Source organism: Coloeus monedula (genome assembly GCF_965178545.1).
Source record: "Coloeus monedula genome assembly, chromosome: 6".
Lineage (NCBI taxonomy): Eukaryota > Metazoa > Chordata > Aves > Passeriformes > Corvidae > Coloeus > Coloeus monedula.
The window spans coordinates 23,992,330-24,136,074 of NC_138786.1; the positions used below are offsets into that span (position 1 = coordinate 23,992,330).

The following is a 143,745-nucleotide window of genomic DNA, read 5'->3' on the forward strand; positions in this document are numbered from 1 at the left end:
GGCGGGTCGGGCAGGGCGGAGCGGGCCCGTGGCGGGTCGGGCAGGGCGGAGCGGGCCCATGGCGGGTCGGGCAGGGCGGAGCGGGTCCATCGCGGGTCGGGCAGGGCGGAGCGGGCCCGTGGCGGGTCGGGCAGGGCGGAGCGGGCCCATCGCGGGTCGGGCAGGGCGGAGCGGGCCCGTGGCGGGTCGGGCAGGGCGGAGCCGGCCCGTGGCGGGTCGGGCAGGGCGGAGCCGGCCCGTGGCGGGTCGGGCAGGGCGGAGCGGGCCCGTGGCGGGTCGGGCAGGGCGGAGCGGGTCCATCGCGGGTCGGGCAGGGCGGAGCGGGCCCATCGCGGGTCGGGCAGGGCGGAGCGGGTCCATCGCGGGTCGGGCAGGGCGGAGCGGGCCCGTGGCGGGTCGGGCAGGGCGGAGCCGGCCCGTGGCGGGTCGGGCAGGGCGGAGCCGGCCCGTGGCGGGTCGGGCAGGGCGGAGCGGGCCCATCGCGGGTCGGGCAGGGCGGAGCGGGTCCATCGCGGGTCGGGCAGGGCGGAGCGGGCCCATCGCGGGTCGGGCAGGGCGGAGCCGGCCCATGGCGGATCGGGCAGGGCGGAGCCGGCCCGTGGCGGGTCGGGCAGGGCGGAGCGGGCCCGTGGCGGGTCCGCCGCCGCACACGGCGCGGCGAGTGTGGCCCGGCTCCTTCTCACCGGACAGCAGCGTGGTTTGAAGCCAATAGAGACTTCAAACCTGCCAGGGTTTGCGGCGCGGCTTGGGCATTCTCTCAGCTCGCCTTTAAAGCCTGGAAGACCCGCACGACAGGCAAAGGTGCCTATCTGCCCATATAAACCACCCAGGCAGAGGGAGTGTACACATGTATTGACTCGTTCACAAAGGAAATTGAGGGAGAAAAACACCCTCCAACTTACTTCTTCCTCGTACTGGAAGAGATCATGACACGAATTGATATTCCAACAAGTCCGGAGGAAACTGTTAGTGAAAATTTAAAATGAAAACATTCTTAGTAGGAAAATTCGTGGAATCTACCCCATGTTTTAAAGCATTACTTTGCCCAGATGTTCTTACAACAGATCAAAATTAAAAAATCCATTTTGGTGAAATTTTTTAAACTGTTGGATCGCTTTTAATCTTCTGACAGTAGAAGAGCAAAATCCAGAGCTTTTACTGATGTCCTTTTTAGTTTGTATGTATTTTTATTGAACTTGTTCTTAGAAACATTTTTGACACTTTGTAATAACTAAATGGCCTTTTAACTGAAGCAAAGCTTAAGGAAAGTAGCAATCAGCCTTTGGGGGAAGCTAAAGCTTTCACTGGGCAAACACATGATACTTCACCTCCACCTAAAAGATAAAGATTTCATCATAAAAAGAAGAAGGCAGAGAAAATGAGAAAATAATCTTCATTAAAAAAGAAAAGTATTTTTTGATTTTTTGAAATCTTTTATCCGTGCAAGTCATACCCATGGAAACACTGTTTTCAGCTCAGTGGGCCTTTTTTGATGTATTTCTTCACCTTGAACACTTTTGGTGTTCATGCTTTTAATAAAGTAATGTGTTGGCTTTGAAACTACCCTGCATCATGGTCATTGTTGTCACTTGTATTAGTCTTTTTATTACATACATTAATGGAAGACATAGAGACTATAAGATTACCCAAGTGCTAATCAAATGCAGAACACATACACAAAAAAGGGGTTCTTGACTTAACACACTTAACACACCTTAATCCTTAAGGGATTAGGCAGGAGACCTGGCAGACTGCAGAGTTTTTTCTCCTTACAGACCAGAAGATTTGGACAATCATTTTACTTTTTGTTTATTATTAGCTCCCAGTCACAATAATTTTCAGACTCTGATGCATTAGAACAACATGAAATGATTTGAACTGCAACAGAACAAGCAACAATTTACTTGGTATAATTTTTTTTTTTTTCTCTAGGATTTCAAAACCACGTGGAAGTATTTATTTGATGTAGATTAATTTAGTTACTTTAAAATTTTAATTCTGAGTTAAATTTGATCTACCTGTCTCTAATTTGGAAGAGACAATCCTGAGATTTATAGATCATGTTCTCTTGATGTAGTGCCTGTAACATAATATGCCGGTGCAACAGTGAATGGCCGAGGCTCCGCCTGTGAAAATCTGCTGGAATTATTTGCTTTGGAGCTCTCTGCTCTGGTCGAGCATTTGTGTTGACTTATTTTACAAAATAGCCTGCTAAGGACAACATCAGCTAGTGGGGAACTGTTGCACAGATTGTCTGTAACATACTGTGTTAGCATTTCTGGAACAGCAACACTCCTGCGCTCCCAGTAAAACGAAATAGTAATAAATGATGTGTGCAGGAGGCATTCCTTATGGCTGTCTTAAAGTTGAACTGGAAGAGATGTCTGACAAGGGCCATCCTCTTGTAATGCAGAAGCATCATGAGAGCCTACCCCAGCCTTCCTCAGAGCAGCAGGGAGTAGCTGCAACTCCCTGGTAAGAAGAGTGGGTAGAGTCTCAAGATGCAGAGTCAGAGTCAACTGCAAGACTGAAGTGACAACCTCTTTCAAATTATGTCCCCTGCTCAGGAAATCTGCCTCCAGCTACTGCAATAGATAAACTGGTAATGAACGGACTTTCTAAGAAGTATTTACACCTAACCTACTCAGTATTATACCAGAGAGTTAAATATAAAATTACTGATGATAAAATTCATAGGTGACATCAACATGAGCAAACGAGGGAAGAGAAGCTGGTATGCTATCTGATCTGAGAGTGCTTCATGTCAGAAACAGGGGCCCATTCCCAGAAAGGGATTTTGTGGGCGGTGCCATGCATTGGCACTGCGGGCACAGGCCATTCCCAAGGAGTGATGGCACACCCTCTGGGTAACAGCAGCACTTGAAAGGGTAAAAGGACACTTTCATGGGAAACTTGTAGTGTCCCTACACAACGATAGACGTGGTGATCCTGAAAGCATAGCTGTAAAGATATTTTTATATAAATATATATGTGTATTTTGGGTTAAATGGATCCTATATTGCCAGGGGCAGTTCAGACAACCGTGTTTTAAAAGGGATGTTGAAAAATTCAGCGGAGTTCACAGGAAAAACAGGAAAACAATATAGGACTGGTAAAAATATCTTTTGTTGAGAAATTTAAAGAGACAAATTTGTTAACTTACTCAGAAAGAAATATTTTGAATTGACTAGATGACAGCATAGATAATATTTTCCTAGGGAGAAGATACCAAGAATGTATCTAAGCATAAAGAAAAGCATAAAAAGAACCAGTTTCTAGAAGATGGATGCTGCCAAATTCTTACAGGGAATCCAAGCCCATGTTTATAATGAGGAGAGTGAGGACAATGGGAAAGAAATTCTTTATCTCTTGATTTCTGCACCTCAGAAGTCAGTGTCTTTCTTAAAGACAGCTTTATAGTTAAGCACAAGTTATTTGGCTCAAGCCAGGGTAGCTGCTTGTGATATACAGAAGTGCACATTCCTATGGACTGCCAAAACATGTGACGGATGCCTAGAAACAAACCACTGAGTTTTGAAGTACTTGTGAGCAGAGACATTCCTTGCTTTCCAGTCTTTGGGCCAACTACAGAGAGACCATTTCATATGGAAAAGCAGTTCTGGTTATTCATTAAAAACATACCAGCACAAATTCTCAGATCCTAGTGTTTGAGAAAGGTTTTGTATGTGCCTCCTCTAGTCCAAAAGATTTCAGGACTGGTCTTGGGCAAGGGATTAAATTTCTGTGTTTCTGGCTACAGTCTGACTGCTCATTCCTGCTGCCATCCCTGCAGCCCGAGGTATGGGCACCAATCTGGGTAAAAGGCAATCCACGTGCATGGACCAATACTACAATAACCAAGCAGCTTTCTTCTTTTTTTGGTGGATTATTTTTAACTCAGTTCAGCCTTCTTCCCCAGCTCAGGGCCTATGAACAGCCTTGTCAGCACAGCCAGGGCTGGGCAGCCATGGCAGCACCCACTCACCACAGAGCAGGAAACCCTAAAGGCAGCACTGCCTCGGAGGTGCAGATGCCAAGGCTGATTCCCTGGCTTGCTGCTGCCAAGGGAAAGGTCTGGCTTTCCCCCTCTCCCCCAACAGCACGGTCCCACCACCACCTCCTTTTGCTGATGTTGGCAATTGCTGGGTTAGGCATCCAGCTCAGAGTGAGCAGTCTGAGGGACTGTGACTGCTGGAGTGGCTCTACCTACCTGCTGCCATCACGGCATCTCTACCATCAGGCCATACCCTCAATTTCCCATACAGCTCTACAGCATTCCCAGGAAGGACTCCATACACTATTCTAAACCCCAGGCAGGATCATCCCTCCCTCCGCATTGTCCCTAACACTGCCTTTTCCTGCTCTCTTGCTAGCATCAGAGCTGCTGTGGCCACAGGGCAGGCAGGCTCAGCCCTTGAGGCAGTAGCACAACCGCCAAGCCTGGAGAAGAGAGCAAAGGGTAGAAGGTTGCATCCAGAAGTTTCTTGCTTACCAGCTGAACTCAGCAATATTCATCCATGGAGAATGGTTCATTAGGCTTAATCCAGTGAAACCCATAACTTCAAGGAGAGCACTGTATTGCTAAAGGATTCCTATTCTTCTACCAGTAACAGTGGAAGACTCATATAGCATGATGAGGAAAAACACCCAGCACTGCTGGGTGAAGGTTATCGCCGCTTCTATTGTACAGCAGAAATAAAAACACAAGCTGCAGCTCTGCACAGTTACGTGCTCTTCAAAGAGCTCTTCCCCCGCACCTCATTCGGAGCCTGTCCCACCCTGCTACAGTAATTTGTAACTATGGGCTTCTGGCCGAGTTTCCTTCTCAGCCATGTAATTTCCTTTTCTTTTGTGGGCCATTTTCAGATTTTCAAAGGGAAAAGTTTGTATTCCCTTCACTATCCAACAACCTATCAATGTGGAAGAGAAGCATCCTTGATTTTGGTGTGGCTTATTACCCGAGTTTTTAATGCTAAAAGATGTTTAACAGCTAATGACACACTGAGTGAGAGCATCAGCACCATGGTCCTGCAAATTTGAATCTTTTCTGTTTGCAGGAGAAATGTTGTCTGTACAATAGCAGTAGGATTTTCCTTTCTGCTTGCAACCGAGTGACCTTTCCTGGAGGAAGATGAAGTTTGGCCCCAAGCAGCCAGTTTCTCGGAGCTTGGGAAGCAGATGCCAGCTTCTTTGTATTGATGTGGTTACGTAGGATGTTGACAATCTTAAATGAGAGAATACTCAGTAATGTCAAGGCTGCTGCTGTGTGCTACAACTTGCAGAAGAACCCAAATGCTTTTCTTCCTTTCCTTAGGCACCCTGTTGAAGACAGCCAGACACCCCACCTCCAGCACATGTCCTGACTTCCACCCTCTTTGCAGTGTTGTGCCTGAGCCACTAGGTATTTTAAGGTAAGCTCATTCCACAAAATACATCCAGACTCTTCTGGTGCAGGGGTCAGTTTTTGCAGCTGACAGATGTACCTGCCAAATCCCAGCACTTTGTGCTCTGAAGACCATTTAAGTGTGGTTTTTGACAAGCTTGATTCAGTTTTATCCACTTTTGCAAGCATTATTTTTTATACCATTGGCTAAAAGTTCAGTGTCAGCAGAAGAACCTTTTTGCCTCTGCAGGAGAATATCCAGCATTTCATGAAGGAACAGATTTGACAGTATAATACTGGAAAGTCAACACCTAATTAGACAGTCATTCTGTCAACACCTAATCAGACAGTCATTCTGAAGTGATGTTGCCATTTGTAAAGTTTTATTCTGAGAGCCTGCAGACAGAGGAGATTTGCTGTGGGTGGTGGAGTGGGGGCTGAATGTACTCATTAAAAAAATTTAATCCTATGTCTTCTTAATAAGTGAGGAGGCAGTTGGTTGAAGAAGGGAAGCCTTTTCAAGCCCCAAAGGTAACATTTTTGCAGAAGGAGCACACATTTGCACTGTCTTCCTTCCATAATTTGCTTCTAGATAAAAGATACAAAATCTTCTTTGTGGGGATTTTATCTCCTGATGTGATGGGTTGACCTTGGCTGGACACCAGGTGTCCACCAGAGCAGCTCTATCACTCCCCTCCTCAACTAGATAGTGGAGAGAGAATACAACTACTAAAAAGCTCATGGGTTGAAATGAGACAAGTAAGATGACCACCAATTACTGTCAAGGGCAAAACTGACCTAACTTGGGAAAATTAGCTTATTACCAATCAAATCAGAGAAGCATTATGGGAAATAAAAACTAAATATTAAAACACCTTCCCCCACCCCTCCCTTCTTCCTGGGCTGAATATTACTCCTGAGTTTTTTAATTCCCCCCCTCCAGAAGTGCAGGGGGACAGGGAATGGGGGCTGTGGTCAGTTCATCCCACATTTTCTCTTCTGCTCCTTCCTCCTTAGGGGGTGGACTCCTCACACTCTTCCTCTGCTTCTGCCTCCCACAGGCTCAAGTTCTTCACAAACTGCTCTTGTGCAGGTCCCCTGCAGGGTTACAAGTCCTGCCAACAAACATGCTCCCGTGTGGGCTCTTCTCTCCACGGGTCCCCAGGCCTTGCCAGGAGCCTGCTTCCAGCGTGGGATTCCCAAAGGGTCACAGCCTGACTTGAGCATCCACCTGCTCTGGGTTGGGGTCCTGCAGAGGGTTAAAGTAGATACTGTCTACACCATGGACCACCATGGGCCGAAGGGCACACCCTGTCTCACCATGGTATTCTCCACTGGCTGCCAGGGAATCTGCTCTGGCACCTGGAACACCTCCTCCCCTCCTTCTTCAACTGACCATGGTGTCTGGAGAGCTGCTTCTCTCATATGATCTCATTCCTGTCTCTGGCTGCAATTGCTGTTGCAGTTTTTCCTTTCCTTTTGAAATGTGTTGCTACAGTGGTGCTTCCACAGTTGTTGATGGGCTTGGCCTTGGCCAGCAGTGAGTCCGTCTTGGATCTGGCTGGAGTTGGCTCTGTTGGACATTGGGACAGCCTCTCACAGAAGACACCCCTGCGGCCTCCCCACTACCCAAACCTTGCCACACAAACCCAACATACTTGACTATTAAACACATAAAGGCAACTGGCACACATTAAGACAAGGCAACTCCCTCAATAAATTAGCATGCCTGTGTTTACAAGAAGACATAATAGCTGTTATTTATATTGTACTTACATATTTAATTTTCTTTATAAATAAAAGCTTTATGCCTCCCTTTGAGCCTCCTCTTGCAGCCTTTGTCTACAATAGCTACAACTAAACTATTACTCCAAATTAGCCTGGCATTCAGTGTGCATTTGTATTACTCACATGATTTTTATTGGTTTTTTAATTATTATTTTTTCTCTTGGTTCATTCATCAATCATATTTACAAACCCATTGTTGCACTTATTGCCAGTTGAGTGTTCTCACACATTTCAGCACACAGACAGAAACTGCAAACTAGGGCAGCTCTATTAGGATCTCTAATATTTCTGAGGAGTCTGAAGGTGCTGACAGCTTATGGTCTTTCCAAAGCAAGTGCAAGTGCCTCAAAGTCCATCTATCTGCAATTACTGGAAGGGGTAAAATGACACCGCACGCTTTTCCTTTCAGAAGGAATCCTCTCCCCAGAGATTAGAAATGGGGAACAAAAAGCAAACTACAGCTGGAGATCTGATGACTGATACTCACTTGAACTTCTGAATACTGATCTGTCCCACACTGGCTGCTTTTGCAAAGTGAGCTTGTTTTGAACCTGAGTTGATTACCTTCCTTGTTTTGCCAGACAATTTAAATTAAGTGATACATCAAGACCTAACCCTGAAGTTCTGCCACCCCACAAGGCTCAGTGAGAGCAGTGGAAGCAGCTCAAGGATGGCAGAAGCAGGCCTTGGTTTTGCTTGGGCTATTGTACTTTTTTACTTTTTGTCCTCACTCAATTTTCTATTCTTTACACCAACTTTGTATAGTAGGAACTTCAGGGTGGAGAGTATCAAGAAAGAATTTATTTCTCAGGACTGCAGAAAACGCTGTATCTCAGGGCTACAGAAAAAGGCAAGTAGTTCCAAGAATCCAAGCCGGCACATTGTCACCACAGCCGTGCTTGCATACAAGTCCATTGTCAACCGAAGGAACTGGAAAATTGTGGCTATTTATCCATCCCTCTCTTTACCCCCTGTTGTGCCTCTTTTGGCAAAGCAGCTGAAGAGTGTGCATTGTTTCAAATTTAATGCTTGCAGATGGTTTTATTTAGAATTTGTTTTATTGGTGAGACATGCTTCCTCTGTTTATTAAATTGTGCCTACTTTTTGTCATCCGTCATGTTGCTCACAATTTCTGCACAGAGCTGGAGGGTAGGGTTTGTTGTTACTGTTGCTGTTGGGTGGGTTACTTTTTTGGGGGGTAATTTGAAATATGATCAAGGTCCGAGCGCCAGGGAGACACCGCGTCTTCTCATTCACTTTTTTTTCCCGCAGAAGAGCATGAGGTTCCCGACGGGCGGGCAGAGGTGCGGGGTGCTGCCGGTGGGACAGGCGCCCGGCACGGGGCAACTCCGCCCCTGGTCCTGGCCGGCGGGGGAGCCCCGGGGCACGGCCACGGGCGGGGGTCACGTCTGGCCGCCGTGCCCCGGAGGCGGGCGGCCCCGAGGGCGCGGGCGGGCGGCCGGGTCCCGCTCCGCGGAGCGCCGCGGCGGCTGCCGGGCGGCGGCAGGTGGTGGCCGCGACAGCGCCCTGGGGGAGCCCGGCGGCTCCTCCGGGACGGGCCCCCTCGGTCGGCGGCTCCCCCCTTGCGGTGCCCGCGGGCCGTCCGGGCGGGTTTTGTCCTCCAGAGCCCCCCCGAGCCCCCGGCCGGCCGCGGGGGCTGATCGCCGGCGGCTCCGCGCGGAACTCGCAGGCTCCGGAGCAGGAGGTGGGAACCGCGGGCGGTTTGGGCTTGCTCGGCGTCTTCTGCGCTTGGTTTTTGGTGGTTTTCCCACCCCCGCTCTATGCGGCTTTTGGGGTTTGTTTTTTATTATTTTTTTTCCCCTCCTCTTTTCCCACCGCGGGTATTTGGAAGGAAAGCAGGAATGCCGCGGCCTCCAGAGAGCCTCGGCGGGCCGGGCCGGGCCGGGCCGGGCGGGCCGGCGGCGCCTCCCCCCGGTTCGGGGGGTCCCCGGGCTCGGCCCCCGAACGCCCCTCTCTTCCGTTCTCCATGTCATTTCCTGTGCTAATAAGATGGTGGTCACGGCCGGGAGGGAGGGAGCCGCCGCTGCCGCCTCCGCCGAGCCCGGCCCGGCCCCGGGACCCGTCCTCGCCTGGGACTAGCCAGCGGGGCCGGCGGGGTGGGAGGGCGCAGCCAGCTGGGCTCCCCCCGCCCCTCCCGGGCGGAGCGGGCCCCCCGACGCCGAGGCGGGCTCCCCGCGCCCGCAGTGCCGAGGTGAGTCAGCCTCGCTGGTAGCCAAGGTGGCCACGAAAATGGCTGCGGAGCGCGGGGGGGGAGCCCGTCCCAGCCCGGGGGGGAGGTCCGGCCGGGGGGTGCCCGCAGCGAGCGGGACGGCGGCGGAGACCCGCGGGCGCAGGTATCGCCTTCCCCCCCCCCCCCCGCCCCGCTTTTCCCCCTCGGGGCGGGCTGCGCGGGGCCCGGCCCGTCCCCGCCGCTCCCGCCGCGCCGCTCCCGCCCGCGCCGCGGCTGCGCCCGCCCGGCCCCCCCGCCCCGCCCGCGGCCGCCAGCGGGGCCGGCGACTGACGCGGCCGGCGGCCAATGGGCGGCGGGGGCGGGCGGGCGCGCGCCGCTTTGGAACGCGGGGCGGGGCGCTCCCGGGGCGGCGGCACCCGGGAACCCCGCGGGACACGGGGACACCGCGGCAGCGGGCACCCGGCCGGCGGCATCGCCCGCGCCCCGTGCACAGCGCCAGGGCAGAGTTGCCCTTGCGTCGCGCAGCCGGGATGCTCTCTCAACTCGCGCAGAAAACTCCAGCTGCATATTCTGGGGCCTTTTCCCTCTGTGGGTTTGGGGTGGTTTTTTTTAGTTACAAAACTTCTCAAACTTCTTTGCAAATGGTCCGATATCACTTGTCGTATTTCAGAAGGAAATAGAAGATGCCTCCAGAGTCCTCTTTCAGATCCCTGAAAAAAAAAAAGCTGGCCCGTGGGCAAAACTGTTGGCTCAATGTTGCTTCCTCTTTTTCCTGTGATTAATGCCTCTCATTAGTGGGAGGAGAACTGGCAGAACCAGTTAAAAAAATACCTACCTAACCGTAAGATAGGATTGTTTTCTAGCACTGCAGGTGTGTGCAGAGGTTTGTTAGGCAGCAAAGGAGTCCCAGCCCCAAATATCCAGCAGCCCCTTGGATCCGGTCCTGCCAGCAAGGTTTAACTCCCTCTGAGACTGGTGAGGCACAAGCTCGCAGCCTGGGTTGGGCTTCACGTCCCCTAAATTTCCGTTTGTCTAATCACCAAGATTATAAGCAGTGAAAGTGGAAAGGGAAATGAGTCTCCTGACTTTCTAATGAATTGTGTATAAACCCAACAACAGACAAGCATGCCTGATGAGGACACTGCTTTTGCTTTTCAAGTGCAAGCTGCAATCAGAAACAAAAGTATTGAGATGATGGGTGTTTGCTTCTTGCAAGGAATGCTTGGACCAAAGGTGCTCCTGCTCTAGAAGGAGTAGTTTAGCACAGGGCTGAGTGATGTGGGGTTCTTAAAACACATGCAGCCTGCAAAGAGTTCAAGTGTCAGGGCTATTGGTGTGGCCAAGGACTGTGTTAGCAAAGGAGAGGTTGGCTGCTGGAATCACTTACCGGGGAGGATTTGAGGTAGCCATGGGAGGTGCCCAAGTTTGCCCTGGCTCTTGGCTAGATGCTGAATCGACCAATCTCTCTGCAGCATGGAGTAGCAGGACCAGGGGAAGTCGTCGTTCCCTCCTGCCCAGGAGTCAAGTCAAAGGCTGCAGCTCCTTTCAGCTGTTTGTGGAGCATGAAGGAGGTCCTCAGGCTCCTGACTCAGTGCTGGCTTTGGTGCAGAGCTCTCTGGTTTTGGGATACGTTGTTCCTCTAGCATCTTTGTGGACCATGCATGAAGCATGGTGCTTTCTGGGGCAGTTTCTGGGGCATTCTCACTGTGAGCCTTATTGGTCACTGATAGTAATTACTTGCACTTTTTTAACAAGTAAAGGAGAGGATTATTGTGAAGGTAATACCTGATTTTAAATAATGAGGGCAAAAGCAAGGACTTCTTTGAAACCTGATTTTTCATGAACTGGTGCAAGGTCCATCTTATTGGGATGGGATGGGGGCAGCTTGTTGCTTGTATTCCTTGCTGGACAGTGAGGGAGCTGCTTGAAATTGCTAGGACCAGTGTAAAGGTTGTGAGCACTGCACGAGGAGCCTGAAGCAGGAAGGCTCCTGCCCTGCAGCAGGCTGGCTTTGTGATCAGGGGGACTCAGGTAGTGTGCAGAGTGGAAATTGCCACTCTGAGTCAGGAATCCAAGTATGTATATTGAGGAGAAATACCAGCCCAGGCAAGAGAGGTCTTTTGTCTTTTTATAGAGAGTGCCATGTACACTTTATCCTTCTGTGGTTTTTTTGATATTCTTTTTTCCTTTAGTAACTCCTTTCTCAAGCTGGTTAATTCCCAAGCAGAATTGTGGGGTTTTAAGGGTTTTTCTTCCCCATGTCCATTTATGCAGGAGAAGTGCATGCTTTTACCTAGCTCTTTATTATTAATGTTGCTGTTAGTAGGGCCTGTCTCTTGCTGGTTCATCTATAAGTGCTACTAAACCATTCCCAGAGCTCTTAAAGTGCTGCCTAGTATTTGTGACATTTTGGTGTAGCATATTTAAAGTCATTATTGCCAATCCGGTGGTACGTGGATGTGAAAATTTGCACAGAGAAGCTAAATGTATTCCCAAATACAAAATGGTTTGGGTTTGTTTTTTTGTTTGATAATCAAATAATAATGCTGTAGGTTAACTTGGGGACCTTTAGAACAAAGAAATAAGCTGCTAAAACTTGATCTGAAGATATAAGACTGGGTACCCGTGAGAAGTCATGACTGTTGTTCCCAGCGGAGTGAGCGCAGGTGGGAACTTCCGACGCCTCGTCTGCACTGGGAACGTGTACCTGAGACCTGTGGTTTTCCTAAGTAAAGCCGAAACAAGCAAACATCACTTGTATTCCTCAGTTTGCATTGCAGCTTTCTGGCCTTTCAAGAAATCTGGAGTCAGCTGGATGCACATCAGGGTTTGCTTGATGTATCTCCTTGTGTCAGTGCTGAGTTGTCTGATCTGTTCTCTCACCTGAGCAGAGACCCTTCAGACTCCGGGGCTGAGAGCTGCTTGAGGCACAGGCGTGGCCGATGAAGGGGAATCAGCACATGCAATATCCGCTGGCATTGAGCAAGTGGCAGAATTCCTGCTGGCCTGCAACTGGGCAGCCCTGCTGTGGGATGCTGGCTTTGCTGCTTCACGTTTCACCCCTTCTCGTGCCTGTGGCGTTTCTCATTGTAAGCGCGTCAGCACTCCTGCCTGAGGGTCTCTTGTAGTGGGTGAAATTTCTTGGACCAGAGCTCTTGTGCAGTTGCAGACAGTTTTAATGCCTCCTCTTGCAGTGACCCCTCTGCAGTAGTGGAGTAAAGAAGGCTTTAATTTCACAGGGTTTTCTGTTCTCCCTGTGACCTCTTCTCTGCTACCAAAGGTGTTTTCAAATAAAGCCTTTAGAGCCATGTTCCTTCTAAAGCTACATAGTAAAATGTGGCTTTTCAGGAATTCCTGCTAGTTAAACTTGTCTGTGCAAGTGGATTCCAGTAGCAAGTCCAACCACCCTAAGAAAAGCAGAGGACAAGGTGAGAGGTTCGTGTTGCTCTGTATGGCATCTTTGGAAAGAAGATGAGGGAAAAGTGCTTTGGAAAGAGAAGAATTTTGCAGGTACAAGAGGCCAAAAAGCAATGGGAAACAGAGCAGTCCTGTGGCATCTTTGAAAGGTGGGAGCAGCCAAGGTGGATGGAGAAGATGATAAGGTCAACGCAAGTATCCCATGTTAGAGAAGTTTTTCTTTATAATGTCCACCACATGAGGGACAATAGTGATAGAAAAGACGGAGAGAATTGAGAGCAAAAAAGCAGAGATGAAGGAGTAAATTTTGACTTGGCAACTAGAATCACATTTTCCATGTGTTTTTTTGGAAGTTGGTCACTGTCCTCAGCACATAGGCTTTGAAGTTCAGCTGGAAGTGAAGGTGGTACTAGCACAGGCATTTTTCCAACTTCCATCCCAAGCTCTTCACAAAAGTGCAAGAACGTATGTTTCTGCAGAGAGACAGTCAAGCACTTAAAAATACTGTCACTTAAAGCTTTGCTATTGTGTTTCTTGGTCATTGCTCCCTTTGTAGGGGCAGGATAGCTTGTATCCTTCAGAGCTGTTGCTGAAAGGCTGCTTCTCTCTGCAAGGCTGGGAGGCAGTACTCTGGCAGTACTCTGGCTCAGAACAGTTTCTCTACAGTCAGAAGGTAAAAGCATTATACATATAATTTAAGGTTAAGCTGCAGAAACTGGCAGCCTCCAGCAGTCAATCAGTAATGCGTACTGCAGAACTGTTTCAGTGCAGTCCTTCGCTCATGGACAGCCGTCAGTAAGGGGCCCATCAGAAGGGTCAGTCATAAGCCAAGTTGTCCAATTTGAGCATGCTCTGATAAATGGTTTCTTTCTCTGACCCCTTTCTTCTCTCTTCCTTAGGCTTTGGCTTTTCAGCAAGGCTAGTTTTCCTTCGCCTGTAGTGACTTGTCCCGGAGGAGGGACTGCTGTTCTAAAGCCTTGGCATCAAGCCCTACTGGGGCTGCCACTGCCAGCACTCACCTTGCTGCCTGTGCTGCTGTCAGCTGGGGCTGGCTCCTGCCCGTGGAAGCCTGGCTGTGGGTAGTGGGGGAGATGTATAAGGACAGGGTGGTAAAAGTTCATGGGAGGTGATGTGGGGGATTATCTCACGTGGCAGCTCTAGGGTTGCTGTAATTAGCTTCCCTGAGAGCCAGCAGAGCTCCTGCCTTGCTCACTGGGGAGCTGAGGCACTGAGCATCCTGTGCTGGTCCCCAAGCCAGGTCATCTCTGTGGGCTGCAGAGCACTGGCTCCAGGCTCCTGACTATGGATCAGGGCGTCTGGGGTGCACAGCTGCAATGGTCCCAGACTAACACCCTTTCAGAGTGTTTCAGAGTGTTGAAGGCTGCTAATTGGAGCTGATATTGGTCAGGACCATCAGTCATTTGCAGGCTGATAATCAATATGAAATATTTTCCAGTACATTCTGGTTTTAGTACAATGAAGCTTTATTTTGAAAATGTATCATATAAACTGCACCATAATATGCTGGGTGGAGTTAAATGTGGTCCTTCAACTGCAGACTCAAACTAAGTGTTCACAGCATCTTCCTTGAAAGATGTCCTAAGTTTGGCTGGAACTACCTTTCCACTCCCAGTATGTTCCTCTACACCTTTCATTTGTATAAACCTTGACTTCCTCATGTCTGTGTATACCAAGGAGGTTTGCTGTTGTTTGGGTTTATAAATTTCTTTTCTTTTGATGCTGCTGGAGTAATTCATGTGGTCTGCTGCTTTCTTTGAATTGGAGACTCCTTGCTTGGAAACGCTAATGAGAATGCTAAATACGCCACAGTTTGCAGAGTCCATTCTTTTTATCCATTCAGGGGAAATTACTGAAAACACTTGGAAACTGGCTGAAGAAAAAATCAATACTGATGACACAGAAACATACTTTCATGAACAATAGAATATGTTCTATAGTTGTCATTTTTCACACCTAGGTTTGCTGGTTATCTTTTCCAAGATCAAATTAGTTCAGTCTTTTGAACTAATAGATGAAGAAGAGTAGATGCTTTTGAATTGCTGATTTTGAAGAATAGATACTTTTAAATTGCTGATTTTCTCTTCCTTTTCTGATTGCAAAGAGAACATTCTTATGTATGGTGCGTTTGTAAGTTGCTTAGTTCCTTGAAAGTTCTACCTCAAGTAGTGAAGGGCCGCTGTGTGGGTGTAGAGCTGTCTGACCCTTAGCGCAAAGTCCCACCAACTAATTCTGCATTGCTGGTGCAGAGGTGGTACCTCCAGAACTGTGGATCCACTGATTGCATCTCCTGGACGTGTTGAGAGCTAGCACTGGCTAAATCAGATGCTAACATAGCCTTTCTAGGCGTGATGGAGTTAAGTGGTGATTGGCTGGGTGTTTTTTTTAACCAGGTCTCATTCCTAGTCAGGTATTGAGATGTCGCTTTTGAATTCTTCTAGGATAGTTGGTGAACATTTGTAGTCCCTTAGTGACTTGCACATGTGAAGTCACTCTGACATGCTCCCTCTGCTTTTTGGACTGGAATTGAATGAGTTCATGGGCTCTTTCCATGCTTCTGCTAATCAATGTTTTAAAAATGTCCATAGTGAAAAGGACCAGATATTTCTGTGCGGCCCAATACCTTTATGTAGAGGACGCACTTGAGGTTGCACGTATGGACCAGAAGTGCTTGGCCCCCGCTGGAAAGCTTTTTCTAGTTAGCTGTGTTAGGATATACAGGGTCTGAACACCCCTCTCTCAGTATGGAAGAGAATGTGCAGATCAAATTGTGGTGGTGGTGAATTCAGCACACGGATATCTGGTTTCTTGGCAGATCCGACACTGGGAGTATCTGGACTGCTGCCTGCCCCAAGGAAAAGGGGGTCGGTGTGACCCATGCTCAACCACTACTCATCCAAGCCATGTAACATGAGTCCCTAACCTGTAGACAGATTTACCAGCTCTGAATAATGTCTGTTGTGCTGTGAGATCTTATCTTCCTAATGGCCTGCAAGAGGGTACAAATGAGGAGAAATAAATACTGCTCTTGCTTTTGCTTCCTCTGCATTTTGTGGAACAGTTGATGTGTTCTCATTTTGCCTGCTGTGTTTGTTAGTGCTTTTAGAGGACTGAGCTAGTTTGTCAGAATTTTGGGAACAAGTGAAAGTAAGATCTGCTCCTACCTTCTCATTTTCTCTCACATACTCCTTTCCTTTTTGCTGAACAAGTAAAAAGAAAGGAGCTGCCTGCCGTGTCCTGAAGTCCGAGCAGAGGGAAACCACTGTAACAAGCGTAGGGGAACTGTCCTGTAACATCCTTCCACAGAAACAGGCACCAGCTTGATAAATGGTGCCAAAGCAGGATGTTAGCTTTATTTTACATCTGTTCCCATAGGTCCCAATTGGAATAGGGATTCCCCAGCACCTGAGACTGTCTGCCTAGAGGTATTGGTACTCTAGAGGCTTTACAATTTTACATTTGATTCCTAAAGCTTTTGAGTTGGGTGGTGGGAATGGGTATTGTTCAATAACCAGGTGCCTTCTGGAAGTCCGGAGGTATCTTGGAGGAGTGGAAGTTTCCCATCTGCCTTTGGGATAAAGAGCTTTGGGTTGCGATTTGTAAGTAATACAAGTCTGATCAAAAAACTTTCTATCATGTGACTGTATCAAGAGTGAAGTCTTGTTTTGTGATTCCTGATAGAATTTAGCAGCAGTCTTACAAAAAATCATTGATGTATGTTTAGGCGGACCAGCACTTGATTTTTGTTGTTGAGTGTGTCGTTGGCTTTGTGCAGGAAAAGGGAGCTCTGGCAAAATGCGCTGAGTTTTCTGACTCGGTGGGGCAGTTTGATTTTAGTGCATAGCTTGGCTGTGTCTCACAGATGTGTCTGCAAGCCTGTCCATCCAGTTTGGTCTTCTGACACCACTAAACATTCACCAGTGGAACAAAAAGACGCCATACTGCAGGTAATCTTTCTTTTTTAAAGAAAGGAAAAGCTGGAACTTCTGGAAAAGTGTTGAGTGAAAGGCTGTCTTGTTAGAAGATGGATGTGCTTTCAGAGTGGCTAATTTTGACACTAAGGAAATATATGTAGAGCTGATTGCTGGCCAAGTGCCAGTCGCTGAAGGGCACCAGAGGCTGAAATGCCAGGCAGTGCTGGTAGTGCTGGCACTTCAGCCCATGACGGTTGGGTTGCATGAATTATCTCTCTGCCTTCCAGCTAATTTTATCCTGTTGATTTTTCATGAATCATTTCCCATCTCTGTGGGTTAGAAATTAAAGTGGAAGTTTGCTAGCCAGAATAGCCACATCTGCTATTTAGAAACTAGTGTCTGGGGTTTGCTTCCTGGCCACCCCCACACCTTCCCTTCCCTTTCCCTTTTTACCTCCATCATTGTTCAAATACATGAATCACTAGTGTTGCTCACCCACAAAAACTTTTAGGCTGACCAGCCTGCACAGGTGCAGGTGTCTTCTGGGTGCATGTGACCTCACTGTGGGCAATGGGGGTGGCAGGCAGGTGCTCAGTGCTATGTGGCAGGGTCCCAGGTGCACAGTGAAGCTGGCAGGACATGACTAGGGCGTCTTGAGTTTCCTGCACGTGCCTTATAAAACATTAAGGGCACTCTAGTGTCTTTTCCCTCTCCCAACACAGCAGAAGAGCAGGAATGTGACAGTGGCCCAGCCTGTAGTGTGCCTACCAAACACTTCCTCACTCCAGCTTTTTTGTCTGTCCATGAATGAGAGTAAAAGGTCATTTGGGCAGTAAATTCACATCTCTGCTTCCCTTTGTTGAGCTGTGTGCCCTTGGCTGCCGTTGCGGCTGACATCCAGGCCAGCACCAAGGGAAGGATAAGTTCATTATCCAGAAGTTGAGTGCTGCAAGCAGGGATCCAGGGACCCACATGGGAGCTGCGTAGCATGGGGTCCTGTTGGTGAGCAGAGTTTTGCTGGCAGCTGTGCTAAGGAAAAAAGTACATTCCCTTGAAATATAGTGAGCACTAGATGAATGAGAGGAGGTCTCTAGCTTCTCATGTTCATTTTTAATCAGTCTTGGTGGATCACAGCAAATGCAGGAGACTGAATGAGTGCTTGTGTTGGGACAGTTTCGAAAATTGCCAAGTGGGTGGCCCAGAAAAATGCAGGCTGGGTAGCATGACATCAATCCTGGGTAAATATAAAATTATTTATGCCTGAAAATTGTTGTCATGAAAAGTGTCTTGTACTCCTTGAAAAGGTCTGATTTTGTTCTTTGAGAACATTACCATTGGCTTAAAGAGAGATCTCTATATATGATATATATTTACATATAAAAGGCAGTTAACTCAGAGTATGAGAACCCAGTTAATATCCAATGCCAGAGAATATCAATAAAATATAAGTGGCTTAGGAAGTGAGGGTAGTGATTGATAGAGAGCCAGCATCCAATAAATAAACTGAAGTGGCAGTATAAACAGTAAGGAGGTTGAAGGATACTCTAAGCTAAAGGACAGTACTAGCACACTAATAAATCAACTGGTTGAGGATTAACTTCAAGATGAACGTAGAAAATATCTTTTCAGCATCAAAAGATCACAGTTCTGGCATTGCCACCTTAGATGAGGGGAGTAAATAATCCAGCTATTTTAAGCTAGAGCTTGATCATTTTACAGAAGAGTCTTTGCAACATGATATGTGGAGCTATGTTTTCAAAGAAGTAGACTTGATGACCCTTCTCTTCAGATAAGGGGAAGGGAGAAGCCAGATCTGCCTGACACTTACTCAGTGATGCAGAAGAAGACATGACTCATCACTGGCAAAATGTGTAGATGAAACATGTTTGGTGAATTGTAGCTGTTGATAGGGGCAGGACGGTGTAATGCAGTTTGTTAGGTAAATGAGGGTATTGAAACCAAATCATTTTCATGCAGACAAGTGGAGATTTATGAACCTGGAAAGGCATGTCCTGAACGTGATCTGTGAAGGCAGGCTTGTGTCCTGAGCAGTCCTGTGTGAGAACATGGGGGTCAGAATGGGCAGGCAGCTCTGGGGAGCTTTCTGTGCCAGGTTCTAGCTGGAAAAGACAACCATGATTTTGGACACAAACAGGGTGGTAATGAATCAGGGTGAGGAGGTTGTTTTATGTCTGTAAACCTTATATTTACTTCAGACTCAGTCTTACATCAGTGTGGCTTTCTTGTGCCAGCGTCTTGAAGTAATGTCGAGAAAATTGGATGAGTTACACAGAAGAATGATGAAAATTGTTGGAAAGCTAAAAAGATACTGCATGGGTGCATAGCCAAGGCGCTGCTATGTATGTGGTTTTATTCAGTCCCTATCACTATTGCTATCCAAACACCTTTCAGTAGTGCCTTAAGGAAGAAGGCTTACAGCTGCCACTTAGTTGTACTCCTATTCTGTCCTTAGGGAGAAAAATGGTGAAATAACATCTAGTTTTAGTACTGGAGTTTTGTGTATGTTTGTTTTAACTTTATAAATGTAAGTATATATTTATGTTGAAGCCAAAGGCAAAGAAGGGCAACTGGCAGTTCTGACCAAAGATGGTGAGGTTTATTACAGCCATTAACCTGGGAAGCAATTCTTTCCAGTTGCTCAAAGCAGTGTCCCAGCATGCCGGGTATTTCAGCCTTTCCCATCAGGTTCCAGGGCCCTTTGAAAGAACTGCTGCCTGGTCCCCAGAACCAGAGAGAGTCACACATGACTTGTCTATGATGGGGATTAACAACTGAGATGAACTCATGAAATGTTGGCTTCTCTTCTCACACTAATCTCAGATGGAGTTTTTGTCCTGTTTGTAGGCTAAAAGTAAAGGAGTGGGATGTACAGGGTGTCAGATTGTCCTGATTCTCATTTCTACCCTTAAACTGTGAACCTGCGAGATCAATGCAGGGAGCTGAGTACAGCAAGCATGAGACATTTCCACGTATTTTAAAAATGCAAGCCACTTACCTAATCCTTTCAGCTGCAGTAAGTACCTGCCTTGGTTCTGTGGCATGTTGCACTGTTCCAGAAGCTTTTAGGCTGCATGGGAGCTTTACGTTGTCAGCATCCTGCTTGTTTGAGTCCTTACTCAACACTTAACATAGAAGTTGCATCATGTAATACCTGCTTTGAATAGGCTCGTGTTGATCCATAACAGCACATGGACCAGCATGTGGATCCTCTTTCTACTGTGAGATCAACAAAATGCTTCCAACTGACCATAATACGGAATTTTGTGACAAATCCTGTAGAGCATCTTCTCTAGAAGCCATCATAAAGCAAACTTAAGACTGGTTCAGGAGTTATTTCAGAGGTTTTCTGTCTTCTTCTCCCTCTGAAACACGTCTGTCATGAAGTAGATCATGGGGGGTTTTGATAACGTTTTACCAATGAACCATGGAAGAGTGACAGTGTGAATCTCGCATCCATTTGAGATTACAGGAGGAGTTCCAGGTTGGCAAGCTGGAATTTCCCTGTTCCTAACTTGTCTGCAGTCAGGATGGCAATGGGAATTTGGTGTTGTGGTGCCCCATCCTGTTTGTCATGTCAGTTGCTGGTCTTGGGCAGGTTAAAACCACTGGGAACTCTCAGCCCTCCCTGCTGTAAAATAGGTTGAAGTCTTGTGGTTTTGAAGCTTGCTCTCCAGGCTTCTTCAGAAAGCTGCAGAAAAACTGGTGGTGTTTCCAGGCATCTTTCTTGTAGTCCTGACCTTCTTCAGTGTTTTTAGAATTTGAAACTCAAAAAAAGTATTTCATACTTCTGGTGGATTTATGGCTCCTCAGTATAGTGGGGTAATTGACAATGAGTTAAACAACTCCTAGTCACAGCCAATGGCTGCTCAAATCCTGCCTCATGCATGACCTATAATTCTCACTAATTGAGTTTGAATTTGTGACGGCTTCAGCTTGTTGCCAGGTGTGCTGGCTGCATTCAGCCTTGCTCTGTGGCCATCAGAGAAGAGCCTGAGCCTCACAGCAGGCTGGGAGGCAGGTCACGGGGTCTTGCCCTGCTGCCACCCACCTTTGCTGTGCCAGGACGCTGCTCTGCTGCACCCCAGGTGGAGAACAGCTTCACTCACAGAAATGTTGTACTTTTGTGGGGAAAGTGCTGTGGCAACTCTGTAGGCAAAAGCAATTTTCCCAGTGGAGCATTGGCTTATATCTGGCTGTGGACAGTGGTCCTCCTCTGAGCAAACTGGTTCTCCCTGTTACTTTGTGGGATCTTTGCTCTTTCAGAGTTTGCACTGGCTGCAAGCATGAGCTGCATAGCCAGCTGGTGCTTCATAAAGTGGCCTGAAGTGGTTGGTATGGCCGAGGACCTTGGTAAGTGCATTCACCTCAAGGAGAGTGGTCAGCCTGGGTCTTCCATGGCTGTATGGGGGGGGAGCTCAGAGCCTTGAATGCTGTGCTTTATTCCCTGCTGTCAGCTTGTCAGTAGCTGACTGTTCTGGATTACTATTTCTGATATTAATATGCAACTGTGGAAAAAGCATAGGAACTTATGCCCATCTTTCACCATGGGCCTGCACTTTAAAACATGGTGCAAGCTAAGCAAGATCTGCCTTAAAAGAAGAGGGGATGACCTCCAGAAGGGCAGCAGTGAGAAGCTGAGTGAAGGAGCTGTGTGCTGAGGAGGGAATGGATTCCTATATGGCTGTTTCACATGAAAGAATGTCCCAGTCTGGGAAACCTGCCAGTAAAATGTAAAATTAAAGCTCTGTTTTGGAGGCTGATGCGTGCAGATAAGGGTCTGGGACTGTTAACTAATAACTACAAGAGGGGCAGTGATAACGGCGGCATGCTTGAGGACAGGAATCCACAGGTTCGTTCATGCTTAACCCCATTTGGAGGTTTTTTCCTGCATTAGAGATTAATAGCTCAGATGTTCTAGTGTTTTCTAATTCCCTGATTTTGAGCAATATGGCAAAGCCACTGGAGATCTTAACATGTGTCATGCAGAAATGTGACAGGTCCTTGCCTACTTTGTAAAGAAAACAGGAGAGGTTATGTTGCACTGCTGTGAACATGGGGATGTTCCAGGCATGCCTCTTGGGATTTGTATCAGTCACGCAGGTGTCCTGGTTTTGCTGAGGACCACTGTGCACAATTGCCTTTGCTGTTCAAAGTGCTTGATGTTGTGTGCAAACAGCACCTGGATCATCACAGCATCCCTCTCACCGAGGGATTGTCCTCACTGATGTGATGCTAGGACGTTGCAGTAGGCTGTGTGCCCACTGAGCACTGGGAGGGCTGAATGTCCTGGTGGGCATGGGACATACACAGGTGAGACCAGCTACCCCCTGGGAATACCCTCAGCAGTAACCAAGGAGCCTGCTCTGCTTATGCTTACATGGTGCTTCTCCACATAATCTGAAATCCTCAGAGGCTCTTTATATTTAGGTGCTAGAACAAGCACAATTATGAAAATTGCCAAGAAAACCCCAAAACAATGAAGGGGGGGGGGGAGTGAAAACTCCAGAATGTGAACTAGACTCTTGTAGCTGTGGAAAGCTAAAGGGGGAGGAGAAATGGCAAGAAAGAGAAACTAATGAGCAGTGAAATTACAAAAAATTAAACACCACTTTGAATATGTCTGAGGCTAAAAGAGTTCTAAAAGCACAGTCATCTGCTGAGGTCTGGAATTGGAGAAATGTCATATGTTTCTTTTCTGGAAGAAAAGCTAGAAGATGGTACCAGTTACAGCAGCAGTGTAATGCTCTCTGTTGTAGCAGTAGCTTGGGAAATTACCAAATAGGAGCTACTACAGCAATACATTTTAAAGTTTGTTGTTCTGGCTAACTTGGATCCAGGGATTTTAAAAGGCCTGACTGAGCAGTGCTCTCTGGGCCATGAATGCTAATTTAAAAACAATTTTTTAAAAAAAGTATGCATAATGAGTTAGACTTAAAAAAATGTTGTGTATTACTGATAAGCGAGTAGGCCAATTTCAAGTTTAACTGGGCAAATTAAACTAGGCTACCTGTGGTCTGATGTTTGTTTCCAGTAAAATAACGTAGTAGCTGATATGGATCGGATTGGTCCTGATTTAATGGGGTATTAGTTGTAATAATCAGCCTGTACAGGTTTTTTTTTAATTGTTCTTTTCTAACATAGTATGATTTTCTGGTGTTGCTATAATCTTACTTGATAAAGGTAAAACTGTTGGTAAGTCTAGCGTGTTTAATGCACTGAAGTTGTGCAACAAGTCATGGGAATAAATAGATGGGATGATTCAGTGTGTCACACACGCACTGTTGGAGCGAGTCCAGAGGAGGGAGGGCAGTGAAGATGATCATAGGGCTGGAGTACCTCTCCTGTGAAGACAGGCTGAGAGATTTGGAATTGTTCAACCTGAACAAGAGAGGCCTTCAGGGAGACCTGATTGCTGCCTTTCAGTACTTGAAGGGAGCTTATGAGATAGCTGGGGACAGACTTTTTAGCTGGGCCTGTGGCAATAGGACAAGGGGGACTGGCTTTAAACTGAAAGAGGGTAGATTTAGATTAGATATTAGGAAAAATTTCTTTACTGTGAGGGTGGTGTGGCACTGGGACATGTCCAGAGAAGCTGTGCCTCTCCATCCCTGGAAATGTTCAAGGCCAAATTGGACAGTACTTTGAGCAGCGTGATCTACTGGAAGCTGTCTCTGCAGTGGGATTGGAACTAGATGAACCTTAGGGTCCCTTCAAACCTGAGCCGTTCTGTGATTCAATACATTAAGGAAAACCTGACTAAATAAAAGGTCACAGTGTTACAACAAAAGGAGCCCCATTGCTGGCAGTGTAGTAGTCTCAGCTGGGAATTATTTTTTTGGCTCAGTGCTAATCAAGAGGCAGAAATTGGTCTCTTCTCCTTATTAACTAGTGATAGGATGAGAGGAAATGCCTTCAAGTTGCACCAGGGGAAGTTTAGATTGGATATTACAAAAGAGTTACCAAACATTAGAGCAAATTGCCCAGGAAAGTAGCTGAGTTCCCAACCCTGGAAGGTATTTAAAAGACATGTTGCTATGACACTTAGTGATATGGTTTAGTGGTGGACTTGACAATGCTAAGTTTATGGTTGGACTTGATGATTTTGGAGGTCATTTCCAGCCTAAATGATTTAGTGGTGGACTTGGCAGAGCTAGATTTGCGTTGGACACAATGATCTTAAAGGTCATTTGCAGCCTAAATGGTTCTCTTGATTCTAAGATTGTGGATGTCCTGGGAAAAAAAGCACTAAGTTAATTTGGATTGTTTGTGGGCAACATAGAATCTGGGCTAAAAGAGGCAAGTTAGTGATGAACTTGGGGTTGCGTGTGTGCTGAGTGAGACAACAAGGAGTTGTGTGACAGTCTTAAAGCAGTCACCTACTCTCAGAGCAGGTGGGAGGGTTGGCAGCGTGTGTGGTGGCCTGGGAGCAAGGGCTCTTACAGCAGCACGGTGGTTCACTGCAAATAGAACCCCAGCTGAAAACAGAGCCCCAGCTGGGCACAGTGGCCAGAAAGTAAATGCGGCACTTGGACACAAACATGGCAATCCTGAGCCGCGGCAGGGAGCGCGTTATCTCGGTGCAAGGTGCTGCTCCCGCCAGTGCCAGCGTGCTACACAGGAATGTTGCTGATAAGTTGGAGAGAGTTCAGGGAGGACCAAGACAGGGGAGGGCTGCAAAATGTGCTACACAGTAAAACACAGAGCTTCATGTATAAAATAAACACAGTGTTTCTTTCTTTTTTTTTATTCTCCCTTTGTTTGGAGCTATGCAGTAGTTTAACCAGAACTGAAGGAAGCACGGTGACCTTCCTTGGCAGGAGGTCAGACTGTGTCATCACAGGGTTTCTCTCACTCTGTAAGTCTCCATGGGGCAAGAGTGGGAAAGGAGAAGTCATTTTATCTTCAGAGACAAATGTATGCATCTCTTTCTTCTGAATGATTGGGAGATATGAGTATTCTAACTCCAGGTGTCCTGTCTGCCAGGCTTCCAAAACAGGTGGTTGTTCTGACCGAGAGCATCTGCCCCACAGCCAGCGTCCACCTTTCCTGTGACAGTGCAGGCCCCACAGCTAACCAGCTCTGGGACAGCACCTACCTCTTCGTGTCTTTTAACATTTTCCTGCTCCCCAAGCTTTCTCCCTCTTCAGCTGCTGTACTGCAGACTTTGCAGAAAAGACTTTTTGTTTGAGAAGGGCAGGTAGGCCTAGATTGCAGCACTGGCTGGTGCATGGGTACAGGACTGGAGAGCTTTCCTCTTGCTCCAGGGAGCGCAGACAAGGGACTCAGCCTGCCAAAATAATGAGCCCTTCTTTGGCATTATTATCACTTTCCTTCTGAATGGCTGTGGTAATTCTGAAAGAAAATGTGTCTTGTTTTGGCCATCCTGTAAAGGCTTGAAAGTGCATGTGTTTGCATGTGTCTAGTTCTGCTTACGCGGAGGCTTTGCTTTCAGACCACTATATGAGTATTAAGTAACACTCCTTGATACAGGCTTGATAAGCGTCTTTCAGGCTGCACATTGGCATGTGAGAAGTTGGATTGGAAAAACGAATCATTTGTCCCCTGGCACAAAGAGGAGCCAGAGAGGTTGGGAATGGCATTCTTTCTTGCTGTAAATAGGGCAGAAAAGCAGACCAGACTTCCATGGTGTTCAGGCCCATACAAGTGTGTGTGGAATAAGAAAATTCCTGTCTTCAGGGTTTGTGACATTAGAACATGAATTTAGGAATGCCCTGAGCCCAGTCATGATGGGAATGGGCTCTTCCACCAGTCTTCCTGACAGAAGATCAGCTGCAGAGGCCCCTTTGTCAGCACTGCAAGTATGCAGCATAACAGAGCATGTCGTTGGACAGTGGACATGGAAGGGGCTATCACAGGGGATTTCGGGGGAGCAGCTGTGACATCTGTCTGATCTGGTGTGGTGCCTGAGAGCAGACAGTTTGTGTGCCTTGCAGGAAGTCTTAAGATGAATGCAATGAAGAAATGAGCAGCACTCTAATTTATTCCTTTTCTCAAGCTGGGATGCTCTTAAGCTTAGTGGCCCTTCCAAAAATCTAAATTAAACCCACTCCAAATTATTATCACTTGACTTCTCTATATTTTCTCTTCAGCACCACCCCATGATGGGAGAGGGAGGGAAGTGTTACTGTTTTGAAGCTTGCTGTCTTTAAACATCATTAAATGATTGGTGATTCTGTGATTCTATGAAGTGCCTCCTGGCTCTTGTGTTGAGCAGAGGGAGAGGCATTTTCACTGCAGCATCCTTGCGTGCCAGAAGGGTGGTGGTGGCTCAGCTCTGGCTGCTGCAAAGGACAGGAAGATTGAGAGCATGATTTGTGCAATCTTGGTGGAGTCCCAAAGGGCGCTGTAGGCACTTACCTGTATGTCAGAGGTGTCCAGAGCACACAGAAAGCTCCATCTGCAGGGGTGTAGTACACTATAGTCTGTTCCCACATGGCATATGTTATGTTTGTAGGCAGATCCTGGTTCAATGCCCCAATCTGCATTCCTCTTTCTTGTCCTTCAAAGACCTGCTCGGAGGTAGTGGTGCTCTATGTTCCCATGACATATCACACCCATCAGTCTTAAATTCCACATGCAGTTGGAAATCCCATGTGTGTTTTTAATGGGCTCTGTGAAGCATACTTCAGATTCTCCATGCCTCAGGTTGCTCTGTGGTGTCTCACACTCTTCACCTGACCTGCAGCTGAACTGCTTTTCCCTCCCCAGTGCAGGAACGGGTTTCCACCTATGTGCATACGTGGATGCTCTGGTGTGTGATCTGCTGCCTACATCCCAGCCTGGGGGGGAAAACTGTGGTTCCTGCGGGAGCAAGGTTGTCATTTCTCAGCCACTCATATTTCTCCTCCCTTCCTTCATTCTTTTTCAGAACATGAGTGAGAACTTGAAGGACTGTTTGATCCAGACCCAGGCTTCCTTAGGGGAGATGGTAACGATAAAAACAGAGGCCTGCTCTCCACACCGGGACCAGGAGTATGGACAGCCTTGGTATGTGGCTAAGCTTCAGTCTGATATACTCTAACCCCTTCTCTCCACCTCCCTCCCAGCTTAAAGGTGGTTTTGAGGAATATACTTGAGCTTTTTGAAATTATTAAAGCCCTTCCTTGTGAGGTCTGCCTTGGGGTTTTTGACAGGGGTGGTCACCTACTCATGTGCACCTACTCTAGCTGAAGCCATTACCTGCTGTGGGCTTTAGCCTTAAGGATCTGAGATACCAGCTTTTGGCAGGTTGGGTGGCAAATGTAGTTATTTCTCTGCTACAGTTGTGGGACAGGAGTTGGTCAGGCCCCATTGCTTCAGCTTCTCTCTGTGTGCAGTGCCAGCATCTTGCTAGGTTAACATCATCCTTCTGTTGTTCCCTCCTCAGCTCTGGAAGGCCTGACCCGCAGTCTATGGAGATGGAACCCAAGAAACTGAAAGGGAAACGGGATGTAATCATGACCAAGAGCTTTCAGCAAGTGGATTTCTGGTGTAAGTGTCTTGTGAGTGAGGGAAAAGCACCACTGCTGCTTTTGTAGACTTTGGTCTTCCGCTGTCAGTTTGGGGCAGGAAGCAGGGGGGAAAAAAAAGCCAGGGACAAATTTGCATTCTCACCTGAAAAGACTGGCATGGTTGGTAGGGAAATTGTTGCACAAAAGCAGCTTGTCCATGTAGGGACTAGGCAGAAGTAGGGAGGTAAGGGGAAAGCAAGCTGGGAACATGAAAACACACATCGGAAAACCCTGAGAGTCTGGAAAACCCAAAGACTTGAATTCAGAAACTGCCAAGGGAGCTTTGAGCAGATGAAAACTCTTTCCCTCATATTCTGGAAAGAAAACTGGTACCATTTATGTTGGCATACCTATGAAGTACCAACTGGTAGACCTGCGTCCCTGTCTGGACACAGGACAGGTGTCTGGGATGCTGTCTCTCTCCCAAGCACAGAATGAAGGCTATATGATGAGGGTATTTGTTTTCAGAGATGTTTGTTTTAGCTCCCCTCTGGTGTGTGGGGAATCAAACCTTTTGGCTGGAGGACTTGCTGCTAACCAGGGATGTGCAGGGAGCCCTCAGCCTCTGTCTCTGCAGGCAGTGACAGGGCCTTTCCATGTGTGTTCAGCCATCAGTGGCAGATATGTGCAGGGCACCAGGGCTCATGCAGGTGCAGGTGTTGGTTGGGGCAGAGCCCTTGTTGAGAGGCGTGGCAGAACAAGGGAGCAGCCAGTGAAGCATCTCTGTGTGTGTAGGCCGGAGTTTGGGGAAGGGGCTCAGCTGGGCCAGGGGAAGGACGGGGAGCTGAGTTCTGAGTGCTGTGCATCCTGTGCACTGCCCAAGCCTGTACATCATGTGCATCGTGTCTGCCAGACCTAACCCCTGTTTCCTTCTCATCTGCAGTTTGTGAGTCCTGCCAGGAGTACTTTGTGGATGAGTGTCCGAACCATGGCCCCCCAGTGTTTGTGTCTGACACTCCAGTGCCCGTTGGCATTCCTGACCGGGCAGCGCTGACCATCCCGCCCGGAATGGAGGTGGTTAAAGAGCCCAGTGGGGAGAACGACGTGCGCTGTATGAACGAGGTGATCCCCAAAGGTCACATCTTTGGGCCGTATGAAGGACAGATCTCTAGCCAGGACAGGTCTGCAGGATTCTTCTCATGGCTGGTGAGTGACAAGTTTCCCCAACTAAGTGACACCTCAGCCATGCAGCTCAGAGCTTGTGGAGCCAAACCTTAGCCATCTTCCCCCTTCTCTAAAGGTCTTCTGCTGGCCACGTGGGCACTACGTCAGCATTGACCTGCCATAAATAATAGCAGGTTAAGGGTATAGATAGATGATCTGGAGATTGCAGAGCTCTCTCATGGGCCTCTAGCACTCCCTCCCAGCCTAGTAACTCCTCTTCAAGCATAGTGACAGAGGTCAGGGGGAGCCCGACTGTCCTGTAAATCTTCCTGTATCTCCTTATGATGGAGGTGTCTCTGATTTGATTTTCATAAAACAAGAGAGCAGAGGGGGTGGCCAAGAGGCCAGAAAAGAGATCCAGTCCATCAGGAACTGATCTACGTGCAGATTCCAGCACCAAAACTTTTTTCCCCTCATACTACAGGACTTGGTTAGCATATGAGATAGAGACATCACTGGATCAAAAGATGTTAATGATTATGAGAATTGCAATGTGGAACTTGAGTTATGACTGGGGAAAAAATTGACAGGTGCTGATACGAAATGCTCCTCACACTTTTGTGTGTGTAAGATAAATGTGTGTCTCAGCCCTTTCCCAAAAGGGAAGTTAATCTTTTATATCCCAGGATTGTTAATGATTTTGTCAGCTCCATCCACAGTTCTGTTACAGATATTTGTACATAGAAAAATGCCTCTCAGTCAGTTCAGAGTAGCCCCTGCACACTCACCCAGGTCAGCAGCCTGTAATACCGGGAGAGCTGAGATTCACAACACAGTTTCACACCATGACGTAAGGCTAGAACTGAAGCAGTGATTTGAGATTCATAGACCTTCTCCTGCCTGGACCAGCTGGTTGACATGCTGCATCCATTCTCTTGTCCCACAGATCGTTGATAAGAACAATCGCTACAAATCCATTGATGGAACAGATGAAACCAAAGCAAACTGGATGAGGTGAGTCCAGTTCTCTTCTGCCTTCCCTTTTGGGGCTCTGTGTTCCAGAGAGAGGCCATCAAATACTCCTTATTATTTTGTGTGTTGGAAAACCAAACCAAAATGTCACCACCCATTTTGCAAATGGTGTACTTGTGCTCTTCCAGTGTTTATTGTGATGAGTGGTTTTGGTATCAGATTCAAAGAAAGGGTTTAAAACAAGGCGAGGATGTGTATATGGAGGATGGCTATTTCCTGGAATGAGGATAAATGTTAAAGATGATCCTATTCATCCACTTACAAGCACTGACAGTTCTCATTCCATTTTTTTATTATTTATTTTTATGTTATGTTCAAATATTTGCTAAATGCTTTGCATTACCCCCAAGGTAACATTTGATTCTCCTTGGGGTTTTGTCCCTACTCATTTGACAGATACTAAAAGAGGTGCCTTTTTTTTGTTTTCTTTCTGGGCTTCATTTGAACCAGCTGTCCATGCTGGCTGTGGTTTGGCAGTGTCAGCTGTCCTGTGCGAGGAGGAAGGCGAGCTGGGCGACTGCAGGCAGAGCTGACGCGAGTGCTTGCGCTCCCTCTGCCGGCCCCGCGCCTCGGCAGAGCAGCCGGCAGTGCGGCTGGCCTTGGGAGCTGCAAGCTGTGGGTTTGGGAACTGCAGCAGGAGGGCACCGTGTGTGACCATGGTGCAGTGTTTCAGGTATTGCTGTATATCTGCAAAACGTAGGTCACTGAGGCCTCGTACATGTACGAGTTGCCAGAACGGGGCATTGCTGCAATGAGGCCCATCAGACCAGTCCTGCTTCCACAGTGAATTTTGGAAGCAGGTTATTGTCAAGAATGCATCTGCTACAAGAGTAAAGCAGAGGGAGATTACCTGGTTTGTTGGCCTGGATGTCTAGGATTTTCAGTTGTCACTCATTAAGGGGAAAAAAAAGCACGAAGTACAGGTAAATGCAAGATTGACCTAACTGGTCATATCTGGTTGCAACACTTCTGGCCGTTTCAGTCTTCACATGGATAGCAGCCGTTCTGATGTTTATGTTCATAAAGTTCAGCAAAGGATTTAATTTTTACATAAGGCTTCCAGCTGTTACAGTTGTTCACTACTGGATGAGATAAAATACTAGACCTGGGCTGAGGCTGGAGTCATCACTTCAAAAAGAAGCAGTGGTACAGTGAAGAGATAGGTAGGCAGACATCCAGAAGTAAAGAATGCAAAGTTCAAAAATCAGAGTGAGGACTTTCTACATAGGCCTGGATCTTTGTGATCTGCATGACAGTGAAGCTGGGGCAAAATGCAGTCTTGGGAAGCAAAAATTCTATGATGAGCTCTTCTTTCAACTGATGTGAACATAAGCTTGATGTCTGAATTTAAATGGGCACTACTTATGGTCCTAACACAAAAGAGCAGGATGTTCTTGCCTAAACTTGTATTTGCCATGGTTCGGTCTCAGTATGAGTGTGGTCTGGGCCATTCTGTACAGCCTTGAAAGGCGCAGGGGCTGTGGCTTTGTGGAAAGGGGATGTTTGCAACCCTTCATGGGAAGGGTGTATCAAATGGCCTGTGCAGGCTATACCAGTCTTACTGACCTTCCCGATCTTACTCTTGAAAAGAGTTTCTAACAGTAGTACTATGTAGAGTCTGACTGACAGTTCAAGTGGCAGTAGAGGTCCTCAAAAAGCTTTGGTTTTGTTAGCATCTTTCAGACTGAGGTGCACTCAGTATTCTGTGCTAGAACATCACCCGACACTGAGATTACACACACAAACCACACTTGACTTCCAGGACGCTGTAGACAGCGCTCTTTTTGTTTTTCAGATGGTGCTCTTTGCTATCACTCACAGATGGTGTACTTTGCAAAGCAGATCCACTCACCTTCTGGGTAGGTGGGTATGGCGCAGGGAGGGCAGCTTGGGCTGACTCCTCTCTCTTCCTGTAGATCTGGCTATTGTTTTTGTTTGAATACCACATCTGAGCCCACTTTCATGTTGCCTGAGGACAATATGTGTACTGCAGCACTTGCTGGTTTAATTTCAAGTGTCTGTTTACCCAAGGCAGTGGATGGCAGGGAGGAAGGAGTAGGAAGTGCAGCAGATGGCATGGCAATGGTAACATCCTCTTGCCCTTTCCCTCATCAGTCAGTCAGTCAAGACAAAGTCCTGATGCTTGGGAGCATGTTCTTCTAAGCTGGCTGCTGGCACAAGGGTAATGCACCCTTCTTCTCTGTCCAGAGTAAAGTGCTACTGCTTGCAATACCTTATGAAACTCCATGACTTCAACATGTGCAAACATCTTCCTCTGTTTTTATTTTTCTGGGGGCTGATTACCATGGATCGCAGCAAACCTCAAGTGAAACTAATGCTTTCTTGGACACAAACAGTAAATTGCTGCTGATGGCAGTTCTTGGGGCTTCTGAAGGGTTGCAGAGAACCATCTATTTTCCTGGTTACTTCTGAGGGAATTCTCTTACTCAGTTGTTGGTGTCCTCTAAAAATAATGGATCTGACCAAAAAATGAAAGTAATTCAGAAAGTTCAGGAAAGTCAGTCCTTCTGTGTATGTATCACTTGGCCCAGAATGAGATGTAGGATAGAACATACCACCAAACTGGTGGTGCCTAACTGAACTGTTGGAGTGTAGTGCTTTGTGTTTGGGGTTTCCAGGCTATTTTGAGCATTTATAATCTGTAGCCCTTCTTACATGGGAGTACCTGAATTCTTAGGCTTTTGGCACAGTTTAGATTCATCCTTTGCCTTAACCAATGTGAAAAGGCTGAAGCGAGACTTTCTCACTTTCTCCTTTGCCTTCCTTTCTGCCCCCTTTCCTCTCCAAGCATAGTAACAGAGGTCATGGGGAGCCCAACTGTCCTGTAAATCTTCCTGTAACTCCTTATAATGGAGGTGTCTCTGATTTGATTTTCATACAACAGTAGAGCTTGGAAGGGGGCTCTGGTCAAGTGTTCCAACAGCCCGCTTAAAGCAGGACTAGCTTTGACTAGTAAATCTTTTCAGTACTGAGCTGCTGTTTCAATTTTACAGGACCTTTTAAAAATAAGCATTTTAAAAACAGTCAGGGTTACTGTGACTGCCCTTGTGTTCAGGGTGGGTAAAAGCCACCAGCCTATGGATGTCATTTTGTTGAACTTCATAAACTGATTTCTGCTACCTTGCAGCAAGTGGAGCAAATGTTCTTATCGAGTAGAGAGTAAAATTTATGCAGAGTTGAGGGATCCTAAAGTACTGTGGGTCTATGATCCTTGGGGGAAAAAAAAAAAATGAACCAAAAACTACTGCAAAGCCCTGGGAGAAATTACATGCTTGTTTCTTAGAGGCCAAGAAAAGTGGAGTTGATTGATATTTTTGTGGGGTGATCATTAAGTGCCCACTGTTCAATGTGTCTTGCACTTTCAGATTGACCTGGGCTGAGGTGTGAATTCACAACCTCACAGCTGGGGCTGCTCTGGAGCTTGCTAAAACCCTCATGGCATCACCAGAGAGGTACTTGTAAATATCAGTGACTGCCTTTAGGGACGTACTGCATGCTAGAGGAGAAAAAGATCCCTCTGATAGTAATACTGTCTGCATTTTTATAAGGAGGAGGTTGATGTGCCTGCTAGGAGCCTAACATTAATTGAATTTGTGATTAAAACTGGCCAGAGCTCATTACTCAATGTGTGGCAAGTTTGCTATTGGAATGTGAAGTTAGATTGTTTTGACCCAAGTTGTACTGGAGCAAATGAGTGGAAACACTGAAATCTGAATATCCAGGCCTACCATAAGCTGTCCTAAGTGCACTTGATGGGATATCCTGTCTGGGAAGAACAAAAAGGGTTCTAGTTCCCCATCAGTGCAGCTTTGCTGGTGACAGCAGCTGTGAGTTCAGCAGAGAGGAGGGGGCACCAGTTTTTGTGACCCTGCAGCTCCAGAGAGAGCTGTCTGTTCTGCAAACTCACCCCTACCCAGGGCCACTTTGCAGAATACTGTTACTCCCTTTCACCAGAGCAGCTTGTCAGCAGAGTTTTGTTGCCACCTCATGGAGGCACTGATGATACTGTGCAGTCATGCGTACCTGACGAGGATCTACACCTAGCCCAGTTTTGCTGAATGTGATAAAAGTCAAACTGTAAATGTTTCCTTGCTCGATGTTTTGTGTAGCCTTTTCCCTTCTTGTTGTGTTCAGCTGGGAGAACTCCTTTTACCTTTTAAGTTTGGTAAGGTTTTTTGTTGGGGTTTTTTGAGGTTCAGAGTAGCTGGTGCTTTGCTGGCTCTCCATCATTTCATTACCATCTTCTCTAAACAGTCCTTCTTTCCCTCTGTAAATGAAGCTCCACCAAGACAGTATCTCAAGCATTCATTTGTGTTTGTTCCCATGAAATGCATCTGTGCACTTAGGTCCCAGCTGTCCCTGATGTGGCCTGGATTTGAGCAGCTTCTCCTACTGGTTTTCCGGCTTTAACCGAACTGACGCTTGCCCTGATGGCAGGCAGCAGTGTCAGTGAGATTGATTAAAAGCAGTGTTAGCAGCACTAAGAAGAAGCTGGAATGGCAAGGGTCAGCACCTTTCTGTAGGTTCAGACGGTCTGTTTTCTCCTTCCTTATTGAATAGATCTGCTGCCTTCTTTTTTTTTCCCAATAAAAAAATGTAGTTAGGACTAATGCTTTGTTTATTTTTCTAGTTTTCTTTGACTGTGGCTGGAAAAATTAACACACACCTCCTTTGGACTAAACTGCTTGTTCTCAGGATGGCTGCCTCCTCTTCTCAATGGGCTGAGGCTACAAGTTGTTCATTTGAAACACCTGGAACTGGGTGCAGGCTCATGTCGGTGGTAGTGACTGAAAGCCTAGCCAGGAAAAACAAGTGGGTGGCCTCATTCCTTTTGAGAACAATGGGAAATGGCAGCCATTTCTGGGTGAAACAAGAGCTTGCTGTGAAGCAGACAAATGCTGGATGTGGAGTACCCCAATGCTGAAAAAAAAATCTTTCCTTAGGAAAAGCAAGTTGCAGAAATTGCCCACCAGTTTAGTCAAAACCTCCCTACCCTTAAAAAAATCCAATTTGATGTAGCCTCTTTATGACATCCTGCAAGTTGTAACACAAAGGGTGGTGTGAAAGTTTCTATTGCATGTTGTGCCAGGTAGAACAATAAGATATGTTTCAGGCCTCTAAATTTCCTCTACGTCTCAAGCAGTGTCACATTAGAAGCTAATTCACTGCTGTGATTGCGAGCTCTCACACTTCTTTCTGTGCACAAACCGTGGCAAGTGATATGAGGCTGAACTGAAATTCTCATATGTAAGTCAGGGCATCAGCCGATGTGTAAAATTAAATTTTAACTTTAAAGCTGAGAGGGTTCCTTCACACTAGCATTGCTTGGTATTTTTTTTCTTAAGCTTGAAAATTGCCTTTTAAAAACAAAATGGCTGCCTTTTCCTGGTGCAGTTGAGGAAAACTGAGAGGTTGTTGTGGGTCAGGGGAGCTGCATCCCACCAAACTCCTCTGCCCCAGTACTGCACTGGCCATGTGGTTGGATGCAGGGGACTGCTTTGCGCTGATTTCCTTTTACCCAATTATGCTTTGTGGGATGTTCAACCCAAGGAACATGGCTGAACGAAAGAGGAAGCCCAAGTTTTCCAAGGAAGAACTGGACATTCTGGTCACCGAGGTGACCCGAAATGAAGCCATGCTGTTTGGGAGGGAGACAATGCGTCTATCCCACGCTGACAGGGACAAGATCTGGGAAGGCATAGCCAGGCAGATCACATCAGTCAGCCAGGTCCCCAGGTCTGTGAAAGACATTAAACACAGATGGGACGACATGAAGAGAAGGACCAAGGACAAACTGGCATTCATGCAGAGGTCCCTCTCCAGCCCCGGCAGCGCGGGGCGGCCCTCGGCCATCGTCCTGACCGCCCATGAGAGAGCCATCGAGTCGGCACTGCATTCATCGCACCAGAGGCACAGCTTCCGGAGAGCGGATCTGGACGTGGTTGACAGCCTGTCAACGAGCTGTAAGTATCACTGCCTTAACACCTCTTTGTCTTATGCTTGCATATCTCAGTGACGCCAGAAGAGCCTTGTGTGTTGTATGAGATGCTGGGTTGCCTGTCAAGACAGGTCCTTCTGCTGTGATTGGTTTCAAGACAGCCTGCTCTGATGGTTGTGGAGTGCTGAGATGGTTTGTTTTCAAGTTAAGATCATCTCTATCTGTTTATCTAGTTCTTTTCCATACTGTCTTCCGAGTGTAGATAATGGATTAGAAGTATGAATTAATCCTGCAAGTGAGGGAGCATCTGTAGTTGAGGTATGACTGCCTCCAGTGTGTGGAAAAAGTGCTTGAAAAGATTAGGAGATCTTCACCCTGATGAAACAGCAATGTTACCAAACTGAGAGTCATCTGCCAGTCACTAATGGATCACTTCCAAGAGAGCTTTGGGGGTCTCAGTGATCACTGGTGTACGTTGCTGAGGTTGGGCCACTAATGATTTCTCCATAGTGGTCTGAAAGATCAGCATAAATGCTGTGATAAAGGTAGACAATAATGACTCCTTCTTCACTGGTTTTAAAGAAACTGCTGGCCCTGCTTTTAAAGTTAATCTTCTTACATCACAATTCTCTGACACCTTCCAGTGCTAAACCACAAGCTGCTTTGTGCAGGTTCTTTCCATGGTTCTGTACAGACACTTTTCTTTTGTGGAGGTGCAACTTCTTGTTTGTGAGCTTTTAGGGGTACAAAGGAGAGAAGGAGGGGGTAACTTCTTGGGGAGTGGGTCAACTAATACCTCATGGGTGGCACTGTCCCGCCACACTAGGTCTGATCTCATATCTGAAGTTGTTAGTGGGAAAGCAAGGACAAAATCTGCCAGAACTGACAAGGTGGGACTTGGTCATTCTTTGCATCTCTCTTGGAAGCCAGTTGCACTATTTCAGAGGTAAAAAGAGTACAGGTTATGCAAGGAAATAGTGGACAGCTGCACCAGGTGAAACCTTGTCTCTTCTTACTCTTCACATGCCTGTACCTGTGAACTGGCACATCACTAGACATTTATCAGACTAACGAGAATTTTCCCATGGCATTCTGCTTTAGTTTTGATTTTGCATCAAGTGTATTTCTGTGATTGACATAGGGTCCTCTTGCTGCTATGCCTGACTGCCTGGTTGTCTTAGTGATGCCAAGCCACATGGTGGCTTTGCAGGACACACTTTGAGAGCAGCAAATGCAACATCTCTGCTCTTGTCAGTGCAGAGCATGTAAGAAATGACAGGGGAGTAGGATTTTTGCATGAGAAGTCTGTGTCCCTCCAAAATATTTGTGCTAGCTACTTACGGGTTTGGGGAAGAGGAGTCATTGCTACTGTCTGAAATGGATTTATATTCTAGTAATGGACAATGCTGTGTACAGAATACCACAGTAGCTTGGGTTCACCCACTCTTCAGGTTTCTTATGGCTAATCTTGTCACCCAGTGCTAACGTTGCAGAACTTGCATGTTGAGTTATGCGTCAGAAACTACAGGCTTGTCTGAACTGGCAGACTGGGGGGAGGGGAAAAGCCTTTTTCTATGTTCTTTGAGATATCCTGAAACAGAAGCCAGTGTTGAGAGGGATTTCACATTAATAATTCATGCTTCCTCTTCTGTTTAAGCTGATGAAGATGAAGAGATGCCAGGCACTTCTAAGGAACACCACTTCGCTTCGCTGCAGAGGGCTGGTGCAGGTGTCAGTCAGTTCTCCGGGCCCTCCTTCCTCCACACTTCTTCCTCATCAGAGCCCTTGGAAGCTGCCAGCCAAAGGCAGGAACTGCACTGTCCATCCCCACGCACCACCTCGGCCTGCAGACCCCCGCACCCCCGCAGCAGGAGCCCGCCCCTCTCCAGCTTCGATCGCCAGCTTCTCCATTCCCACGCACAGCAAACAGACCTGTTCAGGCAGTTCTGCCAGGAGCTGGTGGCCATTCACAGGGACATGGCAGATAGCATGCATGCTGTCAGTCAGAGCGTGGCTGACCTCACCAGCCAGGTTGGCCAGATGTGTCAGACGCTGGCAGAAATACGTGATGGGGTCCAGGCTTTCCATAGGATACAGGATCCTAGTGTCATGCCAGGGTCCTGTCTGCAAGCAGCTTGCTCTGAACAGCCCCCTGAGCCCAGTGCAGAGTCCAACCAAAACTCTCTAAAACAGATGACTCCTGCACGGGCCACCAGGTCACGAAAAAGAAAACATACTTTTTAGTCTGTGTCATGTAAAGAAAAGAGGGATGCCCCTTTCTGAGCTGCTGCATGTTCAGATGGCTTCTCCGTGTGTATCAGTATTCTGTGGGGAAGGTCAGCAGCTGACCCAACCCATCCATCCCCTTGCTGGCTAACAGAGCAGTGTGAATATGGCAGCTAATTGTAGGACTGGCCCTCTGCAATCGCAAAGAGGAATCTCAAATACTGTAGAGCTTGGAATGTAGGACATCTTTGGGTTTATAGAGATTAGGAGTTTTCACTGGCTTCCCCATGCTTTAAATGCTCTATAAACTAAGAGATGCAATAGAAATCATTATCTGGATCTCTTCCCATGCCTGTGAAATACTATTTACTGAGACAGAGATCCCTTTGCAATCAGCTCACAAATTTACCCTACTACTGCATTCCCATCATCTTCCTGAATGTTAGTATATGCAGTATGTGCAGAAATACAGCCTTATGACTAAAAACTCTTTCTGATTGTTGCTTTTATCTTTCATTCAGCAATAGTGGGCTATTCCGGGGCTTACTGTGACTTACAGGTTTGGGGAGAGGAGTGTAAAAGCAGACCTTGTGCAGGGAAGGGAAGAAGGCACAATTCTGAGGACGGGTCTCAGCACTGTAGGGTTTTAGACTGCTGAAAAGGGCTGCTATGGCATAGGCCTGGATCCTACAGTACCACATGCACTTGTGTTAAAGAGTTTAACCTTTGTTTGCTCCAGTCTGAAACCTCTACTTAACTTTTACAGTTGCAGTTAAAATACAATTATTTCATCATACGACAACATTTAAAGAGAATTGTATCATATAATTTTCTTGCATGTTGTCAAATCTTCAGTTTTGAACCACCCCACCCCTTCAAAATGTGAGAGCCTGCACAGAAAAGATGTAGGGCCTGCTTCTGACCTCAAGCCAGTTTGGTTTTGTTTCACTGTAATTCTGTCAGCTTCAGTACAGTTACTTTGCACTTAGTTTTATTATGGTGGGATCTGTACTGTGTTCTCCTATCATAAAGAGTTTACAGTCTAAATTCACAGCTACATAGGTTGAAATCTTAGACATATTGGTTTTGTACTGCTTTCTTTCCCCATAGAGATGCAAGAAAGAACTGTGTTGTAACATTTGAATTGCTCTAGAGCTGTGTGAGGTTCCCATGTACAACACTGATTCTGGAACTAGGCTTTAATAGTGTCACTGCAGGTGGTGATAATATATGTGGTAGCTCTTTTATAACATGTCTATTTTCTCCTTAATTTGCACATCTGTATCTCGCATGCTGCCCCCATCTGTGGAAAAACCTGGACCATTATCATGGTAATCTTCAGCAGGGAAAAGGGCCAAGGTGTTAACCACACAGCACACCATGCTCTCCAGGCTGTCCTATTGTATTTGGAGGTTGGTTGCAGGAAACTGTTCCAGTTAGTATGAGTGTACATCATCATGCCATGGCTGGGCTACAGACTTTGCAGAAAAGTTACTGAAGCTTCCGTGGAATTGAACGTAGGCAGCGCGGTGTAGCAGAAGGGTGGCTTGTTTTGTGTGATCTTCAAGGGTCATCGTTAATCTGTGTGGCCTCTCCTTTGAAAGTATAGTGCACTAGCTTCTTTCCTGAAAAGTTCATTGTATATCTGCTGTGTCAGGCATTCAGGAATTCCTGACATGCTTTTCCTTTTTTTTTTTCCTAAGATGTTCTGTAATTCTAATTCAAGTAATTTATTTTTAGTGGTGCAGTAAAAGATTGCTCAGGGAAGTAGTGGCAAAGAAAAAAAGCCTCCTTTCTGAGGAATGACCCAGCTGGTTTAATGCAGGGGACATTCCTTACAGTGCTGGTACCAGACCAGGGCAGAACTTGCTCACCTTCCCCTGAGGATGTCCTTTTACTTCTGTTGAAACATTTGTATTCTGCAAAAATCACAGTCTCTCTTCAGATGAAGGGGAGATTGGGAAATCTGGCAGAAGTGGATTTAATTTATGAATCAGAGAGAGTTGAAAAAAGGGTGATACGTGTTAAAGGCTTTTTGAGTCAATATAGTGCTGCTGCTATACATTAATAATAGTGTTTTATATTTTTATAATATTTGATCTCTACTGATGTCCTCCTATGGATATACTGGTAAGATTAGCTCCTCTGATGTTGTTCAGGAGGATCCCTTCTGGGAACCCTGAGGTCTGCAAAGGAGGAGACTCCTGCAGGTGCTGGGCACTGGAGAGAGTTAGCATCATTGCTGCTATCAGTTTGCCCACACAGATGTGTTTAGAGAGGGAATCCTGGTGCAGGATGCACAGTCCTCAGTGCAAATCCCCAAAGGCTGGGCACTGGTCAGGAGAAAGGACTTTTTACTATAAACTGCCTGATGTCTCCCCTAGTTTCCTCTGTGGACTATTACAGATTGGCCCAGATCTGGGGACGTATCTCCTGCCCTGTGTAGACCTCTCGGTGGAGTGGCTTTTCTGTACTGGCTCGCAAAGGATACTTCTTCCTGCACCTATCATGTTAACTGGCTGTAGAAGTAAGTGTCTGTGTCAAAGCAAACTACTGTGCTCAACCCCAGTATCTCCATGTCTGTACATGCTGAAAAAATTCTCTCTTTAAAAGTATTTTTGTTAAGAATGCAATAAATATATAACACTTTTAACACAGCTGCTGTTGAGTCATTTGTTTCTCTCTACAGTTTTTGCCTGAGCTGGTAACAGGCCTGTTGCAGATACGGGTCTCCTGGAGACACTTGGCATCAGAGCACTGAGGCAGGGTTTACATGTACGGCATCCCATGGCATCAGCCTGGGCTGGTGGCTGCTCTCTTGCATGGGATCTCCTGCCCTGGCTCTGTACCCAATGTTGGTTTGGGAAAGGCCGGTGGCCTTTTCCCTGCAGTGCTCTGCCCTGGTAGGGCATCACCAGAGCACCCCCAAGGCCAGATGGAGGGTGAGCAATGGAGTGGGCAGCAGGGAGGCATGGGGCAAGTCCAGGGGGATAGTGGAGAGGAGAAGGGGAGAAGCCTGAGCCTCCCTCCAGCTGCAGAGGTCTCCTCCCTCTTCACCATCTCTTCTGGATCCTCACCAGAGGCTCTGTTTCCCTCCTGGGGAGGAATGATCCCAGCTGCCAAAAAATACCTTGACATTTTTCTGGGCATGCTCACTTGGCCATCCCAAAACTTGGGAATTAGGTGTCCCGAGTGGGCTGTGGCTTAGGAAAAATGAAATGATTTTTATTTGCTGGTAGCTTGGGAGTCTGTGGGAGAGGTGGTCCTGCAGAGAAAGGAGCTGTGCCTCTGACAGCTGTGGGGTTGATCCAAGCCCCAGTAGCTGCAGGTGGGTCAGAAGTGGTCTCCATTGGTGTGATGTCTGGTCCTGAGTAGCCTGGGCAGAATCTGTGGTGTTCTGGAGGCTGGCCTGTCACAAGGACTAGACAGGACACAAAATGATGGATTTGTGGCTGGTGGCAATGCCTCTCTGCAGGACCAGGTGCAGCTGAGGGTGTCTGGGTCCGCTGCAAGAGCGGTATGACTCTGCTCCTTCTCTGGGGATCACGGTCCCCTGGGAAACCTGCTCTGCAAGCAGGGCCTTGCCCATCAGTGTGCAGTGCTTGGGTCAGCCTAACCATGCCTGTCCTGGGTGTCCAAACCAAGGTAGCCTCCTTGCTTCAATCCAAATGGAGCACTTGGCGTTGGGACAGGGACTGGGCACTTTGCAGTCTTTGCATGAAGGGTTGGATTCTTCTGAGCACTTTGGCCTTGGGGTGTGTGTCAGTGAAGACAGATCATGCAGTCTCTCCTCAGCTGGTAGTTTGTGCCCCTGGTTCACCAAGCTGGCTGCCCTTTTGTGGAATGACTTTCTCCATCCTTGGAAAGCATCTGCCCCTGAGCTGTGGTGTGCAGGCACGAAGTGTCTCAGACCAACAGTTGGAATGTGGGGCTTATGCAGTCCTTTGTAACCTGTGTCTTTTGTGCCTCCGGGGAAACTCGAGCCTGGGGCTGGGCAGCGCTGCTTCAAAATCGGTTCATTTGTGTAGTTTCATTTACCTTACCTCAGGGAAGTATCACAGAGGGAAAGCTTCCTCTCCAGGAGCATAAACCACTTGCTAGCTGCACACAGCTGTGAAGAAACATGTTTGTGACTGGATTATGCCAGAACTCTCTGTTGAGGGCTCCTGATGAAACTGGCAGTACCAGTGGCTGCAGGAGGCTGGATGAGCAGCCAGGCAGCATTTGCTGCAGGGTTGCAGCAGTGCTGCAGCTCATGCCCTCCAGCCTGCACTCTCCTCCCAGCACCCTGCTGCTCCAGGAGGCAGCCAGAGCCACAGGATGCGGGCAGCAGAGCTGAAGGATACTTGGGCAGAAATGTGGAGGGCTGTAGAGTCAGAAGCAGAGCAGTGAACAGGAAAAGCTCGTGCTCAAGCTTAACAAAATACTTCATAATAAAAGAGAGCCCTGGTGGGAATAGTTAATGAGGGTCTCCCCTTCCCATTTGAAGTTGTATTTTCTACATCTCACTGTCAAATGCAGTTTGCTGGAAATGCACCCGACCATCCTGCCACTGCTCCATGGATTCCTCGGTGCCACTGGCTGTGGGCACACAGGTCATGTATGTTGTGTTAAGGATCTCAGAGTGACTTTAGGTTAGTAAATCTTCACAGGGGCAGCCTGATCCTGTCACTTCTGCTGTGGACGGTGGGATGCAGAGCTGGGTCTCTCCTTAGCTGGTGCTAGGAAGCATCCTGACATTTTTCTTGGACTGGAGAGAGCATCCTCTTGGATCTCCTGTGCTCCTGTACTGCAGGGCATCAGGCTGACCGCAGCACACTGGTCTGTCTCAAGGGTTGTGTATCTCCTGGCTGGCTGAAGGCCTGATACACCTTTTGAGGAGCGATCACTAACACCCAAAAGCAACAGCCTGGCAGCTGTGTGCTACTGCAGGACCTTCCCACCACACTGGTCCAGGTCTCTCTTCTTTCTCAAATAAGTACATAAACTGGTACTTTAAAAGTTCCTTTGTTTTGTGATCAGAAGCAATTAAGGGTTAATAAAAGCCGATTTTAGCAGTACTAGAGTCTGCTGTTTAAATAATTACTGAAGATGGCAGAGAATCCTGGGTAGCACACATTAGGAAAAATACAACTGCTTGCAGGCACATGCACAGTCACTTAACATTAAAACCAGAATTGGTTGAGCCTCAGGCAGCCTGAGACACTGCCACTGCAGACTTGTTTTCTGTGTTTTGTGGGAAGTTCCACCAAGTTCGTGACCTTGTGTGTGTGGGTTAGTGTGATCACATACCAGTGGTCTTGTGTCTTTATCTGTCCATTCACATGGCTAGAGAAGGTAGAATATTCAAAAAATTTGACAGATTTCCTAAGCCAAGTACCTGTATATACATTAGGGAACTTGGGCCAGGACTAGCAGCAGCAGATGTCAGAGGAGCCATATGCTCCTCTGCAGCCTCCTTGCCTTTGTTGAGGTTGCTGCAGCAGGGAGTGCTGGATAACAGAGGCAAATGGCGTAAGAGGAGAAATAAGCTTTAGCTATGGACTGTTCAGGTCTGCTTTGGGATCTGCGCATGCCATGACGGGGCCTCCTTCCTGGGTAAATGGTGTAAGCTCATGCTGGTGGCAGCTGGAACCAGTATTACCAAGCCTTTTTCCTGTCCTCTAGCGGGAACAAGAGGATTGTGAGAGCAAGTAATATGACCCCAGTGATAGATCTCTGTCTTAGTAAGTTGCACAGAGGGCCAGTTGCTTGGAGTGGGAATAAATACGTTTCTTCTGAGCTGAAATATAGCTGTTTTAAATCAGGAAAATAAATCCCATGCCCTGAAAGTGATCCTTCTGTCAGCATTGCTAGGAGATCCCCACAATGTGGTGCTGGGGTTTCTAGTTGCAGAGCTGTATTGTATTTTTGTCACACCCTGCTGAACTCCAAAGTGCAAAACCTTCCAATACTGGCATGTCCTTGGACAACCAGCACATACTCCCATGCACATTAGGTGCCCATGTTGCTGTCCTTTGAATCTCAATTCTGCTTGTCTGAGAGGAGAGAAGCAAGCAAATCTATTACCAACTAAAAAGGAAGGCAGTGTTTTGGGGAAACAGACAGAGGAACCCTGCCATATTCCAGATATTCCTGAGAATAAGGGAGGAAGCCCTGGGATGTGAAGTGATGGTGGGGAGTCCAGAAGTCCTTGTTTCTATCACTAGGCAAAGATATTTCTGCCTGGGAGAGTCTGTGTCACCCTTGCTGGCAGACATCCTTTCAGGCTGGATGTGCATTTTTGTCATCCCTTCCCCAGCAAGAAACAGCCCCAATGGCTTAGTGTTCCCTGGGTGTCCATGCTCGTCTGCACACCATTGCTTATAACTCCATGCTTTCCAGCCTGGCTGTGTTGATGGCTCTCTCTGAAGGCCATTCTGGCTTCTTCATGGTTGTCATTCTGATGAAAGGGGGAGCACAGGAGAGAAGTTTGTGCTTCACACCTGCCTTGTCTCCTCGCCCCCAGGTATGTCATCATCTCCCGGGAGGAGAGGGAGCAAAACCTGATGGCCTTTCAGCACAGCGAGAGGATTTACTTCCGTGCCTGCCGTGACATCCACCCTGGGGAGAAGCTGCGGGTCTGGTACAGTGAGGACTACATGAAGCGGTTGCACAGTATGTCCCAGGAAACCATCAACAGAAATTTCACAAGTGGTGAGTCCCTTCCCTTGCCATCCTTTCTCCTGATCCCCTTGGGCTGCCCAACAGCTGGGCCAAGTGTGGTGGGTGAAGTAGGTTTTGCACAGGCTGTGTGAGGAGAGCTGCATTTCTAGAAGCAGAGCACCTCTGGGTGATAGCCCCCAGCTTTGCCTGGCATAGATGGATGGGTGTACAAGGAGAATAAGATAACCACAGTCACAGAGATAATGAAATAAAGATTTGTGCTGTGATGTGTCATGCCACGTGTTGTGTTGTGCCATGTTGTGTGTGTGTGTGCTGCAAGGGCCTGGTGCAACGCCCAGGGATCACAGAGCGCCCCTGTCACAAGACTTTCTGGCCTGAAGATTACCAAGCTGATGATCCTACAAGACAGCATTAGGTTTCTCCTCTGAACATGCTGCTTTCTCTGGCTCCTGTGAGCAGCCTGTTTGAGGGAGCCCTGGCTGGTTTTGTGTGCATATGAAAGCGATTTCCTTGGTGTGTTTGTCCATTTTCCTCGTTTAATTTATCTCCTCTTTCTTCAGAAAGATAATTTGGGATCAGCGCGACATCAGCTAGAGACTCCTTAGTCTCACAACCTTAGAATGTGTGTACAACGTACAGGAGGCTTTGTTCTTGTCAGACTGATTCTTCCTTGGATAAAAATTGTTATCTAAAGAGTAGAAATGTTGAAACAAACGCAGCAGTCCTTTGGGCCCATGTATTGTCAGCAATATAGGAAGCTTTAGAGGAAAGCAAAAATTCTTAATGCATCTGTTCATCTGTACAATGCTGATACTTGAAATTAATTAGGAATATTTCTTTCCAGGCTAGATGCAGAATGGCAGGGCCTCCGAGGGGCAGCCACACTAAATATAACTTTGTAATTACAATTCCTGAGTATATTATTACACAGCTGTTGTTGCTGCCTTGACTTGGTAAAAGGTGTCTCCTCTTCAGTTGTGGGGTTGACAAGATGTCTTGAAAAAGCTGGTTATCTCTATCACCTTAGGGTTGTTATGCACTTGCAGTGTTACATCTTGGTGGCTGTACTTGGGCAATTCCCACTTCTGAATTAACATGGGTATGGATTTGCTTTTTTATGTTAATGAACATCAGTGAGTGATTAGGTATAGGCTGCAGTGATTTTGCTGCAATGACATGCACACATTAGTCATCCAGATGGCTTAGTGCTTTCTGAAAGTACAGCAAGAGACAGTCTGTGCCCTTGGGGCACCAAGGCTATGAGCTATTGCCCTGCCAGGCAGACATGCCTTTAGTCATGGTTTTTTGTGGTGTCATGGTTTGTGGGAGCTGCAACGGTAACTCACAGCCTGCTCTGTGCTACAAGCGTGGTGAAGATCTGCCTCAGGACTCTCCAGAACCTGCCACAGTTTAATGCACCCTCAGGTAGAAACTCATGTGGCTGCAGAGACCATTCCGGAAACCCCCTGACATCTCGGTGAGCTCATCCTGCTGCAAGCTGGGCTCAGCCTGCCTTCACAAAAGGGGCGCAGAGATGTTGCTAAAGCGGAGCATCACCTGGGCCAATGCTAGACTTGCAAGAGACATCGAAGCCTCAGCTGGGAGGGGACTGGGAGGTGGTCAGGAAGCAGCACAAAAATCTGTTGAGTCACTTTCTATTTAAAAGATTTTAAATCCCTGCAGATGAGTCTGTCAAATGAAGCCAAGTGGCACACTTTACTAACTCACAGAAAAATAACATGGTTCCTGGGTTTTGTTTCTGTTGATAGTTTCTGACCCGCCTCATCATTGGAGTTGAGACCAATAATATGAGGGATCGTCTTGTGATTTCTAGCTTTTCCATAGGGCTGAAGCACTCGGCTGGTTGGGGGAAAAATCACCGAGAAAGAAGAACCGGTTCTCTAAATCCCTACCTCTCACAGTAGTTGCTGTAGTCCATAACAGGGGAAATACTAAGAGAGAAACTGAAAGCTTTGTCTGTAGAGATTCTCGTCAATGTGTTGAAAATGAGATCCGTTGTTATGGATTCACTAAAGAAGGGGCTGGGTTTCCCAGCCAGCATCCCAATCCAATGCAAAATCCCATCCATTCAGGCCAGCCCTTTTTACAGTGCCTTACTCTAACTGTTTCGAGTCTTGCATCTTCTCTGCATTCTTAGCATTGCTCTCCTTAGAGAGGGAATGGTAGCTTTTGCTCCATAACTCTTATGAAAGCATGAATACACTTTAAGCAAACAAAACCAAAAATCAGCATAAAGCAGCGTCTTGTTTGGGAAGCCATCAATGCTTGAAGTTATTTACAAGATAGAAGAGTGATGGAAATTGAGCCAAACCTATCGTCTTTTGAATTTCCAGGTAAGGAAATCTGGCTATTCCCTTTATTTTAAGCAATTAATAATTTGTATGAGGTTGCTTTTAATATTTTTTTTTGATTACTGAATGGCCATACTCTCAGACTCCACCAGGACAAGCTAAATGTCCCATCCTTGGAGGGCATTCACCCGTTGTAGCTCAGTTGACAATGTGTACCTTAGGTTTTAAGTGTGCAAGTTGTTTTTACTCTTTTACTTTTGCATTTCTGGAGCAGCCTCCAAACTGAACGAGAGTAAAGGGGCTTGCAAACTTTGTGCCATGGTGTGCACAGGCTCTGGGGTTGTCATGAAATGGTGTAAATCTCTCGCTGCACTGCTGTATGCTTGATACCTTTTACCAAGTCAAAACAGGCACAGGACTTCCAGCCAGCGAAAATGGCACTTAGGCTCTGGGTATAGTTTCCACCATGATCAGTCATTCACCTCATAGTCCTCTTCCAACGCAGGTTGGTTATACCTTTAGGTTAAACAAGCTGCCTGTAGTTTCTCTTCTCTTTGAAGTGTGTGGGTTCTACTCTGCTGTGGCTACCCAGGACTGTCTCTGTTTTTGCAGACATGCCCATTAGCAGGGCTTCTCCTCTTGCAAGCCTCGGTTTCCACTGAGTTGCGTCAGTTCCCTGGCTTGTAACATAACATGCAGACCTGCAGGGATTCAGTCTGCTTTTTTGTTCTTTTTTGTTTGAGTTTTAGATTGAGGGATGTTGCTCGGTTCCCAGTGATAATCCCCACCCCTCATTTTCCATTCTAGGAGACAAAATGTTACAGAACGAAAAGTCAGAAAAGAATGTAGAAAATCAAGAGGATGCAAGGGCAGCACTCCAGTTCACCACCTTAAAGCAGGGGAAGAGCCCCTACAAGCGCAGCTGTGACGAGGGGGAATCCCACCCCCAAACAAAGAAAAAAAAGATTGACCTCATCTTCAAAGATGTCCTGGAGGCTTCTTTGGAGTCTGCCAAGTTTGAAGAGAACCAGTTAGCAACAAGTACACCACTTTCCCTCAGAAGAGCATCTAAATACCAAGCTGAAGACATCTTTGAGCAGTGTGGCAGTGCCATGCAGCACGGCTCCCTGAGCCTCAGCAGAAACCAGAGCGAGAGGGATTGGAAGGTCCCTCACAGTTCCTCTTTCATCTCAGCCAAGGAGATGAGCATCCTTGAAGACGAGGAAGAAGAGCCCCTGTCACTTAAAGCAGATAGCCCAACCGAGTTGTCACTGGCCTCTGCACAAGGCAACTCCCATGAAATCCCCACCACGTCCTTCTGCCCCAACTGTATCCGGCTGAAGAAGAAAATCCGGGAGCTGCAGGCTGAGTTAGACATGCTGAGATCTGGGAAGTTACCCGAGCCACCCATGTTACCACCCCAGGTACCCGAGCTCCAAGAGTTCTCAGACCCCACAGGTAAGCCTTGCCGAGTTAGAGCATTCTCCAAACCCTGCCTAAGGAGAGTAGTGAGATGCCTGTGTGCTGTGTACCCATACAAAGCATTTTGCCCTGAGTATTCAGGTGAACCTGTGGTTCCATGGAAGGTTCTTCGTGAGGTTTTTTGACTGGGTGGGCCAGGAGCTGATGCTGTGGGTACAGTGGAAAACACTGTCTGGGAAAGACTCTGTATGACAATTTGCTCTATTTGTTGCCATTGTAATTAATAATGCACTGCCAATAAAAAAGACATTCCATTGCAGACAGTTTGTTTGCTGTATTTTTGATGCATTCTCTTTCAGCGGAAGCCCCTCCACAATGCCTCACATGCTACCAAGAAAGTATGAATGACTCTGTGGTAACGCTGAAATGTGCTCTCTTTGTGTATGAAATTATGTCCTGCTGTGTCCCTTGTTGGAGATCTCTCTCTGTTTCCTTCACTGCCTTAACACAACCACGTGTCCCTTTCTGAAGATATATTTCGTTTCCTCCAGGAACATGCTCTTAAGCAGCCAGGAGCCTTCAGTAAAAGGAATATTTGGGTCACACAGTGTACTGTTCAAGTGGCCAGGATGTAATGTCCTTTCTTTCTGTTCAGTGTGGCATGTTGGAGACAAAGATTTTATGCAGAAATATTGATTTCTTTTCCTTTCAAAGTCATGATTCAAATTCTATCCATAATGTCTTGTGGGCAGGAGAGGAGAGGTTGTGGTCAGCTCTTTGGGCAATGCTCTACTGTCACCAGTAGGATGATTCTCTAGCTCAGCAACTTCGTAAATACCATATTTTTTTCCTTTTTTCTGTTTTTTTGATACAGCTTCAGAAAGCATCATCTCAGTTCCCACCATCATGGAGGACGATGACCAAGAGGTGGATTCTGCTGATGAATCCGTTTCCAATGACATGATTGCTGCTACAGATGAGCCTTCCAAGATATCTTCTGCGACGGGCCGGAGGATACGGCGGTTCAAGCAAGAGTGGCTTAAAAAGTTTTGGTTTCTGCGGTACTCCCCAACATTGAATGAGATGTGGTGCCACGTCTGTAGGCAGTACACAGTGCAATCCTCACGGACTTCAGCCTTCATCATTGGCTCTAAGCAGTTCAAGATACACACGATAAAGCTTCACAGCCAGAGCAACCTCCACAAGAAGTGCCTGCAGCTTTACAAGCTCAGGATGCACCCAGAGAAGACAGAAGAGATGTGCCGAAATATGACCCTGCTCTTCAATACAGCCTACCACCTGGCCCTGGAGGGCAGGCCCTACTATGACTTTCGGCCTCTGGCAGAACTACTGAGGAAGTGTGAGCTCAAGGTGGTGGATCAGTACATGAATGAAGGAGACTGCCAGATCTTAATTCACCATATCGCCCGGGCTCTCCGAGAGGACCTGGTTGAACGCATCCGTCAGTCTCCCTTCCTCAGCATCATTCTGGATGGGCAGAGTGATGACTTGCTCGCAGATACGGTTGCAGTCTATGTGCAGTACACGAGCAGCGATGGGCCTCCAGCAACTGAATTCCTGTCTCTTCAGGAACTGGGCTTTTCTACAACAGACAGTTACCTCCAAGCATTAGATCGGGCTTTTTCCAGCCTGGGAATACGATTGCAGGATGAGAAGCCAACTATTGGCTTGGGAGTTGATGGTGCTAACATTACCGCCAGCCTGAGAGCCAACTTGTTCATGACAATCAGAAAGACCTTGCCCTGGCTTCTCTGCCTTCCCTTTATGGTGCACAGGCCCCACTTGGAAATTTTGGATGCCATCAGTGGGAAGGAACTACCATGTCTGGAGGAGCTCGAAAACAATTTGAAGCAACTGCTCAGTTTCTATCGTTATTCTCCCCGCCTCATGTGCGAGTTAAGGGTCACTGCTGCCACTCTGTGTGAGGAGACCGAGTTCCTGGGGGACATTCGAGCAGTGAAGTGGATCATTGGGGAGCAGAATGTGCTCAACGCTCTCATCAAGGATTACCTTGAGGTTGTGGCCCATCTCAAAGATGTCAGTGGCCAGACCCAAAGGGCAGATGCTTCTGCCATTGCCTTGGCCCTCCTGCAGTTCCTGATGGACTACCAGTCGATTAAACTCATCTACTTCCTGCTGGATGTGATTGCTGTGCTTTCACGCCTTGCCTATGTCTTCCAAGGGGAGTACCTTCTTGTGTCGCAGGTGGACGATAAGATAGAGGAGGCCATCCAGGAGATCAGCCGGCTAGCAGACTCCCCTGGGGAGTACTTGCAGGAATTTGAGGAAAACTTCCGTGAAAGCTTTAATGGCATTGCTGTGAAAAATCTACGGGTGGCTGAAGCCAAATTCCAGTCAATCAGAGAAAAGATCTGCCAGAAGACCCAGGTGATCCTAGCCCAAAGGTTCGATTCCCGCAGCCGGACATTTGTGAAGGCCTGTCAGGTATTTGACCTTGCAGCTTGGCCCAGAAGCACTGATGAGCTCATGAGCTATGGGAAGGAGGATATGGTACAAATATTTGAACACCTGGAGACAGTCCCATCATTTTCCAGAGAGGTTTGCAGAGAGGGGATGGACACCCGAGGGAGTCTGCTGATGGAGTGGCGAGAACTCAAGGTGGATTATTATACCAAAAATGGTTTTAAAGACTTGCTCAGTCACATTTGTAAATACAAACAGAGATTTCCCCTCCTAAATAAAATAGTTCAGATCCTCAAAGTCCTTCCCACCTCTTCGGCCTGCTGTGAGAAGGGGCGCACCGCCCTGCAGAGAGTGCGCAAGAACAACCGCTCTCGGCTCACGCTGGAGCAACTCAGTGACCTGTTGACGATTGCTGTTAACGGGCCGCCCATTGCCAACTTTGATTGCAAAAGGGCACTCGATAGCTGGTTTGAGGAGAAGTCAGGCAATAGTTACGCACTCTCAGCTGAAATGCTGAGCAGGATGTCATCTCTTGACCAGAAGCCAATGTTGCAGAGCATGGACCACGGCTCTGAGTTTTACCCTGATATTTAGGAAGGAATGCCTCAGATCAGATAATTTTTTTAAACTATACTCTAAACTTTGATATATTATATAAAAAATATATATTATCTATATTAAGGAAAAACCCACACTGAAAATTTAAAAGTTAAGACGATGTGCGTCTGATAGAAGCTAAGCAGAATTTTAAAGATTGAGACAATGTTTAGACATTAACTGGTGTCTCCAACCATGGCAGCTGCAATGTAGGTGGCAACATTTCATTCTTTAGAAGCATGTGCTGGGGCCATACTCTACATGTTCAAACCCAACAACCTATAAGCTAGACAACGGGTCTTTTGTCAGCCTCATCCTCCCGGCAGTTTCCTTTGTATGTGTGTTGTCATTTGCTGGGTTGTTTTTTGTTTTGTTTTGTTTTGTTTTGGGGTTGCTTGTTTGTTTGTTTGTTTGTTTGTTTTCCCCTCAGTTTCAATCTCTGCCTCTCTTTCCATTGTTCAGCCCAGTTATTGAGCCATTTGAGCCTTTTGTTGGCAACCATCAGATTTCTGATTTCCAACAGAGCATCCTGCATGTTTATGTTGCCCCCAGCTCCACCCAGTTCTCTTCAGCTGAGTGGAAGCTTTCTTCACTCAAGAGATTACTGACAGGAGAGAAGGGCTGGGGGCATGATTTTGGGTTTTTATTCTGATTTAGAAACAAATGCCTCCACTAAACTGTGATACCGCTATCTCAGTTCTCCCTACCTTTGGGCTGTAGAGTAATACTTGGCTTTCAGCTCCTTTTATGATAACCACAGTACCAGTCTATCATATGTATGTTATAACATGATGTCATGTGCAGACTATAAAATAGCAAAATAGAGAAGGCAGGGGGAAATTTTTGCATTTATATTTTTATATTGTATGAGATAAATATATATATATATATACAACTATTCATTCAAAACCAGGGCTGCTGTGGAAGCTAGACAGCCAATGAGTCAAGAGCCACTTCTGGGCGGAGATTCAAAGGCTTAAAAAATTATATTCTAATTTACATTATTTATACTATGTCTTTATAATCCTAGATTGTTGTGGGGTTTTTGTTTTGTTTTGTTTTGTTTTGTTTGGAATGACTGAAAGAAAAACCTGCTGCAGTTTGGTGGCAGGAGGTATCAATGCAAGATTATCTTGGATTATATTCATGTGTGATGTCCTACAAAGGTTCACTTATTCTCTTGTGACCAAGGTAACATGTTCCACAGCACAGCAGACTGATGACAGCAGGAAGAAGGGATGCTCTGCTTCTTCCTGCGACATATTTCTTCCTTTCTTGAAGGAATGCAGACTCCAGCTGAAATGTGAATGGGGGACTTGCACCTTCCATCACAAAGAGATTGTTTTGTGGGCTTGGGGCTCTTCTTTGTTGTATTCTTTTAAAGTAAACAAGCTCCAGGCATCCACACAATATCACTTCAGGTTAGAAAAGAGAAAAAAACTCACAAAAAAAACCCCAACTAACCAACCAAAAAAAACACCACACAAACAAAAAAGGTGCAAAAACTCCACAGATGCTAGTGCCTTGCCCTGCTGATGTGGCATGGACAGCACCAACCTGACCAGACCATCGTGGGAGTGAGATGTGTTGACCAAAAGGTGTCCAAGCCAACATGTTCTCACTTCCCAGAGGGATGAGCTTTGTGCCAAGCTGTGTTGTTTGGAAACATGATGGTGGTATCAGCAACACTGAACCTTTCCTTTCTCCTGTTACCCCCCTGCCCTTGGTCTTGGTGCTAAGATATCTCTAGAACCGTTGCTGCTAGTTGATAGCTTTTCATTTATATAAAAATATATATATATATATATATATATAATATTATTTTATTTTTTAAACTTTTTTGTTTGTTTTCAATGGAGATGTAGCATGTTTGGAACCGATCTCTCTCTGAGTCACTTTCACTGCCAGGGTTCACGCACTGTCTTCCCCAGGAAAACACACACTTCTACCTAGGTCTCACTCACCTCCTGCTAACCCCTTTGCCTTCAGCAGAACTTCACAGCCAGCACTGGCAGAGGTGTGCAGCCAAGCCACTACGGACTGATTCAGCTTTCATACCCCACAGGAACAGCTAGACTGGTGTTGGTCAGGGTTTTGGAAGTGTTTGCCTCTGTCCCTGTGGGACTGAGGAGGGACTGAGCCCACCCAAAGCACGAGGGGTGGCCTGTCCTCGTGTCCTGACATGCCCCTTTGCTGTAAAACGGGGCTCTTCAGTCAGACGGTCCGAGCAGAGCAGAGCGGACCCTGTGAATTTAGCAGTGAGGGCTGGTCAGCACCCTCTGTAGCACTTACCCCTTGCCTTACCTCTGACAGCACTGCAGCCTGAGGCTGGCTCAGGCAGGAGAGGGCACCTGCGCCAGGGCCACCCACCTGCTGCCAAACTGCCGCCAGGGGTGCAGGCGCTGGGTGCTCTTCCTCGTGGTCCTCATGGGAATGTCACAAGTTAGGTCAGGGCATCACACAGTTGCAACACAGGGCATTGATACGACACACCTAGAAAGCATTCATGTTTTCTTGTATTTCCTTAGAAACGTGATCAAATTGATGCATTCATCCAGAGGAGTAAAAATTAAACTGGAAACCCTCTGCCAGCTGTGCAGACTTGGGTGGTTGTTTGCCTGACCATGAAGTAGGGACCTCTATACACAAGGTGCTTGTAGCACCCAGGCCTGGGGCATTGGCTTTGCTCAGGGTGCTGCCACCAAGCTCATGGAGCTACTGCTGCCAGGGAGGTGGCAGGCTTCCTTCCTTTTTAAAACTTGAGGAGATGTAAAAAGATAAAAAAGAGAAAAATTGCTGCTCCATTAGTTTCTGACTGGAGATGGGCAAGGTGAACATAGATCATAGAATCCATAGAAATCCATAGCTCTTCATGGGTGGAGGGGAAAAATCACCTGCCTTTCTGTTTGCAGTAGCAAAAGCTCCTTGGCACGGACACCCATCAAAGTGCCTGGCCCACATGGAGGGAAGGAACATTCGGGGACAGTCTCCAGACACCTTTGGAGAGAGGAATGCTCCCCCAGGGATTGTGCTGAGCAGCCCGAGAGGCCTGTTTACAACTCCTGATCCAAGCCTCCTAACTTTTGCCACTGGGGAGGAAATGGCAAGGTAAGAGCTGCCAGAGGCCTGTTCAGAAATTATTTTTCCAATTTGTCACTCCTTCCCTTTGGTTCTTGCAAAACCTGCTCTCATCAGTGACACCTTTCACTGGCAGCTCTTATTTCTAATAGCATAGTGAAATGTGCAGCATGTGGTGGTTTTTCTCCAGCAGCCAGCTGACACAGGCAGAGCACTTTTTTCTTTAGCAAGTTACTTTGTTTGCAAACGGTGATTCCCTGCCACTGGATGTTGTGGATATCCGTGATGGGAAAGGTCAGAGACCCCTTACACTGGTGATGGAGATAGACAAGAGCTTGGCAGAGGAGCTAGCCCGGCCCAGCCCGTCCCAGCTCCTCCAACACAATTCCTGTTACCCGCACATCAGAAAATAAGCCTGGCCTTTGTCCTAAGGTAATGCAGGTGCTTTGCAAGCTTTCCCTCCAGCTTTACCTGCCTATCTCAGATCTGTAGCTCTTACTTTCATGGATAGTCTGTGGAAACACAACTACCAGCATAGACAAGATAGGGAGGAGGGAGGAATACCAATGCAAAGCACCCCTGGCTTCCCAGGGCTCCCCAACCTTTCCCAGAAGCAGGTGCATTTCTGTTTGCCTGGGCCCAGCCTGGTGGCAGTGAGGCCAGGAGGCAACACCAGGCATGGGGAGGGCTCAGCGGGGTGCTGAGGGAGGCCTCTGTGGCTCCAAGATTGCCATGTGTTTGGTTTAATCAATGCCTTTCCTGCTGTGCCGAGAGAGTGAGAGGAGTTGTTTTGAACGTGTTGCTCACAGCATCTTGAACTGGTTAGGCTGCAAAGACAGAGGGTTCCGTTTCTCTCAAATGAGCTCTTTATTGTCACCTTCTCCTGCATCTTAGCTATGGCATCTGACTGTGAATAATGCACACTTCTCCAGACCCTCGGGTTTGTATTTCTAGCCCATGGGATTTTTGGTTGCCAATTTCCCTTCCCCACTTTTTGCTCAGGCTCCTTGCCTCTTTTACCCTGCTGTGAAGCAGAAATCTGTGAAGCACATTTAGACATGTCCTTCTGCAGGGCTCACCGGTGTCCGCAGGGGTCCGGCCGCTCCGGCCACGAGACTGACCTCAGCAGGGATAATCCTCACAAGAGACCAAAGCTCTTCCCATACCAGCAAAAGCACATAGAAGTTATGGGGGCTGTGAGGGGACATGGTGGGCAGGGTCCTCATGTGTTGTCTGCCTTGGGACTTGAGCCAGCTGCAGTGATGTCCCCCGTGCTGATCAAACTTTTGCTGGTATGACTGTTCAGACATGATTCAGGCTTGGTCCATCTCTTTCTCACAGCACAAACTCAACCAGATGGCCCGCGGGGTCTTTGGAGTCCCCCTCCTTTCTTATCTCATGAGGATTGCTGTTTGTTTGACCAGTGCCCAGACAGCTGGCTTGCAAATAAGCAGCAACAGCCTCTGCTTTTGCAGATTCCCCTCTCAGCCCTGTCAAAAGAGGTCTTAAAAGCAGAGAAATGGTACGTTAATCCCCCAGCCATTGTATCCAATGCAGTAATGCCTATGCAATTCCTGTCTCCCTTGGAGACACGTATGATGTGTGTGCATGTAAGCTAGTGTATGTATACAGTACATACGCATATGGTCTATATATTGTATATACGCACATCCCAGTACATATACACACAGTAAAAAAGATTAAAATCACATGCTTATATATCTATAAATGAAATCCTATATATTTATATATTTCTATGTTTTCAATAGATATAAAGATATAATATAGAGATAGACTCAACCACCCTTGTGTAAGGCTGGCCATGTGTTCTAGCACAAGGCACGTAACACTGAAGACTTTGGACTTTGGGATGGTTTTAGCCATACACTGAGGCCTGCATTTACATGTGTAGCACTCTATGGAGAGGGGCTTGGCTGTGTTTAGGGCAAGGGTTTCCTTGTTGGTATGTTAACCAAGTGATAAATAAGGTTTGTTTAATAGGGGAATGTCTTGGTAAGGGAAAATGCTTGAGTGTCCTTCTCCCAAGAAAGCCTCTTGCTGAGGTCCTGTGTGTTCGCACTTGGACGGATACATATCCCACCCTCGTATGCACTTTTGTCTCTCTGCCTGGATGCGGTTGGCAGCTGCGGGCACTGGCACCGTGGAGATGTGGCTTTTTGCTGTTCTGCCTGGCGTTCCTCGGCAGTCGCCGGCACACTGCCAGGGAGACCCTGTGCTGGCCGGCACTCGCGGCACCAGCGAGAGCGTGGGTGCGCTTGCGGGCATCGGTCAGCGACACAGCCGTGGCACTGCAGTAAAGGCAGCAGGAGAGCCAGGACATTACTGAGTGCAGAAAGGGTTACAGCCATGCAGTTGGAGGCGGCAGGGATGGTGTATGGAGCTGGAACAGTAGAAACAAGAAGGAACCGTGAAGTCGGAGTGATCAGGATGAGAGCACGCGATCCCCATTGGGAAGGCGCATTCTGCTCTGTTGGGTCAGGCTGGCCACTGTTCTGCTGCAGGAGCCACTCCACTCCCTCAGGTCTCACAGCCGCTCCTCAGCCCGTGAGCAGCCTGCCTGGCCAGGGGCCCAGGGAGGCTTTCTGGAGGAAAGGAAATGATGTGATTGTATGGAAGACATGGTCAGTGTCGCATGTGTGCCTTTGGGCCTCAGCATACAGCATTCAGACCTTGCCAGGCTGAAGCATCGAAGGGTGCAGCCCTCTTACCCTGCCCACGCAAAGAGACACCTGTTTTCCCATGCCCAGCATTTCTGTGCTGGGATGGGGGTGGATCTGGGCAGTGCATCAGCCCTCCCTGAATATCTGCTGATGCCTGTGGGATGGACAGCTGTCTCATCCCTCCATCCCTCCCTTTGCACAGCCATTTGTAGGACACTGGCCCTGCTGCATCCTGAAGCCTTTGGCTGACACCTGAGAGGACCTGAGAGGTGCCTCTGGCCGGTCTGGCAGCAGGTGGTCAGTCAGTGAGCTGCTTCCCCACAAGGGTTGGAGGGAAAGCGTGGAGGTTTGCCTTTGCAGCTCTGCGCCAGGCCTGGCAACCGCTGCACTCCTTGCCGTTTGTTTTATTTGTTGGCTTCGGTCGGGAGGAGGGTGAGTTGTAATTCCAACATCCGAATGGCTCGTTACACTGGTATTGCACGAGCAGACGCTGTGCAAGCTGCCCCCAAGCCCTGTCACACACCTCAGTGCCCTCTCCCAGGCCTCTCTCCTCCACACAACTGGTAATCCACCTCAGCCGCCCCTGCCCGGCGGCGGCTCCCCGCTCTGCCGCAGCCCCTCAGCCGCGCAGCGCCGGCGGGGAGCTCTCGGCACCTGTTCCTCACAAACCTCAGAGACAGTTTTCTCACTCCCAGCCCCTCCTTCCGATGCCACTGACACTCGCGTGCGCCCAGCCCGCGGCCTCACCTCCCACCCACCCTGCTGGTGGTGCTGCCGCCCGGCGAGGGGCTCCCTTGCACTGCACCTCATGTCGAATAAGCTCGCTGGGCTACACGGGGGAACCATGTCTCATATGCTGTAATGTCCCATATGCTACAGGAGGGCTACGGAGTTTTCTGCCAGTCATGGCATCCTCATAAACTCACCCGACAGTTAGCAAAAAGGCATTTCTACTTCCAGAAAACGAGGTTTTGTCTCAAACCTCTCCGTGTCCACATCCAAGCACAGCCCTACTGAACTGTTTCAAGTGATCTCTCACCCACCCACCCACCCACTCACTCAACACACACACATATGAAATGAGAGAAAAATATCTAGACGTCTATTACTACATATGTATTAATATGTTAATATCACTCTTTTGGAGACATTAAAATGTTATTACTTTACAGACTATGCTTTATAGTACCTGTGTGAAAGGACCTAGGACACTGGATACGAATAGAGCTATGTTGATATATCATAGTATGTACACGAGAACTTTCCTTTTGTCATATTATCCTTGTAATGTAAAATGATTGTTAATAAAAAAAAAAAAATTAAATTTATCAAGTTGGGTTGCTAATTCTTTCAATTGTTCTTGGAGGTTAATGTCATTTTCCCAGACCAAGGGCATCTAAGCTGATGCACTCCCGTTTCCCCCAGCCCAGGACTGTAAGGAGCAGATCCAATGCTGATTAATCCAGAAGGGTCAGTTGCAGCCCCCTGAGATGCTGGTAGTTCTCCCTCCTGAGTGACTGGCTTCCTGATGTGCTGAGTGTCACTGCAGCCCATGGGCTGGGTTATCCCGGTGCTGTGCCAAGGCTGCAGCAGGCACTCCAGGAGCTGCCACCTCCCAGCAGCCCAGGGCTGCTCTGGGTCAGCACTGGTGCAGCTGAGTCAGCACATGCTATTTTTGGGTAGGGATGCAGAGTGGGTGCCCTTGAGGCTCTGTGCTCCCTTTCTAGTCAGGTACAGTGCTGTTACCATTGGCTTTGGTGTGGTGGGCTGGGCTTGTAAAGTGCATTGACAAAACTTCACATATGTGTCTGGTTTTGTTTGAAGGATGGAGAGACTTTTCCTGAGCTCTAAATGCTCTAAATCCAGGCGTAGCTGGGCTTCTTCTGTCCTTAAAAGAGAGGGCTGACTTAACTTTGGATTCTTCTTCTTTGAAACTGGGCTTGCAGTTGGTTAACTAAAGGTGCAACTTTTAAAACAGTTCAGCGTAATAAGAGTAATTTTGTACATGGACAGTGTTATATCTGCTAAATCATTGTGGGCAAGAGAGCCAACCTCTGAAACAAGTACATGTGTCCATGGATTAGCCCTGGGCTGTGGGTTGTGTTTGCTGACCAAACAGCTGAAAACATTGCCTCTGTGGGCTGAGTCTGGCTGCTGCTGGGGATACACCTCACAGCAAAGGCACCACAGGGACTACGGATCATCCTTCCTTCACTGCGGCTCAGGTTTGCATGGCAGTGCAAGCAGGGACAACCTTGCAAAGATTTAGTCCATCCCTGGGTGGCAGCTATAGCTAGAGAGAAACATAGGCAGAAAACAAAGCCCTTCCAGCACAAACAGTTGCTCCCTCAGCTGTAAATGTGTCCATGTGGCAGTGGAGGGAAGCAGAAAACGCAGGAGCAAGCTGTGCAGCTGACGGTGTGGATCCTGGGTGTGGCACTGCATACTGTGAGTGTTGATACTGATAGTATTGCTGAGCTTCAGTATGGAGGGATGGAAGCATCAACAGGACTGGCTCTTTAATCAGGTCTGAAGGAATCCCAGTTTTCCAATTGGTCCTGGGAATGGATACCAGTGGATAAGCAAGTGTTAGATGCAGTGGGTGAGCAGTTTACCCCTCTAGCAATGGTTTAATGCCATGGGAACTTATGGTATGAAAAGGGGTTTGCTCCGTATTGGGGCTGCACAGTTATGTGGGTGCTCATAATCTTGGGCTTTAACCTGGTGCCCAGCTGTGTTGCTCTGGAGGCTGTTGAGGTTGCAGGCTGCCAGTGCCGCACTGCTTGCCAGTCCTTGCAAACGAAGGGAAATTTGGGTGGAAATTCTGGCTTTGAGTGAGGTCTGGGCTTAGAGGGCTCTGGGCCCAGGGGAAGTGTGCATGTAGACCCATCAAATCCCCACAGGTGAAGGACTGCAGAAATTTTGGTTTCAGAGTGAATGCCTCCAAATTTTAATGGAGAGTAGCCACAGGGGCTAGAAGTGAATGGCGGTTTCTAGGCTGAGAAGTGCAAATAGCCCCAAATTAGTCATCCAATAGGTCCAATAGGAAAGGGTGTTTTACTGACTTCCTCGAAGTCCACTTCATCAAGCAGTCCATATATTGCATACAGTTTGTCATTTTCTGGCAGCTTTCTCTGTAGTGATTTAAAATTGCTTATTTTTGAGCAGTAAGCAAGCCCAGAAAATCCTGGTGGTTGTCAGGGCTTAGCTTCAGTTGGGTTTCGTGGGCACCTGTCAGTCAGCAGTGAAAACCTCATCTCTGGGGTTTTTGCCTTTGCTGGTCAATTGACAGCATGAAAGCAGGACAATGCTTCACTTTCAGCAGCTCAGCCATGTGTAAAGAGTCAGAGCTGCTTGTGAAATGCATCGCTGCATTGTAATTCATTTCCTACAGGCAGTTTTGTGCTGTGGACTCTTGTTAGTCACCCTTGGCACTGATCAGCCTCCTTGCTGGTAACTTCAAGCCAAGGACTTAAAAGCAAGATCCCTTCAAGTAAATTGCACGATCTGAGCTTTTGTCAGGAAGGAAACCTTGCACAAATTCATCTGATCTAGGGCTAAAGGTGCCCTTCATTTTTAGGACCACTGATTCTCATGTCAGTATGAGTGAAAAGGAAATTGAAAAATTCCTCTGCGATGGTTGTCATAGCATTAGAGCCTGACACACACTTCCCCAGCTCTGCTGGTGTCCTGGATATGCTCCATGGAGATGGCTGTTGTTAGCAGCTGGCACTAGAAACTTCATTTAGCAAAAAATCTGAGCATGTTTCTTCCTGGAAGCAGGAGGTGTGGAGCCTATGATGCCAAGAGCTTGCAGGCATAACCAGAGGGGGTTTGCAGCGCTTCCTGGGGCCTGTCTTCCCTATCTGACTCTCCTGAGGCAGAAGGAAAAGCACAGGCAGCTGAGCACATGGGTGGGTTTAAACAGGTGCCCCCCAAGATGTTTAAATCAGAGGGCAGAGGCAGGTGCCTGGGCAGTGCCAGGTGCAGCTCTGTGGTGGCACAGAGAGATGGGCACAGGGGACCAGAGGCTGTTTCTGGCAGAGCTGTCGCCATACGCCACATGAGTGGAGCCACAGCTCATTTACACAGGGCTCTAAAAATATCTGCAGGATAATCAAAGGCTCCCACAGCACAGCATATGTGCTAGCTAGACTTTTTGACTCTCTGAAATCTCCTGTTTGAAGTTGTTTTGATCAAGGAGACAAACAAGCGTGCTGTCTGCATGGCTGCCAGACACCCTGTTTCTGGGGACACTGCTGGTACCTCTGGAGGCACGCAGGGGTGGGAGAGCCTCGCAGAGGGGCCAGGTGTGGGGTGTGGAGCCATGTGCAACAGAGGGTGAGGGGTTGCAGAGCTGCACTCCAGGGCACCACTGCACTTTGGTGTTCAGGAGAGCTGTCTGGAGAACTGGGTAGTGTGTTGGTTTTAGGTGTGACCTGTTTTCTCAGGGGCACCTTGGAGCCCTGTCCTCGCTGGGTTTATTCCACATTCAGTGATCAGGTTCAGGGAAGTGGAGGAACCGGCTGCAGACCTTCAGAATTAGCACTAGCAGTGGCTGTGACATAGCTGCTGGATTAGGTGCTCCTCTCTCTTGGCAGGCAGAGGATTACAGGACAGTCCCAATTTAATTTTTAAATACCGTAGGGGGAAAAATCTTCTAATAAATCTGAAGTGACAATGAACATCACGGTTAAGAGGAGAATGGTTCTGTGGCAGCTATTGCTGCTTTTCAATATGCTGAGCTGGGAATTACTGGGTAACCCTGTGTGAATCCCCCAGGCAGGAAGGATTGTCCCTGGCAGATGCACCACCCATGTTCAACTCACTGTGCAGCAAAAATACAGCTTTTTCCTTCATCTCTACAGCAAATGCTTCAGTGTCATCAGCTTCGCTGTGCAGCTGACAGGCACCCCTCTTTTCGAAGTCAGCAACAGCCTGGGGCTCTGCAGACTGGCTTTGTTTTTTCTCCTTGTGCTTTAACACTGACTGTGATGGGTGGGAGAGTGCCCCCAAACTGTCAGCGAGGTAAATACTTCCCGCTCCTGCTCCAAAAATCTGTTTTCTTCTACTTTCATCTGCAGATTTTGATCTGTGTGTCTTGTTAGGAACCAGCTAATTCTGGTGATAGTATTGGGTCATCCAAGTATGTTTTCCTCCTTGCAAATGCATGGTTTACAGACTATCATCAACACCAACTTGAAAGTACTGAGATTGGCAAAAAACAAAATTAAAAATAATCTAAATTCACTTCTTAGTTTTGTTTCAGAGATGCAGCCAGTATCTGGGAAGAACCTGGTTCCCAGATCCCATTCCCTAATCTCCTTGCAGCTGCTGGAAAGCCTTTAGAGCTTTGTTTAGCTGCCACCTCAATGAAAAAGCCAATAGATTTCCTGTGCTTGCCCCAGATAGGACTCTATTGCTGACTGCTCCCCTTCTCATGGTACACCCATCTCTTGATGACACCCTTCAGAGCATCTTCTGTTGACTCATGCCAGCACTCTGTGCCCCTGACATGAGCTGCAGGCAGCAGGGACTTACTGTAGAGTAAACAATGCAGACACGGTGTTGTTACAGCTTGGAATTATTTACTTGCAGTGTTTTACAGGTTGTGCTGTAATATTAGACACAATGGCTGAGCATCATGCTCTGGTTTTGTGCTTTGGATAGTGAGAACAATATAGTCTTGACAATTTCTGTCTCTGTACCATAAACACACGGGGACACTAAAGGACCAAGTAAGCAGAAAAGCCCCCTCATGCTGGAGGCCACAAATCACTGTTTCACTTTGCTACTATTCTTGTGCCTATTGAAAACAGAAGAAATAATATGAAGTGTCAAGTGTTACTATTTACTTGTCATGCTTATCTTTCAACAAATGAACCGAATACATTTTAATACCTAGGTAAATTCTGAAACACATAAAAATGCTGTCAGAGCTCTGTCCTTCAATTCAATCAGACATCAAAATGACCTTCAAAAGAATGCAAGAAGCATGGTCCAAGCTGCTTTAGCTTCCAGCTCTTATTAAATGTCGTTGTAGTCAACTCATCTCAGATACCAGGAAAATTTGGGCAAACCTTGGGCTGTATTTTTAGAGCCCAAACTACAACCTACTTCATTTTGGGGGGGAAAAAAAAAAGAGTGGTTTTGAATGCTACTGCCAGATAATACTGATGACAGATGCTAGCAAAATGCAAGGTACAGCTGTTCAAGGTATTGAAAGCCCATCAGTACCTGGGAGAATAGTTAAGCCTGAAAATTTTCCCAGTCCTGTTGAAGGGAATTTTCCATTACTTTCTGATGCATTACCTCTTCTCATGTATTACCTTATGTCTTTGCAAAGGAAACATGTTTCTTATCACCATGCAAGGATATTTGGGACAACAACTGAGGAGAAAACTGCACTGAAAAAATGTTACCCTTACAGGGCACCAGCTGTAACCACTCCCCTTAAGACTGGGGAAGGGTGCTGAGGGTAGTAATGAGCCTGAAACATCCCATATATTTTAGTGACTATTAATGATTTGTGCTTATTAATCCTTCTACTCTAGGACAAATTGCTTATAATCAAACCAGATAATTTTTGGGGAGGAAGATCTAGCTCTGAGGGCAGGTTGAGGCAAAACAACATATGGCTACAGCCTGTATTTTAACAGAGGAACTCCTTGATATAGTTACAGGACATTTCCTCCCGCCTCTCAGTCCCCTCCTCTGAGCAGAGGCCACATCAGGAGACCACCTTTCCCAGGCAAAGCTGGGTACAACACGGGAGCTGCATTTCTCAGGCTATTTTACAGCAATCAGGTTGTTTGGGTTTTGTCACTGGATGAGGTACTGTGAATCCCTGTCCTTAAACTCACAACTCTGGCCTTTATTGAAAAGGATCATTCATTCTGACCAGGTAGACTGCCCCACACTGTCTTTTTTTTTTTTTTTCCTCTTTCCTTCCTCCCTACAGTATCTTAGCTTCCAGCTTCTTCATGTTAATGGTTATAGCAGGAAAAATAATCAGTCCAGCCACTGACTAGCCCCTGGGGACTCTTGTGGCTGCTTTTGGTCACACATATAGCTTAGGAACATTAATTGCCATAACTGGATTTTTTTTTGCTTCTTCTCTTATGATGCAATTTATAAGCAGCATCCTTTAATTTAATACAAAGAGGTGCTTGCTGATGCTCCTGCGTTTTCAGCCTCAGGAGCTGAAAACCGTGGGTCTGTCTGGCTCCATCCTTATTGCATTTCAGTGGTACTTTGACAGCTCGAATTGCTGAAGCTGGTTGATACAATAGCATTTCCAAATACTTCGTATTTATCTTCATAACGTTGTCACTTGCCACAACCATTCCCAGCCATCTGTCTGCTGGGACGGATTAGCACCTCGGCCCTTGGGGTGCTGAGGCTCAGGAACACACAGGTATTGCTGCACAGGCTGTTCGCAGGGACGAGGACCCTGGGCAGACGCTGGAATGCGATGACACACAGCTCCTGTTAGCAGAGTTCAAAAGGCCGGGCTGGGCGTCCCTGCCCCTCGGGTACCACACGTACACAGCATTCCTTGTCCCCTTTACGTGCCCGCTGTCAGCCCCGGCCAGCGACCGCCGCCTCCCAGGGACACCTGGCAGCCTTTGTTCAAGCTGTGCTGATGGCGAGGAGCATTCTTTCCAGGCTAGAATGCCAGACAGCAAGAATAATCCAGCCGGGAAAGATGTATGCATTTTCATTCTTTCTCCCTTTCCCATTAAATCCCACTGCAACAAAGGAGGCAACAATGCCATCCATTAACACTGATGGCACCACTTTGCTCCTAAGACAGATTTGTGGTTAAGTAGTATGTATACACATATTTTTCTGCTGTAAAAGAGGACATTGTTTTGCCATAGCTAAGTCAGATTCTGAGGATCTATGTTTTTAAATGCCATAGGGCTGATATCTATTCCAGGGTGTGCCAGAATCACCAGGGCACAGGCAGATAATGCTGTTTACAATCAGTCATCAAGATGTTATAAAAGGCTCAGTGAAACAAGCAGGATGCAAAACTAGAGGAGTTGGCAGCAAGGCAAATATTTGGCCCTTCAGGCTTTCCAGTGCCAGCCAAATAGCATCATACCGTGAAGTTATCCTTCTTATCATTATCCCCCAAAAAATCACAGTGCTGCCTGAAACCTATATGTGGACTAGGCCAACATTCCAATAAATTCTGCACTTATATAGAAATAATTATTCCAAACCTATAGGTATATGTACAGGCGAATCTGGATCACAGTAAGCACTAAAAATTCACTATCAACTAGACCACTGTGTCCAGTTTACTCACAGTATCCTACAGCTTTTGGTTAGTAAACAAAACCCCATAGAGCAAAACAAGAAACCAATTTTCTTTTTTGCCCTCTAGCCAATAGATCAGAGACTAAAATATTGGGTGTAAGATTCATGGGCATAGTTAGCTTTTCTGTCTCTCTGGTTGCTCAAAGCTGATTTTATTGCTCTCTTCAAAATAATCTTGTAACTCCTGTCTACACCACCCACAAAGGAAATAGTAGTGTAAAGATAACAGTTTTCAGTGTGCATCAACCTTGTCAATATCTTCACAGAATCGTATCATTGCTGAGGATAGAAAGGGCCTCTGGAGATCATATTGTCCACACTCACCCCTGCTCAAAGTGGGATAATCTAGAGCAGGTTGTTCACACCGTATCACATCAAATTTTCACTGTCTCCAAGCATGGGGACCTCCAACATCCTCTCCTGCCAACTTGTTCCAGTGTTTGATTATCCTCACAGTAAAAAAATGGGTTTTTTTCTTGGTATTTTTCATGTATTCAAATGGAATTTCCTACATTCCAACTCGTGCCCTTGACTCTTGTCCTGTCATTGGACACCAGTGAAAAGATTCTGTCTCCATCTTTTGTCCTCTCCCAGGTCAGGTGTCTGTACACATTGATGTAAACAGTTCCAGCTCTCTCAACCTCTCTTCTTACAGAAGATGCTCCAGTCCCTTCAACCTTTTCATGGCCATTTGCTGCACTCTTTCCACAAACTCCTTATCTTTTTTTGCACTGAGGAGCCCAGCAGCAGACACAGCACTCCAGAAGTGCCCTCACCAGTGCTGAGTTGAAAGGAAGAATCACCCCCCTATGACCTGCTGGCTTTGCTTAATGCAGCACAAGGCACTGTTGTCCATCTCTGCTGCAAGACCACACTGCTGGCTCATGTTCAACTTGGTGTCCACCAGGACACCCAGGTCCTTTTCTGGAAAGCTCCTTTACAGATGGTTGGCCCTCACCCCTGGACTGCTGCAAGGGATTGTTCTTCCTCAGGTGCAGGAATTTCCACTTCTCGTTGTTGAATTTCAGGAGGTTGCTGTTAGCTCTCTTCTCCAGCCTCTCAGCATCTGTCTGAATGTCAGCACAACTGCCTTGTGTATCAATCACTACTCCCAGTTTTGCATCATCTACAAACCTGCCGAGGCCATGCTCTGCCCCACTGTCTAGGTCATTTATGAAGGTGTTAAGTGGTGTCAGTCTCATGACTAGCCCCAGTCACCACTAGTTACTGACTTCCATTTCCCTGTTCATAACCCATTGTGCCTGGTGCTTCAGCCAGTTTTCAGACACTGGTTCTGGTGTTTTCCCTTTGCCAACAGGATGGCAGCCTTCCCTTGACAAGCTGCTTGGCTTATTTGACTTCACCATCAAAGTGGGATGGATACTAGATAAAGCTTAGCTTAATAATTTGATTTAAACCAGGGGCAATCTGACCCTGCAAATATGAAGTCCTCTGAGATTTTCAGGGCTACAGATTATATGGTTCTGTTTTCAGATTTTTGGATGCCTTGTCCCCATGGAAGTCCCTTAAAGTTGTGTCTACTACTAGAAAAAATGTAGTAGGACAAGCAGTGTGCTTATTGGGGTGATGACATCATCACTGCCAACGCCAGACTTTCAGTCCATCTAGACACACAAAAAAAAAGGACAGTCAAAAGTAACATTTAAGCCACATCAAATCTTGAAAGTGCACAGGAAAAACAAGCCCTGGAGAGTCTGTCTGGTTGGTGAATTCCTTCTGTCTGGAAGTGATGAAATACATGGCAGTTAATAAGAGTTGCCTTTGAGTAATGCTGGTATGAGTATTTGAGTGCAACAGTTAACTGTCAAACCAAAACCATCTAACAGTTGCTAAGGTATGGAATGATCCCACTTGTTTTGCCTAATTTTAGATGTTGCCTGGAATATAATTAGCATACTTGAAACTTGGGAAAAACCCAAACAGAAAAGATGGCAGTAAACAGAAAGATTTGGTCCAAGTTTTTGGAGGTAACATCAACAATAACTTTTTGTCCATATTTAGGGTCTTCCTGGATGACACCATAGAAAGATAGAAGATACATTTAGATTCTGCTAAAGGGTCCTGAAACCTTCGTGTTTTCAGCAGTTTTCATTAATCTTAAATACAAGGTATCAAACTCTCCAGGAAACAAAAGTAAAGGAAGGTATTTGACTTCTTGCTCGGCAGTGTTTGCTTCAAAGGCTGCACAGGATGAGGGTGTTGACTGTCTCGCCCTTTCTTCTTCCTCTGCTCCCTCCCTTAGTTCTGTATCTTTTTCTGGGTATCCGTTTACTGCACTTTGGCTTCCCTCTCTCTTTCATACTGATTCTTTGTGCCTGCCATGACAGCACTGTGATCTTCATTGCTCAGTCTTGTAGAGTATTATGAAAAGCAGGGATTGGTAAAACAGATGTGTGTTTGTGGTTATGGAGCCAGCACTCATCAAGGGACTTGGGTGACAGTGCTAGATGCCAATGAAGGGCTTACATTTCCATGATAACTTTGGTCTTCTGCACTCCCCTCTGCTCCTCTGCAGAAATAGGGACCTCTCAGAAGTGTGGGCAGGCAAGTAAAATTAATTCAAACAATCCAGGCAGCCAACCCCTTGTTTGAGACAACCACTTGATTAGGTGAGAGATTGTCCTTTAAATACGTTTTCCAGACAGTTCCCTGGGCTAGAATGGGTGGGAAAATCAGAGAAGGGTGGTGTAGTAAGAGTGCTGTGCTGAGCAACTTTGTGGAGGTGAAGGTGGAAGGTGAAATCCAGCTTATTCCCCCGGGCTCTGAGGCCTGGTGGGAATCTTGTTGTCAGTAATCATGACGAGCCTACATGTGGAGCTGGTGCCACATGGCTATCTGTTTCCTGGGGTTCCTCAGCATTTCTTCCCAGTGGTTCCTCTCTGTGCCTGTGACATGTAAGCCCAGACTGCACTTGCCGAGCACATGGCTCTGGCCAGCTCCATCCTGGCTCAGCATTTCCAGCTCCACGCTGGAGGCACGCAGGAGCTCATGAGGCACCTCGAACATGATCATCTCGTTCCACACAGGGTTGATCTTGTGTTTTGCACGTTTGGTCTGCTTCTTCTTCAGCTTCAGTGACTGATGCCTCAGTGTCACCTTGACAGAAACATCTGTATAGGGAGTGGAGAGAGACACCATATTAATGAGTATGCAACACAGAATAGACTAGAATAGACTAGAATATGCTGAGTTGGAAGGGACCAATCAGTATAATTGAGTCCAGCTCTTGGCCCTGCACAGGACACCCCAAAAATCACACCACGTGCCCAAGAGCGTTGTCCAAACACTTCTTGAACTCTGTCAGGCTGGTGATCCCTTCCCTGGGGAGCCTGTTCCAGTGCCCAGCCACCCTCTGGGTGAAAAACATTTTCCTAATATCCAACCTAAACCTCCCCTGGCTCAGCTTCATGCTGTTTCCTTGAGTCTTGTCCCTGGTCACAAGAGAGAGAAGAGATCAGTGCCTGCCCCTCCACTTCCCCTTGTGAGGATGCTGAAGATGACGATGAGGTTTCCCCTCAGTCTCTTCTCCAGGCGGAACAGAGCACGTGACCTCAGCCACTCCTCATATGGCTTTTCCTCCAGATCCTTTACCATCCTTATGGCCCTCCTTTAGACATTCTCTAATACCTTATTTTTTTTATATTGTGATGCCTGAATCTGCACCCAAAAATGCAAGAGATTTTACACTGGTGACATCAAACTGAGAGAGAGAACATAAGATATATTGATTACGGCGGTATTTGGTTTTCACTTTTTAGAAATGATTCAAATCTCTTTGGCTTTCTAATCCAGACATCTATTTTTTTCCTGCCAAAAATCACCCTTCCCACTTTCTTTCTGGATTTACATAACAGCAGAAACAACAGTCTCTGTTTCCTTGCTATCACACTCACCACTGCCAAGTAGATCTTTCAGCTGCTTGGAATGGAGGTTTTTGGCCTTAATAATCACCACCAGCAGACGATTAGCTGCTGGCAGGTAGCTGATAGAGAGCAGAACCTCCCCATGGCCTGTGGATGGCTCCTGGAAATGGAGACACAGAAAGGGTTAATTTTTTATATAATCTTGGCCAGAACATTAGGAAAACAACAGTAGAAGACTGATGGGTGGAAGGTCATGGACCAACCAAGTTGTCTCTGTCTTTGTACAGGAGATCTTTCCAGTTACGCTGGATGAGAATAAACCTGGCAAAGATGCCTGAGAGGCTCCTCTACTCATAAGGCTCCGATAATGTGAGTTACTGAATCCTTATGCCACTGGAAAATAGCTGCTTCGTGACGTCAACTTTTAGTGGAATATTTAGTCAGAAGAAGATTTGGGACTGACATACAATGCAAAAAGTCAGATATTCCTATTTTGAGAGACCACCTAGTTGCCCTGTATTTATGTCCACTTTACTTCTTTTCATAATTCACTTTTGGTTTCAGGTGCTCCGTTTCCCAGAAGGCTCTGACTGGACTCAGCCTCCAGCCTGCACTGCCCAGCAGGAATGTAGGGCTCCCTGGGAAAGCAGAGGTGATGCTTGGGGCTGAGTCTGACCTGGAGCTGGAGCTACACCTTCTTTGACACCCTATTTGGTATGAAAAAAACCCCAGCCAAGCTGAAATTCTCCAGGAGCTGGACACAGTACATTACTCTTCCTTCCCACCTGCCTTCCATCAGGACTGTGAGCAGCTCTCCCTGCTGTCCCTGTGGGAGACTTCCTTTCCCTTTCCCTTTCCCTTTCCCTTTCCCTTTCCCTTTCCCTTTCCCTTTCCCTTTCCCTTTCCCTTTCCCTTTCCCTTTCCCCTTACTTCCACTTGCCCTGGACAAGCAACCCTTGCTGATGAAGCCTAGGGACACAGTCACACCACCACTGCTCTCCCCTGAGAGAGTAATGCTGTTTCCTTTTTGGGAGCCAGCAGGGAAGGAGAGAAATCCCACACCGTTGTGTGCAGAGCTGACAGCCCATGGCAAGGGACCAAAGGGGAGCAGTTATTCTCTCAGTGAGTGGGAGCTTGTGACAGAAGTCTGGTTTAGTGTGAGGTTAATGACCCAGAAGAGTCCCAAAAAGCCAATGTCAATTCAACAAATTCATTCTGGGCTCCTTAGCATGTTCTACATCCTCGAGGACAGACAGCCCTTCTCCAGGCCATTTCTGTGCTCTGCAGTGTCGTTACTAAGTGAGCCATAAATATTTCAAACTCAGTTTTCAACCAGTTATTCGAAACAGGCAAGGACAAGCCCCTGTATGCTCCCCATGAGCTGACTGACTCTCCAGAAAACATGGCTGTCATCACTGTCTGGTTCAAATGACTAATTTGTCCTGCACAAATCAGGTAGGAAGCCATTAGCAAGGAAGCCTGAAATTCAATCCTAAGTCAGCCCAAGTGAATCTTTTTTTGTGCACTCAGGTAGCAATGAAGGGCTCATATGCATTTCACTTACATGAATCCTGTCTTAAATTTAAGTGGACCTTTAAAAAGCCCACACATAAAAAGAGGCAGTTTCAAATGCCTGTATGCCCACTACAAAAGAATTGTACACCGAGGGACAAGCCCAAACACCACCCCAATGCAAACCCAGAGTTTAGGCATGTCATAAACTGTGTTTGTTTATTTATCCCCACTACACCTCAGCAGGTCCCATTCTATAGCTCTTGGCTAGAATTTGGTTCCTGTAGCTCCAGGCACAGACAGATGCAGTGGAGATTGGGAGGGGTTGGGGCTCTGTAGATGTGCACACACACACAAACACACACATTGTACTCAGATCACATCTTGTGCTTATGACTTTCTAGCTCCTGATGTGCTGATCAAATTTTTGGCCAGCCTGTATCCACATGAAAACAAAACCTACAGTGGTTGGTCTCTGCTGGAATTCTGCGTGAACAGACCAAACCAGAGGTACTTTTCCTTCCCCCTTCAGGGCTTTGTTTTCTTTGTTTTCTTTTACCTATTAAATCCATAACCTACATTTTGTGCTGCAATCCTGCAAATCCAGACAACCATCAGAGCTTCAGTATTTCTTTCTATGCGATATGGATAAAAAGCATCAAGGGGTCACCAGTGAATTACGTGCAGGGCACCACGAAATCACAAAAGGGAAGTTGCTATGCAAGGACACACTATCATCAACCCACTATCATCACTGTCATTAGCAAAGCAGTGGGAGGGAAGGAAGACAAGATAAGGATATCAGTCTACAGTATCTACTCTTTGCATTGCTCACAGGACTCAATGAATTCCTGAATGCTAATTGCACTACCTGGTTAGCTGTAAGCTCTGCTCTGAGCTCCTTCCCTTGTGTGTGGGAGAATTACTGGGAAGGTAAGAACGAAATTTCTGCCTTTCCTGGCATTTCAAGGAAATGTCACACTTTTGACAAAGCTCAGTAACTTTGTTCCTGGATGAATGCTGTCAAAAATAGCTCCTCTTTTTTGATCAGCTCTTCCTCACTCCCTCCCTCTCTGGTTCTCAATGAATGATTCAGGATCTGTATACATAAGCTATCTGTGCAATGGTTGGCTCTCTCAGGTCCCAGATGACGCAAATTCAGCTTTCACTGCACATCCTCAGCTCAAACTGGGGCACTGTTCAGCAGTACTGCTGGTGTTAACCTTGTGCTGTCAGCCTGGAGAAGAAATGAATGCTGTCCTGTGTGTGGTTGTGAAGCTGGACCAAGGCAGAATTCCCAGTATATCCGGATTCCATCAGGTGCACTGGAGTAACAACTTATCATTGCTGTGAACAGGCTGTTTCTTGGGTATTGCTAAAAAACCAGATGCTTCAGGATGGAGGGAGAGGGCTACAGCTACAGCTATTAGAGGGCTACAGCTATTAGACAAATATTCAGTCTCATGTGTGAAGTTTACTAAACTCATTCAGACCACACATTTGTGTCTGCTGCCTCTGTCCCTGACAGATTTTTTTTTAGTGTGGACAGTCCAGTTAGTATTCAAGTGGTTATCAGATAAATCAGCACCACTGGAAATCAGAAGTGCTAACTTGGTACTCTGTGTCTGTGGCCAGCTCGGTGGAGAGCCCTCACCCCTGATGGTGACAGGCAATAATTTATTTCATCGTGCTTAGTGATGGTGCTGGTGTTGTTTTGCATTGCTCAGCTGTACCACAGCAGACTACAAGAGGTACCACTTGTGATGAACAAGCAGCAGCAGAAGCAGCATCCTGCTGCCATGTTAAGTGAATTGCTGCTGCTAGAAGAATAACCTAGTTCATGGCAGGGAAAAGGCTCCTGAGGAAACATGCAAGAAATTAGTGCAAATGAAGCATCCCCTGTACCCACTTCAAGAACTGTTGGAACCCTTCCCTCAATTTTCCCTGTCTGTGAAGCTGGCAAGATGTGGATAAGGGAGGAAAGAAAGGTATTGATGTTTAAGGAAACCAACACTATGCAATGAATGATATTTTGACATCTCCCAGAACAAATAGCAGTGGATTGATTCCAGTAAGAATAAGTGTCCTTCAGCCCAGTATTTCATTCCTAACAATGTATTCCACTCCTAGCTTAAGGCTCCTTGGGGTGCCACTGTATGCCCTACCCACACCCAGCTTTGCAGAGTCCCTCCCTTGGGCTCTGTAGGCACTCTCTGATATTTCAGCTCTTGCCACTCTGGTCCTGTGTTGCTAATTCTTAGAAGCTCACACACCTTTTTCTAGACACAGCATTTGAATTACAGATGCCAGTGTCAGATTGTCATATAATTGGGGAGGAATTGAGGGAGTTGTGACACATTAACTATTGGGAGCAATAGATGAAAGGGCTTCTGATATGATGAGCTACAGACCAGCACAGAGCTGTGCCGAGTGATCTGTGCAGTCACACATCACCCCTCTAAACCTGCTCCAAACAAATAAAGCCACCCACCCACATGCAGCCATCTAGAAAAAGGGTTTCTCTTGTCCAAACTCTTAATCATTAGGGTTTCTGAACTACTGATGCAGACTGAGTCCATACCTTCTCTGGGCTCTTTAGCCTTTCCCACTGGGCCTTCCCAAAGGATTCCTCCACTTCAGCAAGGTTCATTTTTAGTTCCCCCACAATGCTGTGCCTGGAGAACTTGTCGCAGTTTCTCAGGGTGAGAGTCAGTGTCCCTCCTGGCATCTCCTCCTCTGTTAATGGGAATCGCAGTGCTTCCTCCCAAAGGGTGTGAAGTACCTTCTTCTTCAGCTCTGTCTGGGCCTCAGCAATACCAGACTTGCTCGCCAGTGTGCCCAGTATGTAGCAATGGCAGCCAGCATCTTGGTCCCCACTCATTCTGCCATGCAGAGCTGGAAAAGATGGGTGGTAAGGACCTCTCACAAAAGACAACCCTGAAATATCTGTGGCTACATTGCAGGTTTTATGAGAGCCATAAAATAAAACAGCTGCATAGACATTGACCCCTGTTCCTGCCTGCATTGGGGCAGATTAAGCTGTGAGGCCACGCTGTGGTGTTTTCCTCAGGCTGCACAATGTCCCTGTCCTTCTGCTACTGCAGAAGGATGCTGCCAGTGTTTGGGAGAGCAACAGGTGAGTTCAAGGAAACACATTCTGTTGAAAGATGCAGAACAGCTCTGAAATAAGGCAGCGTGAAACAGGGATTGGCAGTTCTCATTTACTTTTACCTTTGCACACAAAAAAGGCTTCTTACAATGGCTTTAAAAGCAGGAAGGTCAGTCACAGACATCAGAGATGGATATATCTTCCCTTGGCACACACCCATCCCTGCAGGCCAGTGTGGGATGTCTAAGGGTTATTGTATTCTGCTGGTCCAACCTCTGGTAAATGAATATCAGAAGCCATCCCAAAGCCCAAAAGACTTGTGTCAAAAGACATTCATCCCTAATTTTAAGTCCCTTTTTACGTTGAAAAACCTAGAGTGAGAATGGCATTTCACACTCCAGTTTCAGTAACAGAATTGCACTGCCTTCCCCACAGCAAGAGGACCACACCCTCCTCCAAGGGGTCATTGAATATCATGGCTTTGAGGGCAAGACTCTCATCCTCACTGCAGCCAGTCAGTGCATCCTCACTGAACTGCCAAGACCCATGGGTCACAGGGCTCTCCTGGCTTCTCAGGGGAGCAGAGCCAGGTCCTGTGCACTGGGGTGCCAGGGTGGCAGCCAGCTGGCATGGGTGTTCATCCTGGAGGGGAACTGTGGGCTGGCTGCTGGCAGGACGCCCACAGCAGTGGCTGCTATTCAGCACCCTTTCAGTGCTCGCCTCAGAGGGTGTGATTTGATTAGGTTTCCACAGAGACCTACACTGTGCATGAATTATTCAGTCAGCTTATTTTACTCTCCCAGAGGAACTGATGATGCTCCAGCCCTGAGTGGAGAAGCTGTTACAGTTGTCAGAGTGTGACACGGAGCCTGGGTGCCTGGCCAGGCACTGCCAGAGGGCCTTTCCTCAAAATAAGTCTGGTATCTCCAGCTCAGGCTTTGACTTGACTTGAGGAAAAGGCAGTATGGAGTGGATTAGGTTGAAGAATGAAAGGTATAGAGAGGAAGGAGATAGTAACCCCATTCCTTCTGCCCCCAAAGGAAAAAATGCAAAAAAGAGGTTGCTTTGGCTGGGACTGAAGGAGCCCATCCTGGTTCCTGACAAAGCTGTGCAAACAATTGTTCCCAAGCTACACCAGTGACATTGACTGTTCTGCAAGCCCAGAACCAGTGAAACATCCAGTGGTCCTGGGGGCACCTGTTGGTCTTAAGATAGGAGGGGAACTTTGTCTAAGCGTAATCAGCAGGTGTCTTGCCCCATTCAGGCCGGGAGATGTGTGCCTCACCTTCCAGAAGGGCCACGCGCAGCTCGGCCTGCTGTTGGTCGTACACCAGGGAGTAGTGCAGCTCGGGGGCCTGGTTACAGCTGGCTGCCCGCTCGGGCTTCAGGTGCTCTGTGACACACACGTCCTTTACCACACCTGGAACTGAAACAGCCCCTTTAGCAAGCAGCTCTTCCCCTTCCCAGGAGAACAAATCCACCTTCTCTTGCCTTTACTTTTCTAAATGTCTCACTATTCCTGCACTTTGTATGCAAGGCTATAATTTACTTTCCTTCTTCCTCCGTCATCATGCAGCCTTTTTGCTCTGTTTACTTGCACTTTCAGCTCTTTCTCTTTTCTCTTGTCCAGCATTTGGACAAGACTTCTGCTCTCCACCACCTTGTGCTCTATGATAGTTGACACACTTGCCCTTTTACCTTATGACTAGGACAAGGTGTCTACATGACACTCATTACTTGCTATGTTGTTTTATATTCTTTTAACTGGCATTATTGAATTAAATCTCGTGTTCTCTGCAATGAGAATATGAGTCTGCTTTTGAGCTGCTGTGCAACTCTGCATTAGGTCAGACCTCTCTAAACATTTTGGTTTTTCTTTTTACATTTTAACAATGAAGTCTTTGTCATGCAAAAGACATCTATTTCCATAGCACCTGACCAGGTTGAAGGCAATGAACTTTGAAATCCATAAGGCAGTTTCTCCGTGTGTGATTTTGGGGTTGAGTATGTATTTCATACTGATATAAAGCAAGTTGCAAGACTAAAAGAGAAGCCAGAGATTTTTGTCATCCAAAGTTGTTATCTGCAAGGTCAGTTCTGATTCACACAGAAAACAATAGTGGGACCAGCACATTTCCTCATAAAAATCTCAGCAACAGTTCAGACCAGTTCATTGTGGCATCAAAAGGAGAACACAACAATTCTTGCTTAATTTTAGCAACACTCGAGCTATAAAATCAGGCACAGCAGGAAGGAAACTTGCTTGTGCCATTAGCAGTGCAGAGAGGCTGTTACACCAACACTTATATAAAGCTTTAGCCTAAATGCAGCCATCATCTTTCATCTTTTCCACCCTATAATCTTTTCCCTGACACCTAAGGATGTGGCTCAGACAGTCTCTTCCTCCAATGCATCTGCTTCCTATGGTACTTTCTTTTCCATACTCACCAGTCTCGGGATGGAGGGGTGAATGTAGCAATTGAACTTCTAGAAGGGCAAAAATATAATGTCTAACAACTAAAAAGAACTAAAAAGAGTACTCATTAAAAATAATGGCAGATGGCATTTTCTCTCTGGCAAATCTTCAGGAAGGTTTTATTAAAGTGGTAACCATCAGAGTAAATTACTCTGTTAAAAGGCAGCTGTGAAGTTAAAAATCAGTATGGAAGAAACCCAGACCTGCTGCCAGATGCATATAATTAAGATTGCATTTTCTCTCAGTCTCCAGAAATCTTGTGTTTCAGGATTTGGAGTGGTAACCTTTGGGCTGGCTGGGAAACAGAAATTCTGTTTGGCAGAAACCTTTGAGGTGTCAGCCTCTGGTTTCACTGCACATTACAATAAGCCAAGAACATCCCACCAAACCAGTGGAAAAAATGGAGCAGAGAAAATTAGAAGCTTTGACCCCCACTGTCCCTGACAAGGACAGTTGCTGGACAGCTAGCATTTGACCTGGAGGAGATACTCTGCCTAATTTTGGCCAGATATTTCACACATATTCTGGCTACTGCTCTCAGCAAAACCACTAAATGTGCTTTTCTACAAAATGTCTGCTACCAGGGAGCCAGATTCTCCAACACAAAAGATGTTTAGGTTAAAAAAATTGCAACAAGGTACAACTGCAGCTTTGTTATCAGAATATCCTGATGAGCTCCACAGCTACCTCCTATCAAACAAATGAATTGAAAACAGAGTGCTCATGGTAAGAAAGTGAAAAGCATCCTATGCCTTCACTTTCACACTTATTTCTTGGACAACAATCACATTATGCTCAGAAGTATTACAGATTTACAGTTGTTAGTCTGAAGACCAAAAGCTCCTACCGTTTTGAGGGAGAACAAACAGCTCTTCATTGACTTGTATCTTCATCCTATTCTCATCCAAAGCAGTATGTTTTCCGGTAGCTGGTTCTTCTGTTGTCTTCAGAGAGTACTGTGTGTAGTTAACAATTTCAGGTGAAGTTACTTCTGGTTTGGGGCCATAAATGTTGGGAAACTTCAGAAGTGCTCGAGGCTGGACTGGCTCTGCGGTTTTCTTGACGTTGAACTGAAAATTAAAACCTTGTTTATTACTTTGCACTAATTACACTAATTCCTCCAATTCTCTTAATGTTAAATGAGCTGAGATAGGAAAAAAGCAGTGCCTCTGGTGAGTCCTACCATCATTTTTTCTTGGCTTGTAGAAACCCCTGCCTGTGTGTTTGGAGACTTTCTTGCCAAAGATGATACCTTCTACTTGGTGTGTGTCTTTTCAGATTTATTCTTCTACAGATGTTTGATTGCAATAAGAAAAAGATATGTTCTTATGATTTGATTTTTCCTCTGTTCTGGTACCAGTTAATCTTTTCATAAGTTAATCCTTTCATTTTAGCAAAGAAATTAACCATGAAGTTAATTTTGCTATGATTGAGATATGGCAATTTTTACCTTAATGTTTGAAGTCAAATCCAAGAGCAAGAGGCTACCGCCATCTCACAGATTCCAGAATATTTTATGTGAGTACGCAGAAAGCATGAGGAATGCAAAGATATAAATCATATTGTCACCTGGAGCAAGTATGACCATGGTGCAATAAGACTAAGGAGAACTGGTTGAACAAATGAGCCCTGGACTGGCAAACCAAGAGTAGTTGATTCAGTGGTCATCTCAGCCTCTTTGTTCTGTGGACCAGAGCTCCATCTGACCCTCAGACACACATCTGCCCCTTATTACACCGGGACTGAAATTTGGATTTGTGTCTGATTTTGTTCTTAACACTTCAATTCCTCACTGAATCATGAATATGGGATGAGCAGAAGAGCCTGCAAGATGATGCAGTGCTCAGGCAGTCCAAGCAAAGATTGGCAAAAAAAGCATTGCTTTTTTTGCATCCCAAAACAGAGAAAAATATTTTAGTGGAATAGAACATTCCTTATGTCCCAAGAAAGAATCCTGTCTGCTTATAACTGAAATAATTCCTGATTCATTTATGTTTGGATTCATTAATGTGGGAGAACAAAAGCTGATTAGCAAATGACCCCAACCCTTGCAACAGGTTTATTGTTGTTTCCAAAACATGAGAGAAAAAAAAAGTAAAATAGCTGTTTTGGTTGATTATTGTGCAGTGGGATTATCTCCAGCCTACTGCCTGCCAACCTATTTTGTGTCAAGATTGAGGGTGAGACAGAAAAGGTTCATAACTTTAATTAAAGTTTTTCATTAGTCTTATTGTTTCCTATTAATAATGAATGTAGATGATGCCCTGAAGCATTTGTCTGTGTTGGGATTTCCTGGTGCCAGCTTCTAAGTCCAGAGGAAGCATAACAATCTCTCAAGAAACAGCTGAAGAAAGAGAGCAGTCTTGGATGTTAGCTTAGTCATATTCTGCTTATGGAGATCCAGGTTACATGCACTTGGCAGTGGTTGGGAACTAATTAGGTCAGTGACTGTCTTCTCAAGGCAGCCAGCGCACCAGTGTTTAGGAAGTCTACTTTGCAACATAGAATTTTGTCTTGTCTAATTTTAAGGGCTTTGAAAGAGAAGTGGGCTGAGACAGAAAGACGTCACTGTGTGCCATCCTCACCTAGCATTCAGCTGAGTTTAGATGTTATGTAAGTTACACGGTGTGGGGCTGTAAGTGAGTTCCCTCTTTCAGAGATGTGAGCCTCATCAGTCCTCAAACACCTAGGAAATGTGAAGTTACTGATCCAAACCTTAAATGCAGTTTTCCATTCTTCTAAAATTAAAGCAAACCAACCAAGCAGAATATGTGAGGAGTCACTGGACAACAGCTAGGAAAGGCAGGTTGCTTTTGTAGTGCAGAGGCATTACATCCAGCACACACACAGTGCCTCACGTGGGGGTCAGCCTCTGCTGTTCTCTCTCCTGGAGCTGCTGTGTTAGGCTGCTGTCCTACCACTCACTGGTCATCACACTGGAGCCTCCTGCCTGCATTGCTCTGTGCTGCCAGCACACGAAGCACTCCAAGATCCTCTGGGATGAAAAACACCACACAAATTTGAGGTATTCTTAGTACAATCTTTTCTTCCTCTTGCTAAAAGCCAGGTATCTAGTCAGGAAATCCATCAGCACACAGCATCTAAGAACTCCATTGGGTCTAAATATTCCTCTTGTCTGTCTGCTCTGCAGAGTTAGAGATGAGAGACATATGCAAGCACAGTGGGACTAGCCCACCCCCTCTTCCAACTGCATCTGCCTCTGTTTATTATTTTGCTGCCAGCTCTTTTCCCAAGTGCTGTCTGCTAATCCAGTTACATAGCAGTGCCCTATGGAAGTTCCCTTTGCAACTCAGCAGTTGTGTCTTAAATAAAGACAAGAGCAGAAGGGTTCATATAGTTCTGCAAAAATGCATGAAAGCAAATAAACCAAAAGGAGCAAGGAGGCTGCAACTGACCCTTCTGTGTGCCTGCCCAGTGTCACTCAAAGCACCAGATTGTTGCCCTTGCTGGATGTGCTCAGGAATCTTCATTCTACAGGCTTGGCTAAGACTGCAAATTTATAGCAGTTTCTCATTGTTCTGTCCGTGTGTGTTTGTGTTTGAACTCTTCCTCCTCATGTATGCAGGGCATGTCCATGGGGAGCCTCTGTCTATAGCAAATACAAGCATCACTCTCATGGGAGACATGCCAAGTGAGTAAAATGCAGACTTGCTACATCTTCCTTTTATCATCTGTGTTTATCAGAATCAGTGGCCCTGACAGGCTTCAATAATTAAGTATGTCAAACACTGACTAGGACATACTGTGCACTAATGTAGTCAGAAAAAAAGTCCCAACAGAACAATTTACAAACATAGAGATAATAAAATTTCACAAGCTCAGAACTCAAATTGAGATTCATTTCTTGAAGGTATAGAGGCTGATTCTGAATCAGTGACAGCATAGGAGAATTCATGTCCCTGGCAAGAAAATTATTTTAATTGGAAAGAATTGCTAAACATATGGAATATGCAAACCAAGAACATTTTGCACTTTCTGTGACAGAATGTTCACTCAGCTGCTATAATATGGCCAGATTTCTTTAAAAAAAACCCCATAAAGCCAGTAACATTGGAAATAATACTTCAAATTAAAAAGTCTACAATGCAGAAAGAATGGGATCACTCAGGTAATAGTGATACATTTAGGGCAGGTTGAATAATTTGATCCCCTGTTGGGATATAATGCTGAATTAAGTCATGGCAAAACTTGATGAGTGTAGAAATATAGTGAGGACTATAACTGAGTAGCTGCTGGGTACTGGAGGCTTAACTGAACAATATGGAGACTTAGTGCTTATTTCAGTACTGCAAACAGGATAACAGCCCCGTGGACAAGATCCAGGATGGACTAACACTTTCCCAAGATGTTTCCCAAAAGGCTCTATAAAAGAAAAAGAAAGCCCAGTCCAAGGATGGAGTTAAAATGAAGATTTGAGTAGTTTCTGAGCTTGGAGGTTACAACATCAAACTCATGGAAAGAGCCTAATGGTAAAGTTAACTGTGGGTTGTGTTGCTGCAGACAACAGCTAGAAAAATTGCTATGCAAAGTGATGTGGCTGTCAAAGTTACATATTTTTCATTCACATTAACAGTAAACTTGGGAAAATCTCTGTGTCATTGTACATTCTTATATACAGGTGTTAGCAAATCCCCTGTATGGGGTAGAAAAGACAAGAAAGGAGCCTGAAAGGGACATGACTGAGCTATCAAACAGAATAGCAGGTGAAATTCATCCTAGGAAAGTGCAAATAGGTACTAGGAGTTTTTCACCATGCTTATGGAGGGAGGCTCAGAATTAGCAGCAATCTCTTGAGAAGTCCTAAACTCTATGCAGGTGTTAATCCATGGTCAGTGAAGCCATCCTCCCACACCTCTCCTCCCGCCTCCAGCAACCACAAGATCTGCTAATGCCATTCTCTGTTTGTGTACCAGTTCTTACAATACTGTTTGTAGATTTGGTCATTTTTCCTCAGAATAAACTGCAACAGGAACATGAAGATGCCGAGGTTCTTTTCTACTAAGAGCCTAAGAGTGGAAGCCAGAGAACGACTGAATATTTCATTACAAACATTACAGAGAAGTTCAATTAGGACTCCTGCTACACTCTTTAAGAATACAAAAAAATAGTCAGCTCAAAAAATTAAAAGGCAAACAAAGATTCTTATACAATGGATCACAGGCCTTTGGAATTGGCTACTATGGCATAACACTTGGTTGAATGGCTAGGTGAAAGTGGAAAGGACACAGGCACATCCCAATATCAGGAGCAACAACCAACAGGTAATACTTTCAGAGACTGACCAGTGCTATAGCTCATGCTAAAGACCATATTCAACCAAGGAAATTACCAAACATTTTGCTTTGAAAAAGAGATTCCCATTAATAAGTATATTAGAAACATTCTATAATTCCCCTAGCTCTCTCTTGCACTGAGCTCAGGAGTAAATCAGGCTGTTCGGATTCTAACAAGAATGAAAAAGCACACAGGGATGCCTGACACTATCTATACTCCACATTGCTGTTACAGTAAGTGAAAAAGAAATTCACTGGGTGATGAGATTGTCCAGTCATCACAGTCTAGATTCTCACTTGCTTTTTATTATGATTTCAATGCCTTGTTTTAACTTCACACATAATTAATCCCCTCAGAGGGGCAGAGGGAGGAGGAGGAGGAGGGAAGGTTTTCACAGGAAACCAGCTGTTGACAGGGAACTATCCTGCAGGAACTATGAGATATTGTGGATAGAATTAAATAGCTGCTATACAAGATCTCAGCAGGAGCCATCTCTTCTTCACAATGCTGCGTGCCACCTGGTACCATCCAGTCTTCTCTTCTTAGGAAATTATTTCTCTTTTGAGCTATCTTAACAACTAAGCAGCATTTCCAGTCCTCATCCCCTGTTTCTGCCATTAGCAGCTTTCTCTTTGGCTCCGTGGCAGCTGTCTCCTGCTCCGGTAATTCTGTGGTACCCAGCTCATCTCTGTTTTTCCCTCACTCCTCCTCCCACTGGCATGTTGTTATATCCTGAACACAGAAAGCAGATAAACAGGCAGCATAAATCACATGCTGAGTAGCCTAACAGGGAAGTTGCATTCCCACCCTCTGCATTTAAAGAAAAATCACAGAGTAAATTAGAGACTGTGTCTTACTTGCTGGACTGGCTGAAGCACACTGGGCTTAGTATTTTCCGTCTCCTCCTCTTGGTCCTTTTCTGAGAGTCCTTTCCCAGGTTGCTTGCATTTGCAGAAGCAGGTGAGACCGCAGAGGGCAAGGATGCTAGTTGCAGTCCCTAAGGTAGCCCCCAGGGCTATAACTGGAGCAGACAAAACCATTGTCCTGCGCTGCACAGGAACAGAAAGCACAGAGACCCTGTGACTCTTTCTACTCCCTGGGAGAGCAGCTCTCCCACATCCACTCCGATTTCTAGCCTGGCTTCATTCTCCTTGGAAGTCTGAAAGCAATTCTCTTGTGCAGCAAAGGGACCAATCTAGACACACAGATAAATCATCCCACCTTTGCTAGGCAACAAGCTACCTTTCCATCCTGATGATGGAGTTGCTGCTCCAGGTCAGGGAGAGGAAATAGTAACTGTGGTGCCTGCAATCATAGAGCTGCAAACAGGCAGTTTTCATTGAAGCCTGTTCTCCAGCTCCACTGGGAAAAGTCTGATGTGTGATAGAGAGGAAAGACGTCAGCAGAAGGGGCTGGCCTTGCTAGCTAACTCACAGAAAGTGCATCCAAATGTTTGATCATCTCTCCAGCAATATTTCTCGGGGCTGGCTTGCTGATATGCTCAAGAGGTTGAATTTTTTTGTCTTAAGTCAAAGATAGTGACTGCCAAAAGCTGCTGGCCTGAGAAGCCCTGTTATGACAGCACTGCACAGTAGCTCTGTAGTCACAGTAAAGCCTCTGTATAAGTCAGGCAAAACTTTCTCATTCTTCAGAGGCTGCAGAACAAACACAGGCAAGATTTAAGCCCTGTCCCATGCCTCACCACCTGCCCCTCAAAGCACAGGGTCTGAACCTTTTGGAGCTGCTTTCTGTAGGATAAATGCAGAGCAGCACCTCTATTTAAAAAAAGAGCAGAAAATCCTACCAAACAAGACACACTTGGGCATATGCTGCTTCCTCTGGAGAGAATGAGAAAGCAAACAACATATGCTAGATATTAGTCATAGTGCTTACCACACTGGTGTTAGGCAGTGGGCTGCTGAGCACAGGAGAAGAACCTGCATGAATAGACTTGAAGAGCTGGATGTCCGTCCCAGTTTTCTGTTGAGGTGATGGTGTGATTATCTTTCTCTGACTCATTCATTTTTGCCTTAGTTCTCAGAATGCCCAGCTTGGGGAAGAGGATAATAAATGCCATCATTTGATGTGTTTCTAATGGCGTGTACAGCCCTGTTCTGGGTACTTCACAAGGAGAATCTAGTGGGCAGAAGGTGATTGTAATTCTGGTCACTATATCTCTGGGCCAAGATGAAACTAGTAAGCAAAATGCAAAATATTCCAAAAAATAACAAGTTCTACTGATTATACTGGGAGTTTGTCATTCTGTTTTGGAATATAGTTGATGCCCATGGATCAGAAAAACAAATTAACTATGTACAGAGAAATTTTTAGAAATTCAGGGGTTTTGATCTTTCTGTAGCTCAGGTTTTGCATAGATTTTTCTTGACTTTTTTTTTCTTTGAGGTTTCACATCTTATTCATGACAACTCACTCAGCCTTTGTTCCTTGGTGACATGTTCACCTCTCTGGTACAAAACTTCCCTCACACATCTGAGTCTCATTTTAATTGTTAGATTCCTCTGTAGCACTGCAGCATCCTAATGGCTGCAGTGCACATTCCCCTTCTCCTCACCCTACAAGGCTTGTCAGACGTCTCACTCCTCACTTCCAAGCCTCCTGACCCCCCATCAAGAATCAAGTCCCAATGGACTCCTTAAGCAGAGACAGTTCCCTAAGAAAGCGCTGAGCCCGTGGAAACTGGTCTTTCAGCTCAGCCCATAAAAGGAAAACCTTGAGCTTTGTCTTCTATCTTTACAAGAACAAAAGGTGGGCACACCAGGCTGGATGACTGGCACACCTCTCCCTGTGCTCAGCAGTGGGATGAACATCACACAAAGGAGATTGAGAAATCTGACTAAATGATCCCTTTGATTTTTGCTTTCTGTGGCTCAGGAGGTTCCAAAGCCTTGAGCAGCATCCTTGTGCTTACCTCTTCCGATCTGAATTTTCTCTGCCGCAGGTAGACTGTTCCAAACATTTGCTGACTCAGCTACTTAATTCAGCCCACAAATGAATAGGTAACATTGTAATCATGGTGCCATGAGGTCTCGTCTTGAGTTTGGAGAGTGAACCATGTTGTTATGGACTCCTACCTCCACTCAAGAGAAGCAGAAGTGAGGAGAGTGGGAAAGATGACAAAAAAGATGGACACATTCGTTAGATGCCTTCGATTTCCTCCACAGGATGGTTCCTTCCTAGAAGTGCTAATGAAATCTAACACAACTAGGTCAGAGACCCCTGAGATGTGGAAACCACATGAAAAGGAAGAAGGTCCTGTTAAGGGCAGAACACAGTGAGAGAGATTTGGAGTGGAGAAGGCATTCAGCCCATTCATGAGATGCAATCTTGACGTGTTTTCTACAAGCTGTTTTCAGAATTATACAATGACTGCTTACAACATGCCATGGAAGGAAGGTCACACCAAAGTATCTCCACAAGACAACAGTTTAATAACATACTCTCTGAGATATTTTCTGCCTGCTTATATATGAAGATTAAGTTTTCCTTGCCAGAAATCGTATTTGCTGTGAAATGTAATAGGTACAGAATCATCGTCAGATATCATATTTTAATAATAACAGCCAGGCAGCAGCCTTTTGCTGCTATTGCTAGGAAAACAAAGAAGCTCTCCCCAGACACTGAATATTATCAGTAAGTGAACTTCTACAAGTGACAGGCCAAAGATTTCAGATTTTTGTGTGTACTGATGCATGTACAGATACATAATTTCACTGTAGCTTTGGCATGTACTGCCACTGCATCTATCTATCATGGTTGCTTATTTTTAGCACATTCTGCTCCAAAAAAAAATCGGGCCATAACTGTGTTTCAAAGTCATCTTTACACTTGCTTGTTTCAACACGCAATAATTAAATAGCTTATTTTTCTTTAAAGCAGTAGTGGGATAAAATGGGGTCAAGCTAATGACCTTTCTCACTGGCCAGTCACACTGATACTGTCCAGAATCACATAGCTTTTTTATCTGCCACATCTGCCATTAGAAAGAGACTTACCAAGGCAGAAAGATGAAAGCCTGTTTTTGCAATCCAGACTTCAGGGGCAGGTTCAGGCCTGACAACATATTTTACTGGTATCCTATCCACATATTTTCTCTGTATTCTGATAGAAGACATGTATAATAATGGCAAAAGCATATACATGCTTTTCAGCCTCTGGTATTTCAGACAGGAATACTCTGTGATGACAAAATATAAGGTACCAGTTAGCCTATTGATTCTTTGTTCCTGCTCTGAGTTCTTCTGCTGATATTTTGGGCCTTTCTGTTCATTGGCTCTATAAAAGAGGCTTACTCTGAATGAAGACTAGGTAGTACAGATCCCATGGAGAATTACAAGAGCTTTTGCATTGCCTAGCTGTAGTTCATGCTTTAACAGAAAAAAAAAAGCCCTTTAATATAATTGCCAGCCACTTGAATAAGCAGGTGGGATTTTCAACTTTTATTTTGACAATTGAAGACACAAATTAAAGTTCCAGAATCCAGAAGGAAAAGCTGACATACATCTGAATGAAAGATGTTTGCACACTACTTTCCCTGACTCAGCCTACTCTACTCCATCAGGGGCTGGTATCAGAAATACTCTGTTTCTCACTGAGGCATTTCACCAGGCAGAAGTGTGAGTTAACAGATGGAAATGGGAAAGAAAGTTGTTGGGGCTTTTCTTTTTTTTCTCAGGGAAATCCTTGTGACAGTTAGATTTAGCCTGAAGGTGTAAGCTTCTGTTTTCACTTGTATTGATTTGTTATGTGATTCTGTGCCACAGAAATGGGACAGTTTGAACACAATGCTGGTCCAAAATAACTTTCCAGATCATTGCAAGGTGTTTGTATCATCCAGCTTCAGGCACTGAAATAGTCAGTTAGTAACAGAAGACCACATATGGCTGTCGTGCATTTTGTTTAATAAGTAAATGAAATATTGTGAAAACAAAAGTGAAGGTAAAAGGCTTGTGCTTGCAAAGACCGCATCTAACTCTTTATGCTTTTGTTTGCTGTTGCCTCAGGTAGTAAAAGCTTTAAGAGATTCTGTGTTCCTCCAAGTGGTGAAGTATTCCTCCACCAGATGGTGAAGTATTAACAAACCACTGAAATAATCCTTTGCAGCAGAATTAAGACAAAGCAGTTGTCTCTACATATTCAAATGCAAAAAGAAAATAAAGAAGGAAGATCTGTGAGGGGAATGTGGGCTTGGTCCCTCCATCACTGTCAGTGAAACAGACCTATAGATATAAATCAAGTAAATTAAGTAATTAGGGGAAGAACAAAGAATCGGTTTCTAAAAGGGAGCTATACAATGATCAACCTCAACAAAATGAGCTTCAGGGTGTGGTGCTTCATCTGATGATAATGGATATAGAACTCCTGGAACCTCCAGACTTACAGGAATACCTGCCAGCTGTGTGTAGAGTCATTTGCCACATTTCTACCCTCAGGATGACGATAAGGATTTAGCACCATGGAGGGTCCATCTACTTGCATGGATGCAGTGTAGGGTTTGTGGTTAATGATTCTGTACTGGGACACTACACTGTCCTGAGACCAAGATCTGTGGAACTCAGGAGATCTATGGAAAAAATATGGCTGTCTACCTGTTTCAGGAGATTGCCATGTACCCCCTATCATCAGCAACCACTGTACACCTGACTGTGGTACATCTCTTGCAACCCTTGCAGCAGCATTGGATGAATACTGACAGGGTGGAAGACTCAATACTAGAAAGAAGAGAGAAGGGGCCAAAAAGCAAAGATAGTCAGGAATGATAGTGTGATTTACAGGAGGGTAAGAGAAAAAAACATTGGGGAGGAATAGGAAGGGCCTGTAGCATGAGAATTGGGCATTGGTGTGACTGCTGTAGCAGGATGCTACACCATTAGAAAATTGGGAAAATTAGAGGGAGTTCAGGAAAGCACCACATGAATGAATTAAGGGGTGTGAGGCTGTGGATCAGAGTGTGCCTCAAGAAGGTCAGTCTATTTATCAATGAAAAAGCTAAGGGGTGTCATGGTCAAAGTCCTTAAGGGCCCGGTTGTGGAACAAACCTTTGATGAGAGAGGTCCTTTTCTACTGAGCAAACAATGAGTTACCTGGAGCTAATGGCTAGAAGCTGATGCCAGATAAACTCAGAGTGGAAACATGTTGCAGATTTCCAACAGTGGGCATAATTTCTATGGGAGCCATCTCTCAGGGATTGCAGAGGGTCATCCATCACCGGTAGTTTTGAAATCAAGACTGGTATTGTGCAGGTTGTTTTTATGGGAGTATTTTTATTCAGTTGTGGTCTATGTTAATGTTGAACCACCAGTGACACTACTGATGTGCCGTCCTGTGTTGTTCCATGTGTATATGGGGCCCACTTGGGATGTGAAGAGAGTGTAAATATGTGAGGCAAGTTTTCAAGCAATCACAGTTCCTCTGAGAGCATCAAAGGGCCAGCTGCAAAGAGAAAAGCAGCTTTAGAAGGTCACATCATACCACAAAGCCCAGAAGAAAAACAGTATTTGTGCATTACCAGGTGAACTGCTTGAGTGTGAAGTCTCAGCACCTCAGTAATGAGGATTCAGAAAGAAAATGTCAGCCCCAGCTCAGGACAGACCCAGGTGAAAGAAAGAAAAATTTATCACTGGAAATGCAACTGAAAGGAGAATGTTGTTCGGTCAAGTGGCAGACAAAAGGTTAAGTGTGAGCCCAATTAGGCAAATGAGTAGATGCTTTCCTGTATGAGGGAGGGTATCTTGCTGAGAGCAGATAACAACTCAGATAGATATCCTGCTTCTCCATTGAACTCTGCTAATTTGCTATTGAAAATCCAGGAAAATAGAGCTCACTTTGTGCCTATCTCGTTTTAATCTGAGAACTGGCTCTAGATTGACTGGAGAAGCAGATCTTATTTCTGGGCAGGTAGTTCCACTGCAAGTGTACGTTTATTTCCACTAGATTTTTTTTTTTTATGACCACAGGAGATTTGAGAAACTTCAAAACCTTCCGAAGTGCCAGACACCAGAGTGCACATTGTGTATTTGTGATAAACTGCTGCCTCCTAGAGGTGACAATATTTTTCTTACAGTTTCTGCTTAGAGTTGGTAACATGCCAGAGTTTCAACTTTTTGCTGTAAAGGATACTTTGCAGAGAAAAGCTTTGGGATCTTTTTTAACTTTCAGTTAAAATTATATCTCCAGCTATATTAAGGCTGCAAAGCCAGGAAATTAAAGAATTTTGGTTGCCTATAAAGCCTTAGCTCTATCCACTTTCATGTCAGCCTTGACTTTAAACCTTTAAGTACAGGACAACACCATTTTATTTGCAAATGAACTGTGAATACGTTGCTGATAAGATTTGTTCTAGTAATGAATCAGGGTTACATACTGAACACATCTGGCTTTTATATGTGTCTCCCTCCAAAGAAGGAGTAGCTAAAGAAAAATATGACTCCAAATTACTGTCTGATATTACAGTTTAAGCAGCTGGAAATAATCACAATTATTACATGGGATTTTTCTCATTTAATTTATACCCAACCTGGCACTTGTGGCCAGATTTACGCTAGAGCTGTGTGCTCATTTCCATGGCAAAATTCCATGGGAGTTGTGTTGGAGCATGTGCAGCACTGGTATTAAGCATTCTGAAAAAAAATAACCTACAACAGGTCTTTAGGAGATACCACTGTGTGACAAAGCCCAAGCATGCAAGCAGAAGAGCCCGGAGACTCTGTTTTCCACACCTGGCTCCTCATCCCACTGCCTCTCAGACTGCAGATATCACTGTCACTGCAGAAAAACTTCCAGAGAAAGAGCAGGAAGACCCATCCAAAAAGGCTGTCATGTTTTTCACTGCAGTTCAAGAGTCAAACTAGCAGCAAAATGGACAAAGCAGCATCTGCTTCTGTGTCAGTTAATTCCAGTTTTGGAGCAGACTGCTTTTCCCTTAAATGTTATATGCCGGTCTTGCCTTTCCAGTCTAGAATAGGATGTCACCAAACAAACAAAAGTACATAGATGGATCAGAACAAATTATTCAAGGTGTAGAACAGGTTCTGTGTAAAGGAATGAAAGAGCTAATTACAGCTCCTCAGCCCAGGAAAGAGATACTGCAAGGGATGAAGGAAGAGGTCTCTAAAATCCTGAGTGTATGAGGGAAACTGTCTAGGGATCAACTTCCCAATTCCAGTATAAGAACTACAGGGAAGACTCAAGTAGGACTCACGTTCAAAACAAAGGGGAAGTATCCTATATGTTTTCCCTGTTCTTATGTGCTTTTCTAGGCAGCCACTTTTGGCCCACGCCAGACAGAGGACACAGGGTCAGAGACGCCCATGGCTATTCTAGCAGACATCACATGCCATACAAATTGTATTTCCTATGTCTTTTAGGTAAACCCTGAGAATCAGCTTGGTTTTTGGAAACATTATTTTGAGTGACTGACTCATGTAAAGTTACAGTTTCTTAGTAGCTGTTGGTCTCTTACTGTTTCCTTCCATGCTTCCTTTGAGTCTCAGTGAAAGTTTTCATGTATCCCCTCCCTCTGTCAAAGAGGCACAGGCAGGAAGGCACAGTGAACAGACTGGGAACTGGTCTGCTCCATGTAGTTGCTCACTATGTGCATTGGGGTCTTTTGCTGGGTACCTCCATCAGTAGAAGCTGCAAATACCTTAGCAGTGGTAACTCTTAGTGCCTAATGTTGAATCACTCTTAGTCCTTATGATATCAAGAACAATATAGGAACATTTTTCCCTGGGATGGTGTTATTTCATCCTGTTCCTTGACATAGAGATGGAGAACAAAGAGGAGGAAATAACTGAGGATAAGAAAGATTCACATCTTCTAGTTCCAAACTCTAGAAATTATATTCTGTTCATGCTCACCTCTAGCCATTCCTTGTGACCCACAATATTTTGTCTGACTTTGGAATATTTTTCCATGACACTGCTATTATACAACTTTCAGCCAGCACTCTGATAAAATGAGTTCGCACATAAGATCATGTAGCCAGATCTTCCTGTTGAGAGAAAAACACCCTCTACAAAAACAGCCTTTTCAGAAAACAGCCTCCAGCTATCAAGATAGATGCTTTTCACTGAGTTTACTGACACTGTGTTAAGTGCAAGAGTGGCTGGGTTGGTCTTACAGTATCCTTACTCCTCTACTGCTGTGATCTCTCCAGCCTCCATGCCTTCCTTTGAAATAGTTCAGACGGGGAATTGGTTTTGTCTTTTGCAGAAATATATGCTACGTTTAGCCTTTCAGATTGACATCACAGTGAGATCTGACCTCATCCTTGTCAGATTTGACAGGTAATTGCTGCTCAGAATGGATGTTGTCCAGTGAGAAATAGAGCAGTAGGTTTTTCACATTTTACACTACTGCCAGCACCGTTACTGGTGCTTTGCAGTCAGGCCTAATCTAAATGATCTCTAGATAGCCACCACCTTCAGGATTTAGGCACTTCTGTGGAGGAAATCACAGGGGCATTGCCTATGATTGCCCCAGAGGGCTGTACTTGCTTTGTACACAACTTTCATTCTTCAGAGTCATTGGGGCAAAACCTTCCCCTCACATAAGACTCAAAAAGTTACACCCAAATTTGAAAGGAGCCCTCCCATGTGTGGTCCTTTCAGTAGCTCTAGGAAATTGTTTCCTTAATTTTCACAACTGACCAAATTATGCATCAGAAGACTGTCCTCTCCCCAGTGGGCTCCCTGACTTGAAGTCCTGCGTGCTCAGCTGTTCCCTAGCTGATCCCATGTAATAAACTCCAGAGTAAATAATCTTCGAACTGCAAATCTGCAAAGTGGGTCAGAGGCTCTTCTCTGGGTACAGTAGGAGGAAACCTGACAGTTATGGTGAAGAGTAAAACCCTTAGTGCAAATTCCCTTACTTGACTCAGTTGTTTCCACTCTGGTTGCCACAGTCTCTACTTCACCGCTTACACTGGCCTCCTCATTCTGTCCATTTTTCCTGGACACACTTGTGACTTTCAAAACTCAGTTATATTCTCCCTCTGGTTTCATAAACCTTTCCCTCCTCTTTCTCTTCCTGCTTTTATCTGTTCTTTTTGTAGGTCTTCCCTTTCCCTCACCATATGAGAATCCACTATCTATTGAGAGGATAGATGATTCTTCTTTCTCTGTACCTTATCTCCACTTAGTCTTTTCCTGATCTGTTCCCACTGTCATATTTCATAAGCAGATTACAGATCCCATACCAACATCTGACTGATCTGTTTTCTTACAATGTGAAATCTCAGGCTGACACTGATGTCTTCTCCCAAAAGATTTCAAATGAGCTTAAGCCTAACAGGGTCATATTAAAAGTCATGATCTTCCCATGCAAGTTGCCTTCACTTTCCAACATCTTCTCTCACACCACTACATATCAAAAGCCCTCATTACCCAAGCCTGTAACATCATGGATGTCCCCAGCATGACAGACACGTATCACATCAGCAGCAGTTTGCACTTCCTTGGTCACTGTCAGGCTCTTCTTGTCTGTACAGCCTAACTCCTCTGAAGTACCAGCTCCACCAAAGGTGTTTCCTGGCTTTATCAGACAAAAATATGTGATGAAGTTTAAATCATGCAAAGCTATGCTTTAGGAGAGAAAGAGGTTTTGTTCCAACCAAGTTTAAATTTTGCATTTCACCTAAATTGTGGCAAAATACATTAATCTTGTGTCAAAATTTCTGTTCAAAGTTGAGACACATTTGGTACCAGACAGTAGGAGGGAAAGGTCGGCCCCTGTCTCTGGAACAGGGACAGTTGTGTAATCTTCAGCAGTTGCATGGCAGGTGTGTAGGAGAGATGGCTGCCTACAACATCTTACGCAGTCTGGCTTGCTCTGCACTGATCAGGAAAATGATGGGGGCACAGAAACCACACTGTGATTCATACTTACTTCTTTTTTTATAGCAACTATGTAGATGGTCTAAACATCCTGAAAATCTAGGTAACTTTGTTCCAGACACAGCAAAATGCACAGTGCTTACTGGGTCATACAAATGACCTGTGAGGAAGCTCTAGAACCCACTTTGTCACAGCCAGAGAAAAGGCAAGGCACAAGACCCCAGTCTCTGCCAAATGTGGTGCCACATATGCACACATTGCAATTTAGGAAATGCTCCTTAATGAAAGGCTTCATTAAATCACCCTAGAATAACCATGTGCTGCAGTAACCATACACTGGAGTATGGAAAAGTTATCGTTGTCTCATAACAACTCTTAATTTGGGACAAGTGTCTTCAGTGACAGCAAAGAGCATCCCCATTTGTTTCAGTCTGTGAGTGCTTTAATCAAGTACACCCATAAGCAGAGATGCATGTGGTCCTGCTCCTGTAAGGACCAGTAGGTCAGCGAGTCTGCTGCCCACTTAGTTTAATGATTGGGCAAAAAAGTGAGAGTTTTTCTGGTTTATTGGGTAAAAAGGTTGACTCGACCACTTGGTATATGTATTTTTTTTTCTATTCACATTTTACTGTTCTTTTCAGTTATGTCATCACACAAACCAGCACCTTAGTCCTTGTTCTTTCAACAGATCTTACGATACCAGAATTGCAATGGTCCGAGGCTACAGCCATAATTCATTTAATGGCAGGCCACAGAGACTGCCTCTATGGCCCTCATAAATTCTTGGAGAGACGAACTCTACATTCTCTTCTCCTTTTTATGATGGTCCAAAATGAGTATCACATGGGCCTCTCTCTCTTCAAGATCAGAAGAGATTATCAGAATAAAGAAAGTAATAAATACTCCACCCTTCTCTCATTTGCAGAGACTAACCACTTTGAATATTCCACATCATTCATGACTTCAATTTCCTACAAAAAGAATTTACTTTTTTAAAGGAGGAATACAAATGTCCACACAGAACCTGTTTGTAACATTCTTATCAGAGACAGAAGGCAAATACAGGTGCAAAGGACGGAAGCAGACCTCTAAGTAGAAGATTTCTCAGAGTGCCTTGACCTTGATTTGTTGCTGTACTCACGCTGCATCATGTGCAGATTTACAACAGAACCATCCCTGTAAGAAAACAGAACTGCAGTTCAAAGCTTCCAGTACAAATAAATGGTTTTCCTGCATACAAACCTGCGAACTGAGAGCCAAATCTGAGTTCATTGAGGAGAATTGAAATCATTAGCAAAGATGAATCTAAAGCCAAAAGGCTAGACTTGAAGACACTCAGATTAAAGTTTGGCCATGCATGTTTCTATAAGCTAGCTAGATAAATCTAAAATAAATGAAATATGAAAACATAGATAGGCTTTTCTCTTTAGCAGAAAATCTCAAGGCAGCCTCTCTAGTTTATTTCAACTGCATGTACTCTGAGGAATGTGTTCACCGAGCAACAGAGGGAACCCTGGTAACGGCTTGAGAAATTGTAGTTGTAGGTAATGTGTAAGTGTGCCTTTAATGTGTTCAATAACTAATGGAATAGTTGCTGCAGATGAGTGGGAAAGAAAGGCCCCTGTGGAAGCTTTTTCTTTAATGTAATCACAGCTGTAAGCCAAGGTTAATTTAGCCATAGCTCCCTTGGGAAGCATCATGGATAGACAATTCAGGGTTTGGGTAGCAGCCATCCTCTGTTCTGGGTTCTGTTAGGCCCACTCTTTCCCCAAACAGTGAAAGCAACAGACTGGCATCCTCATGCTCCAGGATCCTCTAGACCCCATGGTGAAAAATCCTGAAATTCCTGATGGCCTGAATGAAATCAGTAGTGGAAGGGGGAGAGAGGGGCAGACATATGTATACATTCAGCTCCTCCTGCTGCAGAATGGGGGAAAAAATTATTTTCTTTCCAGATGGAATTGCTGGAAGGGCAAATCCATGATGCTGCATTTTTTGTATGTGCTTTTAACAGGAGTCCTTGCACGGCACAGAGAAAGAGGCAGGAATGTGTAGCCCTCAGAAACTGAGAGGGGATGAAGGGTGTTTCTCCTTTTAAATGGTTAAATCATGGGTTGCAGTTGTAGATTTTAAAATGTGAGTTATTTCCTTGTAAAAATTAAACCACAGCAATGAGAGGTGACAGGGTGGTTAGCCCCAGCAGAGGCTGTGCTGTGCAAACCACCCCAGTGACTGACAACACAAAGCAGGAAAGCCTTCGGCCTCCCACCCTTCCTCCCCTACCCACTGCAGCTCTGCTGGTGCTGCTCCAGCATCCCCTGCATCAAACCTGCTTGTCCAGTCACTCTCCCTGCTATCCCCAGCTCTGCTGCTGTCTGACCTGGCAGGGTGGCAGACCCTGCTGGTCCAGTCTGGACCCTCGGCCCCCAGGCCAGACCATGTCCCTCAGTGTGGCTGTCTGAAGCCCACCAGGTTTTGGTTACATGCTCACAACAGACACCGAGCAAAACACACTGCTGGCTGTCCTGCATGCTCGGGAATCCACGCTGCATCAATTATTTTGGTCGAAGCTTTAGAGATCACTGGTTGCTTCTTTGGAGGCAAATGCTCTCTTTGGCAAAAGACTCATGGAACATGAAAGCAGATTCTTTGTTTTAATAACTTTGAAGTTTATTATCAGGTAATCTTTCCTATGTTAATATTTAGCCACTAGTATCTATTTGGATAGCAGCTTGCTTAAAACAAAACAGGGGCTGTAAGAGCTGTGCTTTCTTTTCCTAAAGTACTTTTCTGTGCATCCAGGTAAAGTCAGAAGTGGCAGAGTGTCCAGACTCACCTGTTCAGGAGACATGAGAGGAGCTACAGATCATCGTCCCAGAAGCAAAGCAAGCCATAACCTAACCTGGTGAATGGATGCAATTCCCATTGTGCAGGGAACTGGCATTAGATAAGAACAGTAAGAGCAAAACAGCCTTCTCGAGACTCCCACTGAAATAGTAAAAAATCCTGCTGAGGACAGCTGAGAAGCCAATATGTGAATAACAAGCAAAGGTATTGAGACATGTATTGAGACAAGCAGCACAGTCAGAGAGCACAGACAGCCTTTCTGATGAGGGAGAAAGGAAAAATAAGTCAGAGCAGTGATATTTGAGCAAGGGACAATACCCAATCACCAATGGACTCTTTATCAGGCAGATCTGTGTACCACAGAGGCAGAGATGTGCTTTCCACTTACAGCACACACAGGCAGCTCCCATGCACTCATCGGAGAGGTAGACATGAGAAATTTCCTCTCCCTTAGTTAAAATTGCCAAGCAAGCACTCACAAGGGTAACTTTCATGGCATGGTTACTGTAAGCAAAAGCTTCCCCGTAAGCAAAAGGACACAGGAGATCAAACCAAGCAGGGGAGCTGGCTGGCATTTCATAATCTGTCACAAGGAGATCTCCCGAGCTGGGGCAGCACTGGGTGATGGCGTGTCTCCCTTCAGAGGGCAAAGAGACCAAAAATGGCCCCAGGCACCGCTCAAACAACTTGCACCTTACCCCATCACATGGATTCCTTTGCAATCAGCATAACATTGCTCTGCAGGCTGGAAACATCATGAAAACCCTTTGATCCATCCTTTCTTCACCTAAGGGCAGCAGACAAATCAGATGGCTTCTCCTGATAAAAGAAAGGAATTTGTTGTTTTTTTCAAGGCAATCAGAAGTTCATTACTAAAATTGTCCAAATTAAAGTTCCAGTTTCATCACTTCCATTCCCCATCCCTCAGTCCAAATAGCCATTGGATCACATATCATTACAAAAAAAAATGCTAGTTTAATTGCTAGATTATGCTTTGCTAAATTTGGCCTTGAAATCAGATTTTGAAATTAAAATCAACTTGTTTTCAACTTTTATTTTAGAAGTTACAGTGTTTTGACTATTCCAACATATTTATTAGTTTTTTTTCTAACTGCATATTTTTCTTTTGTAAAGAAGAATCCATCACAAAAAAAAGGTCTTTTTCTTCATTGTCCTTCTTCTGATGACAGACTGAAGTTTAAAGTTTCTAGGTTTGGCTCTTTGAATAGAAAAGTGACTAACCAATAGCAAGCCAATATTCATCATTTTAGGTTTGGGTTCTTTTAATAAACAGTCAGGGCTAGGACTGCAGCTGGAGCTTGTCAATAATATCATGGAGGATGTGTCAGTGTTTTGCTAAAGAACCTGCAGACCACGTGGATTCATTGATCCAGATGGTGTTAGCAATGACATGGAAGCCCTCAAAAATTGAAAGCAAAACAGAAAAGGTAACAGGAATCCCAGCAACTCCAGGTCCTCTCTGGGAGGTAGGATCCAAAGAAGTGTGAAAAGGGACATGAAGGACAAGTAAATCTATGGATGCGACAAGTATGGTCTTGGGCACTGGAAAACAGCTTCTAACTCCACTTTGACTTGCCTAGAGCTGTCTTTCATAACACGTGTCAGTCTCCAATATAGGCACTTGAAGTCTGTGCTGGTTACTTGTGAAATCCTCAGGAGCTGCCAGCACTTCAATAATACTACTCTTCACCAGCAAAGTGCAGTAGCAGCTGACATGAATTCCACTGAAATTGTCCACTCCTAATCACTGCACTTCCAAAAAGGTACAGGCAACTTGGAAGGAATCGAAATGTAACTGTAGAACCAAGAAGAGTGGAATTACTAGACTAAAGGACTGAAAGTCGTTTAAGCCAGCACAGAGAAAGCTTGTGTGAGGACTGATTTATATCTAAAAAGTATCTGATCATAAAGACACCACAGAAAAGGAAGCTATTTCTGTCTGATTAGGGCACTTGGAATTAGTGAGGGGGAGACAAAAAGCACTGAGCTGAAAGCACTGCACTGCAGCAGACTTCTGGCCAGAGGACAGGGGTTCATAGCTCATGAACCCAGAAGTCAGTGGAAGCCAGAATTCCTTTTCCAAATGAAAGTGAGCCAAAATACTGAAATGCTGCACAAAGCAGACATTCCTGGGAAAGGATACTGAGCAATTCTAGCTAAAATAATATATTCGGGGTTCAGGTTTGTCATTAACCCCAGACTGCATATGTAATTGTGTGGTGTTTATTCATGCGATGCCAATCCACAGAAATTTCAGTTATGTGTTGTGGTCCATACCATTGCTTCAATGGTTGGTTTTGGTAAAGGTGGACGATTTTAAACTTTCAAGATTAGTAAGTATCTTACCATGAATCAGTTATGGTAACTATCACATAATTTCCACAAGCTGTTTGACATAAAGGTTTCTATTCGTTCCTGGAATTATTTTTTTCCTGCATTTTATGATACAGCAATTAGTAGAAATTAGTGCAATTTCTTTCCCCAATTAAATCTTGATGGTTTACATTATATTTTGGGAGCTGTTTACAGTGAAAGATTCCAAAGAGAATAACCATATTACACATATAACTAAATGACATATGACTGAACAAAATCTGAAAGATTTCCTCAGAAGTGTTGTAGCTTTTATACATCTGCTGTTTTGATTTTGACTATGTACATTTGCAGTGAATTCCCACATCAACAGAAGAGAAAATATATTTTTTTAATTGGTGTGTAGGTATATTATTTTCTTGGTTATGCCTACAGATTTCTGCAAACCAGCCTATGTCCTCAGGCATAACTCCAAGTTTTGTAGTGGTCATTTAGGAGAAGTGCTATTTTTGCTGAAGACTTCTTGCAGACTATGACACTGTCCAAGTACTTCTTAGCATTTTGTTATTAGTTTTGGACACCTGCTAAGAGTTGTTCACATGTTCAAAATCTATGGAGTCCCTACGTCCACCAGAAACTGGGATATACTGACAGGAGAACTCGGGCCTGACAACATTTCCCACATGCTTTTCTTGTACACATGCAAAGAGAGCATCTCTTTGTGAAGTCCTTGTTTGGTTCCTAAAGGTTCAAAACAATTTCTGTGACACTTTCTCTACTAGAGGTACAAGCTTTATTTTAGCTAGTAAAACTATGTCCTATTTTTGCAATATCTCAATAAATTAGAGTGTTTTTTGACTAGTGAAAACAGGTCTGCTGACAATTCCTCGCCCATGAATACCACACTTTGGAAAATAACCAAACATTGAATCTAAATACCAGGCACAAACCAAAGGTGATAAGATCTTCAGAACTGGCAGGAGCCATGAGTGCCAGCACTTCCCCTCGCTCTGCTCTGTGTACTTTGCCAGCTGCAGCATTTATAGCCACATCCTTGATCCCAAATAGCCATCTCCACCATCAGCACTATTTGTTAGCTTATGGAAAAACGTGGCATGAAGCAGTCTATTTCATGGACTGTTTAGTATGCCAGCATAGTCACATGTTTAGGATAAAACGTGCTGCATCATTTTTGCCAGCCCAGTTCCCTCACTCTTTCCTGAGCACATGCAGATAATCAGTCATCCAGGAGTAGTATTTTCCCAAAAACATGCTACAAAGATGCTAAGGTTACCAACCTTCCTAACTTGCTTTTAAAGTTTATTTTATGCCCTCACTACTTCTCACCTTTCCTTTTTCTCTTGGACTTGTTTTCCCTGAGAGTGGTCTGATTTTTCCTTTTTTCCCCCCATAACTCTAATGGAAGCAGGTTATGTGCAAGTCCCATTTTGCAGTGTGTTTTTGGTATGGTTTTGGCATGCCACGGTATCTGGCATCATGGACTTTTGTTTTGTCCTTGTGTTGAGTGAGAAACATGGAGAACCATTGTCCCACTGCAGACCAGAGCTGCACAGCTTTGCTTCAGCACAAGGAAGATTTTCATGCCTCTGAAACATAAATATTAAAAACAGACACTTAGCACTGCTTATTGAGAACATTTATGTGCAAAAAGGACACACAGCAGGATTAGCATGCGGACAATGGCTGCTTGATGCTCTTTCATGGTCACAAGGTCTATCTGCTACCCTGCTGTGTACTAACCCGTGCCTAGGGCATACATTCCTCCAGCCAGTGTGCAGAGATAGAAAAGGAAAAGTAATATCCCCCTGTGCTGCCTCCCTGTGGGGGTGACAAAAGTTTATCCCTTGACTTCGCCAATCCAAACTTTCTTAAATTAGTCAGCAGTGTGCACTGCGAATATTCCATCACTAAAATAAAGAGTAACCCCCTCCAACACAATTCAGATTGCATTTCCATCTAACTCCTACTCTTGACTGGGTATGATTTCGAGACAAATAGATGGAAAGCTTCCTGCTGCTTCTTGATTCATTCACCAACATGGAGAATTTCTAGAACATTTTATTCAATACAGAAATAAGGAATAACAGTGTGAGTGGGTTTAAAACTCACTCTGAGGGTATCTGAGCACTAGCATGTTCTAGAGACAGAACCAGTGCATTTTATGATTCAGTTTCCTTTTCCATGCATGGAAAAATGCGCTCTGACACAAAGCAAAAGTGTATCAGAGACCAGACGTTTTCCCAGCTACAGCAGCTTCAGCAAATGGTTCACTAAGCAGAGCTTTGCTGTGAGAAGAGGTTGCTGTGATAGGAGGCTCAGTGGTTTTTGGTTTGCCTCCTACAAGCATTCCTAGCTAGATCTGCTCATTGCTTCCTACATCCATTTCTGGACAAGTGCACCCCTGCAAAGCAAATCTGTTAATCATTCTCAAAATGAGTAAGTGCTGCTTATGCTGCTGCTCTCTTTCCCCCTCTCTGATTGCTGGTCACAAAACTCGTAGGGACACCTATTACTGTCAGACTGCCAGAAATAATGGAACACAGGAGACGTTCCTGATGTGGTGAAACATCAAGAAACACAGAGGAAAAACTAAAAATCTCTATATATAGAACCATAAGGTGAGAAGACGAAGGGTGTCCTCTCAGGGAAGACACAGTCATAAGCTCACTGAGTAACCATGTGTTGTACATTTCAAAGCAGCACAATACTGTCACGGCCTCCCATAATCTCAGTGACATAAAGGAAAAAGTCACCTACCCTCTGAAATCCTAACAATCCAGTACTCTGGAAAGCTATCCAGGAACAAGGGCTTCCTCTGAACATTTCAGGAAAGATCCTACAAGAAGCAGAGGAAGTGCATGGCAGCAGAAGCACGAGGCTGAGCCAGCTCTAGAGAGCAGCCCGAAGGACCGCGGGAGGCCTGGGGATGCTACAGATGGCGGTGACAGCGATAGCGCAGCACCGGGAGATGCCCAGAGGCTAAACTGGCTGTTGAGGCAGCAAAAGAAGTTCGCTTCCTGCTGAGATTCCCATTGGCTGGGGCAGGATTTCTCAGGCCAGGCAGAGCAGGCTCTGCTGGTATATCTAGCGGCAGCGCTCCTGGGCGCGCAGAGGTGAGGACTCGCACTGGTGGTCTGTCCCCACTGCACAATGGATCTCAAGAGGTTCCTGGTCTTCACTGCATTTCTGCTTCACGCTACTCTGGGCTTCCCTATCCAGGTGAGAGCAGCTCCATACAGCTGTGCTCCATCTTCTAGCTGATCTGTTCTTCTGGGACTGAAGTCGTGAAGGCCCACTTTGATAAATTTCGTGCAAGAATATATTAGTAATGTAATAAGAAATAAGGGCAATCTAATAATTTAGTTCCTCCTTTCATCCTTATTTTGATGCTATTGTTGCTGCATTTGTTAGCTATGGAAGAATAATGCCTTTTACCTGTTGGTTTTGCAGGAGAACTATGAAAACAGCACAGCAAGTAAGTAGGATTTATACTGTATTTTAAAAACAACTGTTATTTCTTGACTGTTTATTACATAGATGGTTTTTTCTTGTTTTTAGAGCATATGAAAGCACTGACACAGGCCTTTTGAAAAAGGCTATGTTTCATAACTTGTTATTGAGCTGAGTGCAGATGTGTTTTCACAAAGATGTGCTTTACACAGACTTTTGGGGTATGGTTTATTAGGTTAATTCAGATGTGCTTTCACAGGCTTGAAAATAAAATTTTAATTAGACATCTTGATACCTTTTCATTAAGTTGAATGTTATAATAAGACTGCTAATCATTTGCCTCCTTGCCTACCTCGTTGCAGCTGTAAGAGAAAGGGATGTCAGACATCAAAGAAAGCTTTGCTTTGTTCTGCTTTGGAACAGGCTCAGCTGAACAGCTTTTGTTAACTTGCAAAATATGAGGAGAAAATTGCAGATCTTCAGAGGTCAATGGAAAGAAAACTGTAGGCAGACTTTACAGCAGGAAACTAACAGGCTGGGTGTGATGTGTGTAAGAAGATGACACCTTGGAAAAGTTTGCTTGACATAGTCAAAGCAAGTGACAAAAGAAAATTGACAAATTCTTCTATTGAAATGTCATTTATGGCATGGAAAAAAGGGATGTTGTGAAATTACTGCTCAGTAAATTTAGAAGGGACCAAGGGGCATGCTTGCTCAAGTTCGAGGTACTCAGACTCAAAGTTTCAGGTTTATTGGGACAAATGCATACAATGAGTTTTAATTTATCATTGGTACTGCTTTTTGTGCCTTTTGAGACATCCTTCAGCATCTACAGTGAAGGGAAAACATGAGCTGTATAATTTTGAAAGCCCTGTCACACCAGATGTTCATTTCATCAAGGAGATGGCAGATGCCTTCTCTGGTGTCTCATTTCGGTTTTAAAAAGAAGTTGCAGGCTTTATGTGCCTAGGAATCTGGAGCCTAATTTCCACTGACTTTGACTACTCAATTAATCTAGTGCCTCTTGGGTGCATAAATTCTGAATCTGGTCAACCCATCTCAAAAATGTGCCTCCCTGCAGAATGTGTTTAGATGCCATGGATCTCTGATGCAGCTGGTGGGAACTGACTGAACTTTTCTGTAATAAACCACCATCATTACAGTGGACTTCCACTGCCATATAACTGAAGTAACAGTCTGAAAACACAGACTGAAATATTTTTGGCTCAATAAAAGCAATTCTGTTGCGGGTGCTAGATAGAGTCTGTGTTTGAGCAATAACTATGAAAAGGGAAAGGTGCTGTGCTGCAAGGTGTGATAGAGCTTGGCATATATTTTATTGAAAAAGAATATGGTCAAAAATTGGGGCATAGGTGGGCTTGGAAATAATAACTGTTTACATGAGTGTTCTCTGTTTCAGTGTTGAATAGGAAAAACAAAATTGTTTCATACCTTGACAAGGAAGACTGCAATTATTAGGAAACTGGAAGAGATTGCCAGATAGGCTTGCAACATATCCATCATACTTAAGAACAGGTCAAACAAACTATGGGCAGGAATAATTTAGATAAAACTCTTTCTGCCTTAGGGAAAGCAGACAAACTGATGACCTCTGGAGGTCCTTCCAATTTTTAAAGTTTTTTGATATTATAACAGTGAAGATAGAAATTTATACATCAGGTCAGATTTTCACATCTGGTTTGTGTCTAGAATCCGATATTTGGTAAAAATCAGAGGGCATCACAGTAGAAAGGCACCTTAGGACCCAGAACGATACCAAGCTGCTGTCAGTTACATACTGAAGCTGAGATTATTTTCCTCATGCTAAGTTATAGCCTCCACTCCATGTTATAACTTTATTCTTTGACACTGTGAAACCAGAGGATATTGTTGAGCTGGTTAGCCTGCACCTGTTGCAGAGAAGTCTGGGGTTGTCCCCAGCATTTTTTTGTCACTGGTTTCTTTTGTGTTTCTTTTTCCACACTGAAGCTGATAAAATGCTTTGCTGATTCTTAGATGGTAAATGACCAGGATTCTGTCTCTCAGCACAATCTACTAGGAATTTTCATAGCTGTTTGACTAAGTATCTTTTTAATTTCTCTGCCTGTGCATCAGCTAGTGCGCTCCATTCCCCTCCATGCAAAGGGATCTGCCAAAGGCATTCCCACAGCTGAGGAGGTCCATCCTACTGAACACTGTGAAGTTGCATTCAGAATCTAATTTGTCCCTTTTGCTTGTCTCTCTTTTTTTTTTTCTTTTCTTTTTTGCAGCAACAGAACCTACTGAGGTAAGGAAAACTAATTCAGCTCTTCTGATCACTGTGGGTTCATCATTGTGGAAAGTAAGGTCAGGACTCTTGTACTCCACCTGTAGCTACATCTGTGCAGCACAGTCTTCTTCACTCAACAGTGCCTCAGAGTGTATCTGAAACTTATTCCACACTTCAGATTGCATTTCCCTTTATGATATCCCTATTTGCCAAGGTACCAAAGAAGAACATCTACCACCCCATGGTACTTCTTTACACATGGCAAAGTAGATAAAAGCTGCATTGGTGAAAGATACTTCTAGTCGTAGCCTGGATGCTGTTGATAATTTATTTGTTATATTATTTAATTTAATGTTATATTATAAATTGTGAGATAATACTAATGTATTGTTCTTGCAGGTTACTACACAAGAGGATATATATGGTATGTATTACTCCATCTGCAAGTATGCATTTGAGAGGATATACTAATTGTTATCTACTCAGTTACTCCAGAAAACAGCACATGCTTAACACAAATTAAACTTTATGAAGAATTTTAAATGAATGCACTCACCACAGTGTTTCATGCAAAGCAAAGTCTCTTGGTTTTTGCTAATTGCTTGGCCTTGCTAAATACCTCAGCTGGTACTTTTGCTAAAAATAGCTCTGCTTAAGTAATGTCCTGAATTAAGTCACTTCCAAAGGTTCAAAGAAGTACAGAGGTCCTGTGTTTCTGCTTTTTATTGATGTCAAGACTCTGCAAAATACGCAGAGTTGGCTGGTTTTGCTTGCTAGGCCTAGGAGCCACTGATGCTGGGCTTAGCTGGGGACATCAGTCTGACCAATGGAACAGGAATACCAGTTTCATTGGTTTCGAGGGTTTTTCAAGAGGTCATCATGTCCAGTAAGAAGTAGCAGGACTACTCTCCGTCCATTTTTGCTTCTGGTATCTTATGTTGGGGATTTGAGTGAGAGTTGTACATAGGGAAGTAAAACTCTGCCATCTGAGACTTAAACTATGATGGCTAGAGAAAAAAAAGGGGAGACAATGGAATAATTGAAGGAGAATGGCTCTTGGGACTAGATTAATGCCAAAATAACCACAGCTGGGAGGTTCTCAAGATTGTGTCACTGAACAAACACCTACATGAGTGAACATCCCTCCAGTCCCTAAATAGGCTCTGTACGTTTTACGTACATCACTGGAAAAATCCTGCATCATCAGATTAAAAATCAGGACTCACATTTTCCCTGGGAATGAGAAAGTGATACTCTTGTATTTCTGCATAGAATCTCCTTTGCCTACAGAGACTGATGAGGAGGACGAAGATATTTTTGACAAAATTCTGAAAGTTAACAAAGGTAATGCCACCAAATCCCTGTCTATAAGGGGCCTGTCTTTGTTGCTCTTTGGGGGTGATGTGGGAGGTACAATGTCTTACCACAATCTGTGCAAATGGTTTTCCCATCTTAGGCACCACTGTGTAAGAGATACCACTGGGATTACTGCGTGGTCTGCCTGATAGCATCTCAAAACTATTCTGTCAGTACTGAAGGTGTGGAGGCAACTGAAAACTATTCAGACAGTGTCTTCAGCTTTAGTTTTCAATATCTTTGTCATTCTTTGGACATAAAGAGAAAATGTGGCTATTTGGATGCTTTGTTATTTAACTGCCTTTTTCTTGAATGAAGCATCCATCGCTTGCATTCAGTCATCATATGGCTTTGCAGTACAGACTCCTAGATAAACTGCAGTCAGTTCCATGCTCCCTGCTCAAGACTTCCTCTTCCCTCATCCTTCCAAACATTCCCTGATCTATCAGCTTGTCTTTCTCACATTTTCTCCTCCAAGAGTCATTCAAGTAGCTTTACTTGAAGTAGTCTTTACAAAGAGACACATTCAAGTAGCTTTACTTGAAGTAGTCTTTACAAAGAGACACATTCAAGTAGCTTTACTTGAAGTAGTCTTTACAAAGAGACACCAAATATTCTTACAGTTTTCTCCTGACAACACTCTTCTTTTTGGTTTGCCCACCTTCTTGGGTTTCCTTATTGGCACCTCTTGCTTTTTCCCAGCACCCTCCTGGGGAGATATTTGATGCCATTCATTCAGTGTCACATGATGGATGTTTAAATAGTACCAAAGTAAAACATCATTCTTACTCTTGTGACTGCTTGTTTTTCCAAGTGTGTTTAGCAAGTGTCCAGCAATCTATGGTTCAGATGTTTCCACCCTTTCTCTCTCCCCAGACAGCTCTCAGTTCCTGCAGGAAGGTGACATAGTTCCCCGAAGGAGTCGCAGTGCCATCAACTGTCGCCATTGCAACTGGCCCCAGTCCAGTGATGGAATTGTTCGTATTCCCTATGTGTTGGATCCTACTTATGGTGGGTTTAAATTTCAAAATTTTTTTAAAATGGATTTTATCCAATACACTTCAGAGAGAAACTTACATCTAGTGAGCACACAAACAGTTGAATAAATCAATTCTAAGGTTTTACTTGTGCTGTGCAAGCACAGATAAATTTTAAGTTACCTGAACCAGAAAAAGATCAAATTTAATTGGGAAGTTTTTTATCCATAATGTTTTGGGACTGGTCTCTTGGAGACTACAATAACCATTCCCTCTAATGGTGTCTGTCAGAATACCTGCCTTTATAAGGTTTATGCCTATTACAGTGGGGCTTCAATAGTCTGCTTTTCATCAGCAAAACAGCTTCCTATAGTTGTCTCGAAGTGTCTAATAAGAAGATACATCAAAAATCACCACTATAATTAAGTTGAAAAAAGAGGCACCTGAATACATTTGGACAAATACCTGGATAAAGGGGATCTCATGCCAGATTGTTAAAATCTTAAACAAAATTCAGTACAGAGCAAAAAAACGAGAAAGAACCTAGGCTAATGTTAAATTAACCCTTTCTTCCCCAGAGGAGAGTCATGTAAAAGGGATTCATGATGCCATGGCAGAGTTTGAAGCACTTACTTGTATTAATTTTGTGAAGCGCAAGGCAGAACGTGACTACCTCAGTATTAGATCTGCTGATGGGTGAGTTGAATGATAAATTAACAAGTTATTTCTACACTGTTTTTCAATCCTTTCCTACACTGATTCTGTGTGACCTCAGAGAGGCTTTTGTTTTATCACAGCACCAAGGTATCCTCCTTGGATACCTTATTAGTGCAAGGGCTCATCAGGTACATCAGGAGGTCACTGTAATGCAAATCATGGAAAAGCACCATTAAGGTGGAAAGAATATCTAAATTCACATTTTCTGTGTGGTATAATGCATACTTGAGCACAACATACATTGATTACTCTAGGTCCTATTTACACAAGTAAACTGATTTTAACTTATGAAATAAACAGTTCTTTGAATCACACTGTTGCCCATCAAGCTCAGAATTAGAGCCTATGAGAAAATTGTTCAACATTTGTTAGCTTGAAAGTGTTATTCATCCTAGCTCCATCTCTGATACAGTGTTTAGCATTTTGAAAAAAAAAAAGTTATTTCAAGGGAGTTAAAGTAACGGTAAAGTCAGAATTCAGGAGCCTCTGTGCTAATGAAAGTCTTCCAGAAAGATTTAGCAATGATCATACTCTTCATTCTTTTATAAGCCGTGGTCACTTTTGCCTATGTACACTCTGACTATCATAGTGGAGAAGGACAAATCCTTCCATTCCCACAAGAGGTGTGAAGCAAGATTCTCTGCTCTGCCTCTTTGCCTGCCTACCAATAAAAATTCCATAAGTCTTCTGTTGTTGTTCAATGCCTCTCTCAGCTGCTGGTCCAATTATGGGAGAGTAGGAGGTGGACAGACTGTCTCTGTGATGAAAGGAGGCTGCATGTGGAAAGGAGTAATTCAGCATGAACTGGAGCATGCTCTGGGCTTTTTGCATGAACACTCTCGAAGTGACAGAGATAAACACGTAAAGATCATGTGGGAGTACATCAGTCCTGGTAAGTACTTTGAACTCCTCAATGTAGGAAGTGGTGTAGACACGTCCTACTGCTCCCAATTCTCCTTTCTTCCCTGAAGGGAGTAGGTAGGAAGCATACTCTAAGTACAATATCATATATTACAGCTGACAGACCAGACTTCAAGAAATTCGAAAACTCCAATAACCTGGGTCTTCCCTATGACTATTCCTCAGTAATGCACTATGGCCCGTAAGTAGCAGCATGGCATTACTATTTTCAGAACTCAAATCTTACATTAGAATTAGTTTCTATCATAACTCTCTCCTAACTACTGGTTTCCCCAGTTCACCTTCTGAGAAAAGCACCGTGAGTCAGTGCTGGGCTTGGGATCAAAGAAGGGCATCTGGACATTGACTCGGCTTACTGCTGGACATCTCAATGAGACCTATTTAAAGAGCACTATTAGTCACAGCAACAGCTTATGTACAGTTCTTGTTCTCCCTCCAAAGCATGCCATTGAATCCTGAAAGAAGTTATGGTGCTTAGAGAACATAATTTCTCATGGGTTTTTACAGATACACATTCACCAATACCACTGGGAAAGCAACTATTGTGCCCATTCCTGATGGATCAGTACATATTGGACAGAGACAGGGGATGAGCAACTTGGATGTGGCCAAAATCAACAAACTTTACAACTGCAGTAAGTATCTCAAAGGCACCCCACTATCTTCAACTCAGATTTGGGCACGTTGCAGAGACAGCAGTTTTTCATCAGACTGTGAGACTGTTCTCATAAATTCCTGGTACCCAGCAGGGTTACTCTGGGAGGAAATGCAAAGGTGAAGCTGGAGGCACTTTGTGATTAGTGAGAAAATGGAAATGGCCTCCAAATTAAATCAGGCACATTTGCTACTAACATAAGTGGCTGCTGTGCAACTGGACTAACTGCTTGTCACATTGTAAACTTCAATGGAATTATTTGGTTTCTTGCAGTTTAGCAGACAATTATAAATCCCAAAAGAGCCAGACATCACCATTCCTCATGGCAGCTGGTATTTAAGACCTGAGCCAAACCAAAACAGTTGTATGCTCCTTTGAACTAGAACAGTTTCATGTTGCCTTGTTCAGTTTTCATAAGTTTGTCATTCTAAGTTTGCATGTTTAACTCTAAGTTTGTATGTTTAAACTCCTTATATTTAACCTCTGCTAGAAGAAATTTTTGTATACAATCACAGAAATTTATTCAATCAAAGAGAATAAAACTGATTAATAAAGTGTTACCTCTTGCACCGCAAGTGCTCCTCCTAAGCTTAGAATTTAAGCATTGCAGAGGCATCATATTTGTGCTTGACTCTTCTGACATCACTTAACTTTCCCTTCTCAGTGGAAAACAGTGGCACCAACTGCAGTGAACTGAAACCTCTCACACTCTTTATAGAGGTGGAGAAAGAGATCTCTTGCTAAATGGCAGATGTAATCAATAAAAGTCACACTTTTCAAAGCACTACTTTACTTTCCTCTTTGATGCATTATGTGAAAATTAGGACAACATGATTCCTCATATTAGTCAAGAGGTACCAGTACTCTGAAATGAATGCTGACAGATCAGAAAACAGAGATCAGTCCATTCTGAAGAGATTGTAGTTGTGAATGACTGAAAGCTTCTGCAATCCTGATGCTGAAGCAAGCATTTTTTCCCCAGGTCGCTGTAGCACTATTCTTGATGGACCTTCTGGGTCACTGACATCTGCCAACCACCCAAAGAATTATTCAGATAATACCAACTGTGTCTGGCTCCTCCGAACCCGATCCAGAAAGGTAATCAGGTTAATAGTGATCTTGAAATATGGCTGAACTTCTTTCTATGTTAAGCATCTTGTGCTTTGTCTGTACAGCAGTTGCCAGATGGGATCTTCTCCATGAGAGAAATTTCAGACTAGTCTCTACTTCTCAAGTGCTTAAGCCAGGTATAGGCAAAGACAATGCAGAGTTGTGATTTTGAAAAATTGCCATATGTTGGGCTTGAGGTTTGCAAAATCATGACAAAGCACCCTGAGCATGGGAGCATTCAGTGATTAGATCTGAATCCTGCAACCTCAGGGGAAGAGAGGCAAAGCTGGGTAAGCAGTTCCAGTCTGTTAGTCCATGCTTGGCTACAGTTTAGATTCTGTCTGTTTGAAGGGACATGCCCTGAAAGAAGTATACTTATATATTAAAAGCTGATTTTCTTTTTCCTTCCAGGTTTCCCTGCACTTTCAAGCCTTTCAGCTGCAGAAAACTAGAGGCTGTCAGGGTGACTATGTTAAAGTTTATGATGGATCCAGCAAGTCTTCTCCAGTTCTAATGGACAAGACCTGTGGATCAAAGATACCCAATGACATAGTTGCTTCTAGTAATCTTATGCTCGTAGAGTTCATCACAGATGGTGCCCATACAGCTTCTGGTTTCCAAGCCACCTTTACTGCTGGTAAGTCTGAGAACAAGGAGAATGGCAAGGGAAACAGTCTGTGTAAAATCAACCTTCCTATTCACTCAGGAGAAACACTGAAGAGTTGCTCTCCACGAGGGTCATCACTTCCTTCCTTGCTTTTGACATAATGGGTCAGCTCTACACTAACAACATTTATTCATTTATGCAGATGGGGCCATACTCAGGAAAATTGGTGTTAGCCAGGTGATTCACAGTTCACCTTCCCTCTCAGATATGTGCCAGTCCAAAGCACATGCCAATAAAGGGTAATCAATTAAAAGATACTGCTAGTGTTACTAGCACAGTAGAAAGAGAATAAATTGTAATGCAGCATTTCAGTATATCATTTCTCTGGAAAAGATGCAGTTTTTAATCACACAGTTCAGAGGGCAAGACAGATCTATGGTGGGCAAGGTCACCCAGCCCCACAGCAAGAAGAGAGGCAGCATTTCCATGGTCAGGATTCCTGGAACCTATCCAGCTAGAACACATTTTCTTCAGTCCCACTTAATTAAGAGCTAAGGCCACAACAAAACAATTAAGTGACCACAGGCTTGAGAGGTAGTGTGTACCAGCTGGAATAAAAGCATGCCTGTGTGTGAGTGTAGCCTACAGCAATGGTGCAGCTTGTGTTGGTGGGAAAGGAAGCTCAGCTGTGCCATGCAGCCTTGTATTTGCCATGGAACAAGAACAAGCACACAGAGTTTGCATGAACCCACTGAAATGCACTAACTTCACTGTACACCCAAACCAAACCAGCAATTTTGCATTGTGTCTTTGTAGTGTCTATTTCTGTCCACTGTTGCTATGGAAGGAAAGAAAAGTAAAAAACTCCCCATCCCACTTTGATGTGTCCACAAATATAAAGCAATCTTAGCTGCCAGATAAAATGTGATTTAGCATGTACATATTTTAGAGATGCTATGGTTTGTTCAGAGACCTCTGAAAGCTAAGTATTCTCTCATTTCATTTACAGTGAGGAGCCAAAGAAGATCAAGCATCCACAACTGACTTAATGAAGAAGAACCTATTCTGTGAATATTGCAATGATGTGTTTCCTACTTTGTTCCTATCCTGGCTTGGATCAGTATGAAATTTAATTCTATTAAGAATCAAAGTTTTCATCTTCCTGAAAAAGTTTATTCCCCAAGCCATACAAATGTAAAAATTCTAGACATCTGGTGTGTCCCTCCTTTTGTCTGCACAGTTAAGTTATTATTAAACAATTGAATAAAAAGCTTCATTTAAAAAAACAAGTTTCCATTTCTCTTTTCCAGTAGTCACTTCCAGCCAAATACGCTGTCAGCGTGGTCTGACTCCTTAGCCCCCTTCATTCAGCCATAGGGTTGTCTCTTAAATATACCACTGACATAATCATGGGTTTTACTTATTTGGCTGAACAACTCCAAACTTTAAAAAAATCATTTTATGGTCTTCAAAGTCTTGAGCACGAAAAGGTCTTGGACAGACTCGTACCCCAGCCTAACATTTCCACTTCCAAAAATGACTTCCGTTACAGCCTTAAATCACAAGAAAGGTGGACGAGACAAATCTGCTTCCAGGAAAGAACTGGTACTTCCTATTGCATCTTTCCCTGTACAGTTCTGGCAGGCAGGGTCTGGCAGTGCAAGTGGCTCCAGCTGCTCTGTCTCCTGAGGAGAACACAGACAACCAGCTGCGGTGGTCAGCAACCCACGTTTGGCATGTAACTTTGAGAACACATGATTCCTTTGTTCTGATATTTGCATGTTTTCCCCTGATAGGTTAATGTTTTCCCCTCTGTGTTTTATGCATGAAGGCATGTATATTCATTTCCCAGCTTTAATATGTATCAGTTCTAGAAAGTTCCTTGTTCCTCGACGCCCCATTGGATTCTTCCCTGAGTCCCGCCTATGTGTTGTTCCCATTGGTTCCCTTCCTGTCAACCCCGCCTACCTGTCTCTATCCCATTGGCTGAGATCCCTTTCCCCACCTATTCTGTACCCACTATAAGACCCCTGGACCCTCCTACCAATGGGTCTCTTTGTCCCTGTCATTTCGCCAGACTAAAGTTGTGTGGAACACATACCGAGAGTCCCCTCTCTTTCTTCTTTGCCTTGGCCTGCATGCCTGTTTAACAGCGCCAGGAAGATACAGCCCCTTTGGGTGAAGAGCTCTGCCCCTTTTTCATTGTGTGCTGGGCACTGAGTGCCGCCTTCCAGAGGGTTTTCGGCATTGACCTCCGGGCTTCTTTGTGTCGGCATGCGAGGGGTAAAGCCCCCTTCTGCCAGCTCCCAGTGGCTGGAAGCCCCTCAGCAGGGGACAGCTAAGGGTGCTTGTTTAGCCACAAGCCATTTTTGGTTCCACAGAGATGATTAAGCCTATCACAGGACCAGATAATGGCACCAGAGTTCATACGCATGTTCAGAGAAGAATTTTGTTGTCAGGAAAGTAGCTAAGCTCTTCTCTTCTGATCTCATAAGAGAGCTGCAAGAGTGTCACAACTCCTGGAGTGTTCATTTTATAGCCTTGCCTGCAATCACACTTTTAAAATTATATGCTCTTGACCAAGACAAGCCTGTAAGAGATTTGAGAACAAAATAGGCTGCTATTTTAATCTGTAGCATAGACAGATAGTTAAATACATGACTAACCTGTGTATTTAATACTTGTATTTTTAAGTCTGAAAAAAGGAAATATTTTTCTTGTTCTTACCCTGTAACATTAGAAACTCTGATTTTTCTCACAAAAATACATTTCTAGAAAAGAACAATGGGAAGTTAATTTGAATCTCCGAGTAACATTTACATGGAAAATGAAAAATTACTTATTTCTTTTATTTTGTTAAAGGAGGCACCAAAAACACTTCATCTGAAAAAATTTGCTCAAAGGCCTGTCTGTGTTTATACTATTTGATGAAGAATCAGTCAACTCTTGAGACAAATTATAATTCCATTGAAAATTGCTTCCTTATCCACAGTGGCTGTGCAAATGCCTCTGAACACAGCAACCTTGAGTCTGCTTTAGAAGAGGCATTTCTTCAGTTCATCAGACATTGCAAGACGGGTTCAGCTTCTGATGTGTTGTTTGAGTTACTCTGAGCAATCAAGTGTTGCTATCACAAAAGGAGTAGTCCTTCTAAAATGCTGATAAAAATGTAGTTTTAGAAAAAAATGTAGTTTTAGAAAAAATGCAGTTCTAGAAAAAATTTTTTGCCAGTTTTGATTCCTAAGCCCGTACAAAGCAAAATGGAGGAAATACTACTGCAAAGCCAATGGGTGAGGACTAACATCCTAGCACTGATTTTGAGAGGAATTTCAGGTGTGATTAAGGTGTTCCGCATGATGATGAAAAGGCAGTCTGAGGTGATTTACTTACCCTTGAAGGCGGAATAATGATTTCAGTGGGAGTTCTGAAATGTTGTTGGCAATGACTGAGAAATTAATAAAAGTGTGATCATTTGTGTATTGCTAAAATTGCTACAATAGTTAGGTTTTCTTTGTAGTGAAACCATGCAATCTGTGCCAGGAAAAAATTAGACCCAGTTGACATTAAGAGCCAGCAGTTTCTCCTTTTAATTCCACTGGAAGAGGAGCCACTTCCCTACCAAGAGGCAAAGTCCAGGTGTATGTGGAGTTGGTCTGATTCTTATTGCACAGCACAGGGCTAAAGCTGGTCACAGCGACAGAGCCAAGGTTCAGCCCAAGGGTGTGACCACTCAGTTGCCCCAGGACAACTCTCTGGAGGTACCAGCAGCTCAGGATGTGGTGAGCAGCCCAGGACAGCCACTGATTCTGCCTGCCTGAGTGTCTGGCCATCAGCTGGAGTGTACAGGGACAGCAGTGCCAGGCAGCCTGCCTGTGTCTGGAAACCATTTCTATCGTGAGGACTTTAACATCCCCTTGCTGTCCTCATAAATGCCCCTCACCCCAATTTCAACCTGAGTGTAGAAGCCACCCTGTTCTGAGGGATCACATCTCTACTTACTGCCCTATAGCAAAGTGTAACATTTCCCTCATGCAGGTGGGGGTCTCTGTCCAGCTCTAGGGACATGCACTACCCCACAGACAGGGCTGCAGCACTACCTGAGTGTCAGCCTGGGGATGGTTTCACGAGGCTACCGCTGAATGGGCCCAGTTCACTTCAAACACACACAAATATACAGTTATGCCTCTTCGTCATCCTTGACTATGTCCAGAAGAAACATCAGGGAATGCAGCACTATCATCTTCAGAGACACCATCTTGCTGAAGAAAACACCTGCTGAGCAAGGGAATACTTCAGCAGGGAGAGCAGCATCCCACATCACAACGGGAATTGTCCTGGACCCATGTGCAGACGTGCTCAAACTCTTCTGCAGCGGTAGTGGGCATCTCCCTCAGGCAGTCCTAGTCTGGAGGATATGGTGGCAGAACAGAGTACCAGGCACATTGTGAGGCTCCCTGCAGGTTTATATTTCTGGGTGCTACCCAAGAGTAAAGCTGAGACTTCTGAACCAAAACCACTTTGGGAATGTGGAAAACTTCACGCATGCGAAGCGTCCCAGGGATGCAGCAGAACATCTCTTTTAGGACACCATCTCTTCCCCCAAACTACATCCATAGCAATCCAGCCAGGCCAGTCTCTGTGGAATGAAATACAAAAATTTCCAGGAATGCTGTGGGGATGGAAATGTGCACGTGCGAGAAATCACTGGAAGAAGCAGCCAAACAAGGGTTACAAGAACAGCCTGTATTGATAACAAAGGACATAATTCCCATGACACAGCACCCAGGAGGATCATGGAGGAATGCAGTGTTTATGGCATGACCACAGGGTCTGTACCCCATTCAGCAGCAGCACAGAGGACTTGTCAGTGGAAAATCCTGCACTCACGTGCCAGCAAGTTTGCAGCTACTGAGTGTGCCATTCCTTTTTCCCATTACCATAGCAGAAAAAAAGGTGTATCCTTTCAGCAATGACAAATAGGTTGTTTGAACATGTGAGGCTTTTCCATGAGAAAGCAGAAGGCTGTAATTCCCATGCTTGTTTCAGTGTGCTTCCCCCTCATGGTCTGAATTCTTCTTCAATAGGCACCATGCAGACTTGGGCAATTATATGAGGGATAACTTTTTTTTGCTTTATAGAAAGGTAGTAACTTTTAGTCTGCCTTTTTGACTACTTTGAATTGTTAAAAATAAACATAAAAGTATCAGCAACCACAACCTTCCCTTTTCCACTTCAGTTGTAGCACATACAGTCATTCATAACAACTATTCTGAATCTCATTCAAGCTTCAAAGTAACTGGTATCATTCTTGACCAGGAGAATCTAGGAAAATAGTTACAACTCAAAAGCACATTCAATCACATACTTTTCATTAAACAGTAGTATTATTCTACAGGTTCAATGAGTGCTTGTCATTTTAAATGAAGTGATATATATAAGGGTGAGAGACCAGACAATGGAAATGAAAATAAAGCACTTTATAGGCATTAATGGGCAAAATAGATGTTGCCTGAATTTGCCTGTTTTATATCTCTTTCAGGAAAATAGTAAAGCCAGTATGAGAAGGAATAGGCAGATAACAGTCCAGCGATCACCAGGGAAGTTCACACAAGGCAGATGCGAGGTCAAACTGTGGAATCAGTCCACAGGCCAGGATGAATAGGGTTCATGGCCAAGCAGAGGGACAGCTGTGACAGCCCTGGAGAGGGGCTCACCTCCCATATAGCTTAACCAGAGACTGAAGGTGTGGGTCTGAGCTGCAGTGAGGCTCCCAGGCCCATAAGTGGAAGGCTTGGAAGGAGTTCTAGGTGAGGCTGATCAGGGCAATTAAGGTCTCAGTGCACTCAGGGATCTGAGAGCCGGAAATAAAATGGTGTTGGGAATGCTGCTGTTCTTTTTGTAGCCAGTGGTTTAGGACAAGCTTAGGATGGTTCTGCAGTAGGTCCCAAGGTAACCAGACAGCAAGTACCACAGAGACTCATGAACATGGAACTGTCAAACCATCTGCACAATGAAAACGCGTAAATCATAGGAGGATGCTTAGGTAGCTGTTTGATTCATGATAATGGTTTCTATCTTTCTCAGGCCTCCATCTGAATTGCAGACCAGAGCTGTGGGGCCATGTTTTAGGCAGTAATTGTACGGTAGGAGTAATTTTTTTATGATAACTGAGTGCTCCACCTGTATTGAGAGTTAATATGTGAACATCAATAGGCCATGTTTGTTTCTTCCATGATCTTGCTGCTTCCTTGTCCTGCTGGCAGTTTGTGCCCCTATCAATCTTACTTGTTTTGACTCTTACCTCCAGCCACCTGATGGCAGAATCTTTTGCTTTTCTTTCCAGTCCTCTGTCTTGGTGTATCTGCAGGATGTGTACCTCCATCACACAGCTGTCTTCTAGAACATCTTTTCAGATGCTTTTAATCTATAGCTATTACCTTTTACATCATTGTATTATGGGATTATGATGATTGAATTCAGTTGTATTGTCTGTGCACAATCAATTTAAATTGAAAGAAATAAACTCAGAGCATTCACACAAGGAGATCTGTGTTTATAATTATTTTCAGTTGACTTTTAAGCTTTCATTTGTTATATACTTCATTGTTCTTCTTGTACATGGCAAACTTGGAGAAAATTTTCTATTTGATTTAGCTGAAAGGAGTTAAGGATCTTATGTGTTTTAGGAAGAGGCATGATCACCTTATTATGAAGATTCAGAAGTAATTTTTTTAGCAGTAAGCCGTCCAAAACTGGCTCAAAGCCCTTAGCTTCTAAATCTCAATGGTTCTTCATTGTCTTATACCTTGCCTTCACTAGGTTGGATAGATCCACCCCTCAAATGAATATATGAGTGTTGCTAATTATATTTCCTAATATATTTAGATGTAATTTATCACATTTGTAAACTACCAGTTAAAGTAAAATAGCATGAGGACATAGGACTGTGGAGTAGAAGTATTAAGTTAGATAGCTGATGGGCCTGGCTTGTGGAAACCCACAATCAACACTGCATTTGAACTGCAAACTCAGGGTTATATTACATGAGAGGAGTAAAAGGAGAAGCTGCTTACAGGAACAGGAAAATCTGTATGAGACCCCAAAACCTGACTCATGTAAGGTATTACAGCTTAGGCTTGAGCTATATTATTAGAACCTACATGACTCATTCACAGGAGTGCTACGTTGAATGCCCCAAAGGGAGAAAATGCATGCTCCCAAATGTAATCCTTTTAATCTCTTGGAACTGAAACAGCTGTTCATAGGAATGCAGCTGTGCAAGAATGTTTTAGATATTCCTTTCTGAATGGAACCTGGTTGTAGTTTTTACAGGCAGTAAAATCAAACAAAACAAAATAATAGCCTGTTAAATCTGCTCTCGTTTTGATCCTGCCTCTTTCCATGGTATTTAGGAAGATATTTTTACAGATATAGCACAATGTGTTTGATACAGTGGGATTCAGACTCCTCTTTGCATTGGTTCCTGAAGACATTATTTTTAGCCAAATATGTGCAATTTCTAGCAGAAATCTAGAGTTGTTTTTTATACCCAAGCAATACTAAGATCTCAGCTGATGGAGAACACTTCAGTTTAAAATGTTCCACAGACTAACAGCTAGTAATGCTTATTTTTAGAATCTGTGTGTGTTGGATATGTGCGTGATGCATCAGATATATGGGGAATGGATACCTAGCATTGTTTGGTTTGAGAATAAATATTTATAAAATAATGTAAATGAAAAAAAAGTAACAATCCACTTAAATGCACCCCCTGAATCTTGGGGTATTAGCCCAAAATATTTCAAGTTATGCTCTGCATATTAAAATGGAGCTGCCAGTAAATAATCTTTGCAAAACTAAATGTATTGGTTTGCTTTAGTCTGAAGTCTGTTATCTGTTTCTGCCAGTTGCTGATAGGGTGGCCCACATTCAGATTTCACACAATATCTTACCTCAACTGACCTGTGAGAAAATCTATTCCAATAGTGATAATAGCATTTAAGTGGTTTTCAAAACAGAAAAAACATCCCCTTCCTTACAGGGTATACAATTCTTCTCTCCCTAGAGCTGTATTTAGGGTAGGGCTGTCCCAGTGTGGTAATAATATGTCCAAATCAACTATGTAAAATGAGATAGACTTGCAAGTTGCAGCAATTTTAAAATCCTTAAATTCTTCCATTTAAATAAATTGCACAATGAAATGTTAATACTCAGTTCCATTAAAGTTTTTGTTACTCTTGCCAATCTACTCAGTAATCACAAAATAAGAGGCTATTTCTGGAGGATAATTTATTCAGTACATTATTGTCATTCTTCCGTTGACAAAATGCTCAGAAAAATCCTCACAATAACTTTATTTGCCTGAGTTTGTAAATTTATTTGGTAACGTTTTCCCTGTGTGCATATTTTATGAACAATTTGTTGTGGATACCCATGGTTCAAATTGCAGCATTAATTTAGTGCCTAAGTAGTATGGTTTCTGCATTGTAATTGTCACTTGTGCAGCTTACCCACACATTTCCCATTTAGAATTTAAAGTGTGAATAATCACATTCACACATATATTTTGTGACTATTTAAGCTTTCAAATTTAAATTTATTTTTGAAAGTTAAAGTAAGGCTTTTTTTCCTCTAATGAATATTAGTGTGTTTTTTTCAATTGCTTACACAGCTCTTGTAATTGAATTTTGCTGACCTAGATTTCCCCTGCAGTTTCAGCAGTTTCAGTTGAGTACAGCCTTTTCCCTTCACTTCATCTTCTAGACTGTTGTAGTGTCCAGTAACTGAAAATAAGTTTTCTTCCCATATAATATGATTTGGAGAGATTGATTACTTGATTTAGTTATTGATTACTTCACTTTGGGATTTTGGCAGCAAAAACATCAGAGAGTATCAGCACTGTTGTAGAGTAGATTAATGGGTTTTTTAATCCTTGATCAAAATCTCTTCTTCTGACATCTCAATTGACATATGAGCTGCCTCTTCTTGTCATTTTGGGGGGATAATATCGGTTTGATGAAAGAGATGTTTATGAATCTCACATCTATCCAGCAGAGCTGGGCATTTTGCCGAGCTCCCCACAATATATAATTTCACTTCTTTTAATTGGCTTATTATTTATTCCATGACAGTGGGAGCAATTTCTCTCTGTAACATTTTCTGTAAGTACAAAAGTTGTGTATTCTTCTCCTGAACATGTAGAAATACACTGGTTTTTGTTGATGAGATCCACCTGCTTTTTCCAGAGACAGAACCAATCTTACTGCAGAGATTCTACAATGTCTGAAATGGATCAATTCTTGGAGGAAGAGCAGCTATCTCAAACTCCACTTGGACAAAACTGAAGAGACACTATCCAATACCCATTTTCTCCAGGGAGCACTTTCTTTTTCTCTTAGTCTTAAAGGTTAGCCTCTGAGAATTGTCTCACACAACAGCCAGATTTAAAGGGCAGAATACTGCAATATTGACTGAATTCTAAAATTCATCATAGGTCTGCCATCTGTACCCAGAATAGTAAATATGTAAGCCACCACAGAAAATTAAACTCAGGGAGAGAGGGGCTTTTTGGTGAGGATCTCCATAGCCCTTTTAAGAAAGTATTAACTGTATTTACAGAATGATAATGGCAGAAATTTTTACTGCCAGTTTTGAGGGTTAGGATTTTTATTTATGAGCCATTCCGTAACAATCATTTACACACAACTTCTCCTGAGGTATTTGTCAAAATCCCTCCGCCTCATGGTTTTATAGGAGTATCGTAAGGAAGTTAGAACAATAGCATATGAAGAACTGACATGCAAGAACTGATTCTCCTGGTTCTACAGATAAATCCAGTACATTCCCTACATCTGTGACTCATTTATTCAGCACTGGATATACCTGTTTTTACCACAGCTGGTCCAGCATTGGCCCCAGGTTAGTGTTCTCCAGCACCAGCTCAAATCTGGTTTTGCACTCCACAATTCAATATACTTCACTATTTTTAAGAATTAATTCCCCAAAATTGCACCTTGCAGTATTTGAGGAGTTTGTTGTTGTTGTTGTTGCACTCTTGTGATTTCCTTTTTGCAAGTTCATTTCTTTTTTATCCATATAATACTTCTGCTTTTTTGTTTCTCTATGTGCAACACCCACAAAGACAGGAATGTGAACTCCAACAGTTTCCTAGGTTTTGCTGTCCAGAGCAATCCCATCCAAATACTGATGTCACTGGGCGGTTTAGTTTGTTGTTTAGGAGAGCAGTTCTTACATTTCTTAGGGGATGAGAAGATATTCCAGGTATTTTCATCACCTTTTACATGAGAGAGAAGGTGAGGTCAGAGAGAGAGAAGCTGACAGCTGTATTGGAATGTATCATATTAATGGTTATGCTATTGGAATTTCTAAATGCCATCTGATGAATAAAGGCAATATACCTAATAGGTCAAATTTACAAATGAACATAACTGAAAAATAAGGAGGTATTTAATTAGTTATATTTAACCTCGTAAATATGTTATTTTTTTTTTTTTTCAGTTCAGTGTATTCTGAAAAAAGTTCTGCAGTTGATTCAATGGATTGTTTTGTTTTGGGGTTTTTTTTGTTGTTTTTTTTTGTTTTGGTAATGTCTCCATTGATTAAACAGATTATTAAGTCAAGAAAAGAATTATTGAGCTTACAAGAAGCAGTGTACAGAACTGCAGTTCTTTACTGCAGTTCTAAAGTAGCAGAAGCAATACAAACAGTGAAAGGTGGAAGAAACCTAAAAGAAAAGTGAAAATTAAAATAGCATACACATTCTACTTACTGTTTTGCATTTGTATTGTATAATTTTCATGGTTCCTGTGGTTTTGTGTGTAGAATACTGATCCATCTGGCAGAGCTATGTCTTCTCTTTTAGTGACTGACGTAATTTTAAAAAGCTGCTCCAAAAAAAGTAGTATTTAAAAAAGCTTAAGACAGCTCTTATTTTCACAACTTACAGCTTAAAATCTCAACGTTTTTACTAAAATTCATGTAGGTTATTTTACAGTGTTTTACTGCCAGTAACTCTTTTTCAAATAACATCTTATACAGTTATTGGTGCTTGACATGGCCTGATCTTTAAAGAATTCATAGGAGTTTTGCTTATTTATGGAGAAAAGTATAGAACATCAGCTTCTGGAAGTGAAACAAAACCAAAAATTTCTTCATAGGTTATTGACTTGACAGTTTGCACACATTCACTTGCTGTACTCTAATTCTGCCTCCTGGGCCCAAAGCAGCACATGCAAACCCTCCTCCCATATTTCATCCTCTGGAAGTTGCATAGTTCAGTGCTCCACGGAAGGAGAAGTAAAGGCTATATATATATGTGTGTGCACTGGTGCTGCACAGCCAAATGAAGCTGCTCTACCCACAAGCAGGTGAGTCAGCAAAGCAGCTGTAGAGGGAAAAGCAGACATGACTGTTGCTGAGGCACCACGTCTGCCACACAAAAACTGGTACAAATTGAGTTTCTTTATGAATTTACTGCAGCACATGTACAGTAATCTTGGCATGTAGAAAAAATAATGGACATCCTACATGTCCAGCAAGTTAAGCTGGTTAGCACATGGTGACATGAAGCAAGGCTACCCTGGTGGAAAAAAAGTAGACAGCAGGGGGAAATAGAGTGCTGCCATGTGTTCATTGCAGTTTTGCTGTGAATTTGGCTGGTGGAATTGGTTTGAAACTTGCTGAAAAATGACGGCTTGTATCAGGTATGAGTATCTGAATGTTAATATCTGTGTGTGGGAAACTGTCCTGAACTCATTAACCCAGAGCTAGATTTGAATGAACAAACAACTAGATTTACAGAAAAGCATGCTTGTTTTTGTTGACTGGAAAGTGGTAAGTGATTTCAGATCTGGAACCAATTTTCAGGAAGAGGCATTGTCATTTGCATTTGAAAGTAATGTAAATAACACCGTACTTTAGGAGGCAATATGTGATATTATTTCAGTAATTGAAAATTTAGGAAATCCTCCTAACATTCTCAAGCAAGCTATTCCTGCTTGAAATAGACAGGGCTTGTTCCAGTTGCAGAGATTGGAGAGTGATCTGTTTTTCCTTGGTGCTAGTGTAGATTATATAGATACTAAACATACTATTTCCTCCTTAGAAGAAAGTGATTACTAAATAGTCTGAAGTCTTGAAAAGCAGAACTGAGATTGTCCAGTTGTTTAAATTCTCTGACCTGACTTGCATTGTACTGATACTGATTTTGGTATAAAGCATTAAACTCAAGCATAGAACAAGTGCTTTAATTTAAACAAATCATTTAACATTTTGAAGATGTCCTGGCTGCTGACTTGCAAAATGGAGAATGCTTTAATTGTGTTACAGCTTTTAAAGAACATAATGGAAACCTTAAGCAAATTCTCCACAGCAAGAGTGAGCTACCTAATCCTGAACTTTAAATTCAGTCTTGTCTGAGAGAAGGTGTGCACAAGGTTGAACAAGTAGCTTTTAGTTGCTAATTTATATATGGTAGTAGAAAATTTGGCCTCAAGTTAGGGCATGGAGGGGTGTGTGTATGTGGATTTTGTGCAGCAGAGAGAGCATAGAAAAATGAAGGTTCTGGAGAAAGGGACCTGGATATGGGAACAAACTGGACTTCTTTGGATGTGCAGTTGTTAATGATGTATGGCTGATTCATCTGGGTCACAAATTAATGATGCTGAGGATGCAGACACTAGTTCAGAGCTTATGAAGAGCCACCTCAGGTCTATGGAGTCTGTCAGCTTTGATGCAGTGTGGTGCAGAGCTGTGGAGAGGCCAGCTCAGCAGTGTGTGCATTTTCAATCTGTGCTTAAAACTCCAGGTAGACCTCAGCTGACAATTGTCTGAGCTCACTTTGTGTAGATCCTTTCAGGATTATGCCATGCTCCTCATTATCTCCTGTCATTCCAAGAATACCTGGCTTGTTCTAGGTACCCACCTCTGTGGCTAAAGATTTGATTGTGTATTTATTCAGTTAATTTGTTCGCTGTGAGTCACTGCGTAGGAGGAAAAATATCTCCCTGCCTTAGAGAACTTGGTCGTTGTTTTAAATAACTGCTAAGTACTGTTTAGTAATTTTATGGCAAAGATTGGGATTAAATCTCTTTCTCCAGAGTGCAGTTTTACTGCTGTGGTGGTGCAATGCACCCCACCCTTCTCCTCAGGCCACACCATGATCTCAGAAATGCTCGTTATGCCTTGGCCTTGATGAGCAGCACCTGTGCTCAGCTCCTCTGGAGCTTATCAGAAACATCATCTGCTCCCAGGAACTTGGGAGCTGGCTAAAGAGCAGCTGTTTCTTAACAAACAACCTTGGAAACTTATTTTTCTTGCCTGAATAACAACCCAAATAGAATACCATTTTTGTTCTCAAATCTTCAAAGAACATTACCCACCTGACCTGTGGTCAGGATGGAAAATTACTATGACTAAACCCATTTCTCATGGGACCCTATAAGCAGTGGTCCTGAGAGTGAGACCCTTTGTGCACTCCTGGACTGCAGGGGGCTGCAACCAGCAATCTTCTAGGGCCAGCTAGCTCTCAAATTTGCTATAGTTAAAGTGCTGCCACTGAGTGCCCATGATGGAGCCTGGGCTGAAACCCCCACTCCCAGTGGCTCAACCCTTTGGCCATGGAGAAGGTGCAGAGGCATCTGATGTGAGTATTTGGCTGAATTCGAGGGGAATTTTCACAGGGATATACCTTGTACATACTCCTGTAGGTCTGTGTGTGTGTGCAGGTGCGAATATGCGGTAGCAAATGGACTGTGAATGTTGCATTCAGAGCTTCTTTAGTACTTTAGATCTGTAAGTGACTTACTCTTGTGCTATAGAAAATTTTCTAGGAATATTTTCCTAAGTTGTTTAAATTGAGCTATCTGTTGAGTGCTATTAAGTTGAAGTGGTGTTAAAACCTTTAGGCTTAAGCTGCTGGTCAAGTTCAGGTCTAAGTTTAACAAGCAGGTCTACCCTCAAACTTGTGGCTCACGGGGAGGGTCCCCTTGTTCCTTTTATCCTTCAGCATTTCTGTCCTTACCCTTTTCCATGCCCAGCCTCTGCATAGATAATTTCTGGTTGATTTTAGGTTTAGATAGATTGATTTTTTAGGTTTTGGTCCAATTTTTTTCTGCGTCCTTTAAGTAGTAGAGTGGGCCTTGCCAACGAACCCTGTTGTGCTTTCACTTTAATATTAAACCTGCTTTTGCTGCTACGTTTGCTGGTGATTCTTTGAACAACCTAAACGACCCATTTATGACAACTGCACAAATCATAACACTGTCTTTTTCTTCAGCCTATTTCTAGCACTATCTGCTTGTCATTTTCTCTAGCAAGTGTCACACAACACCTCACTTGCAGTCATTCCTCCACTGCATAACCTTAGTCCATCTCTAGAGAGAAGGGACGAGGAACAAAAAGTATATGAGTGGAAGTTAATTTTGTGTAATTTATGAAGTCACTTTATACTGTAAATGGGTGGCAAGGTTTTGTAGCAGGGCAGAGGGAGGCTGCAGGGGTGGCCCCTGTGGGAAGAGGTCACGGGCTGCCCCACAATGGACACAGCCAGCTGGAGAGAGCTGCACTGCATACCCTCACCAGGACACAGCTGAGCCCAGGAGCCAAGCTGGTGGCACCTCTGTGGAAATGTATTTTAGAAAGAGTATAAAATGTTGAATGGAAAGAGGAGAAGGGATCAAAAAGAGTGAGGAACAAGGCAGGGGACTCAAAAATCAGAGGAGATGCTCTACAGCAGAGAAGGATAGGCACTGCTGTCCATGGAAGACAGACCACACCAGAGCAGATGGATATTCCTGAGGGAGCTGCAGGCTGTGGAGATGACATGTCAGAGCACATGCTCACTTTTAACTACGGTACCAGGTAACAGTTTATGGAGAAACTCATGCATTCTTAAGGTTGAGGGCTTCAGAGCCAAACAAGGACACTTTCAGACTTATGTCAGTCACTTGGGAGCTCTGTAGCCCATGTTACCAATACAGTGGAAACACGATGAGATTTACTATGATTCCAGTCTCTCTTTTTTTTGACAGCAGGTTCAAGGCTGCAGTGTCTAATGATTGTATTACAAAAAAAAAAAATCTGGAAATAAAATGTCAGTGCTAGTTTCTAACTCTTTTTAATCTCAAATATTTTCAAAACTGACATTTGTCAGCCACAAGCTGCTGTCACTGCTGTTCATGAAATCGATCATTTTAAGAAGCAAAGCAGTTTCCAAACAAAACAAATTTGAAGGTGAGGATTACTTAACCTTATCTTTAGTTCACATGAAGAAAAATCTTAGCTGTCTATCCTAAATATTTAATTATTTCTGTTACCAAAATGATCTCATGCTGAATGTACTACAAAGAACCCTGCCAAAAATAATCAAGAGGAATCAGAAAATGACCTGAAAATGAACTCTCCAAATTAGAAACAAATCAATCTGTTAGATGCCAAAGGTAAGTCAGAACTTTGATGGAATCAGCAATAAACCTGTTTGTCTCCAATGCTGTTGTTCAGGCTAGGTAAGAAGGTACCTCAGGAGCCAGAACTTTCGGGTGAAAAGAAATGTAGGAATTTGCTTAGTCTCTGCAAACACAGGAGTGTGCTCACTCTACCTCATTTATTTTGCTCTTAGAACTGACGTGTAGAGGGATCAAATCTGAAAATCATCCTCATCTTTATATTTGAACACTTTATTTTTCTTTCCAGCAATAAATCTGTAGAATATGTAGTTCAGCACTGTGGTTTGTATATGCAGGGAGAAGAAATAAAAAGCCAAAGCTCAATAAGAGTTGAAACTGGACAGTGCTGTGTCAGATATGAAGGGCTTTTTAAAGTATGCTAATAGCAAGAGGGGGGGTCTAAAGAAAACTTTGGACTGATACTTGTTGAAGAAGGTCATCTGGCCATGAGCAGGATTGTCCCATGTTAGGAAGCAATCACACCTCTCTTTATAGTGCAGAAGTTCAAATAAAATTTTTTTTTTATCAGGTTTGCACACTTTTCATAATTGGTTAATGGCATATTTTGCCATAGTAGAAATAAGCTCACAGAAATGACATAATCTAAAAAAAGGTAATAAATTGTTAAGTATAGACCCAATTTATCTTTGACTTCTTTTTAGCTTAACCTTGAATTTATGTGGCCTTTTTGATCCAAGTGAGGGCGGTATAAGCAAAAGAGCAGTGATGACGGAGTCTGACATGCCGATGGCAGTGTGGTTCTGATGGGGAAGTTTCCAGAGAGCACTCACAGTTTGCAGGGACGTGAAGGACAGACCCCTGCAGATGGCAGCAGAGCTTTAAACTTCAGCACCATGAGCACAGAGCGCGGTGTAGTGTCCGAGACACACCCCCTGAAGAAGACGCTGATTTCCATAGACTATCACAGTGATGTTTTGCTAGTAGTCAGCACGTTACTGATGCCTTTAAAAAAAAAAAAAAAAAAAAAAAAAAAAAAAAAAAAAAAGTTTTAATAACTATCAAGTAGCAGAAGGATATTTTTTGAGCCTTTTGGAATCATTCCAATTTCCCAATGCAGACATCTCCTACCGCTCTATTTCAAATATTGCAGGTGGGGTTTTTTCCTAAATATTTTTCATCCTTTAGATTTGCAGCAAGAATTTGACCTAGCTGAATTGGAGTAGCATGGCACACTAATACTTCTATAATAGCTAGTTTAGTCGTAGCAAAATTTAAGTGACTGCTAAAAAAAACCCTTTCAGGTGGCAAATACTTAAGTTCTAAAGACATTGCCTTGGAAACAGAATAAACATATGAGTTCAAACACATGAAAAAGATATGCCTGCTAACCTACTTGGATATGAAATACTGTTTCCCTTACTTTTACTAGCTCTGTGGTCCTGAGGTGATTTCTTGGACCTGTCATGCTGCATAGGCTATTTCTTCCTTGCTCAAATGTCTTTATCTCCTTTTTTCCCCTTCTTTTTTCAGTAATGCTAATCCATCTTGTAGATTGTGTCAATCATTTTTACATCTTCATCATCTCTTTTCAATTTCTAATGCTCAGTTTTAAGAAACAATCCACAAGAGTAATGATCAAATAGAGCCCTGTGCAGGTAAACCTGTATTTATAATGTCTTTATTTTGTGGTAGTCCCTCTAAATTTAAGGGATAGTTTGGTACCCATTATGTTTTTGCTATATTTAAATATCTTAGTTGTTCATCCTCTGTTTCCACCGGCATTGCTTTATTTCTATGCTTATATTGTAATTTATTCAGGGCAAGGACAGTGTCTTTTTACTTTACGTACAGAGTATCTACATATCATCCTTAACTGAAGGACTGATTGTTAGCAAATGGTTGTCTATTTTGACATATTTTCCTGGCTGGTTCATCAAGAAAGACAAAGTATGAAATAGTTTTCTGGCAGGTTAAGTAAGCATAGCCTGTGAAGCTTGAATATGGTTTTGTTGCCGAAATGGATGTCTCAAGAGCCATTTTGAAGCACATGGATAGGACAGCTCTCTTGGGTTGTTCAGAAGGTTTATTTCTCCAAAACAGTAAACTTTTGCCTAGTCTGGGTGTCTGATTTTTGTTAGTGTTCCATTTCCTCTCCTGGAATTTTGTATGGTGTTACTGGATGCTAAAGATTCTTGTGTTTTAACAGTAGGGAAAACTGATTCTGTAAAGGCTTTGGGATGCTTCTAGACAAAAGGCGTTACGGAAATTGTTGCCAGTTTTACCATTTCATGTTGTGTGAGCTGATGAAAGACAGGGAAGGAATGGCTGTTACCCCTCAATATAATACATAACTTGCCTTAGGTAGGACTATTCTGTTTACTTAATGCTTCCTCCAGTCCCAGTGGAAAACCAGTGGTGGCATCTGCTGCTTTCATGAAAACCCAAAGAAGATGCCGTGTCTCTGAATTGCTGGCTACCCCTGATGGCAAAACAGCAAGGAAGTAATGTGAGAAACAGCTCTGCTGAAAATAACTTCAATTATCTTCACTGAAGCATGTGGATTCATTCCTACCACAGGTCTGTTTTCAGCAAATCCCTTCTCCCATAGTGGTGGATTGGTGCCATGACTCTCTTGGGCACTCCCAGTTTCTTCTTTTTTTATTGCAGGAGCAGCATAAGAGGACAGGATACAGAGGAAGGGAGAAGCTGGTAAAAGAAATATGTCATTATATGACAAAACTACTAAGTAAATAAGATATTACTACTATTAATAGTAATAATAATAATTTTTAAAGTAGCTCAGCTTCTTACTTTTTCTGGACTCCTGTAATTCAGACCCATAGAAAAGTTGCTTTCAGTTTGTTTCTGTTCAGTGAGAGAGAGTGAGGGAGAGACAACATAACACTGCACTATATCATAGCCACTTCATTCAAAATTTAGCTGGGAGAAATGAACTAAAGCCAGAACAATACTCACAGTGGTTGAAAATCTGCATAGGACCAGCATTGTGACCCAAAAGAAGGCATCAGGACCACCTCTGAGCAACAGCAAACCTGTGAATAAACCTGAATACTCACCCATTAATCAGTCAATTAATACAAAATTAGATGAACTGTAGAATTTGAGACCCCTGCAAATAAAAACATGCTGTGATCAAGAAATCATACAACAGCTGCCTGAGCTGAAAACTGGTTACAGCTTATAGCAGAAGTGAAAACCCTTTTCAAGTGACAAGGGTGGAAGGGGCAGAGAAGGGGTCTAGATAGATTGGTTAGTTTGGGGCGTTGAGTAGACCAGTAGAGAGCAACAAAAAATTCATGATGCATCAAAGCAACAACAGAAGTCTTTCAACAGGAATTTGCTTCCACTGTCTCCGAACAAAGTGTTTAACCCTGAGGAAATGAAACACCTTGCAAGTGTACCCAGTAGCAATGCAAGGTATGAAGATGTTAATTCAAAACCACCTGTCAATGTGGGAAAGAGTATTTAAACACAGAAAGATCTGAGGCAGCCTCTGAAAAGCCTTCACAGTCAAATGCTGCAGCTAGATGTTTGTGTACAGAAGTATGCTTTTATATATATAAATATGCTTTTATATATTCATATAGTGTATGTATGTGTGTGTGTGTGTGTATACTTGCACATAATACAAAGAGAGAGTTTATTGTCCCTGGGTATTTTATAGAATAACTGGGAGCAGCCTCAAAGGGCACCACACTCAAAGCTGAGATCAAGAAATGAAGAACAGGAGTATAATATCAAGGTGTAGATTTTTATCCATGATTTTCAAAGTTATGGGAAGGGCCTCCCAGATTACAGTGGTGACTGGCTCAAAGAGGTGTGCCAACTGAGAAGCACAATTTAGTGAGCACAGCAACAGAAATTGTGAAAATTATTGCTGGGCAAGGAAACAACACTGTTGGTGGCTTGGTGATTTGGTGATTCTTCTGAATAACTGAGAATATCTAGAATTTATTTTTGGGGAAGCGTGTGAAAAACTATTTTTTGGTGAGGTAGTCAAGGAACTGATTTCACAGACAGGAGGTAGCCTGTTTAAATAATAAGAAAGAAAATCCATTGAGAAAAGAGGTTTTTGGTGTACATTTCCAAGCCAAGAGACACAGGTGACCCTGATAGTGGCCATATGGATGCTGCAAAAGATGTAATGTAAATACAGTGAAAAGGAATGCTGTGTCCAGTGGATGGTTCCACTTTCTGAGAGGGCATATGGTTACTCATTAAGGGCATATGGCTTCTCACTAAATACAGAATTACAAAGAAATTACTGGACTGTTGGCTGATCTGCACTTCTCAAAGCTCATGAGTGTGTATTTCCAGGGTTTTGATGAATTGAATACTGAAACAGAAATTGCTGGATCCAAGGAAGAACCTATATCCAAATGCTGGCTAAGTTTGGTAAACTAATGTAGACCCAGACTTAGAAAATTGATGTAGACCCAGACTTCTATTCTGGAAGCTGCTATCTGTTGAGTGGAAGGGTGCAAGATTTCTCTGAACCACATAGTTGAAATGCTGCTCTGGTACAGTTCTGAGCAATTGCATTGCCTACATCCTCCTTGACTTGCATTAGCATCATTAGAATACTTGAATATTTAATGGAACCTTTTGATGAAAAAACGTGTTGGCATAAAAGAAAAAATGGACAGGCTGGAAAACATCTAAAATAAAATGAATGACTGTGGGCAGAAAAAAAGTATTCATCATGCCACAGTGACACCAGTTTAAATTGAAAATTATTTAAAATGTATTTGGTGGGAAGAAAACTGCTGCAGGTTTTGGGATGTGAAACCTGACACAGAAATGAGCTGGTACTGGGAATCTGTCAGAAGGAAACAACTTTATAAATGGGGAACAGATGCACTTCTGCTTTGTATATTCTGACACTTACATTCTGGTTTGGTGCTGCAGGCATGTACAGGAGGTTTCCAAGTATCAAAAGATTGAGTCTTGCATCAGCACTTTACAAAAAAAAGAAAAATGTGTAGTATGGCCTGGGGCAGAAAAGGCACAGGCAGGAAGTTACAGGGCCACTGAGAAAGAAGCATGGAACATGGTCCTGTAAGCAACCAGATGTAAAACATGGTATTTTTAAATTTAATTTAATTTAATTTAATTTTAATTCCTTAAGTGCCGTCCTCAATGGAGTCTAGTACATTGGTCTGATCATTCACAAGCAGCAGAGACAAAGGCTGTCTGCCTCCTTCCTTCTCCATTGATCAGCCAAAAGAAATGAAAGCAGGGAAAGAGGGCAGGTCTAGCTCAAGCACTTCTGGAGGTGGAGAGTGTGCATTGTAGTTTTCCTGATGGAGTTAATATCAATCTTCTAGTGAATGGTACTTTAGTGAAGTTTTTCTTAAACAAAACAAAACTTCAGATTTAGGTTTGGTGAAAGTATGAATACTTCCATGTGTAGCTGAGAAATGTTGGCATCTTGTCACCTCTCTGAAGTGATTTTGGCTATCCTGAAGGCAGATAATAATTTGAATTAAAATTTAATATTACATTATAATAAATATTACATTGAATCCTTAAACAAACCTGTTTCCCTGCTGACCTATCATTTTCCCACTGACATATTCTTATAATTTTTCCCCAGGAGGAGATGGTTTTCAGTATGATCCCAGCAGGAAAAGGACTCAGACTCTGCAAAGTATCTCTTAAAACACTTTTCATTTACCCTAGCACAAGAAAGAAAGAGAGGATGGTACAGATAATTTTACATCCCTTCAAATGCTGGGAACCCTGAGCTGCACAGCATCAACAGGCCTCCAACACAGCACACTGTGCAGATCCCGTCCATGGAAAGATCATACAGCATTTTGGCCTTTGAGCTCTTGCAGGGTGTTCTTAGAAGAAAACAACTCTATTCATCATTTCTAGTGTCGAACAAAAAGTTCTCATGAGAACCTGTTGCTGTACTTTTTCGATAAAGGCAAGGACAGGCAGGTGGTGCCGTGGCTGCTGCTGGGTTGGAGCTGCCCGCAGGCCCCTGTTACCATTAGCTGGATGAGTTTTTCTGTGGCACAGGGACATGCACAGTGTGACACTGTCCTGAAGGCCAGGCTGTAAGTGGAACATAGCACAACACAGCCCTGTGCCTACTGAGGGTAACTGTGAAGTGCTGCACCATGCTCTTCTGGTTCTGATCATTCCGCCTAGGATAATTCAGAGAACAGCTAATTGCATACTTCCCTCCCTCTCTCATACATCTCATCCTTTTATATAATTTCCAGGGCCTTAGTTATCATTGGGAACATGTACATTTTTCTTTTCCCTTTGTTAAACAAGGCTTTAGAACAATTGCAGTAGGCAGACTCTTGAAGAATTAATTCCAGGTTTTACAATGTATATGGTGCAAGCCTGGACAAAATGTTCTGAATTTTACTCAGTCTAGGAAGGTTCCCATAATGGCTGAACTTACCAGATTTAACTTAATACTGAATCTTAGTGATTAATCTTATTTGAGAGTGTGCCAGAAAAACTGGCACCAAATACTGATTTTTGCAGGTGCTATAGAATTTTTTTCCTTATTATAGAACCTTTACATCTTTGATATTTGAGGGGGTTTTGTTTGTTTTGTTTGGTTAGTCAGTTTTAGAGATGATTTGTCTCAATTAAAACTAAGCTGTTCCTCTTGTTTTCCACTGTCTTCTGTTGTCTTCTTCCTTACCAGATGGCAAAGATTTTACTGCGTTTTTACTGCCCAAATGCACTAGACCAGCCCTTCATATCATTCTAGTTCTGTCATTTTGTCTTTTTCTCAAGTAAATTTGTCTTTCTTTGGTCCTTCAAGTCTTTCCAAGAAACACTAGATAGACGTTGTGGAATTGTTGTCCAGGTTTACACTATCCTCCATTTCCTATCCACATCTCATTACTTAAATGCCCAATGCTTTTTTCATTGTAGCTTTCAGATGGGGACTTGTTAGTGCCAAGGAATTGAATCTGACATGAAAAATGACAAGATAATACAAGCAGTTATGCAATTGAAAAGGGGCATTTCTAAAACTGAGCTTTACTTAGGTTTTGTGATTTTTTACCTTGGCAGGTTCTAACTGAAAAGGTGAAAATGTAACAAAACCACAAAACTGATTATGAAACATTCATTTTCTTACAGTTCATCCTCTACATATTAGGTTCCAAGCCATGCTTCGACTTGAGACTTTTCTCCCCCCTATCAGTTTCTGGGGCATCTTAATTATTAAGCTTCTGAGATGCTAAGTGTTCAGCAGGGGTTTTTTTTCATTATTTTAGTTAACTCCGCTTTTACAGCAGTGCAGGAGTGAGTAATTTGCTGAAAACTAGACATACCTTTGTGTCCTACTGCAGTTCTGTGTTACAGCAGTATGTATAAAATATATGGTCCATACATATGCAATGGTTCTCAGGTTTATTTTATTTTACTTTCTTCACAGGTAAATGGGTAGTGTTCATTTTTCTCGTTTAACAAAATCTTCCTCAGCAAGAAGATTCCAGGAAATGAAAACACTAGAGAGAGTGTGTCTCTCTTAAGTATCTGCTAAAATTTCCTAACCCTGCTAGAATCTTGTCTACAAGCTTCAGCTTACCACACGGACATTCTGGAATAACTTCTGGTGGGAATCTGGGCTTGTGATATCTCTTGGCTCATCCTGGAGCAATTTTTATTAATTCCCATTTTAATAATTTTAAGTATAGGCAAGCCAATATAGGAGCTAGGAACATCAGAGAAAAAACTGTTAGAATAAACAGAGTGCTGACAGTTGCTGATGTTTTGCATGGGAGGGGGTCACTTAGCCCCACTTTCAACTACTTTGCTTTAAATGTGATTTGCTGCCTGCAGCAGTGCTTATAGTCATGCTCTCTTCTTTGAGATTAACTGCTGTTAGCATCAATTTTATTTAAATTTATTTAAATTAAATTTAAATTTTATTTTGAAATTATCACTAGAGACAGAAAGAAGAAAAACAGTTTAAAGGAATTACAGTAATACTTCCTACTGCCATGAAAATACAATAATTTGTCAGTCAGATTTCTATAGAGTAACAAGGATTAAAATTCAGTGTTACCATGTAACCTAAACTTCTCTTTAAAAGGAAACAGAACAATTCTCTGTGTCCAGTCAGTCTATGAGATATTTTCAATATAAGCACTTAGTTCAACTGATATCCCCATAAATATCTTCTGGTCACTCTGATCTGTGATAAAATTTCTTCTTAACCATCAGTATGAGGAGGAGTTAAATCTCAAGTCCGTGAGGTAAAAATCAGAGAAATTACTACCAGTAAGAACATGAGTTTGTAGTTCTCAGTGTTTCAGGAAAGGTAAAAAAGACATTGCTTTGAGGAGCTGAATTATCCAATCAGCCAGAAAATGGCCATCCTGGGGCTATCCATCCAGGGCCACAAGAATGACCAAGGGCATCCTTGTATGAGGAAGGGAGCTAGGAGTGTTTAGCCTGGAGAAGGCTCAAGGAACTTCTTATCAGAATGTATAAATATCTGAAGGAATGGTGTTAAAAGGATGGGCCCAGACTTTTCTTAGTGCCTAGTGACAAGAAGCAATGAGCACAAACAGTAAGACAGTAAAATATGACTTTCTTTTCCTGTAGTTAAACATTGGAACGTGTTTCCCAGGAAGGTGAAGTCTCCATCCTTGATAATATTCAAAACTCAACTGGATGCAGTCTTGGACTACTTGCTGTGGCTCACCCAGCTTGACTAGGCAAGCACAGAAGGTCTCTTCCATTCTCACTTATCCTGTGAAAAATAAACACCAAGTACTCATCTTCTGTCTTTCTGTCAGATCCTGCTTGTTATAGTGTGAATATTTCTTGGTGCTTAGAGTCCCTCCAAACAGCTTTCATTCTGCATCTAGAAACTGCTGTGACCTTCCCTCTCTTGTATATATTCCCATATTCCTTAAGTGCTGAATCTACTCCCAGACTATTGTGTAGAATTTGGCAGGGGCAGGGGCAGTGCCACACATTTGTTTCTGGCATCACAAAAGCACTGTCTGTTTTCCTGGAGTGCTGTGTGTCCAAGTGACACGGCCTCCAACAGACCATTAGCACAGATCTCAGCTTTTGGAAGGCTGTGGTTAATGCAAGAGGACAGTTTCACTGGGCATTTCTGTCATGTTTGCCCCTTTTCTAGCCTGATTGCTTTCTGCCAAGAGATTTTCAGCCTTCTTAGGAGTGTGCATCTTAGCCCGAAGATGAAATTCTATGATTTCCTTGAAACCTTGTCACTGTACCTTTCCATCTCCCTGAACTCTTCAGTTCATCAAACATAGACTCAAGGGACAATAGTTTGTCACTGAGTCCCTTAAGCTGTCTGTGCTGTTTATGCCACTTGCCAGTGGAGCAAGTTATGATATATGGAGTTTTAAAGGGTTTTGACAAACAGAAGGTGACCACTGAGAATCCCATAATTTTCTCCATTCACAGATGAAGTTGCAGTCCAGAGGAACTTCTGTTTGTCTTTCCATGCCCAGCTTTGCTCTGGTCCTCATGCTGGACGTTGCTTAACATTCCCCAGAGTAATACTGTGCTGAGATGATGCACACTGAAGAGAATAAATACTTGTCAAGATCACAGTCCAACAAGTCTCTCTTGATCAAAATTAGAAGAACAAATTGTTAATTTCAAAACCTCAGAATTTTAGTTAGGCTTTGAATAGATAGCTTAAAGTAAACTTGAGAGAACAGGAATAAAAGGGGAGCATTTTTTGGATTTAATAAGGGTGGGAGCAAAGTAAAAACTAGGAATAGGATGGAAAGTTGTTGTTCTTGAGAGGTCCATGAAGCAAACTCAAGGATTTGCTAGAAGAATTTTTCCTGTGGAAGCATTTCTGAATTGCATTCTGATACAGCTGGAAAGCCACTAAAAGCCCTAAGGAAGAAGAGAAACTGCCTGTGCAACTTTGTGTACACAAGGAACTTTGTGGTGAAGCTTACTCCCCTAAATCCTTCACTACTAGGTAGCAGTAGGACAAATTTGTCAAGAGAAATTAGCCCTTGCCTAAAAAAAAAAGCCTGTTACTTGAAATAAAGTCAGCTGGAGAATCTGTACTCATGATAAGTTTACTAAATGTTTTAATGGGTCTTGTGCCAATAATGAGCTTATAAAATATATGACTTGTACCTTGTAATGTAATGTGTTGCCCAAGTGCATTGATTTCCTTTCAGTTTCAAGGTGTCAAGCATTTTTAATGTGACGAGCTTGTTTGCAGGCTGTGCAAGCCTTCTGAGAGAGGAAAAGGTTGTGACTGCACCAAATGTGAATTATTCAGTGTAAACACATTTCTGTGCAAAGCAAACTAAAGTAGTCACTCTGCCACTCTCTTTTATTCTTCCTGTATTTTAAGCCTCTTCAGAGGATAACACTTATCTGTTCTGTTATTGCCCTTCAATGATGCTAAGGTTATTCTGGAAGACAGAAGCAATAAGGATGCTAATTGCTTGCTCAGACATCTATCTCACATTTCCATCCCACTCAAGGTTGTCAGGAGAGAAACCTTTGTAGCAACTTGTATGAATATTCTACCATTTAGAAATGTCCAGCACATAGCTCAATAGCTGGACAATCTTTAATGAGAGACTCATATGACTGGAAGTAATTCATCCCATGCAGGTTTTTCCCTGACATCTTTTATTTACCTCTCCCCACCAGAGGATTATCCATTTAATTATTGGGGTTTGTTATGTTTCTACAGACAAATGGGGTGCAGAAACAGCTGTTGGAGGAACTGCTGCAGGAGTTCACTGTGCTGTTCTTTGCTTAGTAGCTAGTCCAGAGTGTACCAGTGAAACACTCACAGTGTTTTTCAGATCTCCTAATTCTGTGGGCTGACATGGAGAAGGAGAGAGAAAGGGAGAGGGAGACAAAAGATCACGAAAGGCAAAGAACAAGCTGGGGAAAGATCTTGATGGTCCCTTCCACACGTTCAAGGAGAAAGACAATCACTGTAAAACAGTCTGTTCTGTACCACTGGAAATCTTACTGAGAGAAACCCCAGGGACAGCTAGAGGAGAAAAAGCAAAATCTCTGAACTCCAGAAGATGAAGAATGCAAGTCCCTAAGCCCAGTCTCTAGGCAAGTTCTTCAGATGATCTTTGTCGTGATACTCTGCTCCAGGGTATGTACAAAGTTCAATAGAAAGTGCAATATTTATCAAAAAAATTAGGGAAAAGTGAGACCTAGCCAATGACTCAGTTTTGCCTCTGATTAGTGAAGGATTATTCCTGTCATAATTTCCACCTACTTTTTTTTTTTTGTCTCATCATACATTTTGAATGATTTCAAAATTCGTCTCTATTTCTGAATTCCATTTTCACTAAGTAAAACCAAAAGACATTTCTCCAAAGAGCAAACCTAATTTTTTCTGCTGTAAGTTCCGTTTCAATATCTCTCAGTACTCAGAAATATTAGCCAAAACAATCTAGAACATAGGACCCAATAACTGCAGAATTCATTGCTAATTTCTACAGACTCACGTTTTTCTGGTTACGGCTGAAGTAAATTCAGGGACAGAACTGTATACTTACACCAATAGAATTTGTGTAATAGACAAATTCAGTCTTGCCCACGTTTACACGGGTGATAAATGCAATACATCTTCACTCAGGAACTTCTCATATTCCTCCATAGTGTCACAAAAAGCTCAGTCAGCAATATGAGTTAGCAGTATAAAAAGAACGTAAAGCTGGAATATTCACAGTTGAGCAGAAAACACTCCTAGTGCCACACAAATTATGGACTGAAGTACAGGCAGCCTACATGGTGCTGAATGAGTGGTGTAACCACCTGCAGTGAGCCAAGGCGGGAGTCACCAGCTGAGGTGGCTGCTGCCTGCTGCTGCCTGCAGGATCCTACTCTCCCTTCACACTTGTGACAAGAACACGTGTGTTTGCCCCCACACCTAGTTCATTCTGAGACATCCATGCGAAGTTAAACATGTTTATGCTAGCCTGGACCATCATAACAGAAGTAGGTCAGGGAAGAAGGCATATGGCACTTCTCAGAAGGTGGCAATCTAAACAAGGATATACACAGAGCAGTGTAGTATTTATTTTTTTCACCGAGACCTAGTTGGATGCCATATAGAAAAGGAAGTGCTGCAAAAGAGTAAGAAGGAATAGAACCTGAAGAAATCATCCCTGTATTAAATCACAGTGCCTCAATGTGTTGCGCTGTGGCAGAGGAGGATTTATTTAATAAGACTAATTTCTATCTACTTTTATTTTTAAAATTTATTGATTCTTCACATCTTAGCTATGAAGGCCCTAAAATAAAAGTAGAAATACAATTCAGAAACCTTCAGAAAGTTACCCCATGACGGAAATATATTGTGACATACTAAGTTACAGACACAAGGCAATTCCACAGTTTTCTGAATGTCCTGATAAACAGAGTCCCTTTGAGCTCAGAATTTAGTACAGCAGAATAGCAGACAGTAAATCTTGGAGTCAAGAATTCGGGACAGACTACTAGAATGAGAAGTTCTGTTTCAGAAAGCAGCGAACAACATGATTCAGAATTATGCAGTGTAACCCAAAGGAGGCAAAAATCCATTTTTTAGTATACCTACAGTGGAATAACCAACTTAAATAGAATGTGGTTAGTATGAAAAAAGTGACAAAAGAAAGGGAATACTTTATGAGTAGCTTATCTGCCTTATATATGTATGATCTTAGAATAAGAGAGTTCTTCAGTCTAACAGAGAAAGCTATACTGTAGACAGCAATTAGACTAAAACTTTTGGCAAAGAAGTTCATTAACTGCTGGAAAAATCTTCTTTATGATTGTGCTAAATTCATCTCCCTGAGGCCTTTATGTATAGACAAGATCTTTGCATAGAAGATACCAGCTCTGCTAGAGGATATGTCTTTTTTAAAGGAATTAGTTGATAAAATTCAGTGGTTTATGAGAGGCGAAGTTTGGTGAGATTATTGCAAGAGTCTTCTGGCCTGAAAAGCTACAGCACTTCTTGGGGGATTTTATCTACCGAGCCACAGTAAATGCATGCTTGCGTGAGGAATTCTGAATATGGATTTTATTCGCTGTGATGCAGCGCATAAGACAGACAAGTTATCCACAATCTTCGCAGAAACAAAACTTAATATGCTGATTGAATTTGTGTTTACACAATGCTTGCTTCTGCTTTCAATCAAGAAAAGATGTGTCTTTGTTGTACTCTGGCTTCTAACACAAATTGCTCAGGGGAGGTGTATGCAGGTTGCTATGCAGGATACTTTAGCACTGGAGAAACTTATCTGAACATGACTACTTTATTTTTCTTACAGCAATATGTTAGATATATCTATCACATTACACCAGTAAAGAAAACTTACTAAGGAAAATAGTTCTTAATATAGCTTCATATATAAGCTATAATATAGCTTCAGTTTTGGCAGAGATTTCAGATTTTTTTTTTTTTGTAAAGAGCATGTGCTTTTTATTACAATAAAAAACAACTTGTGTCTCAAAAGTGAAAAAAAAAGTAGTAAGCTTCTGATGAAGTAAAATTGAAACAAACAGAAATATCATTTCATGTTGCTACTGGAAGATGTAAGACACATTCTTGCCCCAGTTCATTTTGGATTGAAAGTGCTACTCAATGTGTCATTGTGTTCTGTCCTTTGTATCTTCCCTTCTTTCCCTGCTCTTAAGAATCACCGAGACTTAAACGCTCATTTTTTACTCTTTGTACAATATTAAATTCATCCATTTACAGGCAGACATTAGCATGAAACGGGCATTTTTTCAGCAAAGAGACTGATCACCAAAAGAGGAAAATGCTCACATTTCTTTCTGTCTCAGACCAGAGCTCAAGTTCAGCTCCCAAGCCAAGGAGGTGTGGTTGCTCAGGGCCATTACAGCCTTTGGTGCGGTCATGGGAGTGCCATGCATCAGTCCCATCATGGGGGCCTGAAAGTGGCATGTTCCAGCCCAATTCCTAACCCAGAAAATCTAGGAACCAGGAGCTTGAGATCTCTTGTATTTTCAACTGCTTAGCCATAACCACTATTTTTGAGATATCTCCATAAAATCCTTGTTTTCTGTTGGATGTTTTTGCTGCACCAAACTTCAAGGACAAGGAAATTAAGAAATTAATGCAAAACTTGAAGGGTGGAAACATTAAAACGATTTTTTTCCTACCATTGACTGTTTTCACATGCAGTTCTCTCTGGTCTGGGTGACAGTCTGCAACAGAAGCACAAAATAGCTTGAAGAAAAAAGCTGGTCTCCACAGGCATGCACTTTAGTTGTGAGATGTGAGAGAGAGATGGGTTGATTGTTGCCTATATTTTATCAGATTCTCTGGATTTTTCAAAAGCCATCTGTGTACAGAACAAAAAGCACATTTGTGCATATACAGCAACTGTTGATGGTTTGGTGTAGAATGAAGAAACCAGACTTATGATCTTTTTCATTTGTTTAGTCTTAACTTACTTGTGGTTCAAAGAAAATCAACTGTCAGAAAAGGAATGAGAATATTGTACAGGGTGCTGTGTTGATTTTTCTTGTTAAGACTTTAATAAACCAAGGGCTCTTCCTAGCTAAAAGGTTGCAGTTCTTTGAAAACTTCACTTGAAGCATGCTGTGTGTCTCTTGGTAATCACAGTGGAATTTACTGCAGTTTGTAGCCCAACCTGTCTTTGCTCACTGCTTGGAATCGTGGTGTGAACAGCAGCTGCCTTTGAGGTAGCTGCTCTTTAGCAGTGTTAAATGGGATATGCTGTGGCATAATAATTAGTTTAGAAAATTTGAATTCCTTTTAAAATTGATTCATTCTCTGCTGGATAGACTTTATGAAAAGAGCTAGGATTTATCCACTTTAATCTTCTCCTGATATTGTTTACACTACTGAGCTCACATCCTATCATATTCTGCCAGTCTCGCTAATCCTTCCGTATGAGTTGTATGATGAGTAGGGACCATGAGAATCTATTGGCTGCTAGATTTTATAGATTTTATTACTTGATATAACTTTAGTCCTTGGAATTATGATCACTGTATTACTAAATATCTGAAAAGGAATGTTGTATCACACAATTTCAGTGATTCTCCCTAGGGAAATTACGCTCCCATCCTACATCATTTGAAACCATTCAGAAAATCTTCTAAGAACTCATAGAAATATAACACTTTCAAAGGTTTATTTTATCTAGTGAGATGTTTTGATCTAGTTTCTCTCTTGCTGTGCCTTTGTAAGGTGTTGCATCTATTCCTGTAGTTGGGGATCTAACACTAAGTTTGAGATAACAATGAAATATTATAATGGACCTTGAAAGGCTTCATGTAGAGATTGCCATGGAATCACTATCACTGGGTGTTGGAACCCTGGGTTATCAGAAATCTTTTCCCATGAAAATGTATAGAGACTCAGGACTGTGACTGCATCATTGGGGAAAACTGTATGCAGTGTAACTATCCTAATGGCTGAAACTGTCTTGTCTGGCATTTTGCTTGCAAAGGAGGTAAGAAACAGTTGGACTAATCATTAAAACTGTCAAGAGTTTTAATGATGCCGCTGACTGCCAGGGAAGGCATGCCTCAGGTTCTTGGATGTAACAAGAAATACCTTATGTTTCTAAGTCACTGACCTTATTTCAGGTATTGTCTGTTAGAAGGGGAACTGGCTTTTGACAGCTTCCTTTCATCTGAGCGTCGGATGACTTGGATTGTAGCAAAGCAAAGGCTTCTTTCTAAATGACCATTCAGAGTGCTGGCTGAGAAATCTGAAATGCCTTTGTGCAAGCAATGAAAGGATCGTCCAGAGCAGCTCTCTGGACAAAGGCTCTGCCTTTGAAGGAAGTTATATATGGGGAACAGAATCCAAAATGCTGTTTTTCAGATTCAGGAGGCAGGTGAGAAGTCCTTACAAGAATTTTCCTAAAGAACTAAGCACAATACAACAAAGCATGTGGAGAAAACTGCACAGACAGGGAACGCCTGTTTGTTTCTGAATGTTTATAGAGAAATAGCTCAAAGAAACCTCAGTTAAGAGCAAAACAACACCATTTTAGATACTCATGCATGGTCCCAAAACTTAAGACTCAAATTAGAGGTATCAGATGCTTGGGTTCATAGTCTGGATATTGTGCACTTGGAGTGTTTAAGCAGCTCACAGGGCATATTGAGTGTGTGTCAGCTCATTAAAGGAGAGATTTTGAGCTCTGATTGTTGAAAGGGGTAATATTATGGGTATATATTTATTGTGAAGTGGCACATGGTTTTCTTTTGAAGTCTGCAACAGTGGCTCCAACAGTGAATGAAAACTGTGAATCTCTTGTTCCTTATTTTGATGAATTAGTTGTCTCTCTCTATCTATATCTATATCTATCTATATCTATGTCTATATCTATATCATCTATATCTATATCTATCTTTCTGACCCTTCAGTACTAATTTTTAAAAAATAATGTTAAACTAACCTACAGTTTCAAAGTCAAGTCCTCGAATATTAGGAAGCTTGTTAGGCCACGTTCTATAGGAAAGCTTGATTTATCGTTAGTGCAGGTATTATGATATAGATGGCAAAATATATGCTGCCAAGCACAGATTTTAATTATATGATCATGAGTTTTTGTTTTCTTTTTTTCCCACAGAGCCCTTTTATCATTAAGTGATGGAAAAAAAGTAAAATATGGAAAAATGCAGGAAAGAAAAGGGAAAACACAGAAAAAAAAAGAGAGAGATAATGGGACTAAGGCCTGATCGTAGGAGGGGGAACACAGAAAGGAATATGCAGATTGGAAAGAAATGGAAAAATACAGCTGATGATAAAGGTAAATTGTTTTTCTACTGGATAATACTGAATAACAATATGTTAAAATCTACTGGAAAGTTTTATTAGTAAAGTTCATTTAATTTTTACTTCTTGATTCTGAATGAAATAGACAAACATAGCAAGTGGCCACTGAAAATCACAACTTTCCTAATTAACATCAGTTAGAGCAATCATTACCCTCTGGATTAAATCCCTGTGCTGAGAAAGAGAGAAGTTCAGAAGAGATCATTAGCAAAAAGTAGTTAACCATGTACCTCTGATGAGCTTTAGTAACCGTCTATTATCCCATCTACAAGGAGATAGAACAGAATCCCTCTGCCCACCATCATTCTTATTTTAAATGGGTTTACAAATACACTGATTAGCTGCCCCAATTTTGCTTCTGCATGTTACACTGTATGATCTGCTTTGATTGCAAAACTGTAACTCCTATGGATGTCAACAGTAGTGGTACTAAAGCACCAAAACCCAACTGCATTGCTGTGGCATGTGAGGGTAATATGCTCATTAGTAAAATAATAACAGATCTTCCAACAGATTAAGCCAAGAAACTGCCCTTTCACAGAAGCAAAAGTACAAAAGCACTGGATGCTGGATGCTCAGGAGAAACAGAGCTTCTTTAATAATGTATTCTAATCAAACAGGGGTCACAGCAAAATCAAAACCTAAATATTTTGTTTTGAAAATTGAACAAGAGAGCCTCGAGATGCAAATATCAACAGTAATAGGACATACCTCATTGCTTATTTCATTCAAGTTTTGCACTGGACAAGCACATTGTACATTAATTGAATTGATGGCTGGCTTGAAAACCTGGTGACATTTTATCCAATATATTTTTATTGCCAATCAGTGATGCTGAAATATTTTTTTTTAATAATTTTAGTGGGCCACATAACCTGAAAATATCTGAAGGAACCAATTGTCACCCTGTTAGCAGCTCTGAAAGGGCTGAATTTTGCATCTGCACTCTTCTAAATCTGCATCTACAGTAGTAGCTACATAAGTGTGTGCAGTTTTAGTAGTTGCAGCTCTGATGCCAAAGTGCTCATGTCAACATAGGGTCCAGAATGGTTCTAAATCCTTGAATATTTTTCCAAGCATCTCTTTTGTTTCTTATAGTCCCCTCTTAGATGTGTATATCAGAACTAGACTGCTACCAGTGCTCCAGACAAATTGCTTAAGATCAAAGGGAGAGCATCTTCACTTCACTGCAGCATTGACTACAGGTAAGAGCTCCCTAATATTTTACTGGTTTTTTTATCTTTGTAGACTTTTTTTGTATCATATACTCACTGTTAAAATGGCATGGGCCCTGCTCACACCATCCAAGAAATTTCTTGTCATATTGAAAAAAGCTACTGACAGATCATGAAACCTGAACAAAGGAAAATTATTTAAGATTATAAAGCAACCAAACACAACAAAACATTAATAAACTATTTTTCCCAAGTTAAAGACACAAAAAAAGGAATAATTTTTAAAGTAGTTTTGTCTCTCTTTATATTTTATTTTCTTTGCGTATTATTGAAGTGTAGAGGTACCATTATAAAGTTCACTTGGTATTGGAGCAGGTAAGAATCTTGAATAGAGATTTGCAGGGATTTGTCATGGTTCCTGCTTGAGGAAATTGTTATGTATTGTTAAGTGACAGCTTCTCATGATAGACTTTGGTGAATAAACCAAAGTCTAGTCTTTCAAACTACTTTGATGTTTGAATATCTTGGATAGCACTTAAGTAGAACTGTAGCACACGCGGTCTTTTTATCCTAGACAGACCTCTCCTTTAAAAAAGACCCCATGTCAGTCATTTTGCTTCAGAAGCCTATTCTCCATTGCAATTTCACTTGAGAATTTGTTAGTGCTGCTGTTCCTGAAGGTTTGTTGCACTTGATCTTGGCAGCTATGACTGCACAGCAACCCAGAGGTGATGAGCCTCACACAGTAAACATCAGTGGCACAGTGCTCACAGAGGCTGGCTCCAGCCTCTGAGCACCATGGAAATAACGATTCCTACTGATTATTGCTGGATTTCATAA

The 143,745-nt window shown here is 43.8% G+C and overlaps 4 protein-coding genes across 7 annotated transcripts; 3 read left to right on the forward strand and 1 right to left on the reverse strand.

Annotated features, from left to right (window-relative positions):
• The first annotated feature begins 8,755 nt into the window (after positions 1-8,755).
• Positions 8,756-52,071, forward strand: PRDM11 (PR/SET domain 11). 3 transcript variants are annotated; one of them, XM_082283016.1, is made up of 8 exons: positions 8,756-8,876; positions 26,622-26,740; positions 27,120-27,223; positions 28,127-28,389; positions 29,294-29,361; positions 44,073-44,260; positions 47,350-48,000; positions 48,839-52,071. In XM_082283016.1, the coding sequence occupies exons 2-8, from the start codon at positions 26,625-26,627 to the stop codon at positions 51,001-51,003; spliced, it is 3,555 nt and encodes a 1,184-aa protein (XP_082139142.1). In that variant the 5' UTR covers positions 8,756-8,876; positions 26,622-26,624; the 3' UTR covers positions 51,004-52,071. The 3 variants fall into 3 exon arrangements, with proteins under 3 accessions (XP_082139142.1, XP_082139141.1, XP_082139143.1); XM_082283015.1 differs by lacking the exon at positions 8,756-8,876 and adding an exon at positions 9,193-9,383; XM_082283017.1 differs by lacking the exons at positions 8,756-8,876; positions 48,839-52,071 and adding an exon at positions 9,193-9,383 and having other exon boundaries at positions 47,350-48,159.
• Positions 34,955-37,967, forward strand: LOC309574576 (uncharacterized protein; the record flags this gene model as incomplete). The annotated part of the gene is made up of 2 exons (XM_082284359.1): positions 34,955-35,363; positions 36,996-37,967. 2 exons carry the CDS (start codon positions 34,955-34,957, stop codon positions 37,580-37,582), a joined length of 996 nt encoding a protein of 331 aa, XP_082140485.1. The 3' UTR covers positions 37,583-37,967.
• Positions 52,072-67,919: 15,848 nt separating the features above from the next.
• On the reverse strand, positions 67,920-82,409 carry SYT13 (synaptotagmin 13; the record flags this gene model as incomplete). Of its 2 annotated transcripts, none has more annotated exons than XM_082284553.1 (6): positions 67,920-68,224; positions 69,008-69,137; positions 73,071-73,384; positions 74,884-75,018; positions 76,922-77,144; positions 82,227-82,409. In XM_082284553.1, 6 exons carry the CDS (start codon positions 82,407-82,409, stop codon positions 67,920-67,922), a joined length of 1,290 nt encoding a protein of 429 aa, XP_082140679.1. The 2 variants fall into 2 exon arrangements, with proteins under 2 accessions (XP_082140679.1, XP_082140678.1); XM_082284552.1 differs by having other exon boundaries at positions 74,884-75,024.
• Positions 82,410-100,574: 18,165 nt separating this feature from the next.
• Positions 100,575-115,148, forward strand: LOC309574098 (astacin-like metalloendopeptidase; the record flags this gene model as incomplete). The annotated part of the gene is made up of 15 exons (XM_082283450.1): positions 100,575-100,643; positions 100,875-100,899; positions 103,145-103,161; positions 103,543-103,567; positions 104,416-104,487; positions 105,376-105,510; positions 106,055-106,172; positions 106,907-107,085; positions 107,211-107,295; positions 107,622-107,749; positions 108,752-108,867; positions 109,291-109,516; positions 111,039-111,091; positions 113,158-113,265; positions 115,026-115,148. 15 exons carry the CDS (start codon positions 100,575-100,577, stop codon positions 115,146-115,148), a joined length of 1,479 nt encoding a protein of 492 aa, XP_082139576.1.
• Positions 115,149-143,745: the final 28,597 nt, after the last annotated feature.

What these genes read in the sequence shown, in the direction of transcription:
- PRDM11 (XM_082283016.1), top strand. Translation starts at nt 26,625, where the DNA reads ATGAGTGAGAACTTGAAGGACTGTTTGATCCAGACCCAGGCTTCCTTA. An exon ending in ACCAAAGCAAACTGGATGAG is followed by an intron (nt 29,362 to 44,072) that starts GTGAGTCCAGTT and finishes CCTCGCCCCCAG; the next exon opens with GTATGTCATCATCTCCCGGG. An exon ending in CAACAGAAATTTCACAAGTG is followed by an intron (nt 44,261 to 47,349) that starts GTGAGTCCCTTC and finishes TTTCCATTCTAG; the next exon opens with GAGACAAAATGTTACAGAAC.